Genomic DNA, 108,286 nt, shown 5'->3' on the forward strand with positions numbered 1-108,286 from the left:
TACCTCTGATCAATCCCTGTCCCACAAAGTGGCAGGAGAGCCAACTCTTGAATTGTCCTCTGAGCACCACAGTAAATAAGTAACTTTTTAAAAGGCTGGGAATGTGGTTCAATGGGAGATTGCTTATTTGACATGGACTAGGCCCTGGGTTCAATCCCAGCACCACTGTCCACATCCAAAAAAGAAAAAGCCAGTGGTGGTGGCACATGCTTTTAATCCTAGCACTCAGGAGGCAGAGGAAGGCAGATCTCTGTCAGCTTGAGGCCATCTGGTCTACAGAGTGAGTTCCAGACAACTAGAGCTGTGTGTATCTGTATGCGTGCACACACAGATGTAGAGGTACACATGTGTGCAAACACAGGATGTGGAGGTACGCATGTGTGCAAACACAGATGTGGAGGTGTGCATGTGTGAGCACACAGATGTGGAGGTGTGCGTGTATGAGCACACAGATGTGGAAGTGAGATGAATGTGCACACAGATGTGGAGGTGTGCATGTGTGAGCACACAGATGTGGAGTTGCGCATGTATGCACACACAGATGTGGAGGTGCACATGTATGCATACACAGATGTGGAGCTGCTTAGGTTACCTGTGGTTGTGAACTGCCCGACACAGGTGCTCATGCATGTGTATGTAAGTCAGAAGTCAGCTTACAGAGTCCGCTCTCTCCTACCATGTGAATCCTAGGGACTGAACTGTTACTCAAGCTGTCCTTTCTTTTGCCCTGACAGGTGGATGCCTTTTCCACTGTGAGAGAGTCTGGGTACCCTTGCTTTTCAGTTTCCCACTCTCTGTGTTCTCTGCGAGCGGATCCATTTCCCTTTGTCAATAACTTGTTCCATCTAGAAACTGGACAGTGATTTTTCTGTGACCTCAGAATCCAGGCATTTCCTGTCTACATGTTTCTGCTTTCTTTTGTCTCCTGTGTCCCTCCGGTCCCTCCAGTCTGCAAGCTTGGGTCTTTCTCTGCATCAGCAAGGTATTTTTCTACCCTGTAATTATTGTCTTTCTCCATCTGCTCCTTTTCTTCTTCTGGAGCATGAACAATTCAGCGTCAGAGCTATCAGGTCTAGAATCGAAGCCTGGTGTTTTTCTGATTATTTCCATCTTCTCTTATGTGCTCTGTGCTTTGAAATACTTTTTCCACTTGCCTATCCAAGCCACTGATTTGAGTCTTGCCAGAAACCATTCTGTCTTTCAGTACACATACTGGGTTTTGTTTTGTTTTTGTTCAAAATAACCATTTTATTTCCAGAAAGTGATGAAGTTCGGGGTCTTGGACTTGGTTTTGTTTTTGTACAAAACTTGGATATATTTAAGTGCTCCCAACTGCTTCTTAAGCAGTTGGATACTTCTTCTGGGTGGTCCTTATGCTTTCTAGTGGGCAAGGAACCAGCCATAGTAACTGTATCTCTCCAGGGCCACAGCTCTGAGTCACTCTCTTCCAATATGTCCATGGCCCTGACCTCTGATTAGAGGTTCCAAAGGTCAATGATTGCATGTAGCCGTCCACAGCGGGCCTTCTCTCCACTAACCCTGAGATCAAGCCCTCACCTGTACTCACTCCCCACTGGTACCAGCAGGGATGTGCCTAAGGACAGGTGTTTGGAGACCCAAGTGGGAAAAGATGGAAATTCCATTTGAACAAGAGTCTTCAAGCCTGAAGAACCACTTCTGGGACTCATTAATATCGATTGTGTTGGACTCTCTCTCATCCCAACCTCAACCCAAGAGTTTCTGATTCATTGGCTCACTAAGCCTGGAGTGAGGTCAGAGAATTTATAAATCCAACTAGTGTGCAGGGCTGGCCAAAACTGCTGATCTAGGGGCCACGCTTTAAGAACTATTTGAGGCTGGAGGGATGGATTGCTCAGTAGTTAAGAGTGCTTGCTGTACAACCATGAGAACCTAATTCAGATCCCAGCACCACACATCTGGCCAGGTGTAGTTGTACATGTCTCCATCTCCATGGAGACAGAAAGACCAGAGGATCACCAGGGCGGGCTGACTGCCAGCATAGCCAAGAAACAAAAAAGGTCTGGTTCAGGGAGAGACCCTGCCTCAAAGTGACAGGCACACAGTGGTGGAGGAGTATGCCCAATGCCCTCATCTGACCTCAGCCCAGATACTTTTCAGAGTAAATGGTGGTGGATGTGGGGGGAGCTGGTTCACACCTCCACATGTGTATACATGTGCAACTCCACATCTGTGTGCTCACATATGCACACCTCCACATCTGTGTGCACATTCATCTGCACTTCCACATCTGTGTGCTCACACACGCACACCTCCAGAGGTTAAGAGCACCGACTGCTCTTGCAGAGGTCCTGAGTTCAATTCCCAGCAACCACATGGTGGCTCACAGCCATCGGTAATGAGATCTGGTGCCCTCTCTAGCCTGCAGACATACATGCAGGCAGAACACTGTACACATAATAAATAAAATCTTTTTTAAAAAAAATTTTAAATGGTGGTGGATGAGCATTAGAGAACGTGAAACTGGTTCTTTCTGTCATGTGTAGCTCAAGGATTAAACTCAGGTTGTCAGGCTTGGCTATGAGTGTCCTTCTGCTGTGAAATAATCCTTGCATTCACTGTGAAGATTTGTCACTGTGATTGGTTTAGTAGAGAAGCTGACTGGCCAGTAGCTGAGCAGAATAAAGTTAGATGGGAAAGCAAAATTGAGAATGCTGGTAAGGAGAAGTGTAGTGGGTAGCCATCCCAGCATTGACCTGGAAGTTCCAACCCCCACTGAGGCTTCGGTAATGGTCACGCCCACAAGGCAGAGCGGAGGAGAAAGCGGAAGACCCAGGATAGAGAGGAGGTCTCTCTTTTGGTTCTGGGACTCTGGACACAGGAGGTAGACCGAGCAGAGTTCTCCAGAGAACACCGCCAGACTGCGCCATACCTTTGCCAGACCCTACAACCTATCCCTTCATTTGTAAGTTACCCCACAAAATAAACCTCCCTTTTAACTACATGGAGTGGTCTCAATAATTTCACCAATAGAGAAGGGCAGAGTCAGGAGTCACCAGCCAGGTACAAAGGGAGCAGCAGATGAACGTGCCATGCTAATAAAGGTACCACCATGTGGCAGAGCATTAATAAGAAATATGGGTGAACTGAAAATGTAAGAGCTAGTTAGTAATAAGCCTGAGCTATTGGCTGAGCATTTTTAGTTAGTATTAAGCTTTTGAGTGATTATTTGAGAGAAGCTGTGAGACAGGAAAACTCTGCCTACACCTCTCCACTTAGTTCTGGATTGTTTCTTTTGCTGTTAGGCTAGATATAAATTCAATGTCAGGCAGGCATCACTTCCAGGTTCCATGCTGGGTCCTTGGGTTTGTTTCTGGTACCAAGGTTTGTAAACTGTAAAGCTGGGCTTTGTGGAGCCACGTGTCCTCCTGACTAGCCTTTGTGATGGCAGACAAGCCCCGTGACAGAGCCCCAGCAAGGGTCAACTGTTGAGGGGTATTTGATCACACTGTGAAACCCAGAGACTAGGTTAACAAAAGCAACCTTGGATCAGGGGGCAGAGGCAGCAACTAGTTGACAGGAATTAGCCATAGAGAGTACTGAAGACCCGGTAAGATGGATAGAGATTCCCAGTCCTTTTTGGTTTGGGATGGTGTGGAGAGATGGTCTCTTGCTGGGTCTCTGGCCAAAAAGGAAGGTCTGCTGGTTGCTTCTCAGCTTCTCTGTTCTAGCAGGTTTTCACCTCAGTATCTGACTTCTGAGTCTGTGTTGGTAAATAGAAAAACTTAGATTAAAAACAACAGTAAACCTCACATAGGGCATAACCCAAGCAGGCCTGGACAAAGATGGGTTGTGGTGGGTGGGGCCGCTGTTTTCTCCTCCCACCGTCTGACCTCGTCTACCGGTTTGCCTACTTCTGACTGGAGGAAGCTGGAAAGCCAGCTCTCCCTAGATTCAAATAACCACTCTCCCCCTTTTCCTGGCAAATTGCTCCCAACAGCACAGAGACAGTCCCTGCCCCAAATTCCTGTCCCTACCTCCTCCCCTCCTGACCCTCTTTCGCATCATGACTAAACTAATATAAAGAATTATCTGTGATCCCTTTGGCTGTCTGCTCATTACTTATTCACTATTGTGTGGCTTCGAGTCTACAAAGGGCCTCTCCTATTTTATCATGGGATATTGACTATAGTCAATCTATTATTGTCCTTCCCACTATAGAGACCTACTCTAATACATGACTATCGTGGATAGTTTTATGTCAACTTGACACAAGCCAGAATCATCAGAAAGGAAGGAACTTCAAATGAGAAAATCCCCCCATACAATCAGTCTGCAGGCAAGCCCGTAGGGTATTTTCTTAATTAATAATTGATGTGGGAAGGCCCAGAACACTGTAGGTGGTGCCACCCCTGGGCTGGTGGTTCTGGGTTCTATAAGAAAGCAGACTGAGCAAGTCATGAAGAGCAAGCCAGTGAGCAGCATTCCTCCACGGCCTCTGCTTCAGTTCCTGCCTCCAGGTTCCTGCCCTGCTTGAGCTCCTGCCCTGACTTCTCTGTAATGGACTGTTACCCAGAAGTGTAAGTGAAATAAACATTTTCTTCCCCAAGATGCTTTTGGTAATGGTGTTTTACCACAGCATTAGTAACTCTAGGACAGAAATTGTAGGAATGAGAACAGTCCTCACAGGCTCATGTTTGAATACTTGGCCCCCAGTTGGGAAGGAATAGGTGGTGTGGCCTTGTTGGAGGAGGTGTGTCACTTGGGGTGGGCTTTGAGGTTTCAAAAGCCTATGCCTTTCCAGTTGGCCTTCTCTCTGCCTCCTGATTGTGGATCAGATGTAAGCTCTCAGCTACTGCTCCAGTGCCAAATCAAACGCTTTCTTTTGTAATTTCCTTGCTCATGGTGTTTTGTCACAGCGACACAAAAGTAACTAAGAAGATGACAAATCTTGAAAAATTGAAAGTCTTGAGTGAAAACCTTTGTGCTTTCCTATACCTTTTTAATCTATACACAGAAGGTAATCTATACTGAAAGATGGCTTAGCAGATAAAATCACTTGCCACACCAGCTTGATGATCTGAGTTTAATCCCCAGAACCCATGAAAAGGTAGAAGAAGAGAATCAACTCCAGAAAGCTGTCCTCTGGTCTTGTATGCACTGTGGCATGCAAACCACCCCCAGTAATTAATAGTTTATTTATTTTTGTTTTTGTTTATTCTATAACTTTTATCACAGTTCACTTGTCTGTATTTTTTAAAAGTATATTAACAGTGCTACTGGTATATTTATCTCATGTGTACCAATATTGGTGCAGAATTTGTCATGTGTACCACATTTTACGTATGTCTTTATCTGCAGTGGACAGTTAGTATGGACCTGAGAGGACAGGGATTCTCTGTTGGATTTCAAGACAGGGTTTCTCTGTGTAGCCTTGGCTGTCCTGGGACTCACTCTGTAAACCAGGCTGGCCTCGAACTCATAGAGATCCACCTGTCTCTGCCTCCCGAGTGCTGGGATTAAAGGTGAGCAATACCACTGCCCGGCTCCCAAGAGCTGGTTCTCAAAAGTATATTTAACTTAACAAAAAACTGCTGGATGGCCCTTAGGGTGGTCAGCCTGTGGTCTGTCTCTACTAAACTGCCTCTGCAGCTGTGTTAGAAATCAGTGGGTCGTGGAGCTGGGGAGAAAGGTCCATTGGTAAATGCCTGCCACAGAAGCATAAGGAACTGAGTTTGGACCCATATAAAAGCAGGGAGTGGCAGCACACTTCTGCAACCTCTATGCTGGAGAAGTGGAGAGAGGTGGTCCCCTGGAGTTCACTGGCCAGCCAGTCTAGCTGAATCAAACTCCAGGTTCAGTGAAGATAACTTTCTCACAAAAATAAGGTGGAGTGCAATCATGGGGAATACACACACACACACACACACACACACACACACACACACACACACACTGGCATAACCATGTACAAACACTACACACAAAAGAAATTTTAAAATGACTCATATATTATACTGGTTAGTGTTTGCCATCTTAACACAGGCTAGGATCATCTAGGAAAAGAGAAAATTCGTCCAAGCCAGGCACGGTGGCACATGCCTTTAATCCCATCACTTGGAAGGCAAAAGCAGGCAGACTTCTGTGAATCTGAGGTCAGCTAGGGCTACCTAGTGAAACTCTGTCTCAAAATAAAAAGCAAATGAACAAAAAAGAAAATGCCTCAGTCAGATTGGAAAATGCCTGCAAGGCATTTTCTTTTTTTAATATTTATTTTTTGTTTATGTGTTTTTCTTACATGTATGTATGTGCACCATGTGCATGCCTGAAACCTGCAGAGTTCAGAAGGGGTAGTCGGATTCCCTGGAACTGGAGTTACAGGTGGTTATGAGCCACCATGTGGGTGCTGGGACCCAGACCTAGGTCCTTTGCAGGAGCAGCCAATGAACTGAACCAATTAGCCCATCTCTCCTGTCTCAGTTACTGCAGAACTATATAAATCTCACAATGAGATAGTATAAATTCTGCAATTTTTTTTTTTTTTTTTTTTTTGAGACAGTCTCAAAAAAGCTCAGGCTGGCCTTGAACTTGCTTGGTAGCTGAGGATAACCGTGAACTCCTGACCCTCCTGTCTCCACCTCCTAAATCCTGGGATTACAGACATACACTACAATGCCCAGTTTATGTTTTGGGGGCTCCATCCTGGGCTTTTACGCATACTAGGCAAATGCTCTACTAATGCGACCACATCCCTAGGCCCACTTCTCCTTCTCCTTTTCTTTTTTCCAAGGTTATTCTAGATCATTTCTAATTCCATATAAATCTGAAAGTTAAATTGTTTGATTTCTTCAAAAACCTTGCTGGATGGGCCAGCAAGAGGGTACAGGAGCTTGCCGCCAAGCTCTATGACTTGAGTTTGATCCTTGGAGCTATCATGATGGAAGGGAAGAATTGGCTCCAAGTTGTCCTCTGACCTCCACATGTGCACTGTGGCACAAGCATGCCCCACAGACATGTATAAAAGCTAATTAGTTGGGCTTTTATTGTTGTTTTTGTTTTGTTTTTCAAGACAGGATTTCTCTGTGTAGCGTTGGCCGTCCTGGAACTCGCTCTGTAAACCAGGCTCACCTCGAACTCAGAGATCCGCCTGCCTCTGCCTCCTGAGTGCTGGGATTAAAGGTGTGTACCACCACTGCCCCACTGCTAATTAGTTTAAATATATCCTCCCATCCTCCATACCAATTCATGTCTTTTTTTTTAAATAAATATTACCCCACCAAATCCACATTTTGCTGCCCACATATACATAGTATGTATGGGACCATCGCCTGGAGGATGGTCAATTTACCAGAGATCACACAGAAAACTGGCTCTCCCTGCTAAGCAGCCACTAATTATCAAAAGTTCTTCAATTTAAGCCGGGCTGTGGTGGCGCACACCTTTAATCTCAGCACTTGGGAGGCAGAGCCAGGCGGATCTCTGTGAGTTCGAGGCCAGCCTGGTCTACAGAGCAAGAGCCAGGACAGGCACCAAAGCTACACAGAGAAACCCTGTCTCGAAAAACTAAAATTAAAACAAATCTTTGGGGCTGGAGAGATGGCTCAGAGGTTAAGAGCACTGACTGTTCTTTCAGAGGTCCTGAGTTCAATTCCCAGCACCCACATGGTGGCTCACAACCATCTATAATGGGATCTGATACCCTCTTCTGATGTATAGGCATATATGGAGGCAGAACACTGTATCTATAATAATAAATAAATCTTCAAAAAAAAAGTTCTTCAGCTTCAACCCATGAGCCCCTCTGCGCTGGAATGCCGACTTTCTCGATCTCGTATAGGCCACCTCTGTGGTGAGTTCAAGAGCACTTCAGTCCTGTCTTATCTAGGTCCAACCCTGCCTTCCCTGCCCTGGGCTCTTGCAAATCTTTCTGCTTCCTCTTCTGCAATGTTCCCTGAGCCTTGGGTGAGAGCGTGTGATTCAGACAGACCATCTGCAGGTGCAAACTCCACACTCTGCCCTTTGACCAGGTATTTCTGTGTTAATCAGCCTACACTGCACAAAGGTTCTCTGATGGGGCTGGGAGGAGCATTCAGCTATGGGTAAAGATGTCCTCTTCAGAGGGCAGTTTGAGACTATGTCCATCTAGCAAAATAATAGTAGTAGGTGATGAATCTACCCAAAAAAGAAACAATGGCTTCTGGTATTTTCAAGACATTCAAATGCTACCTCTTTCCAGGGCCCCGGGCACTGCCCCCAGGGGAGTCCCTCTCATTAAGCCACACCTTTCGTCCCTGTGAAGATTTTTTTTTTTTTTCGAGACAGGGTTTCTCTGTGTAGCTTTGCATCTTTCCTGGAACTCACTCTGTAGCCCAGCATGGCCTCGAACTCACAGAGATCCACCTGGCTCTGCCTCCCGAGTGCGTGGGTTAAAGGCGTGAGCCACCACCGGCCGGGGCCTGTGAAGATTTCTGATTGGCCATAGGTCACTTAGCTACCTCCCATTAAACAAGCACCATCTACCTCAGTTCCTCTCTCTGCCTATCTCTCCTGCTTAGCTATTGGCCATTCAGCTCTTCATTAAACCAATCAGGTTTCTTAGGCAGGTGAGGCAAAACACAGACATGTTTTTTTAATGATTTATTTATTTTTATTTTATGTGCATTGGTGTTTTTGCCTTCATGTATGTCCGTGTGTGGAGCTGGATTAGAGACAGCTGTGAACTGCCATGTGGGTGATGGGAATTAAATTGAATCCAGTTCCTCTGGAAGAGCAGTCAGTGCTCTTAACCCCTGAGCCATCTCTCCAGCCCAACACAGACACATCTTCACACAGTGTAAACAAATATCCCCCAACTCTGCATTGGTTGTAGTTTGCAGAGAACATACTTTTCACTCTTGTTAAATTTATTTCTAAGTATGTTATTCTTTCTCGAAGTTCCTATAAATGAAATTGTTATAATTTCATTTTAGATCATTCATTGTGAATGGATAGAAATATTATTCATCTCTTTATCTTCACAGGGGAGCTTTTTTTTTTTTTAATTTATTTATTATGTATACAGCATATATGACCAGAAGAGGGCACCAGACCTTATTACAGGTGGTTGTGAGCCACCATGTGGTTGCTGAGAATTGAACTCAGGACCTCTGGAAGGGCAGTCAGTGCTCTTAACCTCTGAGCCATCTCTCCAGTCCCCAGACTGGGGAGCTTTTTGAGACAGGGTTTCTCACACAGCTGAGGCTGGACTCAAGCTCTTTATACAGCTTAGGGATGACTTTAAATTTTCCATCCCCTTGCCGGGCGGTGGTGGCACACACCTTTAATCCCAGTACTCGGGAGGCAGAGCCAGGCGGATCTCTGTGAGTTCGAGGCCAGCCTGGTCTCCAAAGCAAGTTCCAGGAAAGGTGGAAAGTTACAGAGAAACTCTGTCTCAAAAAAAAAAAAAAAAAAAAAAAAAAATCTCATCCCCTGCCTCTATCTCTCAATACCAGAACTACAAGCATGTCCTGCCACACCCACTTTACATGTGCTCAACTACGCCTTAGGAGCTGAACTTTTCAGTAGTTTTAAATGGGCATTCAGTCACTGTGCTATATCTCCCTGTGTGTGTGTGTGTGGGGGGGGGTGTGGGTGTGTGGGTGTGGGTGTGTGTGTGTGGGTGTGGTGTGGGTGTGGTATTGAGTTAAACCAAGGACTTCACACCCTCTAGTTCCTCTAAGTTATTTTGGTGGATTTGCTACAAATAATGCTATATATATAAAAACAGAGGTAGTTTTGATTTGACTTTTATTTCATTTTCTTACCTAATTGCCTTGAGCTTTGTGATGAGTCCTGGCAGGGAAAGGAAGTAGGCATTATTATCTTGTTCCAATCTCAAGACAACACAGACTTTCAAATTACATGTGATGTTAGAAGTCAATAAACATGGGGCTGGAGAGTAGTTAAGAGCAATGGCTGAGCGAGGCAGTGGTGGCGCACGCCTTTAATCCCAGCACTCAGGAGGCAGAGCCAGGTGGATCTCTGTGAGTTCGAGGCCAGCCTGGTCTACAAAGTGAGTTCCAGGAAAGGCGCAAAGCTACACAGAGAAACCCTGATTTGAAAAACCATTAAGGGCTGGAGAGATGGCTCAGAGGTTAAGAGCACCGACTGCTCTTCCAGAGGTCCTGAGTTCAATTCCCAGCAACGACATGGTGGCTCACAACCATCTGTAATGAGATCTAACACCCTCTTCTGTATAAATAATAAATAAATAAATCTTAAAAAAAAAAAAAAAAGAAAAAGAAAAGGAACATGAAGGGATTCATTAAAAAAAAAAAAAAGCACTGGCTACTCTTTCAGAGTTCCTGAGTTCAAATCCCAGCAACCACATGGTGGCTCACAACCATCTATGGTGGGATCTGATGCCCTCCTCTGGCATAAAGGCATAAAGGTGCACATGATAGAGCACTCATATATATAAAATGAATAAATAAATCTTTTTTTAAAAAGTCAGTAAACATAAAACAATAAAGAGACAGTGAAAACAAGGCTGTTTTTTGGAGAACAACTGCAATTAATCAGAGTCCATGAACGACAGAACCAGTACGACACTGTACAGCTATATGAGGAAACTTAACGGGGACTGGCTCACAAGTCTGAAGGCCAAGAATGTCTGTAACACATTACCTACGACCAGGGCCAGCTGTGTAATTCAATCTAGGTTCAAGGGCATGAGGACAGGTGGTATGACCCCTGGCCTGAGGTCAGAGGCCTTGAACTCCAGGAGCTCCAGGACTGGAGTCAGGAGACAGGAGATGATGATCAGGACGTATCCTCAAGGACCAGATAATGCACACCCACAGTGGAGAGTCAATTTCTTTACTCAGTCTCTTGATTCAAATGCCACCTCTTCAGAAACATCCTCAGAAATAGTATTTTTAACAGCTATCTAAACATCCCTCAGCCCAAGCCAAGTTGTCACATAAAATTTACCTTTGCAACAATAAACCTCTGACTGTGATGAACAGGAAAAAAGAGAAAACATCACTATCAGAAATGAAGTTGGCAATACCACAGACCCTGAAAGGACGGTAAAGAAACAAGTCTGTGTTGGTAAGTCCCACAGCCTGGTTGAAGTAGACAAGTTTCTTTTTACCTTTTTATAATATTATTTATTTGACATATGTGTGGTAGTGTGCATATGTGCACATGGCAGGACACCCTGTAGCAATGGGGGTTCTATCCTTCCACCTTGTGGGTCTTGGGGATTGAACTCAGGTCTTCAAGCTTGAGAGCTTGGGAGCAAGTGCCTTTAGCAGCTGAGCAATCTGACTGGCTTGACAAATTTATTTTTTTGAGTCAGGGTCTCACTATTTGGTCTTGGCTGGCTTAGAGCTAGCTAGCCATGTAGACCAGGCTGGCCAAGAACTCATAGAGATCCACCTCCTTCTGCCTCCTGAGTGCTGGAATTTAAAGGTGTATGCAATTATGCCCAGCTTCAATAAATTTCTCAAAAAACCAAAAACTACCAGTTAATAAAGATGAAATAATCATAATAGTCTTTCAATTAACTAAGTGGAATTTTTTTTTTCTTTTGACACAGGATCTCACTATGTAGCCCTGGCTAGACTGGAACTCTCTATGTAGACCACAGAGATCCCCCTTCCTGAGTGCTATGTAAAGGCATGGGCTATCATGTCTGGTTTTCAAAAAAAAAATATTATGTGTATTCATGGACACATGCACACACACATTTTTAAAATTACATTTAGTGTGTGTGTGTGTGTGTGTGTGTGTGTGTGTATGTGTGTGTGTGTATGAACTTCCATGCCATAAGATCCATGTAAAGCCAGTGAAAAACTTCCAGGATTCAGTTCTCTCCCAGGAACCACCTTTATCTGGTGAGACATCTCATCAGCCCCAGGAGCTAACTATTCCCTGCGTAAGAAAAAGCTGAAAACAGGCTACAAATTACTGTGTGGCCAAAAATAGTTGTGCAGTATTTAATCCCAGAATTCAGGAGGCAGAGAGGCAGAAGGATCACTGTGAGTTTGAGGCCAGCCTAGTCTACAGAGAGAGTTACAGGACAGCCAGAGCTACACATAGTGAGACCCTGACTAAAAAAAATTTTTTAATTAAGTAAGTAAATAAAATAACTTAATGTGTGGTTTAATTTTGTTGGTAGTAAAGGATATGCTAAAAACATAGGAATATCGTCAAATTTGGGCCATCAATCCCTGTACCATGCAAAAAAATTCAGTCTAAAGAGATCTGTCACCATGTTATAACTCAGCCCAGAGGCCCAGCAGGCTCTACCTCAACCTCTGTAGGCCTGAGACGTGAGGGGGGCTCAGATAGGATCATTTGAGGACAGAGCTGTGAACTTCACCCGGTAGGGGTGACGGGACCCTCTCTCTACATGGATGTGACACCCAGAGCCGTAACAGCCTGGTACTCTTGGACACTGCAAGACCAAACTTGAGTTGGTCCTCGGGTGGGAGCATGGACTTGGGCCACAAAGCACAGCAGAATCCTCAATTGGGGGCCTCCAGAACAGTGGCAAGCTCTCTACCGCTGAACTACACCACAGCCTTTAAGTGCTTTCCACAAAACAGTGGCAATCCCAAACAATACAAAGGGCTAAATTATGGGTCTTCATGTGTAAAGTCTGGCCTTGAAACTGACATACACCTGATCGGTCTGCTTCCATTTCCACAGTTCTGGGATTACAGGTGTGTGCTACCACACCTGGATTCTAATGTAGTCCTGGAGCTCAAAACTGAGCTGGCATGATTGCTAGGCAAACGCTCCACCAAGCAAGCTACATCCTTAGCCCTATTTGGTTTTTTTGTTGTTGTTGAGGATTATTTTTAAGAATCTTAAGTAGCAGGGCTAGGGAGATGGCTCAGTGGTTAAGAGCACTGGCTGCCCTTCCAGAGGTCCTGAGTTCAATTCCCAGCACCCACATAGTAGCTCACATCTGTCTGTAACTCCAATTTCAGGGGATCTGACACTCTCACACAGACATGCATGCAAGGAAAACACCAATGAATATAAAATAAAGATAAAAATAATTAAACGTACCAAAATATAATTGAAACTTCAGCTTTATTGTCCTATTTGAAACGTATGTAATATTTGTTGCATAATAAAATGGGGAGGCACAAGAGGTCCAAGAGGTTAGATTTAGAAACTGCCCATTGTCCCATTCCAAGGAAACACACTAACCCTCACCAGTTATTCATCAGCCTTTTCCTATGTATTTTTTTTTAATCATAACTCAGATACCACAATTATATAAACCCATATCGAACTTTTTCAATGTATCATACAATTTCTCTCATATTAATAAAAATTCTCTGTAAACATAAATTCAATGAGAGAATATTTCCTTTTTTTTTTTTTTTTTTTTTGAGACAAGGCTTTCTCTGTGCCGCCCTGGCTGTCTTGGAACTCACTCTGTAGACCAGGCTGGACTTGAACTCAGAGATCTTCCTGCCTCTGCCTCTCAAGTGCTGGGATTAAAAGCATTCACCACCACATCCAGCTTAATGAAAGCATATTTCATAAAAACAAACTGTAGTGTATTTAAGCACCCTCCTAATAGTAAATACTTAGCTAAGAGAGCTAGTGTGAGGAAGCACACACAGTCAGGTCTACAGTGTCCTAGAAAGGTTGCTTTTGAGAACCCAGGAGGCCATGCAGAGCTTAGGTGAGGCGGACTCAGGGAGCAGTTCACAGGTCCTGGCCCAGACGCTCCAGCTCGCACAGAAGGAAGTCCATATCGGCCTGGACCAGTGTGGGGTTGGCCACCACCATTCGAAAGAAGTTGGCCCGGGTCCCATGGGGCTGGTAGCCAATCATCATGGAGCCCTTCTTCACCATGCGCTCCTTGAGCACGGGCGCCACCTGTGAGTGAGGAGGGGCGCTGAAGCAGCTGGTCCGGCTGCCTGGACCACCTGGCTCCGAAGGCTGTCTCCCGCATCCTGCCGCCTTCCGCAGCAGACTCACCGCTCACACCCTTCTCCACCACATGCAGCCTGAGTTTCTGCTTTCTTCCACGCTCTCCTCTCTCCAAGGAAAGAGCCGGGAACATCACCCAAGCAGACTCACCTCTGATCCCCAGCACTGCTCCTCCTGGATCTCAAGCCTTCACCCTCAATTCCTTCTCTGCTCTCTTAGTGCCTGACATAGTTTGACCTGTACCATGTGACCTGGCGGTAACTTTCAAAAACACCTTGAACACAGGTATAAATAAAAAGCTCCTCCTCGTCTGCAGCCGGGAGGGCTGGGCGCTAGTGCCGCTCCAGGTTCCTAAGGCGTCCAGAACTAATCCATTCTTTTTTTGTTTTGTTTTTCGAGACAGGGTTTCTCAGTGCAGTTTTGGTGCCTGTCCTGGATCTCTCTCTCTGTAGACCAGGCTGGCCTTGAACTCACAGAAATCCACCTGGCTCTGTGCTGGGATTAAAGGTGTGTGCACCACCTGGCTGCAGAACTAATCCATTCTTAAGGATAAGGACATATCTTCCTGCCTCTAAAAGCTCGTCTGGGATGATCTTTCTAGGTTCTATGCCCAGCACAGAGGCAAAGCTACAGATGCCTATGTGCCGCACACAGGTGAGTTCCTCCGGTAACACCCGTACTTTCCGGAAACATATCCTCCCCAGGGGGGGGGGGGGGGGGGGGAGACAAGGGGGTGCTCTCCTGAGCTTGCCATCTCAAGAGCGAGGCTGGGACATGTTATGCCAGGCACAGCCAGCAGAGGGCAGAAATACACCAGTGGCTTAGTCCCCAGAATTAGGTCACCCAGAGGGCAAACCTACCTGAGACAGCCTCTCGCTGTAATCTGGACTCTCCTTCCTCCCACGCAGGCTGGGAGGCACAAACCAGAAGCACACATTGACAAACTCAGGCTGAGGGGAGGAATGAGGAAGGCATGAGCCGAGGAAGGGAGTGTCTCCCTGTGTCCACTCCTGGTCCTTTAGGAGGCTTCAGGTATGGAATGGGGGACAGGCATTCAAAGGACCCAGGAGTCCTACCTCCATGACCAACTCAAATCCTTCACGATTTTTTATCTCCTCCACCAGGTACCTGGGAACAAAGGGTGAGAAAGCACAGACTGAGGACAGGCAGAGGCAGCGGAATGGCAGAGACCCTCAGAGGCACAAGGACGCCAATGGAGACTGGAAGGGACGAGATCTGGGGTCCTTCCACACTTACTGGGTGAGAGCAAAGGCCTGGTTGATGCGCTGTTCCAGCCCTTGCCCACCCTGTGCCTTCCACATAAGCCACAGCTTCAGACAGTCCACACGGCGGCCACACTGGACCACTTTGTCTCCAGTGTCCAGAGCCACATCATAGAACTTGTCCTGCTGGAAGAGGTAGCTGGCCTGGGACCCATGGCAGCGCTTGAGCAGGTTCTGTGGGGAAGGAGCCGTCAGAGTACAACTTCCTATAGGGCGACACGGGAGGGTCTCAACAGAGCCTCCCTTTCCCTCTCCCTGCAGCTGGGCAGCACTGGGGACAGCTGCCAGCCAACCCTGACCGCTCTCTGGGTTGCTCCCAACACCAGAGCTCTTCCCAAATTCTGCCCAGGATCCTTCTGACTGCAACTACGAGCTAGAAGCCCTTTCTGTCACATGAGAACAAGCCACTGGGTGCATGGGAGCATGACACTTGGTTTCAGTTGGGAGGGTAAAGGGAACACATTCAGGCTGGATTCCTCTATGGTGAAACAGGGCTAAGGAGGGGGGGGTCTGGGGTGAGACCCACCGAGGTGTCCCGGAGAAGAAGAGCAGAGCACTGTAGCCCTGCACCGAGAAGCTTGTGAGGGTTCCAGGCCACGGAGTCAGCCCTGGGTGAGACAGAGCAAAGCTGGGTGAGTGGTGCTTCCTCCAACTACCTAGCAGAACCTTCCTCCCCTTCCAGCTACCCAGTCCCATGCCTGCCCTCCCTCTAACCATCAATCAGTCATCTTTTCAGCTTTCATCCCACCCCTCCCCAGTCTCCCTAGTTTGTGACTATTGTGAGGACCAAAGATTTGAAGGGAGGGATTCGGGAAGGAGGCTGTATGCACCTCTGGATCCCATCCAGGAGATGCCTGTGTGTCCGGGACAGCAGGACGCTCCCACCCCAGGCAGCCTGTGGAGCAGGAGGAACAGCGTGGGTCTTGGCCTCAGTGGAGCCCACCCTACCCCCTCGACCCGAGTCTCACTCACATCCACATGTAACCATAATCCGTGACGCTGGCAAACATCAGCAATCGCATCCAGAGGGTCAAAGGCCCCTAGCACGGTGGTACCAGAGGTGGCACTGACCAGAAATGGCACAGAGCCCTGTTGCCAAAACGTAGAGGAGAGAGAAGTGGCAGAGTCATCGTTAAAGCTGTTCAGACGCTGGTGATGTGCCCTGAGCTCTCTGCACGCCTGTCCCCAGCCCTGCACCAACCTCCTCTGCAATCTGCGGGCAGAGATACTGGGATATACAGATACAGCAGAACCTAGGTCCACCCGTTTCCATGTGATCTTCCACTTTTAGTGTGGGGCTGGGCAGACAGCTCAGTCAGTAAAGTTAACTACCTTTAACCTAAGTTTGATTCCCAGAATCTATGTAAACACACACACACACACACACACACACACACACACACACACACCCTCTAGCCTGTAAACCCAGCTCTGGGGAGACAAGAGATAGGTAGGAGCTGGGACTTGCTGGCCAGCCAGCCTAGCTTAGCTGGTGAGCTCCAGGCAGTAAAGATCATCTCAAAAAGCAAGGTGGAAGGATCCTGGAGAGCAACACCAGAGGGTGATGTTAGAGTTCCACGTGCACACCAGGACACACGCACACACAAACATAAGCATGGAATGTCTTACTGAAAAGGCATACTGAAAAGCCCCACATTACAAAGTTCATACCAACATCAGATTAGTAATTAAAAAACCTTAGCCTACCCCAAAGAGAAGGACAAGCACAGACAGCTTCACTAACGAATTCTATCAAACATTTAAAAATGGAACACTATTGGGTTGGAAAGATAGCTCAGCAGTTAAGAACACAGAACCAGCTGCTCTTCCAGAGGACCCACACATACATAAAATAAAAATAAATCTTAAAGCAATAAAAGCATTGGCTGCTCTTCCAGAGAATCCAGGTTCAAGCTCCCACATGACAGCTCACAACTATCTGTAACTCCATTCTCAGGAGATTCAGCACCCTCTTCTGGCCTCCCTGGGCACCAGACACACACATGGCATATAGATATACATACAGGCAAACCACACATACAAATAAAAATAAAATTAAAATTAAAAAATAGTACCAGTTTACAAATACTTCCTCCCCACAAACAGAATGCATAAAACCAACTAGAGCTGGAGATTGAGATAGCTCAGTGCATGAGCACTTACCTAGCTCACCTGAGGTCTTAAGCAGAATCTCCAAAACCAACCACACAAAAAGCAAACAGCAAAAACAAAACACATCAGGCAACTGTGAATGCACACAAAGGAACATGAACACAAAATGAAACCAAGAAGCAGGCACTGACGGTGCACACCTGCAATCCCAGCACTTGGGAAGCAGAGGCAGGAGGATCTCTGTGATTTTGAGGCCAGCCTGGTCTACATGGAGAGCTCAGGACAGCCAGAGATACATAGTGAGATCCTGTCTCAAAAGAGACAAAAGAAACTAAGAAAATAATCTCCTGTAGCCAGGCCTGGTGGTACTAGCCTATCATCAAAGCTATTCAAGCAGCTGAGGAGGATTGTCAGTTCAAAGCCAGCCAGGGCTACAAGGAGAAACCCTCTCTCTCAAAAAAAAAAAAAAAAACATCAATCAGTTAATTAAAGTCCCCAAAGAGAGCTCTGGGGATAGTTCGGTGATGGAGCATTCACTTGGAACGTTCAATGCCCTAGGTTCCATCGCCAGTACGAAACACATACACACAAAACCAAAGTTACAAAAAGTCAAAGACTGAGGTGTGGCTCCACACTCTGTAATCCTGGCACTTGGATTCAGAGGCAGGAGGATCAGGAGTTCAAGGCCGCCCTGGGTTACACAGGACTCTGTCTAAAAAAAGAGACCTAACTGTAAGAATTTAAATTATGCCCTGTGTGTGTGTGTGTGTGTGTGTGTGTGTGTGTGGTGGTGGTGCATGCCTTTAATCTCAGCACTTGAGAGGGCAGAGTCAGGTGGGCATCTTTGGGTTCAAGGCCATCGAGGGCTACATACTTAGACACTGTAATCAAAAAATAAAATCAAAATTAATGTAAATTATAAGGACCTGGGCAGATGGCTCAGCAGTTATGAACATTTGCTGCTCCCAGCAGACCTGAGTTTAACCTCAGCATCCCACAATGAATGACTTATAACTACCTGTAACTCAAGCTCCAGACAATCCAACACCCTCTCTGGTCTCCACGGGCACTGCACTCACATGCACACCCACACACAGACATATATACACATAATTAAAATGAACCTTTAAATTTTTTAAATAATTAAAAGTATAAAACACTTAAAATATTAAAAGAAACTTTGTGCTTTTTGTTTAAATAAGATACAATATCCATCCAGGCGGTGGTGGTGCACACCTTTAATCCCAGCACTCGGGAAGCAGAGCCAGGCAGATCTCTGTAAGTTCAAGGCCAGCCTGGGCTACCAAGTGAGTGCCAGGAAAGGTGCAAAGCTACACAGAGAAACCCCTGTCTCGAAAAGCCAAAAAAAAAAAAAAAAAGATAACAATATCCAAAGCACAAGGAACCGAGGCAGGGGCGGGGTGGGCAGCAGGAAGACCAGAAGTAACAGTGTTTTTACTTAAGACGCTGAGACAGGAGGATCACTCCAAGTCTGAAGCCAAGTTGGGCTACACAATAGGACCTTGACTCAAAAAATAAATTAATTAATTAATTAAATAAAAATGGAATTATCAGTAGGTTCCACTTCTGGTATGAATTCTCCAACGCAATCGGAGAGTGCTATGGTCTCGGTATGGTTTTAGTGTGTCACTGTGAACTATTAAGAGAGTAGAAATTTGATCCAACTGTGATGCCTGGGGTGGGAGTGGGGTGACTGGGCTTACTTAAGGTCACCAGGTGGCTCTTATGGTCACCTCTATAGTTGAGTAAGAGGGGGAGACCAGAGGAGACACCCACACCTGGTCCCTGTGATGTCCTGTACTGACTCGGTGCTCTGCCAGCAAGAAGGCCATCACCAGATTTAAGCCTTGAACCTTGGACCAGAACTGGGAGCCAAAATAAACCTCTTTTCTTTATTAAGTTACCCGCCTCAGGTACTTCACTGTACTAACTAAAAGCAGACTAATCGCAGGGTCTTAAAGAGGTAGTTGTCCAAAACAGCATTATTTGCAATAGCTAAAGTGTAGAAGCAACTCAAAACTGATTGCTGCTGGGGTTTGGGGATTTAGCTCAGTGGTAGAGCACTTTCCTAGCAAGCGCAAGGCCCTGGGTTCGATCCTCAGCTCTGGAAAAAAAGAAAAAGAAAAAAAGAAAAAAAACTGATTGCTGGATGAACAGATAATCAAACAACAAATATATACAGTAGAAATTAAGGGTTTTGTTGTTGTTTTGTTTTGTTATTGTTGTTGTTTGTTGCTGTTTTAGTTTTTTCGGACAGGGTTTCTCTGTGTAGCCTTGGTGTCTTGGAACTCGCTATGTAGATCAGGCTGGCCTTGAACTCAGATCTGCCTGCCTCGGCCTCCAAGTGCTGGGATTAAAGGTGTGTGCTTCTGCCACCCAACAGAAATCAAGTTTTTTTGTTTTTTTGTTTTTTGTTTTTTGTTTTTTTTGGTCGGAGCTGAGGACCGAACCCAGGGCCTTGCGCTTGCTAGGCCATGGCTCTACCACTGAGCTAAATCCCCAACCCCAGAAATCAAGTTTTAACACACAAACTTTCAGACATACTCAAATCACATATCCAAGTCGCAGTACTCTGGACTGCCTCTACAAAGGTAGTGACGGCTCCAGCCACTGTCACAAAACAAAGGAAAAGCAGATCTGCACACTTCCAAATGTCCTCTCGATGACAGAGTGGAGTCAAAGGCAGCACCTGCCCCAAGAAAGTCCACCTAGATGGGGAGGGCTGCATGGGGAGTGGAAGGAAAGTAGGCTCTCAGCTCTCCAGGGTCAGCGCCAGCTCAAGCTCGGAATGTTCTTGTCTGGCCACCACCAGATGCATGCCTCTTCTCCCTTCAGTCTCAAGCTCCGTGCCTGAGGGTGTCCTACCCCACTGCTCTCTCACCTCCTGAATTGATTTTACCGATACTCCTGTTGACCTCTGGAACAGCAAACACAAAGTCGTTTTATAAGGATCTATGAGAGTCGGTCCTCATTACGCTAATAAAAACAATCTATCAAAATAAAATGAGTGAGGTGGAGAGATGGTTCAATAGTTAAGGGAACTCACTGCTCTTGCAGAGGACCCAGGTTCGGTTCCCAGCACCCACATGATGGCTTACCACCTGTAACTCCAGCTCCAGGAGACCTGACATCCTTTTCTGATCTCCATTGGCTCCTGAACACACACACACACACACACACACACACACACACACACACACACACACAGTAAATATGATAGGTAATATCTGTTATGATGATAGATACATATCTGATAAGCACATGACAAGATTCTCAATATCATTAATTAAATAAGGAAATGAAAATGAAACTACGCCGGGCGGCGGTAGAGCACACCTTTAATCCCAGCACTTGGGAGGCAGAGGCAGGAGGATTTCTGTGAGTTTGAGGTCAATCTGGTTTACAAAGTGAATTCCAAGACAAGCAGGGCTACACAGAGGAAGTCTCAAAAGCAAAAAACAAAAACAAGTAAGAAAGGATGGTAGAAAGGAAAGAAAGAGAGAAGGAGGGAGGGAGGGAAGGAGAGAGAGAGAACGAAGAAAAGAAGGAAAGGAAGGGAGGGAGGGAGGGAGGAAGGAAGGAAGAAAACAGGTTAGGAATCCCTAGTCCTAGCTGGGAAGTACCAACAGTTGACAGCTTCTGAGAGGAGGGTCTATTTTCTTTAAGGGTGTGGAACTTGGAACCAAACTCCAAAGGGAGCATAAAGTGGGACCAGTCACTACTATATAACAACAACAACAGTGACGAGATGAAGAGGACATCGGCTGGTGACTGAGTTCAGTTCCAGCACCCATGTCAGGTAGCTCACAGCCGCCTGTGGCTTCTTCACTCCAGGGGTGTCTTGATGCCTTTGGACTCTACAAGTGGCTACACTCGTTTGCACACACCCACACACAAACATATCATTGAACTATAAAAACACTGGGGCTGGAGAGATGGCTAAGAGCACTGGCTGCTCTTCCAGAGGACCCAGGTTCAATTCCCAGCACCCACATGGCAGCTCATGACTGTCTGTAACTACAGTTCCAGGGGATCTGGACTCTGTATGCACTGCATGTACACACTACACAGATATACATGCAGGCAAAACACCCATCCACATAAAATATAAATAAATAAACTTTAAAAATAGCTCTTAGAGTTGCGGATTTAGCTCAGTGGTAGAGGGCTTGCCTAGCAAGCGCAAGGCCCTGGGTTTGGTCCTCAGCTCTGGCAAAAAAAAAAAGCTCTTTTCAGGGGCTGGAGAGATGGCTCAGAGGTTAAGAGTGCCCACAGCTCTTCCAAAGGTCCTGAGTTCAATTCCCAGCACCCACATGGTGACCACATGGTGGCTCACAACCATCTGTAATGAGGTCTGGCACTCTCTTCTGTGAACATTTTATATACATACATACATACATACATACATACATACATACATACATACATATATATATATACATATATATATATATATATATATTTTTTTTTTAAATAGCTCTTTTCAAAAAGAGAGGTGGACTGGAGAGAGGCCGGCAGTTAAGAGCACCCGTGGCTCTTGCGGTAGGTTGGTACCCAGCACCCGCATGGCTGCTCTGAACCATCTGTAACTCCAGCTCTAGAGAATCTCATGCTCTCTTTTGGCCTGTGCAGGCACCAGGCATGCACATGACTATATATATATGCAGGCAAAACAACCGTATATAAAGACGAAGATTAATTTAAAGCATAACGAAAGACATGCAGTTGGGAGGAAATGGGGAAAGGCTCAGCGCACGGAAGGAGTCATGGGGCAGACTGGGGGTTAATATGATCAAAATACTGTATGCACGTATGAAAGTCTCAAAAAATAAAGAAATTTTTTGTTAATTAGTTAATTTTTATTTTGTGTGTATTTTGTCTGCATGTATGTCTGTGTAGTCATGTGCATGCAGTGTCTGTAGAGTACAGATCCCCTGGAACTGGAGTTTCAGGTAGTTGTGAGCTGCTATATGGGTGCTGGGAATTGAACCTGCGTCCTCTGGAAGAGCAACCAGTGCTCTTAACCACTGAGCCATGAAACTTTTTTTTCTTTAAAAAGAGGAGAAAACTGTTTCTTCTCCAGAAGGAAAAGAGAAAACAGGTTAGCACTCCCTCAATGAATAAATAGGCAATTCCACTCCTAGATATACAACCAAAAAAGAAAGAGAAAAAAAGAAAGAAAAGTAAAGAAAAAAGAAAGAAAAAGAAAGGCAAGCTCCAGGTGGTGGTGGCTCAGGCCTTTAATCCCAGTGTTTGGGAGGCAGTGGCAAGCATGCGCACATCAAAGCCTGGGCACAGATGTTCACAGCAGCATTACTGGCAGTTGCTAAAAGTGGAAATCACTCAAAGGTCCATCAGCTGGGAAATGGATATATAAAATGTAGCAAAACCATATCATGAAAATTATTCAACCATAAAAAGGAATGAACACAGGTGAACTTGAGGACATTATACTAAGAAAAAGAAATTCTTTGCAAAAGGCCAGAATTAAAGTCAGGCGATGGTGGAGCATGCCTTTGATCCCAGAGCGTTGGAGGCAGGAGCAAAGGTAAGCAGATCTCAGTGAGTTCAAGGTCAGCCTTTCTACAAAGCAAGTTCCAGGACAGCCAGGACTGGCACACAGAATTATTCCTAATTCCAGGATAAAGAAGCTCAGAGGCACTGTGCTGGTCACTGGCTGCCCAGACCAGGGGTGGAGAGAATTGTGGTACATGGCGATGATGATGAAGATGGCAACAGTTGTGTGGTGGCCCCCCACACCTTGTAATGACAGCACCAAGTGAGCTAAGGCAGCGAGATCAAGCTTGAGGCCAACATGAGCCACATACTGAGTTCAAAGACAGCAGCTAATGTCCGTCTGGTGTATCCATGTCCAAGAGCAAGTCTAAGCACTCTGCACACTAATTAATTTAATCCTTACAACAGCCTTACGTAGTGACTTCGGTAGTACATCCATTGCACAGAGGAAGAAACTGACCAAACAGACCTGTTGTAATTTATCTTATCTACCTGTAGTGCATTCCTGCTGAGCTCCTGGCCTGGTTCCAGAGTGTAGCGTCTAGCCCTAATCCTTCTTTGGTTTAACCACACCTTTTGTTTGTTTCTCTTATTGCCCTATGTGAATCTTGTCTGAGAGTCAAGGATCAGAGTCCCCCAAGGATCAAAGGACTATGCAAAACCCAGGTACCTAAGAACTCAAGGAATTTGCACTTGGCATTTGGTCTCTGGGAGATCCTTCCAGGTTGCTTTGAAGGTACAGACATTAACTGGCTAAACTGTAAAGAGAGTAAATAAAAATGCCCTGGGCGAAGGGAAAGTGCTTCAGTCCTTCGAGGCTGGACCGCCCTGCAGTCATGAAAGGCTAGATTCATCCTTAAGATACCTCTGAGTCTTCATTCCACAGACCCATGTGAACCCACACACCCGTGATGGGACACACAACGACATCTACCAATGGGCATTAAATTGTTTTCATTTTATACTTTGTTCCAGTAAATGTCCTCATGCACAGAAGTCTATGAGCTTGTGATAATTAATAACAATTCTCTGTACAGAGGATCTCTGAATTTGCAGACAGATATATTTTAAAACTATGCATGGTACCAAACACACCCCACTTGGAAGCAAGAAATAACGGCCCACCTTCTCCCCCATGGCATCAACGCTCATCAAAGCCTGCACATCCTTCTCAGTGTCTCCCTGTACTGACTCTCAGTCCACAGAAACCTTCCACATTATGTATGCCTCGGGCACCTACCATGCCCCCACAGGGCTGCTTGGGATTCCCTTGGAAATTCAGAACCTAACCCACCTGCAAGTCTCTGCAGAGTCCCCTAACAGGTGTAGAAATAAAGGAGTGGATGAGCAGTATCTTGAGCAGGAAGAACCCAAACCACCTTTCATGAGGGGAGAAGGGCCTGCCCCACAACCCAGTGACCTCACTCACCTCAGCCTCGGCCAGACTAATCTGCCTCTCCAGATCCTCAGGGATCATTTTCCCTCTGTAAAAGAAAACCGCGTGAGTGGACAAAGTGCAGGGTACTCCAGACCAGGAGAGGTCACCAACACCGCCGGGTAAGCCAAAGAAGCAATACAGGGGCCATGGTACACACTGACACCTCAGAGCACAGGCTGGGGATGCAAGTGGGCACCGGGAAGCAGGAGCAGCATAATTCTGAAAGAAGAGTAGGCAGGAGAGGTGCACCAGGGATAAGGGCCTGAGGCCAGAGCATTTTCATCAGTAGGTGACACACTGTGCCAAGCTGGGTCAGGGCCATGTCGGCAGAAGGACCTTCACCTCTCATCAGCCTTGACCACTCGGACACTGTCAGTGCCAAGTCCCAGAAAAGCAGCTCCCTTACTGATGGAGTAGTGGCACTGTGGAAGAATGCAGAGGGCAAGTTAGCATGACCTGAGCTGACTGGAGCTGCGGCCCAGGTGATAAGGATGGGGAGGGCAGAGACTGGTCAAAGCTGTGTGGGCTGCAACTGATGGGACCTTATGGCCAGGGCTTTCAAGGTTCATGTGAAGGGATTGTGTTGGATCTGAGTTAAATGAAGACTCAGAGCTGGTGGGGCCTGAGACGGCATTTCAGTAACCTCCCAGGTGATGTCCATGCTGCTGGATGGTGAACTTGTATCTACTGCACTTGTCTTACCCTACTTCCAAGAAGGCAAAAATGAGTATGCACACATATTTGGCCTCCTTGGAAGGAAGCACACCCACTGGAGGGCAGGAAGACTTGTAGGGTCTCTGACTGAGCTGGCTGAAGATTAGACTCAGGAGTCAGGGTTAGGCCGTGACTCTTCCCTACCTCCTTTGATGTGAAGAGGGCCAAGGGTGGCAGCGCCCGGAGGCCTCTCTGCTTGCAGTCTGGGTAGCGCTGATAACGGGCCAGGTTCATGGCATACATGTTGGAGATGGAGCCACCTGTCACAGAGAGCGGGTGGTAGGAAGGTGGTGAGTCAAGGCTTGAGTTTCCTTCCCCTGACCCTTCTACCCAGAACTGATCAAAGAAGCAGGCATCACATTAGCTCCCGAGCCATGAATTCCCAGGATTCACAAACAGCACAGGAACCAGAAGAGGCCCAGGATCAGAAGACGCCCCCTACACACCCTGAGCTGCCCACTAGGGTCACTTTTCCCATGATGGCCTCCAGAGCATTTCTGGCCAAGGCCAGGATAAAGGGGCCTGGGAAGCCTCTCCAAGGTCCAGCCCAGTGGAACCAGAGAGGAAACAGCCATAGCCTCCATACTAGTTGCACAGAACAGGAGAAAGCAGAGGAGGAAGACCTTTACAAAGACCCAAGAATCGCCCCTTCTCACATACCAGGACAGAAGACCCCATCCCCAGAGTTCCAGCCCACCAGGGCACGGAGTTTCTTCAGCACCTCCTCTTCCATGAGTACAAACACAGGGGCAATCTCGTATGTGTACCTGCCAGAGGACATCAGTGAGAAGGCTGAGGTGCAGGTACTGCCCAGCCAAGTCTTTAAACTAGGGGACTCAGAGGGGGTGAGGGAACCCAAGAGAGAAATTGGCGGGTGTCAAAGAACCAGAGAGCTCCCATGAGAAAACATGGGGTCACGAGGCAAGAGGAGGTTGGACGACAGAAGCCCAAAGGACAGACAGGAGGGAGAACATTCTGTCAAGAGGCATTTGTAGAAAACAGTGGCAAGGGGCAGAGACCAATATCCTCTTCTACCCAGATGACACGTCCCCAGCAAACCCAAGTCCTCTGCAGAAAGAGGACACTCAATGGCTCACTGGCTGGTATTGAGGGTTTCTGTGATGATGCGGCCAGCCAGAGCGTGGGGATCTAACCCTGAGAAGAGCTGGTTGAAGAACCGAGGGTGACCTGGAGAAGGGGGAGCAGGCAGGGGTCTCAGGGTGGAGCTGGGTACTGGGGCCAGAAACCCCTCCCGCCAGGTCCCCAGGCACACCAGTCTTGACACTGTAGTGAATCACCGCCCGGCAGCGCTCCAGGATCCGCTCCCGAGACTCGCCCTGGCTCTGCAGCTCCAAATCCAGCAGCTGCTTCAGCTCCTCAGGCTCCTTCCATTCACAGACCTAGGAGGAGCAGCCGAGACGCAGGGATTTTAGACCATGGCTGAGATCCAACCATAATGTAACAGATGCAAGGCATCACCAACTCCCAATAAATATAGGTCAAGAATGCTTTCTTTCCCAAGTGTACCCAAGCAAGGGGAAATGAAGGATGTAAGCAAGATCCAGAGCGCAGATATTGAGGCACACGAGGGACATGGGTGAACTCACTGGAGTCAAGTTTACAAGATGATGGGAGGAGGAGGAAGGAAAAAGTCCCACCTTCTCGGAGGCACTGGTCCCTTTCCGAATGGCCTCATCTACGACAATCCCAAACACATCCCGGAGCAAGGCCTCCACAGCCACAGGATCCCCATCCAGGGCAGTGAGTGGTTTTGAGGCAGCCATGAGGATGAAACCTGCAAGCAGGGTGGAACAGTTCCTCATTCAGCCTGTGTGTCCCACTGGACCCAACATGCAAGACTTTCTACTTGGTAAAGGGTCCAAGGTCCTGGCTGAGTACAGATGAGGGCAGGTGGCAGCATCCAAGGAGAAAGCCAGTGGCAGCAGGAAGGGAGGGAAAGGCAACCAAAACTAAGTAGGTGGGACCGGCGGCCACCGTCTACCTAGGGCAGAGACATAGCACTTACCTTTCTGCCCAGGTCTATGTTCAGATAAGCTGGTGACGAGGTACACCGTGAACTTTTCAGAATAATAGGACCAAGACAGTGGAGAGAGTAAAGCCAGAAGTCATGTGGCTGTGGCATACCTCTCATGACCCTTGCCCGGAAGAGAACTTTTACAGATTTGGGACAGGGACAGCTGGCCAAGTGCCCTGAATAATCATTAGCTGACGGAAGGTGAGGGCATGAAGAGCAAGACAAAAGCAGGTGGTACATCTACCTCAGGGAGGGATCATCAGTGGAGAAGGGATTCCCACTGTGACTCTGAGTGTCCAGGGAATGGGGGAAGGCTGGAGGAAGGCAAGGCAAACAGCCCAGGAAGGGCCTGAGATGTGAGAGTCAAAGCATTCAACTTCTGAGACTGCAAAACTATTCTAGTTTCTCCTCTTATTTTCTCTCCTCCCTCCCTCTCTCTCTCTCTCTCTCTCTCTCTCTCTCTCTCTCTCTCTCTCAGAGAAGGTTTCTCTGTGTAGCCCTGGCTGTCCTGAAACTTGCTCTGTAGCTGGCCTCAAACTCACAGAGATCCACCTGCCTCTGCCTCCTGAGTCCTGGAATTAAAGGTGTGCGCCACGACCGCCTGGCTAATTTTCTTTTTCATCTTCTTTTTAAGGTTGCATGTACCCCAGGCTGATCTCCAACTTGATATGTGGCCAACAATGATTCTGAACTCATCTTCCTGCATCTACCTCTCCAGAGCTAGGATCGCAGGAATGAGCCACACCACACCCAGTTTGTATCATCCTGGGACTCAGACTCAGGGCTTTGTACATGCTAGGCAAGTACCAACTGAGCTACACCCATACCCTAGCATCCCCATCCCCCTTCTCTTTCGATGGAGACTTAGACATAGCCCAGGCTTTCCTTAAATCCTGCTTCAGCCTCCAAGGACTGTGGTGAACAGGCCTGTGCTGTGGAGCCTGCTCTGTCCTGGCTTCTGAAGTCCTCGAAGGAGACCATGCTGAGGAAGCACTGTGTCACACAAGCATGCTCTCTTGCCATCTATGCTAGGAATGAGACAGCCCCGCCCTGATGGAGGACACAGACATGCGTGCAACAATAGTGTAGGGCCTGATGGATCCTGACCCTAAATATCCTCAGAGTTCAGAAAAGAAGTCCCAGGAGGCTGAAGTCCGGGGAGATCTGGGATGGAAGTGAGGCTGAGACTTGAGTCTGGGCAGGAGAAACAGAGCAGGTAAACAGGAGGTGAGAAGTACTGGAACAGAAGGAAGATCGTGAGCTAACATGGGGATGAGCAAGGCTGGTTGACTCAGGCAGGGACTGGCCAGCTGGGACGCAGGAGCAATGGTGAGTGGGTTACGGCGAGCCTTAAGCATCAACCAGACCCAGGAATCTAATCTCACCCTGCAGAAGATGAAGCCACGACAGGACTCTGCAGCAAGTCTTATAATGAAACTGATGCTGACAGCTAGCTGTGCTGGTTCAAGTCTGCACCCACAACTGGAAGCAGAGGCAGGAGGATCACAGCAAGTTCCAGTCAGCACCACACACAAAGACAAAAACAAAACGTTAGAATGGGAAAGACAAGCTCGGTGGTGGTGGTGCACACCTTTAATCCCAGCACTCTGGAGGCAGGGGCAGATGGATCTCTGTGAGTTCAAGGCCAGCCTGGTCTACAGAGCTAGTTCTAGGATATATGAAAATTGATGCTTTCAGCTGATGTGTGTAGGCCCACTACTACAATCCTAGTGCTTAGGAAGTTGAGGCAGGAAGATCACTATGAGTTTGAGGCTAGCCAAAACTACATAGAAAGCCCTGTCTTAAAAAAAAGGAAGAAAGGAAGGAAGCAAACAAAAAGAGAGGGGTTGGGGATTTAGCTCAGTGGTAGAGTGCTTGCCTAGCAAGTGCAAGGCCCTGGGTTCGATCCTCAGCACCCAAAAAAAAAAGAAAGAAAGAAAAGAGAGAGAGGAGAGCAAGTATGCACGCTGGGTGGTGGGCGATGGTGGCCTACACCTTGGAGGCAGAGGTGCCAGCATGGTCTACAAATGGAGTACCAGGACAGCCAGAGCTGTTACACAAACTTTTCTCAAAAAAAAAAAAAAGAGAGAGAGAGAGAGAGAGAAAGAGAGAAGAGAGAATGAATGAATGAATGAATGAATGAATGAATATAAAACTGATGCTCAAGAGGCCAGTTTTTGGCAGCAGGATGCAAGGCCAGGGGCAGGCTACACCAGGTTTGGTCATTCTCTGGGTTACACTGCTTCTGACAAAGTCTCTGCTGAAGGAAATGGACGAACCAGTGATGACCGTGGAATTCTGTACTTGGGTGACTGTAAAGTTATAACCCAGGACAAATGTGAAGGCAAGAGGGAGAAACCAGAACGAAAATGAAGAAGAGGCTTCCTGCAAGTGTCCAGCCAAGCGGAGCCTTCCTGGGCCAGAGATCTGCCCTCGGGGAAGGCCCAGCTAGAGCCCAGCTAGAGCTCCAGGGAGACGCCAGGCAGCTGAATCTTTGTAGTGCTCAGAGGATGGTTGAGGGGGAGCGCCAACACAGAGGTCTGAGGGACCCCAGGAGAGCGCGAGTGGGTGTGAACACAGCCACTTGCCTGAGTACGACTGCTCAGCCATAATCCACTGTCGGCATTCACTGGGCCTCACGCTGAGGGCACTGGGTCTGGGGAAGTAGGGACACTAGCCAGGACATAAGATGAGGGGTCAATTCTTCAATACCACTCTGCCAGCTCCCCCACTCCAACAGTGGCTAACACGAAGTACCAAGGTCACAAGACTAATTAAACAGGCAAACGGGGTTAGGGTTGAGATCAGAGCTTGTCTACCACATGTAAGACCCTGGGCTCCATCCCCAGCACTACAAAAACAAACAAGATATGGGTGATCTCATATTAGTATACACAGAACTTCCTCACTGTTCTTTAATATAACAGCTTTATGGAGATACATTTTACATACCACAGAGCACATCCCTTTATCCAGGGGTTTTAGTATAGCCACAGACTTGAGCAAGCATCACCACTACCTAACTCTAGAACCTTTTCCTCATCCCAGGGATAAACTCATTGGCAGTCACTGGTTCCTCCCACCCAAACCTCTGGCAACCACAAATCCACCTGCCGGCTCTACAGATTTGCCATGCTGAGCACACAATCACCCCCTTTCCCCCCCCAAGACAGGGTTTCTCTGTGCAGTTTTGGTGCCTGTCCTGGATCTTGCTCTGTAGACCAGGCTGGCCTCCAACTCACAGAGATCCACCTGGTTCTGCCTTCCGAAGGGGCGTATGCCACCATCACCTGGCCTGTGCATGTCTCTTAAAAAGCAGCATACAATATATAGCTTTTCTGTAACTGGCTTCTTTTACTTGGCACACTGATTTAAAGACTGTGGCATGAGGCAGTATTTCACTCCTTCTCGTGACTGGCTCATATGCTCTGAAGGTGTACTGTGTACTTCACGTGGCCATTTGTAAGTCCCTAAAGATTGCGGTCAGTTTTGCCATTTGTCATGGTGAATAATGCTGCTATGAATGTTTGTGTACAAGTTTTTGAGTGGGCATGTGTTTTCAATTCCCCTGAGGACATACCTGGTCTATGTCCTCAGACTCACATGCTGAGTCACATGCTAACTCTATGTTTAACCTTTTGAGGAATTGCCAAATTGTTTTCCAAAATAGCTGCCTTTTACAGTTCCCACCAATAACCTATGAGGACATCAGTCTGTCCACCTTTGCAGAGACTTGTCACCGTGTCTTTTTTTTTTTTTAACCTTAACCAGCTGCATGTTTGATAAGGCCAACATTCATAAAACTTGTACCGATGTACAAAAATGTGGCCCAGCAAGATGGCTCAATAAGTTAAAGGTGCTTGCCAACAAGCCTGACCACCTGAATTTGATCAATGGACCCCACATGATAGGTGTAGAGAACTTACTCTTGTAGAGAAGTTGTTCTTCGACCTCTACACACATGCATGTACATGCATACATGCATACACACACACACACACACACACACACACACACACACACACACTAAATAAGTAAACACAATTTTTTAAAATGCTATTGGGACCAGTGAGATGGCTAAAGGTGCTTGTCACCAAGCCTGATGATCTGCATTTGATCCCAGGAATCCAAACAGCGGAAGGAAAGATCGATTTGCAGAAGTTGTTCTCTGACCTCCACCTGTGTGCCACAAAAAGTATGTATGCATGCACACAGGCATACTCACTGAGCAAATAAACGTAATTAGGAATTACATTTTTAAAAATGTCTTAATAAATGTCCAGGCCCTTAGCTTCAGCAAGACAGAATGATATACAACTTCTGAAATTGAGGAATAAAACCTTTTGAAATCCAGGTGTGTAGCTCAGTACTGCAGTGGTTTACTACTGTGACGCTGATTTGACTCCCAGCACAACACACACACACACACACACACACACACACACACACACACACACTCTAAATAAATAAATAAATAAATAAATAAATAAATAAGTAAATAAATAAAATGAACAGACAGCTCAGTACAGTTTCATATAAGTAGATCAGGTTTTTAAGTTGTTGGTTTGTTTTTTTTTTTAATTTATTTTATGTGCATTGGTGTGAAGGTGTCAGATCTCCTGGAATTGGAGTTGCAGACAGGTATGAGCTGTCATGTGGGTGCTAGGAATTGAACCCAGGTCCTCTGGAAGAGCAGCCAGTGCTCTTAACCGCTGAGCCATCTCTCCAGCCCCACATCAGTCAGCTTTCATGAAGCATTGACACATGTGAGAGCCCACTGCCCCATGCTTGCACAACTACAGATGGCCTTCTGTTTGTCTGTCTGTTTTAGAAAACAGGGTTCTTGGGGTTGGGGATTTAGCTCAGTGGTAGAGCGCTTGCCTAGCAAGCGCAAGGCCCTGGGTTCGGTCCTCAGCTCTGGGGGAAAAAAAAAGACAAAATAACGAAAACAGGGTTCTGCTGCGTGGCCCTGTCTGGCCCAGCACACGTGAGTTGAAGCAATCCTCCTGTCTCAGCCTTATGAGCACTGGGACTTTAGGGGCATATTCCTGTGTTCAGCTTTGTTTTGCTTCATTTTTGCAGTGCTGGGGATAGAACACAGGGACTAGAGTTCAATTCCTAGCACCCACGTTGACAGCAATTACAGTTGCAGGAGATCCAGTACCCTCTCTGGCCTCCTCAGGCACTGCATGCATGTGTTGCACATATACACATGCAGGTGAAACAAACACACATAAAATTAAGTTGTTGTTTTTAAAGAGAGCAGACAGAAATGAAAGCACCCTTCAACCTGCCCACTCAGTACTCAGAGTCCTCATCTATCCCTTACAAAGTCCAGGGTCCCCAAACCATGGAATGGTACTACCCACCATTCCTGTTATCAATTGACAATCAAGGTAATACCTCACAGACAGGTCCACAGACCAATATTATTTACACAATTCCTCAGAGGAGATTCAGGTATTCTAGGTTATGTCAGGTTGACAAAGGGAACCACCACAACAGTGCCCCTGAATTAAATATATATATATATTTATAATTATAATAATCTCACCTTACTTATACCATTAAAATAAAAGTTACTTTAAAACTAGAAAAGATTGGGCCAGGTGTGGTGGCGTACACCTTTAATCCCAGCACTGAGGAGGCAGAGCCAGGCAGATCTCTGTGAGTTCAAGGCCAGCCTGGTCTGCCAAGCATGTTCCAGGATAGGCTCCAAAGCTACACAGAGAAACCCTGATTCAAAAAACCATTAAAAAATTAAAACAAAACAAAACAAAAAAACCTAGAAAAGATTGAGAAGGGGATAAGTGGGGTAGTACACACCTTTACAGATCTCTGTGAGTTCAAGGCCAGAGTGGGCTGCATAGTGAGACAATGTCACCAAAAAATAAATAAATAAAAATAATGATGACGATAATAATAAAAGTGGTTAAGGAGGGGCTGAGGAAGTAGTTTTGTGATAGGCAAGGCCCTCAGTTCAATCCCCAGCCCCACAAAACAAAACCAAAAAATTCCAAATTATATTCACTGCCAGGCTCAAGGAATGTCCCTTGTACATCATTTTATTTCCCAACTTCTTTACTCCCTACCATCAAAGGTCTAAAGGATGGCAAAGGGAGACAGGCAGCTTGTTTCTATTATGCAACCTATGCTGCCTCTCTAGAGAATGGGTTCAGCTTGTTCAGCAAACATTGACTGTCTGTCTGCTTCTGCCGCTTGGCTGGCACTGCCCCAGGGACTATGTTTATCCTGTGGGTTCCAGCTAGCAGCCAGCAAAGGAACCCATCATGCAGACTGAAAGCAAAATCATGTAATGGAGTGGGCACTCACTCCAGAAAGGCGGGACTGAACAGTCTGGACAAGTGGCCAGTCCAGGTGAAAGCACAGACGCCGTCCTTCTGGAAATGGCGGCAAGGACACGCTCATCAGGAACCATCACAGCACTGTTTGCTTAAGTGATGGAGTGAAGCTGTTACCCAGAGAAATCCTGTCTCAGAACAACAAAACAAAAGTGATGGGGTGGGCCTGCAAGTCTGATGTCTGAGGCACACTATCCCAGAGGAGTCTTGCCTAAGAGCAAAGGGATCTGGACAGTTAGCTACCGGGGCCTTCGAGATGGTACAGCAGGTAAGGGTCTTTGCTCTCAAGCCTGGTGAACTGAGTTTTTCCATCCCTGGACCCAAATGGTAGAAGCGGAGAACTGACTCTCAAAGGCTGACCTCTGGATGGGCGGTGGTGGCACACGCCTTTAATCCTAGACAGAACTTGGGAGGCAAGGGCAGGTGGATCTCTACGAGTTCAAGGCCAGCCTGGTCTACAGAGCAAGTTTCAGGGCAGCCAGGGCCACACAAAGAAACCCTGTCTCGAAAAACAAAACAAAAAAGTTGTCCGCTAGCAAGGCATCATGGACTTTGTCTTTTGTTTTTTTTTTTGTTTTTTTTTTGGAGCTGAGGATCGAACCCAGGGCCTTGTGCTTGCTAGGCAAGCGCTCTACCACTGAGCTAAATCCCCAACTCTGTCTTTTGTTTTTTTGTTTTTCGAGACAGGGTTTCTCTGTATAGCTTTGCGCCTTTCCTGGAACTCACTTGGTAGTCCAGGCTAGCCTCAAACTCACAGAGATCCACCTGCCTCTGCCTCCGGAGTGCTGGGATTAAAGGCATGCGCCACCACCGCCTGGCTTTTGTCTTTTTTTGTTGTTGTTTGTTTCTTCCTCAAGACAGGATACCATATAGCCCAAGGATGACCTTGAGGTTCTGATTCTCCTGCTGAAGGGACTCCAGCCAGCTCAAGCATGGCAAACATGGCTCTGGCAGGCCTTGCCCTTCTCCCTCATTCCCTCTGCCTTGCTAAAAACTGTTAGATTACATTCCTAAAGCTAGCCACCATTGTGGTGGTATTCTGTTCCCCGAAATATTGTGCACTCTAATAAACTTATCTGGGATCAGAGACAGAACAGCCACAATATTAAACATAAAGGTTAGACAATGGTAGCACATGCCTTTAATCCTAGCATTCCAGAGGCAGAAATCCATCTGTTCAAGGATACAGCCAAGCATGATGACTCATGACTTTAATCCCAGGGAGTGATGGTAGAAAGCAGAAAGGTATATAAGGCATGAGGACCAGGAACTAGAGCTGGTTAAGTATTTGGTTGGTTAAGCTTTTAGGCTTTTGAGCAGCATAGTTCAGCTGAGACCCATTTGGATGAAGACACAGAAACCTGAGGAACTGGCGAGGTGAGGTAGCTGTGGCTTGTTCTGCTTCTCTGATCTTCCGGCATTCACCCCAATAAGTGGCCTCAGGTTTGATTTTATTAATAAGAACTTTTAAGATTCCTGCTACACACCATGGTCTACTCCCTTATTTGTCCACTGAGGCTACTACCAAGGTCCAGCTATCAAAGTATTGAAGTCCAACAATCAAGACTCACCCAATTAACATGCTAAATTAAAATTAAACACCTCATCCCAACCCAGGGTTTTCCCTTTTCCCTTTATAAACCGCCATTTGCCTATGGGTCTGTCTCCTCTCTATCCAGAGGCAATCCTTTGTCCTACTCCAGGACAGATGCCCCTCCCCCCTCTCCCCTGTTCCCTTCCCCTTCTCTCCCACACTCTACCTCCTGTCTTTGTCTCTTATTCCCTGCCCTTGGTCCCTCTGAGGCAAGCAAATCTCTTTTGTGCTGAGAACTTGGTCATGGTGGTCCTGAGTCGATACTGGGCCTTTCACCTGCTTCCACCTACCTCCCAAGTACGTGGACCTTGGCCCCTTACTAGGAACCCCTGCTGTCTGTGGTGGTTTGCCTTGGGTGATTTTGTTTAGTTTCATTTTGTTTGTGTTTTTTGTCTTGAGATAGTCTCACTGTGCCACTGTTCAGGCTTCTGAACTTCTGGGTTCAAGGGGTGCTCTTGCTTCAATCTCAGGCAGCTGGGATAACTGCTGTGTGTCATCTCACACAGCTTTCGTTGTGAAACTTTTTTTTTTCTTTTTGCCGGAGCTGAGGACCGAACCCAGGGCCTTGCACCTGCTAAGCAAGCACTCTACTACTGAGCTAAACCCCCAGCCCCGAAACAATTCTTAAAATATGAACTTGCACTCAAATATCAAACATGCACTGTCTGCTGGGTTTGTAACCCAACACTCAAGGCTGTGGCAGGAAGAACTTTGAAGCCAGTTTGAGCTACAGCCTAAGGTCCTATCCCAAAAAGAGAGAGTAAAATATACTTTCCGGCACATTATAGGTGATGAAAAAAACAAACCAACCACGTACTGGGTGAAAAATATTTGTGTGAATTCAGAAGAAGTGTCAAGGTACAGAGGTCACCAAACTGGTAAGACTTGGGGAGTGGTGAAGAGTGGTAGAGAACTCAGTAGCTAACTGTCTAAATGTGCCAGGCCATGGATTCCATCTATCCCCAGCACCAAGAATATAATAGTAGGGGCTGGAGAGATGGCTCAGCAGTTTAGAGGACTGGCTGCTCTTCCAGAGGACCCAGTTCAAGTCACAACATCCACATACATGGTGGATCACAACTGTCTGTAACTCCAGGTGGTTCACAGGTGTCTCTGATGACAGTTTCTAGGTATTCTACTCCCTCTTCTGGCCTCTAAGGACACCAGGCACTCAAGTGGTGCACAGACATACATGCAGGCAAAACACTCATACACACACAAAAATAAAAATTTTAAATATATAATAATAAAACTGATAAGAATGACTATCCTCAAGAGCATGACTAGAAGAAAAATTAACCTTTTTTTTTTTTTTTAATAATTTTGTATCCTGTAGACTGGCAATGGATAAGCCTTTTTTTTGTTTGTTTGTTTTTGTTTTGTTTTTCGACATAGGGTTTATCTGTGTAGTTTTGGTGCCTGTCCTGGATCTTGCGCTGTAGACCAGGCTGGCCTTGAACTCACAGAGATCTGCCTGCTCTGCCTTCCAGATGCTGGACTTAAAAGGTGTTTGTCACACTTCCTTGCTTAAACTAATTTTAAAAAACTTGGTGTGTGTGTGTGTGTGTGTGTGTGTGTGTGTGTATGTGTGTATGCATGTGCGTGTGCTCAAGTGCCTGTGCACACTTGGAGGTCAGAAGAAGATATTGTGTGTCCGGCCTAGTCCTTCAGAGGCAGGGTCTCTCCAGTGCCCTGGGGCTCCAATTCCCTATTAGGCTGGAAACCAGCAAGCCCCAGAGTCCTCCAGTCTCCACCCTCCTCAGAACTGGTTTACAGGCTTATTCCCATGACCAGTTTGTTACCTGGCTGACAGGATTCAAGATTTCCAGCAAGCACTCTTTTTTGTTGTTGATGTTTCTATTTTGGTTTTTTGAGACAGGGTTTCTCTGTGTAACAGTTCTGGCTGTCCTGGAACTGGTTTTGTAGACTAGGCTGGCCTCAAACTCAAAGATCCACCTGCCTCTGCCTCCCAAGTGCTGGGATTAAAGCCACCAGGGCCTGGCTTCCCAGAAAGCACTTTTTTTTTTTAGGCTGAGGATCGAACCCAGGGCATTGCGCTTGCTAGGCCAGTGCTCTACCACTGAGCTAAATCCCCAACCCCCCAGAAAGCACTTTTAACATCTGGTCCATCTCCCCTGGACCCCAATTTGTTTTTAAAACGTTCCTGGTGACATTTCTCTCCGTTGTATGTCAATTTTAGGGTGATCCTAAGAGGACATGGAAATTACTTTAATGATCTAAAATGTGCAGGGCTATGATTAGGAAACCTTATCTTTTTTCATTATAGACTTTTTTTTTTCTTCTATAGTCTTGCAGTCTCCTAAACTCACAAGACAACAGCTAGAATAGAAACTAGAACTTAAGTGGAATTCACGTTTCCTTCTGCTACGTGTGCACTTCGAGTATTCCATCTTTTAGTTCCCCCTTTTCAAATGCAGCCTGGCCCAGGGAGCAACATGCATGTCCAAGTCTCCAAGAAGACTAGTCCACCGAAAGGAAAAAGGCCTTTTCCTGCAAGGAAGCCTAGGTTAGATCACCTAGAATAGGGAGGAGAGAAACTAACGAGTCTGGCTCGGGGCACAAAGTTGCGGGACCACCGCAAGGCTGCGCAATGATTTAACTCTCCTCCCCAGTCTGCAGGTCTGCGCCGGAGAGCAAGCTCCGGACACACAAACCTGACCAAGTGAAACGAAAAGATAAAGGGTACGAACTGTTCTAGCTTCTATTTGGGGATCGGACTTAGGAGCACCAGGAGAGAGATGGAGGTGTTCACACCCAGGAGCCAAGCAGCGCTACCCAGCGAACCTTCTCAAAGAACACTCAGCGCCTTACAGACTCAGGAGCGAGCCGGGCGTCTGCCCTCAGTCAAGATGGCGGCCAAGGCGCCACCGCGCCACGGCGCAGGCGCACCCGTGCGCACCACCCTCCTCCGGTCCTCCCGACCGCCACCCCTCCCACTCGCCAGCTGCAGCACTCTGCGCGTCCCCAACCTCACCCCTTTTTGGCGGCCCCCTCCTGTCCAGGCTCCCGAGCCCGGAAGTGGATGTGGCCGCTTGGCAAAGAAGACGAGGGGGAGGGAGAAGTGCTTCCGGGGAAACGGGCCCCGGGTTGGTGTTTGTAAACTTGCCTCGGTCCCGGCGCGGGCAGCGGCGGCCGCGGGCTTGGCACCGGGTGCTCGGGGCCTGGAGGAGGCGCCGCGCGGCGGAGGAGACGGCGGGAGGCCGCGCCGGGCAGGTAGGCGCGCGCCGCGGGGAGGCAGCGTCGAGCGGGCGGACAGCGGCGCCCGGGCAGCTCGCAGGCCGTGGGGCGCCGCGCGCGAAGGGGGAGGGGAGCGGGGCGGAGGAGGGGCGCGCGGCGGAGGGAGGGGGCCGCGAGGGGAGGGCCGCCCCCGCCCCGCCCCCGCGCCGCGCCGCCCCGCGCCGGGGTGAGGGGGCTCGCCGGGAGGGGGCGCGGGCGCGGGCGCGGGCGCGAGCACGCCGGGCGCGCGCGCCCCGGCCGCCCCGGGCTCTGCTCCGGGTCCGCGCGCTGCGGCTGCTTGCGGAGGAGCGTGCCCGCCCTCCACCTCCGCGGCGAATTTACGTACCCTTCGGGCGGACTCGGAGTAACGCTCACGTGCGGGCACTGCCAGTCGGTGTCTGCCAGACACCCCGGCGCTCGGCGGTGGCCCCCGAGCTTCCCTCCACCACGGTTCTGCCAGCGTCTGTGGAGTGCCAGCTTTGCAGGCCTGCCCACTCGGCACAAAAGCCCCAGAGGGCCTCCGCCCCCTTCTTCCGTTCCTAAGATGGCAAATCTGAGCGCTTACTGTGTTGGCAGGTTCTCTCTAGGAGACCCAACTTACTTTTACTCCTGTTGGCTGCGCTTCCTGGCCCAGGAAGCCAATTTCTTCTACTGACCTAGAAAGAAAGCTCTTGACTCATGTCCTCCTTTTGAGCTTCAGAGCGCCCAGCAGAATAAGTTGAGAGAGCGTCACTTATTGTATGGCCTGAGGATGTTGCACTTAAGGGCCTCGTCTCCCTTTCTGGTTTCAGGTTTCTGGAGCAGACCTAGAGCTTCACCGAGAGAATTCAACTGGGAAACCAAGACTGATAGACTCTCATTTCTTCAGGCAATAGGCAGAAGTCAGAGACCTCGGATTTCTGCAACACCTGTTTCCCCTTTGGAGGACACTAAATTCTTTGAGAAGACAAAGGCTGTTCAGTATGGCAGCTGAACAGAAAGGACAGGAAGGAGCCATTACTGTGATTTGGTGACAGTTCTTCAAACAACAGTGTCTTAAGGAAAGCTGGATAAAGAACTTCTGAACTTTTGGGTTCATTAAGTGAAAAATCAGCATGGCTCAGGTAAAAAGCTCTAGCGTCCTCCTTCAAGATCATTCACTGGGAAGCCTGTTTGCAATGTCACTCTTGAATTCTGCCTTAGCCAACAGTATTGACCATCCCCAGTGAGCCGAGCTCTGTATTAAGCACCAGGGGGAGATCTAGAGGAAGGAAAGGAGACAGGCCTCCCTGCCTTCAGGGAGCTTCCAGTCAAATGAAGGAGGTAGGCTATATATCACATCACAGGCACTGCTGGGCCATTGGCAAAGCACCTTGTACTCAGTGTACCTCTGGTACGTGGAGTGCTTGGGCATAAGGGAGTGAATAGTCTGGTGAATGCTTCATTTGTTTTTTTTTTTTCAACAGGAATTTTATTGAGCTCCTGTTACATGCAAGGCATTGTGCTTGGAATACAAAGATGAATAAGATTGTCCTTGTCCCCAGTAAGCTTCCAGGCTAGTTGGGGGGGAGGGGAGGGGTGGAAAGACAGTCTGTTATTTATTTTTATATTCACAATGCCTTGCATCATGGCTGGCTGGTAGTAGAGCCTCTGCGTCTCTTGATTAAAGGAGTTTGCAGTGATAGAAGAGGATGTTACTGCGAAGTGGTACTCCTGCCTGCATGGAGAAAGGAAAGTGAAGCCTGAAGGCCGCATAGGGTTTTGCTAGATACATAAACAGAAGGGCATTCAGACAGAGGGACTGTGTGGGCACAGGCTGAGAGGCGTGGGAAAGTGTGGTGAGGTCCAGAGTACTACCTGTAGTTTGGTAGTTAGGTAGTTAGGGAGCAAAGGATTAAATGGGGCATCATTAGGGAGACAGGGTAAATAAGGAGGAATGGGGGGGTTGTTTTCTGGAGAAGTCAGCAGAGTGTGGCCCAAGGGCTTTTTGTGCCTTCCTAAGGAATTAGATGTTACTCTCTAGGGAGTGGGAACTCCCTCAGGAATGTTCAACAGCAGAGTAAATGTCTTTGAGAAGATAGTTGTCATTGTGAAGGTGGCAGATGGATTGGAAGGACTAGAGGGCCTGCTGTAGTCTTCTGACTGGAAAGCTGCGTGCTTCTCTGAGCTTTCTTTGAGGACACCGCCTGTACCAGTTCACCAGGACGGCAGCCTGATTGTAGTGGGATTGGCTTTCTTCCAAGTGCTGCAGCACACACGCTTCCTCCTCCCTGGCAGGGCAGAGCCTCTGGATTTCGGCTTTCTTTGTCTGTGTGCAGTTTAGTCCCCAGCATGGTGTTTACTGTTCTGCTGAGCATTTTACATCAGTAGTCTCATCCTCCTTCATCCTGTGAGGGTGGGCATTCTGACAGGCATTTCACATTTGAAGAAAGCAAGGCTTCAAAGAGAGAGAGACTTGCCCAAAATTATACAACCCAAACAGCAGAGCTAAGATTTTTAACTTTGGACTAACTTTTTTGAATAGCAAAAGTATGTATTCTGGAGTACTAGTTCAATAAAGTCAGATCAGAGGCTGTAGTAGTAAAAGGGATTATTTCTTAAAGCACCCTTGTTTAATTAACTTTCTTAAACTTTATGTAGTGCACACATATAAATATCCTAAATAAAGGGGGAGCAGGTGTGGTGGTGCAGACCTTTAATCCCAGCACTTGGAGGCAGAGGTAGGCAGGTCTCTGAGTTCAAGGACAGCCTGGTCTACAGAGTGAGTTTCAGGATGGCCAGGGCTACACAGAGAAACCCCTGTCTAGAAAAACCAAAATAAACATATAAATAAATAAATAAATGGCCTTAGTGGTCAAAAGAAACTGTATATTCAGCTCCGGAATCGAGGTGATTTAGGTTTTCTGTTTGCTGTAGCTGACAGCACTTAGGAAATTTAAAAGCTAAAGTGAGAAATAACCTGATAGAAAATGTAGTTGGTGCTGGACAGTGGTGGCGCGTGCCTTTAATCCCAGCACTCAGAAGGGAGATGCAGGTGGATCTCCGTGAGTTCAAGGCCAGCCTGGTCTACAGAGTGAGTTCCAGGACAGGCTCCAAAGCTACACAGAAAAACCCTGTCTCGAGAAAAAAAAAAAAAAAAAAAAAAGGAAAGAAAGAAAATGTTGGCACCAGCGAGGTCTGCGCTTCTGAAATTGGCTTTGAATCTGAGCACTACTGGGGACCACACTGCTTAGCGGTTAAGAGCACTTTTCCACAGGACCCAAATTCAGGTCCCAGCCCCCACATCAGCCAGCTCACAACTAACTTCAGCTGCAGGGGATCTGACACCCCTTTCTGGTCTCCTTGGGCATATGATCCATGTGTGCATACACACACATAAGTAAAAAATAGTAGTAAAAATAAAATCTTAACTAGAAGAGGAGTCAACAAGATGGTTCAGCAGATGAAAGAGCCCGCTGTCAACCTGACAACCTGAATTAAATCCCCAGAAGCCACATGGTGCAGGGAGAGAACTTCCGGTCCTCTGATCTCCACTATGATGCTGGCATGAGCACACACACAAAATAAATAGGTAAAGGTGATAAAAATAAAAGAATTCGGAAGGAAGCCATTGCTAGGAATCTCCAATTTCAGTGGGTCAGACAGAAAGACCTCACATCTGCAGTTAAAGCTCAGAAATGCCTTAGGTAATATGTGGCCACACACACTGTTTGGTACAGTGACCACAGTGTTGATGCTGTTTGATTGTGAGCTTGGTTTGTGTTTCATTGCTGTGGGATGCGGAGGGGGCAGCAGTTCTTGGTGAGACCGTTAGCAAGGACTTGAAGGAAGCAAGACTTGATGGTGAGGAGTTGTTCCTGGAGAAAAGCAGTTTGTTGCTGGATGTAGACAGTCGCTGTGTTGAGGATAGCAGCCTGTTTTTGTCCTGTCCTGCCAGGTGACCTCACACCTCATCTCCTTTCAACTTAGGCAAGTCTTCTGGCTTGTGAAGGCCTAGCGGGTGTGAGTTTGGTTCCCACTGCAGCCAGCAAGAAGATGATGCTGAGCCAGATTGCCAGCAAGCAGGCCGAAAATGGCGAGCGGGCAGGTAGCCCTGATGTGCTGAGGTGCTCGAGTCAGGTACAGCACTTGAGTCCTTTGTGGTGATTGGGGTCGGGGGCCCAAGCTCTGCCAGGAGGCGCCAAGCTGCGGCCCCTCCCTGCTTTGTCTTGTGGCTTCTGTTTAGGAAGTGGGAACTGGGGTCCAGCTGGGAAAGAATGAGTGTGGGTGTTTGGAGAGTCAAGGAAGGTGCTTGTACCTACAAACTCCTAGACCAGGAAAGGCGAAGAGGAAGTGGATTGTGGAGAGGAAGCAGGTGGTTTACTCTCCTTATAAACTGTTTGTCAAGAAATGGCATTTGGTTTCTCATCTTGTGTTCTGAGATGGACTGTGAGTTTAGATTTGATTTGTCTTCAAAGGGCCACCGAAAAGACAGTGATAAATCCCGGAACCGCAAAGACGATGACAGCTTGACTGAGGCCTCTCATTCAAAAAAGACTGTTAAAAAGGCAGGTAATGGGGTCAGCCCCCGAACTCATACAGTTTGTTAATGGGTCATCTCTTTCTTATCCCTGGCTCACATTTTTCCGTAGTGAGTTTGTGCCCTGATTTCATCCAAGGCCACTCTGGCAGCTGCTGCCCACCTTTGCTGCCCATTCTTGGTGTAGGTGGGGAGTATGACGCGTGCTCTTGTAGCAGGGCAGGCCAAGCCCACCTCATTCATACTGAGTGTTAGCTGTGCAAGACAGCTGGTTCACCCGTCCATCTCCTTCTCTTCGGGGCTCCGGGCCTAAGGGATGTGGCCAGAGACAGCACCTTTCACAGCTTCAGACAGGTTCTTTGTCCTGCGGCTGGAGCTGGACCCAGAGTGGAGGAGTCTCTAGGAAGGGGCAGAGACGCCTCTGTGACATGCCTGATTGTCCCCCCAGGTGGTGGTAGTGGAACAAAATGGCTCTTTCCAAGTCAAGATCCCCAAAAATTTCATCTGTGAACACTGCTTTGGAGCTTTTAGGAGCAGCTACCACCTCAAGAGGCACATCCTTATTCACACTGGTAAGTCTCTTGCCTGTATTCAGCTTACATTCAAGTGGGGGAGAGTAGCCTGTAGCTTGTATTCCAGCTGGGTTTGTTCCCAGGAGAGCATTAGAACTGGAGGCAGAGGATAAGTTGAGTGACACAGGGATTGCATGGCTCTGTGTCTGGTGTCCCTCAGACCAGCAGTTTGACATGTTTATGATCACTCAGCTGTCTGGAGGACAGCTGGAATGTAGTCCCTACCATAAACGTCTCTTGGTACTCACTTCTTTTTGCCTCTGGCCAGGTGAGAAACCATTTGAGTGTGATGTATGTGATATGCGTTTCATCCAGAAGTACCATCTTGAACGCCACAAGCGTGTACACAGTGGTGAAAAGCCTTACCAGTGTGAACGATGTCACCAGGTAAGGCTTGCCTGTCATCCACCCTGGAACAGCAGCACACATCAGTTTTTCCTTCTCCAAGAAGTAGAGCCAGTCCCTTCCTGGCTGACAGAGGGGCCTCCATAATACAGTTAACACCTCAAAAAGAGGCACATCTCTGGCCTTGTGGGGCTAATCATGCAGAGTACTGTTTGGTTTGGTTCAGGGTGCTTTGTTTCCCTTGAGTCAGGGTCTCACTATGTCATTCTGGCTGTCCTGGAACTCACTATGTAGACCAGGCTAGCCTCAGACTCGCAGAGATCTGCCTGATAATTTCATTTCTTGAGTTCCTATTCTGTGCCAGGTACTGTGAGAACAAACTTGACAGAACTTGAGGAGTGCTGGGCGTGTTTTGATCTCACTATCTCCGTAGGTGGCTGTGTTGTCTTCCTTTCACATAACGGGGAAATAAGTTCAGGGAAGTTAACTCTCCCCAGCAGCAGGTAAGAGTGGAGCTGGTATTTAGTCCAACTCCAAAGCACCTGCACTGTAGAGGAAGCGACATAATCTCTGTCCTGGGGTCCAGCGTCTGATCTGATGAGAATGTAAGTGTCTGGGCCAAGCCAGACACCAACAGGAGATGAGAAAGTATAGAGACTGACATTTCCTGGATGCTCTGCTCAGTCTTACACTGAAGTCCACACTTAAGAGTCTGCAGAACGCTAGGATGATATCTGCTGCTGGTGGTGATGGCATGTGGCTCTAACCCAGCATCTGACAGGCATCCTCTGCTGCCCGGAGAAAGTCTGAGTTCAGCCTGCACGGTGTGAGCTCTTGTCACAAAGCCAGAACACTAGACTGCGACACCATGAGGGAGCCTAGTACACACTGTAATACCAGCACTCAGGAGAAGCAGAGCCGGAAGACCACAAGTTCTAAGCCAGCCTCAGTTAAGCACCAAGGCCTGTCTCAAAGAAATATGTTTCCACCCTGTCCTTGGGCCCAAAAAGTGTTCACACTTTAAGATAACTATGTGATGAGAAGCTAGTGGTGTGCGTCTTAATGGTGAGTCTTGCCAAGTGTGTCCTCCCCTGGGGTTGATCTTCACTCTGGCAAATAAACAATCAGTATTTGAGGAGTGAAGTCACGCTGTGTTGGGTGCTCCTTACCTGTTCCTTCAGGTAAACAGACAGGTTCAGGGCTGTCAGGGAGCTTGCCCATTGTCACATGACTAAATGATAGAACCAGCATCCGAGTCCAGGCCCTCTGCTCCAGCACTGGCTTCTTGTTAACGTTTATTGTGTATACATAGTACAGCACAGGTGTGGAGGTTAGAGGCCTTCTATTATGTTGTTTCTAGAGATCAGACTCAGGTCTCAAGCTTGGCAACAGGGGCCTTTACCTGCTGAGCTATCTCGTCATCCCCACCTCCCCCTTTTTGAGATGGGGTCTTAGGTAGTCCACACTGGATTCCAACTTTGTTTCTTTTTGTTTTTTCGAGACAGGGTTCCTCTGTGTAGCCCTGTCTGTCCTGGAACTCACTCTGTAGTCCAGGCTCACAGGGATCCACCTGCCTCTGCCTCCCAAGTGCTGGAATTAAAACCTTGCACCACCATCGCCCAGCATTTTCTAACTTTCTGTGTAACCAAGGATGAGTTTGAATGTCTGATCTTCCTGCCTTTGGCTCCCAGGTGCTGGGATCAAAGGTGTGCACCACCATGCTCAGTTTATAGGGTACTAGGATCAAACCTAGGGCCTCATGTGTACTAGGCAAGCACTCTACCAACTGAGCTGCATCCCAAGCCCCTAGAACCAGCATTTGGTCCTTTCTGTTATTTTGAGACAGGTTCTGTCTATGTAGCTCTGGCTGTCCTATAACTCACTATGTAGACCACGCTAACCTCAAACTCATAGAGATCCACTTGCCTCTCTGCCTCCTGAGTTCTGAGATTAAAGGCATGTGCCACCATCCCAGTCAACATGGGTGCTCCTAACCACTGTATGCTCCTGCTGTGGGGATGGTAAGGGAGTAAGAACATAACATATGCCTTCTCTGTGAGGAAGGAACCTACCAACAGGCGACTGAATTTCTCTTGGAACTTAATCCTTTCTCTCTCCACAGTGTTTTTCTCGGACAGACCGACTACTCAGACACAAACGGATGTGCCAAGGATGCCAGTCCAAGACATCTGATGGGCAGTTTTCTCTATAGACACGGGCCTAGGTGGTGGGAGTGACGGGAAGAGTCCACCGAAGAGCACAACCTCTGCTCCGATGGCCCCACCACCGCTCCCTCTGAACCTGTCCCCTTCCTAGAGGAGAGCATCGGAGGACAGCAGCTCCAGAACCTCAGCTCTGTAAATAGTCGGAGACCGTGCGGATCTCGGGAAAGTTCCTGCAGCATTCCTGGGCAGGGGAAGGACCCTTAGCTGAGGTCATAGGTGGGGACTCAAAGGTACAGGACCAAGACTGAAACGTTCCCGCAACCTTGGACTGGAAGTGGCAGCTGAGGGAAAAGTACTGAGGAGGGAGTTTGCTCTGCTTGTTTTGTTTATCAAGAGCAATTTCAGCAGGTGAACGGGGACACAGGTGATCTGGAGACGCAAAGTCCTTAAGCAAAGAAAGGACTACGACTGGTCCAGCCGTTTTTGTTACCAGAGGCCTTGGGTGTTCCACAGCCCTACACAGTACTTCCTGTTTGAACGAAAGAGGACCAGGGCTGGCAGCTGAGCTTACCTAGACTTCTTACATATACACTGTGAGGGCAAAGGGGAAACTGGGAGGGACAGCTGTGGGTCAGACAAGAAGAGTGGGCATACCTTTTTATCTCCTTACCAAGAGCAGTGTTGTGCCCATGGGTGTTCTCGTGGCTTATGCAACACCAGTGCCTGATGGGACCAGCTCAAGTGCCTTTGGAGGAGACTTGGGTGGGGTGGCCCGCCCAGCCCTTTTTTCAGGGCACTTGGTCTTGGTTATGGTTGTGGCTACCTCACTGTCCTTGACCGAAAACCAGGCAGCAGTTGAGCAGGAGTTATGGGTATCCAAGTGGGCTGTCCCCTTGTGCCGTCTTAGAACAAGGATAGTGCAAAGTTGGCCAACAGCTGTTAGAGGTGCAAACGTGATGGCCCCGATGTGACTTGTGTGATAGAGCCCCTTCCTGCCCAAGTCCTGCAACTGTATTCAAGTAGTGGAGTGGAAGTCTGGTCTTCAGTCCCAAAGAACATGATCTTGGCCTCCTCCTTGGTAGACATCCCTACCAACAAGGTAGAGGAGGGAGGGATACTGCAGAGGAAGGACCCTAAAGTCTGTCTTAGTGTTGACCTTACTCTGTTCCAAACCCCCATCTTGTCTGCCCCTGGAAAAGTAATGAGGTGTGTGTGTCTCTGTCTGATTTGTGGGTGCTTGTGTGTGTATGCTTGGAAGGGATGAAAATTATTGAGCCAAATTTATCCGGCCACCAACTTAGAGGACAGAAAACATAGAGCAGGTTCCATGCCCAGACCTGAAGGGCGCCTGCCTCCCAGAGGTTGCTGAGAACAAGGGAGCCAAGGGGGTTCATTCAGGAGGATTTTTGTGTTTTTTTTTTTGTTTGTTTGTTTGTTTGTTTTGTTTGTTTTCATATTGATTCAACAGTGTACTGCTTAGAGTGTTTCTAAGCCAGGGCTTATAAACCTGTATTTTCTAAAGAGAAATAACTCCCTTCCTGCTAAAGAAAGGATCCTTAAGGGAGGTTTTGGATTTCATTGAGCACTACTCCACCCTGGGGGGGCCGACTTCAGGTATAATCATGGAGACTGACCTGAGCACACACGCAGCTGTAGCTGTGGGTAGGAATCTGAGATGGCAGCCTCCAAGAAGTTCTTGCCTAGCACATGAGGGCCAGGCAGCAACAGACTGTTGGCTATGGCCTCTTCCAGTGTGTTGAGGGACAGTACATCATACCTCTTGGGTTGAAGTACTTCAGGGAAAAAGAAGGGAAGATGTTGCGACCTTCAGCTCGACTCTGGCAGCACCTGAGAGCCTTGGGTGAGGTGTCTGAGGTGCTCACTGCCATGTGTTGTAGCTTCATGCTGTCCCTACATCCGACGTGCCCTGGAGCCTGCACCTCAGTGCTGGAGCCACCGTGTGGTCCCGGCATCTGTGCACAGAAAGCAGACCTTGGTGTGAGAGGGCTCTGCTGGGCTGGGCTTTGCCTGTCATTCACCTCTGGGAAAGGACACATTGAGAAAGATACCCTCCCAAAAATGCTCTGGAAGCGGAATCCCTCCTTGCTACTTGAAGATGATCTATTTGTGGGGAGAAGTAGAAGAGTGACCCATGCTTCTTCATGTGTGAATGTATGTACTGGGTTAGAGCAGGCCCTGCAGACCTCGGCTTCCTAACTGAGTGGAGAGAACTTTGGGATGTATGTACAGATGGCCCTACCAGAACCACACTGCCAAGGCCTGGGTGTGAGAAGCTCAGGCTGGCAGTGGTTGAGGACAGACAGGCTCCGGGGTGAAGAGTAATAGGACACCCAAGGGCCCAGGAACCACACTCCACCCCAGGGAAACCACAGACAGCTGCAAAGGCTCCTGAGCCTGACGCTGCACCTCCACTGGGGTGGCCTGTTAGCACTGGACAGATGTCTCAGGTGTGTGTAGACGGGGAAAGGAAGAGAGGGCAGGTGCTCAGAGATCAAAATGTGAATGTGGGGCTGGGTAGGAGAGTGGTACCAGTCCCTGGGTAGGCCCCTGTGCCAGCCCACATCCCGCCCTTCCCATTCATCCCCAACAGCCACCTGTCATCACTTAGCTACTGATTGTGCTCCATGGCTTGACCCAGAGGGTTAGAGGAACGGAGCTGCACCACAGTCAACCCTCCCCAGGTTCCTTCTGCCCCGCTGCGGCCCTGGGCTTTTATCTTCAATTCCCCTCCTGCCGTGCTCCTTTTTTTTTTTTTTTTTAAATATACTTATTTTGCTATGGGGGAGGGGACTATCAAATGAACAAGATCACTTTTAAATGGTAGTTTTTATAAGATGTTATAAACTTGTATCTTTTTACCATTAAAGTGCAGTGTATGTTCCTTCGTGATATATTTAGGATATTTAAATAAAAAGAATGGCGCTTTTCTACATTCCAGCTCCTCTTTGAGAAGACTTGATTTGTTGGGGACACTTTATCACCAAAGGGCAGAGTGGTTTTAATAGGCTCCCTTTCTTCCCTCGATACAACTTGGAACAGAACAAACTGCTCTGCTGAAACATCTCTTCTCCGTACAAGACAAGCAGAGGCAAAAACTTACTATTTTTGCTGAGAAAAAGGCTCTCGACAGCCTGACAAGATATGTTCTGACTCATATCTAGGTAAGGTCCCTTAGAAGGTGGAACTCCATCAGCATCAGCTGAGACTGCTGGCCCAGGTATTCCCAGGTCACAGAGCAGACACATGCCTGCCCTCCGGTGACCTGAGACCTGGGCTAGGCAGTCTGCTTTTTTTGTTTTGGGATATAGCAAAGTGGAGGCTGTAGTCTGAGGCAAGAGTTTATTGTGGGAGAACCCTTTGTGAGGTGGGGAATGGTCCAGGCAGCAGGAAGCAGCCCTCTGAAGGTCACTCTGAAGAGACTGTTGACCACTCGGCAGTGGTGCTGACAGACCCTGCCCCGCTGCTCCTCACTGTCCTCCAAGATGAGTCCTAAGTGAGCTGCGTGGGTCAGAGAGAGGGACCCGGAGCGTTTGTCCCTTGGAAGCGGGGGTTGATAGTGGTTGTGATGGCACTTTTGTAGAGAGGATTGCTGTCCTGTGGGAAAACATTGCAAACTGTAGGAAAATGTCAGGCTCTCCCCATTACCTAGTTCTGCAAGGCCAACCTAGAACTCAAGCCAGATCTTAGAAGGCCTGGCTATGCTGAGAGAGGGACTTGGGTGGGGGAGCTTCGGAGCTAGTTATGGGTTAGGGAAGCAGAAGGGGGAAGAGAACCCACCAGAGAAGTCAAGGCAGGAAAGCCTAGCAGGTGGCGGTAGGATCTGGCCTCACCTGCTTCCAGCTCAGCTGCTGCTTCTCCTTCTCAAAGCGGCTGTACTCCCGGCGATCATAGATTTCCACGGAGAGCCGGTAAGCCAGGACTAGCCCTAGTCCCACTGCCACGATGCCACCTATGCAGCCCAGTATGATGGCACGGGTGTGGTCTGCTCCCTCTGGTGGGGCCAAGGTAGCAGAGCTGATCCGCAGTGTCCCAGAGTGTCCAGCCTCCCCAGCAGAAGCCCAGGTTGCCCTCCTTCCTAGCGCCTCAGTCTCGTCTCCTCCACCTTTGCCCTGGGTTCACAGCTCTGCTTCAGACCCATTGCCCTTGCGTTCATGCACACCCCCAGTTCTGAGGCTCCGCCCACTTACTCTCGTGGGGTCTCACTCTCAGGGTGACTCCTCCAGCCACATTCTCCACCAGGAAGAAGAACAGCTGGCTGTCCAGTGTCCTCTCTTTGCACCAGCCATCATCCAAATTAGGGACCAAGGCCAAGGTCACATTCACATCGGCACAGGCCACGCTGCAGTTGGCTGCCAGGGGACCAGTGCCAAAGGCGGCACATTCCGCACAATCCCTGCCCGGTGAATGCCAGTGAGTTCCCATCTGGGCAGCTGTTACCTACTAGCCCTCCCCCACACACCCTCAAGGAGAACAGGCAGGCAGGAGGAGTTCTTAGCAAGCCTCACCTGTATTGCTCACATGGTGACTTGCAGCCTAGACACTGGTCACACAGGGCTCCGTAGTAGCCATCCTGGCACTGGCAACGGTTGCATCTGCAGTGTCCATGCCCACTGCAGAACCCTCCTTCAGGACTGACACAACCGTCCACATTCTCACTGCACTCACACGCTCTGCCGGTGCGGTTGGTGTGACAGTGGCACACTCCACATTGGCAGTGTCCAAAGCCTGGGGAAGAGCCATGCACAGGGTGACCATTCTCACACAGTCGGCACAGCATGCCACTCCAGGCCATCTGCACTGTGCCAGGCCAGCTGAAGTGCCCCAGGAGCCCCTCCCGCCCCTCCCACCTCCCACCCAGTACCTCCGCAGAGGATGCCCTCGTGCCGTTCACAGCTGGCATCATCACACTCGCACAGACGCCCAGAGCTCTGTCCGTTGCAGCTGCACCGTCCACACTGGCATCGCCCCTTCCCGCTGCAGAGAGGCCCTGTCCCATTGGGGGCCCGGCAGCCAGATTCCAGATCTGGGGAGGACAGTTCCGCCTCAGAGCACTCACACAGCTGACCAAGGCGGCCAGGGGCACAGCTGGGAGGGAAAGCAGAGAGAGATGGGTCAGACCATCTCTGGCCTGTCTCCCAAGAGCCTCTAGGCCAGTGGTTCTCAACCCGTGGGTCACGACCTTTGAGAGTCAAACGACCCTTTCACAAGAGTTGCTTTAGGTCATGGGGAAGCCCAGATATTTACATTATGATTCATAACAGCCACAAAATTACAGTTGTGAAATAGCAACAAAAGTAATTTTATGGTTCGGGGGGATTACCGCAATATGAGGAAACTATTAAAAGCTAACACAGCATCAGGAAGGTTGAGAGCCACTGCTCTAGACCCATGTTCTCCAGGGAGATGGAGACAGAGTAACTGGAACAATACGAGGCTACAGTAGGGGGCCAAGGGTGGAGGGAGGAAAAAGTGGAGGGATTCGGGTCAAGGTGAAGGCCTTGGCATATATGGGAAGCTTCTTTGGAGCATGACATTCAGATGGAGTCCTAAGGTGTCTAGGACACTCCAGGGGGCAGGAAGCAAAGGAGGAGGGATGCAAGGAGAGGGTCATGGGGGCCAAAGGAGCATGGAGAGCCCTCCCTCACCTGCATATCCCGCACTGAAGGTCCCCCTGGCCATCGCTGCAGTGGGGAGCGTGGGGCTGGGTGTCACTACAGTTACAGTCGCACAGTGTGTGTAACTCCACAGTTAACTCTTCTGAGAAGCCAAGGGCCCAGAGCCGTAGGAGATGAGGCTCTGGGAGGCACTGAGTGACTTGAAGAGTAACCCAGAAGTCTACCTGAAGATAGGAGGACCAGACAAAGTTATACACACCCTCGTGTGCATGCGCACGCGCGCGCGCGTGCGCACACACACACACCCAAGCTATACACATCCTCATGTGTGCACACACACACCTCTAAGCCCACTGACCATGCAGTAAATTAAGAATGAGTGGAAGCCTACCCCTCCTCTCCATGGCTGCCCCCATATATTTTCCTGCTTCTGTTTCCCACCTTTATGCCTCTATCCCTGCTGGCTGGCCGGCTCTTACCGTCTGGTTGACTCGGATGTTACTGCACTGTCCCCGGTCCCCAGCCTCACCCTCCCTCTTCTCAGAACCCCTACAGTGAGATTCAAAAGAGATGTTGGCTCCAGGAGGGAGTGAGGAGTGTTCAAGAGTCACAGTGGATGACAGGCTCTGTGGAAAGGGAGGGAGGAGGGAGCCATGTGACAGCAGCACCCCGCCCACAAGGCACCCCACTTTCTACCCTCCTGTTCACTCCTAGGTCTGCTTATATCTCTCTCCTGCACCCAGGGGCTCCTCCCATGCTCCCAGTTAGAAGTCATTTCTGAAGAAGGACCATCCTGGACTACCCAGGAGCCAGAGGCCTCAGCTGTAGCACAGCAGCCTATGAAATGACCGTCAACCCAAATCAGGACACGCGCGCGGCCTGTGTGTGTAAGATCTAACGTCAGACTTTTTTCAGTATGTTTACTCTGGAAAGGCCAACACTGTCTCAAGATTTTGCACCATGGTTAAGAGATTTGTCTTCGGGGGCTGAAAAGTCGGCTCAGCGGTTAAGAGCACTGACTGCTCTTCCAGGGGACCTGGGTTTAATTCCCAGCACCCACATGGCAGCTCACAGCTGTCTGTAACTCCAGTTCCAAGGGATCCCACATACAGACATACATGCAGGCAAAACACCAATGTATATAAAACAAAATAAATAAACAAATAAAAAGATTTGTCTTTGGTAGGGAGTGATTTGAATTGAATCCAGTAGGCTAGGCAAGCAGCCACTGAGTTATACAGCTCCAATCATCTCACCAAGATTGAGGACACATCTTTGTTATGTATTGAGAAAGGGTCTCCTGTGGCCTAAACTGACCTCAAGAATTCCTGATCCTTCTGCCTCTGCTTCCCCAGTGTGAAATTATAGGAATATGACACCACATCCAGATAATAATAATCTCTTACTATCGAGAACCCTACAGTCGGGCATGGTGTTATACACCTTTAATCTCAGCACTGGGGAAGCCACGGCGGGTGGATCTGTGAGTTCAAGGCCAGCCTGGCTTCCACAGGAGTTCCAGAGAGATGCTGTATTAAAAAAAATAAAATAGAATAGAAAAAGGTCTACAGTCAAGAGCAGAAATGAGACTTAAGCCCAAGAAACAGTGAAAATTCATGAAATTCTGTTTCTGAATTATTACAAATTTAGTACAAGCATGGGGCTCCCCATTCTTTAGGTTTAGTCCTTCCTGGATCTATTTCCTCAATAATAATAATGATAATAATAATAATAATAATAATAATAATAGTAATAATGCGGGTGGGGTGTGGGTCCTGCTTGCACAGGATGGTGACCTAAAGGCAAAGCAAGGGTATGGACTTTTCAAGGTTGCACAGTATCTCCAAATCAAAAGTAAAGGGTTAGCCAGGCTGTGGTAGTGCACACCTTTAAACCAAGCACTTTGGAGGCAGAGGCGGGGAAGATCTCAGAGTTTGAGGCCAGCCTGATCTACAGAGGGAGTTCCAGGACAGCCAGGGCTACACAGAGAAACCCTGGCTCGTAAACAAAATAAAACAAAACAAAAAAGTAAAGGGTTGAGGATGTAGCTCAGTATTAGAATTCATATTCAGTGTACAAGAGACCCTGGATGTAACCTGGATTTAACCCCCAACACTGTATACACTGGGCATGGTAAGACACAACTGTTATCCCAGAGTTCAGAAGCCAGAGGCAGGTGGATTGCTGAAAGTTCAAGGCCAGCCTGATCTACATAGTGAATTCTGGCCAGCCAGAGCTAGATAGCAAGACTCTGTCTCTAAACACTGGGTGGTGGTGGCACCACACCTTTAATCCCAGCACTCGGGAGGCAGAGCCAAGTAGATCTCTGTGAGTTCGAGGCTAGCCTGGTCTAAAAAGCAAGATCCAGGACAGACACCAAAACAACACAGAGAAACCCTATCTCAGAGAAAAAAAAAAATTATCAAAGGGCTGGAGAGATGACTCAGTGGTCTGTTTGTTGAGACAGGGTCTTGGTGTTGGGTTCCCAGGACCCACATCGTCACCCATAACTCTAGTTCCAGGGGATCTAATGCCTCTTCTCACCAGGCATGCACATATATACACGTTAGCAAAACACTCATAAACATAAAATAAAAAGTTAATAATAAATAAATCTTATGGGACCCATGAGACAGCTCAGCAAGTAAAGGCATTTCACTTTCTTTACTTGCTAGATGAGTTAGAGCCCTGGAACTGTCAATGTAAAGGTCGAAAGGGAGAACCAACCCACACACTGACCTCTTGCCTTGATACATGCACCGTGGCATTCATGTGTGCCTACCTTATGTGCACACATGCACATAGACGCATGCGCAAAATAATATATTTAAAAAATTTTCCTCAAACCCATATACATACATGCAGTATTAAATGGAATCAGTGGGTATTTAAAAAAACACCATGAAATTGAGGGGGAAAGTTGTGGGGGTTTAAGAGGGAATTAGAGGGGAGAGAATGAGGAGGTAGATCTGATCTGAACACATTATTTATGCACGAATATTAAATAATTTTAGAATTGTTCTTATTTTATGTGTATGGGTGTTTTGCCTGCATGTATATCTGTGCACCATGTGCACGCAGTCCCCATGAAGGCCAGAAGAGAGCATCAGATGCTCTGAAACCATATTTATAGTTGGTTGTGAGCCAACAGGTGGGCTCTGGGAACAAAAACCAGGTCCTCTGGAAGAGCAGCCATTGCTCTTAAATATTGAGCCATCTCTCTGGGTCCCCATAAATATTCTTTAAATTAGTGAAAAGAGATAAAGTTATGTCAAGTACGGGATATAGCTCAGTGGCAGGGTGTTTGCCTAGGCCCAGGCAAGGCCTTAGGCTCAATCCTCAATATGGCAACAATTTAAATATATTTGTGAATGTGAATCTATGAACTGCTGATGGCGGCCATGTGCAAACTGTAGCCTGCTTAGTTATGCCCTGACACCCGAGGACCCCTCCTCCCTTGCCCCGCCCTGCCATTGCCCACCCACCACTGTCCCCTCACATCATAAGCATCCATGATGAGCTGCACCACATTGCCAGAGTCTTCACTCAGCTCGCCAACAGCAGACTTGGGAATCAGCTGGCTCAGCTCCTGCGTTGTAAGGAAGGGAGGGAGGGATAAATAAAGCTTGAAAAGAATGGGCCCTTGGGGGTCTGGAAAGAGTGACTTGGGAAGAACAGGGTGCGGGATTAAGAAAGATTGGGCTGGGATGGGAGGTCTTTACTCAGAGCTCTCACCTGATAAACTGGCAGTGTTGGGCTGGTCACAGCAAATATAGGCTGGATGTTCGCTGCAGTGAGGGCCTGGGCTATTTGACCCACAGAGGGGTAGTCCTGAGGTAGGGAAGGGAACAAATGACTGTAGCTCGTCTCCCTTTAGTGTGCCATATACTCTCAGAAAATAAAAATAAAAATAATAATAATAAATAAATAAAGCAAGGAGGACTCAGTTCTACCAGTAGGAGGAGCCCTGGAGGCTGGGCAGACCAAGGAGGTAGGAGTGAATGGTGGGTAGTGAGGGTGCGGGGTGGAGTGGGGGTAGGGTGGGGAGTGAGGGTGCGGGGTGGGGTAGGGGTGGGGTGGGGAGTGAGGGTGCGGGGTGGGGTGGGGGTGGGGTGAGGTGGGTGGGGGTGGGGTGGTGGTGGGGTGGTGTGTGTGTGTGTGTGTTCTTGTCAGGGCAGCTAGGGACTCAGAGGAGGGGCAGTGTTACAGGATGCAGGATGCTTTTCCAGTGAGTATAAGACAAGAAGGAGATACTGCTCAGATGAGAAGAAGGCTGGGGCGAGGGTCGACTCACAAACTCTGCACTGTGGACATAGACGCCATTGCTGTCCAAATGGCAGCGCCCATCACTAGGCATGAAAATGCCACCCAATTTCCCATCCCCAGCTGTGTGGAATGTGTCGTCTGAAGTGAACACCAGAAGTCGGGACACATTTCTCCAGCCAATCTGCTCCTGAGGGGAAAGGAGGCAGGCAATGTGTATAACGGGGCATGGCACTTGAGCTATCCCAGTCAAAGAAATCGGTGAGAAATAGGTCGGTTTGTCCCTTTCTCTGTCTCTAAGTCCCTGTTCCAAGCTCTCTGAACCCTCTCCCCAAACAAGTCTGCTGTTCATGGAGGTCCTCTTGTAAATTAGGGAAAGTGCCTCTTTCTCAAGGTAGATAAACCATCCAGCCTACCAGACAACCTGCTGAGATAAACGTGCAGACCACAGTGAGATGGTTGTACGCATCACACATCCACCACAGACAGTCCCTTCCCCAGACAGCTCCTGGGACTCAGATCCTGACCCCATTTCCTCACCTGGCAGAGGGCAGCCTGCAAAATGGCATCAAAGCCGCCTTCAGGCGAGTCCAGGTTGCCAGAGACATTCTGGCGCCCCACCTCTCTCTCAAAGGCTTGAGCGTCCCCAGTGAGGGACAGCACATGGTGGAAGCTGAAGGGAGGTTGACAGCGCTCCAGGCGGCTGGGACACGGATGGTGAAGCTTGGAGGGCACTGTGCTTACAAAGGGCAGCACTGTTTTGTCCACGAAGGAGCCAAAACCTGAGAGCAAGGAGCAAGGAGGCTGTGCCTGAGGTCACAAGGCACCAGCAGAAGAGTCACTGCTAAATACTCAGATAGGAGGGTGCATCTAGAAGGCAGGGACCCGGCACCCGGCAAGGGCAAAACTGTGGCACCACCAGCTCATGAAGGTGCAGATGAGGAGATGAAGAGGAGGAGCCAAAAGGGGCAAGCCAGGCTTCCTGGAGGCTAAGGAAGCCAGAGTCAAGGGTGTAGAAGCAGCGGGTGGCAACAGAGGAGGAGCTTTTGAGCAAAGCGGGGAAAATCACTACAGAACGTGGAGCGGGAACATTGCACTAGGCTGTCCAAAAGACACTGGGTTGAGACGGTAGCATAAGGGCAATGTCCACGTTGGCAGCTGTCTGTCTGAACCATCTCTTAAGATTCTGAGCCTCAGCTAGCCCTCTCTGTCTAGCAAGGAGTTCGTTCTCCTATGGTCAGTCCAAAATCCCCTCGAGCTTACATCTAAATGAGTGTCTCTTGGGAGAGATGCAATGGCATGATCAGGCCTGTTAAACGCTGGGAGAGTCTAAGGCGATGGTAGATGCTAAAAGCAGAGACCAGGGCTGGCAGGGTCTGGGTAGTGAATGCACGCTCACCTATGCGCACAGAATGGGTGACCTCCTGCAACCGGACCAGCAGGGCGTGCCCGAGCTGGCGCACGCGTTCCAGGTCATCCTTCATTGAGTAGCTCAGGTCCATAAGGTAATAGAGGTCCACCGGGTATCCCGCAGCTCGGAGAAAGCGGACCCGGAATTTCTGTGGTTCCCCTGATAGACAAAGAGGGGCTTGACTCAGCAGCCCCGTGCATTCGAGGCCCAGCCCACACATCCACCCCGAACCACCCGAGACCCACCTGGTCGCAGCGTGACCCGGATCCGCTGCGGGGCCAGCTGGGTGGCCCCCTCGCCACGGTCTCCCTGGCTGAGCGGCTTGTCCTGCAGCACCTCCTGGTGGCCGCGCGGCTCCTCCAGTTCCTGCTCGGGGCACCCGCGGGCCAGTAGCTCCTCTCGCCGCGCGCAGCGCCGTGCCTCTGCCTCCCCGGAGGCGGTGAAGTTCTGTGGCCCAGGAGGAGGCGCATTGGAACCCCAGCCCCCACAGCCCTTCAGCCCGACTACCAACACCACCCTGCAAACGCCGCCGCTTGCAATCACCTGTCCACGGCACTCTGATCTCAGCCAGCTTCCCTGAGCCCTGATTTATTCTCACGTCCACTTACCTCCACAGCTACTGTGAACACAGTTCTTTCTTCACCAGCGCCCCACATCCTGTAGCAGTTCTCCCCACACACCCCACCCTGTCTCGTAATATCAGCTCCCCTTCCCACAGCCACCCACTAGCCCCTCTCATTAGAGCCACAGACTTCCTGTTGAGATCTCAGAGCCCTCAAGGCTACAGGAAAAAGGACTTGGTTGTCCAACTTCCCCTGCATAATCAGATCAAAATGGGAAGGGGGTCAGTCACACCCAGTTTCTGGGAAGAAGGAGGATAGACAGAAAAAGGCATGCACGTGAACACACACACACATGATGATGTCTGGTACCCTACACTGACTGGAAAGCCACAGGGGAAGGAAATGGTTAGGGCGGCTTCTCAGCTGGCATGGGTGCCAGCCCTTGGTCTAGGGATTGGAGGAGGTAGACACAGACCAGCGGCTGTCCTAAGAGCCTCTCTCTCCAGCCACTGCCTAGGACCTCTGCCTCCCATAAGAGTCCATGTCTTCCAGTTCCACTGTCACTAGCTTCTTGGGCCCTCTGAGCAGCTATCTATACACATGGCTACCTATGAGTGTGCCCTATCTCCTACCAAAGCCTGCACTGATCTATCTCTCCATCTTCTTTCCTGTGAGGGACACTGTTGCTCCTGAGCCTCTCTACAGCTCCTCTGTGAGCACCTCCTTTTTTTAAAGATTTATTTGGGGTTGGGGATTTAGCTTAGTGGTAGAGCACTTGCCTAGCAAGCGCAAGGCCCTCTGGAAAAAATTTAAAAAAAAAAAAATTATTTGTTATATATGCAATATCCTGCCTGCATATATGCCTGCAGGCCAGAAGAGGGCGCCAGATCTCATTACAGATGGTTGTGAGCCACCATGTGGTTGCTGGGAATTGAACTCAGGACCTTCAGAAGAACAGCCAGTGCTCCACTGAGCCATCTCTCCAGCCCCCCTCCTCCCTCCCAGCACCTCCTTTTTAAGGCATTAACAAAGAACAGCTTTGCTTGACCAGCAAGGAATACACACTTCCCACCATCCTTTGCTCCTCAGGTACCCCAAGCCCTCCCACTGGCCTCCTCCCACCGCTCTCCTCTTAAGCCCACAGGTTTTTGGAAGTCATCACTTACTTCGATCTCCACGCCAAGTTGCAGACTGGGACATAATAATCTGTACATACATGCCCGAGACAGACTCAGAAGCCCTGTCATGCACTTTCTACTACAAAGTGATTATCTCTCCAAATAGACAAGGTCTCACTCACTGTGTAGCCCTGGCTGTCCTGGAACTCACTATGTAGACCAGGTTGGTTTTGAACTCACAGAGATCCGGCTGTTCTGCTTCTGCCAGTGCTGGGATTAAAAGCGTGCACCACTATCCCTGACCTTTGGAGATAATTGCTTTCAGGTGAAGTCATGAGTGTGGGACCCTTGTGATGAGGTGTGCCCTTTTAAGATGTGACAGCTGGGGCTGGAGAGGTGGCTGAATGGTGAGGAGCACTTACTGTTCTTTCAGAGAGCCTAAGTTCAGTTGCTAGCTCCCACATGGTGGTTCACAACCAGTAACTCCGGTTCCAAAGGATCCAACACTCTCTTCTGACCTCCATAGGTGCCTGCACACACATGGTGCACATCCACATACTCATGCACACACACATACACATAAAATAAATAAATATTTGTAAAAGAATTGGCAGCTGAGGACCCCCCTCCCTAAACCCCAATTCCCATGTAATAACATAGCAAGAAAGTAGCCCATCTCTAAGCTAGGAAAAATCACTCCAAACGAGTCAGCATTTTGTTCTTGTTTTCCCCAGTCTCTCGAATCATAAGAAATATGTTTCTGTTATTTAAGACATTCCGTCAATGACATTTTGTCACAGGACGCTTAACTGGCCAATACATACATAAGCACGAATTCCCACAGGGACATCCTCCTCTGAGCTCGTAGGTTACAGGCTCTTTCATATATGCCCAGAAACTTGCACACACATGAGTCACACATACCCAGAAAGATCACAAATATGCCCACACCACACACACGTATGTCCAGGCTGTGCACTCGTACACACGTGGTTCAAGGGCCACAGACACATCTTTACCAGTTGTTTGCACCAGGCACAGCTGGGATGTGACAGGATGCACTTCTGGCAGGAAGGAGCTGGCTGGCAGGATCCTGTCCGAGGCAAGTCAGTATCCCCCCATTCTGTGGCCTTCTCTGAAGATGTGATCTTGGTATCCAACTCACTCTCACCTCCACACAGAACCAGCAGGAAAACGAGAACAGTTGATTTATCCACCATGGCCTGTAATGGGATATAAAGACAGACATGTACATGAATCCTCAGGGAGGGCCCCAAGCTCTCGTCCTCTAAACTTAGCTTGTGGTTAGTTACCCTGCTGAACTTTACTCCAACTCCATGTCTCTCCTGAGAGTTTCACATCCTCCTATGGATCCAGCAGCTTTTTCAAAATGTAGGGAAGTGGCAGGTACCAGAGCAGAGGGGGGGGGGTCTCAGAGACCCGTGTTCCTCTGTACACACTTCAGGTACCCAGTGTGGACAGAGCTGCAGAGACGGCTCAGTGGTTAAGGGCACTGGGTGCTCTTCCAGGGGATGCCCTCCCATCCTGGGCTCCATTCCTAGCACCCACATGGCATGCCAGCTCACAACTTTTGTAACTCCAAGAGCACCAGGCACACATGTGACACACAGACATACATGCAGTAAAAACACCCATAGTCAAAAAATGAAAATAAATGCCATCGTATTTAAAAACAGAAGAGGGGTACACACTGTTTTTCTGGAGTCCTTTTCCCATCCTATTTCAGGCAGATTACAGCCTACCTGTAACACCATCTCCAGGGTATTTGACACCTCTGGCCTCCATGGGCACCTGCACACATGTGCACCTACTCACATCAGGTACACACACATACACATTTAAAAAAAAAAAAAAAGAGCCAGGGGTAGTAGCACATGTGGGAGGCAGAGGCAAGGGGATCTCTGTGAGTTTGAGGCCAGCCTGGTCTTCAAAGCAAGTTACAGGCAAGGCAGGTCTCCTTGGGAGACCTCTCTCAAAAACAAATAAGAAGGGAGGGAGGAAGGGAAGGAGGGAGGGAAGGAGGGAGGGAGGGAGGGAGGGAGGAGGGTGAGGGGTTCTGCAGCTGTAAAGACTAGACCCAGATCCCTTCACCAATGTTCCAAGCTGCAGTGAAGGTAGAACCAAATGGGACTCACCAGACTCTTTCCCACTCAGATCCCTCACTGGCTCTGTAGCATGTCAATCACTTCCCCGCCCCACCCCCTGGGCCTCAGTCTCCACATTTGTAAGTGGAGCAGTTGAATAAATAATCTGACAGCCTTGAAGTCTGAATAATAAGCAAATGGAGAATATTTCCATTTCTTTTATTTCCAAGAGGAAAGGGGGTGCAGATGAGGGAGTGTGGTCAGGGAAGGGTGGTCCCACACAGTAGACACAGTAGCCCAGAGGAGGGCGGCTACTAAGAAGAAATTCTTGTTGATGTTGGAATTTATATTTTATTTTGTTATTATGTCTGTGCACCATGTGTGTCCCTGGCGTCTTTGGAGGGTAGAGGAGAGCATGGATCCCCTTGAAGTGAAGTTGTAGATAGTGGTGAGCGGCCATGGGAACCAAACCCAAGTCCTTGAGAAGAGCCAGTGCTCTTAACTGATGAGCCATCTCTTCAGCCTGATATTTTTAGTTTTGTTTTGTGTTTTATGCTTGTTTGTTTAACGGGTAGTAGGGAGCATGCACATGTCATAGCATGTGGGTGGAGGCCAGACGACATCAGGCTCAGCTGCAGGCATCTTTGCTTACTAAGCTAGCTCTCCAGTTGTTTTCTATTGTTGCTTTTATTTTGCTGTTTTGGAGACAGGGACCTGGCTGGCCTGATCTCACTGCACAGCCCAGGCTGGGTTTGAACTCAAGGCAATCCTGCTTTTCCCTCTCAGGTGCTAGGATGATGGGTCTGAGTTCTGTGGCTGGGAGTGTAGTTCAATGGTAGAAAGTGTGACTATGTGTGAGGGCCTAGATTATACTGCAAAATTAATTAATTAGTTAATTTTAAAAATTGAACAGGCCTGCTGGGTGGTGTTAGCAATCCCAGCACTCAGGAGGCAGAGGCAGGTAGATCTCTGCGAATTCGAGGCCAGCCTGGTCTACAGAGTGAGTTCCAGGAAAGGCACAAAGCCACACAGAGAAACCCTGCCTCAAAAAGTAAATAAATAAATAAATTTTAATTTAGTTAATAAAAGTAAAAATTGGTACCAGGTGGTAGTGGCGCATGCTTTTAATCCCAGCCTTTGGGAGGAGGAGGCAGGTGGACCTCCGTGAGTTTGAGGCCAGCTAGTCTATGGAGCAAATTCCAGGACAGGCTCTAAAAAAAAAAAAGAAAAATTGAACAGGCAATCTATTACTGTGATTCAAAATAAAAACATTAGATATGGCAGTGCATGCCTGTCATCCCATTGAATGTGGAGGCCAGACTAGACTACATGAGACCCTGTTTAAAAAATTGGTTTAGCCGCGTGGTGGTGGCGGCGCATGCCTGTAATCCCAGCACTCGGGAGGCAGAGCCAAGCAGATCTCTGTGAGTTCGATGCCAGCCTGGTCTACCAAGTGAGTTCCAGGACAGGCACAAAGCTACACAGGGAAACCCTGTTTCGAAAAACAAAAAAAAAAACAAATTTTTTTTTTGGTTTAATCAGGGGGCTGGAGAGATGGCCCAAAGGGTTGAGAGCACCGACTGCTCTTCAGAGGACCCGGGTTCAATTCCCAGCACCCACATGGCCGCTCACACCTGTCCAGTTCCAGGGCAGATCTCTGGGAGTTCAAGACTGGTGTACAGAGTGAGTTCCAGGACACCCAGGGCTGTTATACAAAGAAATCCTGTCTTGAAAAAGCAAAACAAAAAACAAAAATTAATCAATTAACTAACCAAAAATAAAGCCTTTGAGGCCAGTCTGGTCTACAGATTGAGCTTCAGGACAGACAGACAGGGCTACACAGAGAAACCCTGTCTTGAAAAATAAATAAACAAACTAATAAATAAATAAAGCCACATTAATCACAACAGTGTGGTGCTGACATAAAACTAGGCATCTGAATCAATGGACTAGATTTGAGGCTGCAGGCCAGGTGTGATGGCATTCAGGAGGCAGCACTTGGGAGGCAGAGGCAGGTGGATCTCCATGAGTTCAAGGCCATCCTGGTCTACATAAGGACTTCCAGGCCAGTCGGGGCTACAGAGAGAGATCTTGTCTTTAAGAAAAAAGAAAAAAAAAAAGGCAGAGAGGAGGAGAAAGAGACGGAAGGTGAGAAAAGAAGGGAAGGGAGGAGGGAAGAAGGAAGGCCATCCACCTATGGCAAATGGATTTTTGAAAAAGGTGCCCAACCATTCGATAGGGGAAAATGGCCTTCAACCAACAGTGCCAGGATGATGAGGTACCCACATATGAAGGAATGAGGACCTCTATCCCATACAAATGTAAATGGAAAACAGATTTTTAAACTTTTATTTTTGCACGTGGGTGTTTTGCCTGCATGTATACCTGTGTTCTGTGTGTGCTCCTGGTGCTCTCAGAGGCTAGAAAAGAATGTCAGGTCCCCTGGAACTAGAGTTATAGATGGTTGTGAACTGCCGTGTGGGTGCTGGAAAATCAAACCCAGATCCCCTGAAAGAACAGCCAATGCCTTTAGCCACTGAACCATTTCTCTGGCCCCAAAATAAGATTTTCTGGTTTGTTTTTGGTTTTTGCCTTTTTTTTTTTTTTTTTTTTTTTTTTGAGACAGGGTTTCTGTTTGGCCTAGAACTCACTCTGTAGACCAGGCTGGCCTCAAACTCAGAGATCTGCCTGCCTCTGCCTCCCAAGTGCTGGGATTAAAGACATGTGCCACCACTGCCCGGCCTGTCTCAAAATTCCTAATTTAATTTGAAATAAGGAATTTCCATATAAATTCCCATTGTATGGATAAACTAAGTAGTGGTTGACCAGTTCTGTAATGATGGGCGTTACATTCAATTACCTGAGGTCTAATGAATGTCGCTCAATAGTACAGCCTTGCCTAGCTAGCATATTCAAATCTCAACTCCACATAAAAACTTAATAGTTTCTTTTTTAATCTTTATTTTAAAATTTTTAGTGGACTTATTCTTTTTATTTTACGTATATTTTTCTGCATGTGTATCTATGTACTACATGTGTGCTTATGTCCTTTGAGGTCAGAAGAGGGCATCAGCTCCCTTGAGACCAGAGTTGTGGATGATTGTTAACTAATATGTGGATGCTGGGATCAAACCCAGGTCCTCTGGAGGAGCAACAAGTGCTCTTAACCACTGAGCCATCTCTCCAACCTCAAAAACTGAATAGTTTTTAATTGCCTAGTATGACAAATAATGACACAGGAAAACACATGCTCTCACCATGTCACGTGTGTGCAGATGACTCTCTAGGAACCCTCTGGAAGATATGTGGTATCAGCAGGCAGCCATCACTTATTTGCAACATTGGATAAGTATTGACAACATAAGCTCCCTCGGGATTGTCCCTTGGCCACCAGTATCGTACAAGAGCCTGCCAGAAAGCATCCACATTCTCCTCAGCCTGGGTCCAGACTCAGGTACCGACGCTCTCCAGGGGGTCTCTCCAGGGGGTCTAGGGAAGGGTGGGGTATTGAGCCGTTGAACACCCCATCCTGCTCACAACCCTATGTGACCTCAGGTGGGTGTAGTACATCACAGAACTTCTGCTCTCAGGGAGAGGCTGACCCCAGGCACAGCCTCAGTGAAACCTCAGACCTGCGTGCTTTCTGTTGTGCTGTGGTCGGGGAGGCTGGAGACTCTGCAGCAAAAAGTTCAGCTTTGACTCATCTCATAGATGGGGCTCCGCTGCCCCCCTCCCCGTTTCCCAAGCTAGAGACCTCAAGTCCACTCATCTCTCCTAAAAGGGGCTCTGAGCTCATAGATGCCCCCCCTTCTCAATCCTGTCCCCTTCTCCCCACCTCGGTGATCCATGCATCTTACCGCCGCCAGCGTCTGTCTCCCCTTTCCTATTATTATTATTATTATTTTTTATACCACTCTGCTGTTTTCTATGCTTCCCACTTCTTTTTCTCTCTAGTCCTAATCAGAGACGGGAAGAACTTTCTACCTCAGGCCCCTCCTTGCAAAGAGAAACTGCAGTCCCCAGCAATGAGTCAAGGACACCCAGGGCACAGGATGGGCCCATGGATTAAGGTTTCTCAAACCTCCTGGCTGAAAAAAATAAATCTTTTTTTATTTTTTTGAGACAAAGATTTTCTATGTAGTCCTTGATGTCCTGGAACTCCCTCTGTAGACTGGGCTGGCTTTGAACTCACAGAGATCTGCCTGCCTCCACTTCCCAAGTGCTGGGATGAGTCACCATGCTCAGCCCAGACCAAATAATCCTTATTCCAATTCTGGAGTCAGTTGTTATTCCACTATATCTCAGAATGAGTCTCAATCAGAGTTATGGTTTGCTTGTTATTCCTTATGAATCTAAGTATAAAAAAAAAAAAAAAAGTTTTTAGGTGCAGAGGATTGAGTTCACTCAAGCATCCCCAGCGAACTAGGAAGCCAGGGCCTCACTCAAGCTATGCCAGTGAACTATGGCCCCAGCCCATAAATAATTAAGTTATGATTGTGACTATGCTTTGACAGTGCTAACTGTCGGTAACGCAAGCTTCGGTAGCTCTGGAATGTGGAGTCTGTGGCCGAGGGGCCAAGTGGGAAAAACATCAAGCTGCAAGGAGAGCATCCAGGGACAGGAGACCATGCTGCTGTAAGCCTTGGCCCACGGGGATCACTCACTCGTAGCATCTCGGTCTATCTCCTTCCCTCCCTCTGGCTCCACAGGGGAAACTAAAGGATGAGTGATAGGAGGCTGTGATACCAGAGAAGGAGATACTGGAATGCAGACAGGGCTTAGAGCCTTTCTCAAGACAGGACAAGGTGCTGGAGAGTCCAGGTCACAGCCTTCTTCCCAAGAGGTAGGGACGAAGTGGGCCTGGGTGAGGAAGGGAGGTGGGTGGGCTGGTGCCCTGGTGGTACTCACAGGTGCTTTCAGAGAAGCTCTTCCTCTGGCGGCCGCGGCACCAGCCTTTGTGTACAGATCTAGAGGCTGCAGAGGAGGAAGTGGTACACGCCCTGGGGGGCGGGGGTGGGGTGGGGGGAACTCTCGGAGGGCAGCTGGTCTAGCAGAAGGTGGAGCAGATAGGAGTGGGCTGGTGGACCCAGGAGTCCCATCACCGAGCATCCTTCATGGGCTAAGCTATGAGTTAGTTATGGGTCACAGGAACCACGCCAGACAGCGGCAGCACCTCCACCCTGCCCCAGTTTCACAGACAGAGATTGAGGCTGGGAGACCAACCAAGGAGAGACCAACTTTGCAAAATGTCACCCAGATAGCAAGGGGCTGGGCTGTAATTTAAATCCATGTCAGCCTCCCTCCAAAACTGATGATCTCTCCAGGCCTCATGGAGGAAAGAGCCAGACAGGAAGAAACAAGAAGCAGACTGTACTGAAAAGGAGGGAACAGAGATGTGCTCCTTTGGAAACCCAGGGACCACTGTGGTGTTGTGATGGCTAAAAATAAATAAATAAATAAACCTTCACCTTATGAATTTTAGGCATCTACCTTGGTACCCACTCACCAGCTGCCCTTGACTCCAGTCCCCGGAAGATAAGTTCACAGCAACCCTGACTCAGGGACCCCCCACCCCAGAAATGTACAGGTGTGAACATCATCTGCTATGTTATGACGTGGCTGGACTTCCATCGCCTGCTGACCACCTGCTCATGCATACACTCAAGGACCATTTTGAGATCTCCTTGACCACCTAATTGTGGCAGAGCGGAACAGCTCTTGGCTTGCTTGTGCAGAAACTCAAGATGTGGTTGCCACCTTTAAAAACCCTTCCCTCCTCCACTTCGGTGGCAGTCTCTAGTTTGGCTCAGAGATTGCTGTCCTGCTGGCAGTATCAATAAATTTAACTAATTGTAATCTGGATTGAGTCAGGGGTCTGGTCCCAGGAATCTCAAACTCCTAACAGTGTCATAGCTGAACCTGGGACTTCTGGAGCCAACCTGCCTGACTTAAGGTCCTGGCTTTCTCTCCCTTAACAGGAAGCAGTAAAACTCCTTAGCTGTTGTCTCTAACCCAGTGGGTCATGACCCCATTGGGGGTGGAAGGACCCATTCACAGGGGTCACCCCAGACCATCGAAGAACATGGGTATTTACATTATGATTCCTAACAGTAGCAAAGTTAGTTACAAAGTAGCAATGAAAATAATTTTTCGGTTGGGGGTGGCCACCACAGGAGGAGCTGTACTAAATAAAGGGTCGCAGCGTTGGGAAAGTTGAGGACCCCTGCGTTAGTCCTTCCTATGGCTACCGTTTCACTGGCCCTCTGGTAAGAATGAGATGGCTTCAATCAATTGTTTACGAGAGACTATCTGGCACAATAAGAGGATGGGGTAGATGGGGGTAGGGTGGGGGTAGATGGGGGTAGGGTGGGGGTAGAAGGGGGTAGGGTGGGGGTAGAAGGGGGTAGGGTGGGGGTAGATGGGGGTAGGGTGGGGGTAGAAGGGGGTAGGGTGGGGGTAGATGGGGGTAGGGTGGGGGTAGAAGGGGGTAGGGTGGGGGTAGAAGGGGGGAGGGTGGGGGTAGAGGGGGGTAGGGTGGGGGTAGAAGGGGTAGGGTGGGGGTAGATGGGGATAGGGTGGGTGTAGAAGGGGTAGGGTGGGGGTAGAAGGGGGTAGGGTGGGTGTAGAAGGGGGTAGGGTGGGGGTAGAAGGGGGTAGGGTGGGTGTAGAAGGGGGTAGGGTGGGTGTAGAAGGGGGTAGGGTGGGGGTAGGGTGGGGGTAGAAGGGGGTAGGGTGGGGGTAGAAGGGGGTAGGGTGGGGGTAGATGGGGGGTAGGATGGGGGATGCAGGTTCAGTCTCCACTGAGAAAAGAGGGAGAGACAGAGTCATCAGGAATGAGGAGTCTTAGCGGGTAAGAAATGGAAGCATAGCCGGGTGGTGATGGCGCACGCCTTTACTCCCAGCACTCAGGAGGCAGAGCCAGGTGGATCTCTGTGAGTTCAAGGCCAGCCTGGACTACCAAAGAGAGATCCAGGAAAGGCGGAAAGCTACACAGAGAAACCCTGTCTCGAAAAACCAAAAAAAAAAAAAAGAAGCAGCATTTTAAGACACAAGGTCTAGACAGTTGCCATGTTAGGGAGGCTTGGATGTGCGACCGGGGGTCCAGGGCCTGGGAAAGAGTGGTGGAGGAAACGGGAAGCGAGAGTACAAGAGCCGCAGCTTGGGCTGAGGCGGGATAAAGCCTGTAGGGAGACCGGTTGTGTGAGTACAAATGGGATTCTTTTCCAGGCTCACTGTTGGCCACGGAGAGAGCTGAAAGGAACCTGGAGGTTTCCTACAGGAAGCAGCATTCCTAGTGAGCAAGGACTAGGCCCTTGTCCGCTTCCCGGCTGCAGTCACAGGGCAAAAGTGTTCCTATCCCAATAGATGCTCCTGAAAGTGAAGCCACTGGGAGAGACAGCTGGGCCGGGCCGGAGGGGCTCCTCCGGGTGGGCCTTAGCTGGCTCCAGGCTGTGGGACAGCCAGACCTTCTGCCCTTCCCCCTCAACCAGTGGTTACCATGACAATGCCCTCTTTTCCCCTGGCCCTGTGGTTTCCTCTGAATCTTCTTTCACTTTCTTCTTCTGCTTTTCCCCTCCTCTCTGGCCTCCCCTGCCCCACACCCACCTCCTTCCCGTATGCTCAGGTCACTGATGAAGAGACCCAAGAGCGAGGTAAGCCAGCACTGTCCCAAAGCAGAGTGGGGGGCTGTCGGGGGAACCACAGAGGGCAAGGGGCCTCGGCAGAGGGCGATGGTCTTCCAAAGGCGTGGGGCAGAGTTAAGGTCTGCAGAAGGTAGACAACATTAGGAGACAAAGTGACCTGAGGGCTGTGGAAGGTGCGGGGCTGGGGGGGGGGGGTTGCAGGGGGAAGAGAAGCCTCGAATGAGTGGGTCATAAGGTGATGGTGTGGGTACCCTCAGAGCTAGTTCAATAGATACTGAGCCAGGAGTGGTGGCTCAGGCCTGTAATCCCAACATTCAGGAAGCTGAGGATTATTAGTTGAAAGCCAGTTTGAGATATACTGAGACCCTGTCTCAAACAAACCAACAAACCCTAAAAACACTGCAGCTTAGATGTGGGGCTGTGGTTCTCTTCCAGGCCCAGGGACAACTGTTCCAACCAAATGAAACTTCAGGAGATCCCTGCCCAGAGAGAGCAGAGCAAATACACACTTAGCCATCATGAGCCCATTAGGATCCCACCAAAGGTAAGAACTCACTGGTGGCTGGGGGAGGCCAGACATTCAGAACGGGCCCCTGCAGCTTCCAGCCCTTCCTAGCTACTGTTACCTAACACATTTTGTTATTTTCTTTGCTCCCCTAAGAAAACTATAAAGTCCATTAGCAGCTCAACCACCCCACCCAGCTCCTTCTCCAGGTCAGCAGGTCACTTCCCTGACCTGCTGACTTGGCCTAGAGGGAGCCACATCCCATGAGTTTCCATCACTTTATTTTGCAAAAATAGAAAACTCAGCAATATGCGATACAGCGGGGTGGGAGGGGAGATGTAAACAGAGGGGAGGGGACAGCACCCTGACCCCCCAGAGAAAAGGGGGAGCCTGCAGAAATCTTATTTGGCAGCTAAATACAAAGGGAGGCTTGGAGGAAGAAGGGAGGGGTCACGGAGGCCCTGGGCTCCCCCTCCCAAGACCCCCGGAGTTAGGGGTCATTCCAGGGTGTAAACAAAAGCTAATAAATAAATAGAGGCTTCCTCTGGGTCAGGGTGGGATCAGCTAAGCAGCATCTCCCCTCCCCGGGCCAAGCTGCTCTGGGGGGTCAAGGGTAGAAGGCACTAGGAGAGGGATCCCTGGCCCCTCTGTAGTGTAGGAGGGTCCCTGCCTGATGGCTGAGATGGGGGCAGGAGGCCAAGGCACAAGACGGGGCTAAGGGAGGGGCTTGTAAAATGGAGGGCCCAGGACAAGTGCTGTGCCTCAGCAGAGAGGTACAGAAAGGGCTTACACTTCTCCCTTCACCCTCAGGCCCCACCCCAGAAATGCAGGGTCCAGCCTGCCCCTACACCTGGCAGGAACATGGGGCACAAGGGCAGGGTGCATGGCAGGTGCATCACACAGCATTAGGCACCCAGGGTAGGGCACAAAGGTGGGCTCAGCCCTCCTTGAGGGCTCCCCTTTTGGTCTCTAGTGTTCCTGTTTGCTCCCAGAGGCCCAAGCACCTGGCAGAGGAAGGGGCTGTGGGAAGGCAGGGCTTCCTCCTGCCTGGGGAGCCTGTAGCCTGAATCTGAAAGGCAGTGCTGAGATTTTAGAGTCCAGACCCAGGCTCACCCCTTCTCCGGTTCTTCTGGGAGGTGCACGGCAGTCCTCCAGGACTGTAGAGGGAGCCAGTTAGAACAGGACAGGGATGAACACAGGCACCCCTAGAAACTTTGGCAAAACAATGAGCTCATCGGAAAGGTGGGGAGTGGGCAGGGCAGGTCCTCCCCCAGGACACTGGTGGTGTCTGGGGAATGGTCAGTCTGCTGCCTGGAGCCCAGCCCCACAGTGGGGTAGGTCAGGGGCCCTGGTCAGGTTGGGGACTTTGACCCCCTTTGCCCTGGCCGCCTGGAGCTTCATCCTCACTGGAAGCCTTGGGTTGGGGGCCAGGCTTCGAGGAGTCGTCCTCAAACATTTCAGGGTTCTCCAGCATCTCTCGGATCAGAGGGGGCATCGGGCCTGGGATCTCCATCTTCAGGGTAATGGCCCTTTCTGCTCCTACAAAGAGAAGTGAAGAGCAGAAGTCAAGGGTAGAGGCCCTGCCCCAAACTTCCTTGAACTGACTGTCCTGTGACTCACAAGTGTTCCCGGCTCAAGCGTATCACTTCTCGGTACCTAGCTTTCCCTCTCTTTCCATGTGGTTTCTAGGTGCCCTTACCCTGCCTAGAGCTTCTACCTGAACATTACCCAGGCTGCTGCCTATCTTGCTCATCATTTCAGGCGTTATCTTTATCTTTGCTCCTTCTTTAGAGGCAGGATCTTACTATGTAGCCCTAGCTATCTTGAAACTCTGTCAGCTAACCTCAAACCTACAGCTATCCTTGGGGTTAGAGGTCAATGCCAAAGCAAGCAGCTTCAGCTTGTTATATTGCTCTAGCCGGCCCTGAACTTAAAGCAATCCTCCTGCCTCTGCCTCCTGTGTGTTGGAATTACAGGCATGTACCACCAGTTTTCGGGGTGTCTTTTCTTTTCTCTTTCTTCCTTTCTTATTTTTTTTCTTTTTGGTTTCCTGAGACAAGGTTTCTCTGTGTAGCCCTAGCTGTCCTGGAACACTCTGTAGCCCAGGCTGGCCTTGAACTCAGAGAGATCCGCCTGCCTCTGCCTCCCGAGTGCTGGGATTAAAGGCGTGTGCCACTACTGCCCAGCATCTTTTCAAAACTGCACTGTGAGTTTGTGCGATGGCAGATGGCTCCATGGATAATATGCTCACCCAAGCACAAGCCCAACCACCTAAGTTTGGTCCAAGAACCTACAGAGAGGTAAGAGGAGAGAACCAACTCTACGGAGTTGTCTTTTAACCTCCACACACAGACTGTGGCACACACGTCTGCACACACAATAACGAACAATAAGTAAACCTTTTTTTAGGACCAGTAATAGTTCGGTGAGTAAAAGCATTTGTTACCAAGCCTGGCAACCCAAGGACCACTATGTGAAAGGAGAACTGACTCCTGTGAGTTACCCTCTGACCTCCACATCATACAACAAGAAGAACACCCCACCATAAACAATAAATAAATTAAAATTTTTTTTTGAAGACCACAGCGCATGCAACTTCAATCCCCATGACGGAGTCAGGTTCTAATATCCAGAGCTTTCCGTCTGTTCCAAGGCCGGTTCTTAATAACTTTTATAACAAATAATGTTTATCAAATACTCGTAATGTTACAGGCACCCTTCTGAGCCAGCACTGCCCAAGGGAACTCTCTGTGATGATGGAAATGTCCAGGCTAGCCTTGAACTCATTAGCTCAAAGTAATCCTCCTGCCTCAGCCTCTCTAATGCTGAAATGACATGAATGAACTACCACCCATCATGCATGGCTCCATGCCAGGTTCTTAATTCCAGTCTCTAAGTACATTATGTAGTGAGTTAATTTGGTTTTTACAATAAGCTTTTGAGGTAGGATTAAGTTTAGCCCACCCAGTTTCCAAACAGAAAGATAAGGAGGGCTGGCTGGGGTGTCACTATGCATAGAGTAATTGCCTAGGGTTCTACCCCTGACAATACACACACAGACACACAGACACACAGACACACAGAGACACATACACACACACAAAGACACACACACACAGAGACACACACACACAGAGACACACACACAGACACACAGAGACACATACACAGAGACACACACACACACAGACACACAGAGACATACACAAAGACACAGACACACACAGACACAGACACACACACACACAGACACACACACACACACACCAGTAACCAAACCAAAACAGAAAAGAATTTGTCTCAAATCTCCCCAGAAGGATACAGTCGAGCTAGGACTCCACAGAGTTCACTGGGTTCTCAGTCCCTGCCTCTTCCTGCCTGTGCCTGCCCACCTGTGTGACTCAGGAGACCTGCAGATCTGGGAAGGGGGCTGACTCATAACTAACCCTTGGTGCTGATGCCCCGGAGGTCGGTGATTTTCATAAGCATCCTTGGAAACATGTAGGGTTGGCTGGGTCTCCGTCGCCGGGCATAAAGCCTCAGGGCTTCCAGCAAGGGCTCCTGCAGCTTATCCACCTTCTCAGGTTCCTCCAAGTCCATGCGGTCTATACAAGGACAACAGAATGAGACAGGGAAGGACACTGATGGGGGAGGGGCTGCCCCCCAACAGACCTTCTTCTGAGGGTCTCAGAGTCAGACTGTCTCGTCAGCCCCTTCACCCACCGAAGTTCCCCAGCCCTCCAGGTTATCTCCCCTGACATAAGGCCTGTGCCTTTAACCAGTCAGCAAGGACCTTGCTCTGGGTTATCACTTCTACTAGATCCCCATCTCGGCATTGTGGCCAGGGTTTCTGAGTTCCCTGAACTCTGCCTCCTTTTGTCCTTAGCTTGGTTAGCCAGCAAGGATATACACGATCTGAGAAGTCTGTGGGATGGTGACAATCCCAACGGAAGAAACCCTCATGCTTTCCCACCTGGTCAGAGAACCAATGTGGATGGAGTGTGGTGAGAAAGGAAGCCCATACAGACACCAGGGGGCGCCCCCGCACCTCCACAGATAAGGCAGATGGCACTGAGCAGCCCTGTCTCCGTGTCATCCATCTCCAGGGGTAGAAGCTGCCCAGCAAAGGCAAAGACGAGGTCTGTAAGGGGCCCAAAGCCAGCATTGTGCATCTGGGTGCGGTTCAGGGTCAGCCCATCCGAGAATGTCATGGTGTCTTGCTCTGGGGTATACCTTGTACAGATTCGCAGCATCTGGAGGTTGGGGGGCGGTAAAAACAATGGTTAGTGCTGCCCCTGAGGAAGAGTTTCTAAGTGAGTTTGGTTCCCAGTAAGTAAAGCCTGAATCCAGGGAGTAAGGCAGAGGGTGGAACTCCGCCATTGGAAGGGGGGCTAGATGAACCAGGAGGCAAAGGCTAAGACAAAAAGATCTTTGGCAGAGAAGAAGCGTGGTGGTGGCAGAGACCAGTCCAGAACTCGTGGGCCTAACTCACTAGGATGTCCAGGCAGGCAGCCTTGAGCAGAGTAATCTGGTCAGCAATGCTGAGTCCTGTAAAACCGGGCAACCGCTTAGCAAACTCCACGATCTTGATGATGCATTTGGTGGCCAGCTCGCTGAACTTGTCCCACAGCCCCAGGTCCAGCTGTACCCGGTGATCTGCACTGGAGTTCTGCAGGGAGTAAAGGTGAGTTAGAACAGGAAGGCTCCCCCTGGGTGCCTTGCCCATTCTGAGGCACACAGCGCCCTCACCCAGGCTCTGCCCACTCCTCACCGTGGTGTACTTGCCCAGCTGGCAGAGCGAGGGGAAAGTCTCCTGGTGGGCTTTGCTGACCTTGGTGATGAGTTCTTCTAACTGTGGACTCAGTTCGTAGCTGTCAGGTGAGCCCTCTTCCTTCACCTCTTTCTTCTTCTTGTTTCGGTCATTCCTTACAGCTTGGAGTTGGAGGCAAAGGAAGGGGAGGGTCAGGACCCTCAGTCGCCTTTTGGATATCCTCTCTCACCCTAGCTTAATGTGCTCAGTTCTTAGTAAGAATATATATTTCTTCCCTGGAACCCTAATTAGTGCCTTAATTTCCCTATCTCCTACATAAACTCCTATTTCCAGGCTGGTTTGCCCCAGCCCCACCCAGGGCCTGCAGCCATGCTCCCTCCCCAGGCCAATTCGGCTCCATCCTGCCCTTCCGGTTGCCCTGCAGGAGCTGGAGGTTGAGGGGGGGCAGGATATGCAGGCAGGATATCCACTTATAGCCTTGGCAGCACAATGGGGGGGGGGGATGGAAAGGAGGGGCCAGCCGGGAGCCATCTCAGGATCTGTCCTGTGAAAGAACAGAGGAGGGGAGGGGCCAGACCAACCCTCCTGCCCCACCAGACAGGAGAAAGAGAAACCCTAGAGCCCAGGTTTCAGAAGAATGGTCAAGAGAGGGGAGAATGGTAAAGGGTTGTGGCCTACAGGGTGAATCCAATCTTGGAGAAGAAAGCGGCTATGGGGCAGGCCAGGTCTCAGAGTCAGGGAGTAATGGGGAGACCACAGGATGGGACAGGATGCCAGAGAACCTACCTTCCTTGGACATGCCCACTTCGAAACACTTTTGTAGCCGGCAGTACTGGCAGCGATTCCTGGTTACCTTGTTGATGATACAATTTTTGTCACGGTGACATGTATACACCATGTTTTTCTGGATGCTGCGTCTGAAGAAGCCCTAAATTTGGGAGCAGGAGGAATGTCACTGAAATAGTATGCTGGGAATACCAACCAATGTTTCTCAAACAATACAGGTGGCCCTAGGCCTGACCCAGTCTTTGTTTGTTTGTGGCTGGAGGGATGCTGGAGAATGATTGAAGCCTGGGCCTTCTGCATGCTAGCAAGCATTCTCCCACTGAGCTACAACCTCAGCACATCACCCAATCTGCTAATCACCCATGCACAAAACTCATGTGAACACAGCACGTGGGTCCCCCATCTTTTTTCTTTTTTGGTTTTTCGAGACAGGGTTTCTCTGTGTAGCTTTGCGCCTTTCCTGGAACTCGCTTTGGAGACCAGGCTGGCCTTGAACTCAGAGATCTGCCTGTCTCTGCCTCCCAAGTGCTGGGATTAAAGGCGTGTACCGCCGCCACCACCCGGCCCCCATCTTTAAAATATTTTTCATTGTACTGTTCTATTTTGTGTGTGTGTTAGGGTGTGGAGGGTGCACGTGTAACCACAGGGTGCAAGCAGAAATTTTTTCTTCTACTACATACGGCCCCTGGGAATAAAATTCAGGTGTCAGGCTTGGCACCCAACACCTTCTCCTACGAACCCATCTAAAGGTAAGGGTGCCCCTCCGTAATACTGTTTATGATGAGAGGGTCTCTTTTATGTGCTGCTGAGGTCTCATGTATGCCAAGCAAGCAGTCTACCTGCTGGGCTATATTCCCCGCCTGTGTCCCCATCTCTGACCTGACCCCAGTGACTCTGAGTCCTCAACCCATCCTCCTCACCATATACACACCTTGCAGCCTTCACATGAGCTGACCCCATAATGGTAGCCGGAGGACTTGTCATTGCATACAAAGCATGGCTTATAGACCCGAGGTGGTGGCGGGGGTGAGGGAGAGCTGGGCACCATTTCCTCTGAGCTAGTGCTCTGTGTCTCCACCGCTGGGGGAAAACCAGTACGAGAAGGTCAGCAGAAGCACCCTCACCTAGTGACCTCTCTTCCTTTGAACCTGCTGGTCACAGCTGTTATCACCACGGTGCATAAGCCCTTAGCAGGTACTCCCCCCAAGCCAGGCAGCCCCTGCCATTGCAGCCCCTGCCATTGCAGCTTGTTAGGATTTCAGGCCCTACCAGCCCCACTCTCGCCCCCCCCCCCCCCCCTCAACCCCCACCTGGCTAACTCTTCTATGTTAATTGTCGTTTCTCCAGATCCCAGACCAAGGGCAACCTACAAGTTAACTGGAGAGATGACTCAGTGGTTAAGAGCACTCACTGGCAGCTCTTCTGGAGACCGGGTGTTCGATTCCCAGCATCTACACAGTGGTGTGCAACCATCTGTAACTCCAGTTCCAGGGGATCTAACTCCCTCTTCTGGTCTGTAGACACCAGGCACATACACAATACACAAAAACACACACAGGCAAAACACCCATACACTTTTTTTTTTTTTAAAAAAAGGTAGAGAGTGGAAGGGGTTAGGGCTCACTCCCTGTCACTCTGGTAACTGAGTTCCACCATGCTCAGCCTTTGGAACAATTTGGGGGGTGGGCAGATGTGGAGGCCCATGGGGCAGTTGCAGGCCACCTACAGCTGGCACCTGGCTGAGTGACTTCATTCATTTCATTCACTCCTGAAAGACCTCTGGGTCGGAGGGAGCGTTGCCAGCCCGCAGCTCGGTTTCACGATGCCAGTGGAGACGGGCTCTCAGGTCCTCTGACCAGAGAGCTAAGTGGCCTTTAGTGAAAGAAGCCGGAGGGAGACAGGTATTTGCTCAGATCCTTAGGTCTAAGAGCAGTTTGGGGTAAGCAGAGAGTCAGGTGACCTAGGGTAAACAGAGCTGAGGGGGAAGGGAGCTAGCTAGCTATCCCAGACTCTCTGAGCCAGGCTTCACTCCTGAACTGCCTCAGAAAGCAGCAACTGTAGTTTGTAAGGAGTCAGCCTAGGCCCAGAGTAGGGGGAGCCCACACTTTATAGGGGAGGCTGATAGGTACATGCCACATGCTATGTGAGTGTGGGGGCTCCCTCCTCAGGGGCTCAGGACATTTGAAAATTACTCAGCCTGCATGACCTGTGGCTCACATTTGGAGGGCCCAAGCGACTGGAAGCAGTGACTGAAGTCACCTTCAGTGTCCCCTGAACCAGTGCATGTCCTTCCTCCCACCCTCTGTAGCCCACCTGGTCACAAGTCCATCCGACCCAAGGCACTGAGGGGGAGACCCAAAAGCTAGGGTTCCAGACCAGCTCCACCTACCTTACAAAGAGGGAAGCCCTCCCCCACCCCCACCCCCACCTACTCAATTAGCATAAGAATCCTGATGGCCTTAGATCCCCGGAAAGGAGTGGGGGCCGAAGGGTGCTGGGAGTTTATTCAAGACTGGGGGCGGGGCTGCCAGTGCTGTAGGTGCCGAGAGGCGTGGGAAGGACTGGAATGCCTTTCGGGTCCTTGCTCTTTCAGGCCCATCCCAGGGGTCCCCAGGACATGTGCCTCGTCCATAGGCCTGTGCGTGGGGTGGTGCTCTCTCCTAGGCTGACGCCCTCCCTGCCCACAGAGCACTACCCCATTTCCTCATTTCCTCTCTTGCGCAAGGCCTGGGTGCGGTCAGACTGGCATAGGGTAGCACCAGCCAATTATGAGCCAGCAGGCCCCAGAGAGCCTGCCCTTGGACAGTTTCTCCCATCTGAGTGGTACTGTCACCCACTCTCAACACCCCTCTGGCACATGCATCCCTATCCCCTGTATCCTAAAATGCAATCCGATGGCTCTGAGGTCACTGTGGGAGAGCTAAAATGCTAACAGGGTCTTCTGGGAAGCAGGGTGATCCCCCTCTTCAACCCCAAGCTGAGACCTCTACATTAGGATGCTGTTCCTGGGCTGGGAAGGGGCCCCAGCCGAGGAGGAGGGGGTGGGCTCTGGGGTTTTCTCCTTTTAAAGCCCAAATTGCTGAAATTGAGGAAATTCCTGGCCAGGCTGAGCGGAGCTTCAAACAAACTCTTTATAACCGGCTGTAAACGCTCCCAGCTGCGAGACCCAGAGCTGAGCCGCCTGGACTCACAATCTAGCACACATCTCCTTGAAGACACACTTCTGTAGGCCTACATCACACACACACAAAAGCAGGCAGACTGACTGTGGGGCTCCTTAGCTAGGGCCAGACCTCTAAACAGAGGAATTCACAGCCATCAAGCCACACTTACTCCATGTAGGTGGAGCACACCCAACAGTGGGCTAACAGCTCTACCACCATAGAAACACCACAGTCAGCCAGCACAACACCAGGACACCAAGCCCCCATCCAAATGTCACAAACATACCATCCAGCTCTACTCCACACCACTTTACCTCTCTGAGAGTGTGGCAGGAGGCCTGCGGTTGGTTTTATGTGCCTACCAGGACCCTATAGGCCAAACTTACTGGCTCAAACTAAAATGCAAAAACATAGAGCTACCAAGCCCAAAGGGTCCTAGAGGTCGAAATGGTCCCTGCCCAGACTCCTTCGGCCAACCCCCACCCCAAGATATCTCTACCTCAAATCAATGTGCCCAATCCCCCATTATATTGGGCATGACAAGGTTAAGAATTCACAGAAATTTGGTGCAAGGTATTAGTACCATGTTTTCTCACCCTTTAAATAGCACACTTCAATGCTTATCCCACCCAATCCCAATTCTGTCTCCAGTCTGCTACCTCCCTTTTCCACTCTCCCAGCTGTTAAATCTGAGCAGCTCTGCCCTGGAACAAAAAAAAAAAAAAAAAAAAAAAAAAAAAAATCTGAACTTGTAAACAGCGCTGCCGAGTGCCAAGGAGCGAGGCGCGTTGGCGGGGGCTCAGTGACCCGGCGTGCGCACTCCCCCAGCGCCAGCCACCCCGCCCGCTGCCCGCCCCTTCCCAGAGTGCCCCCAGCCTAGGTCTGCAGTCATCCGCACCCGGGCTGCGAGAGCAGTGCCAACTCCCAGTAAATCTGGGGGGGTGTTCCAGGCTTCTATCCCAGCCCCTTCTCACAGCCCACCCCCGCCAGGCCCTGTGGCCCAGGCTTCAAAGCCGCTTCTCATCTGGACTTTATTTTTACTGCCTCTCGGTCCCCAGCTTTTTATTACCGCTCTGGAAAGGGGTTCCAGGGCCCCATGCCTGGCATCTCCCATTACAGAGAAGGGAAAGATGTATATTTGGGGGCCTTACGAGTGTTCTCCCCTAGCCGGCTGTCACTTCCAGACCACTCCCCACTCCATACACTTGGCTTTAAACTTTTCACTTCCTACTGAAGTTGTGTGTTGGAACCATAGGGGAAAAAAAAGTCATCTGTCAAGACAACCGAATACACGCTTCCAGTTTTTTGTGTGTTTGTTTTAATGAGGATAAACATAGAATCCAGCTTTCTCGCTGTTCTGTGCACTCCTTGCACCCCACAAGCAGAGCACACAGGATGCTCTCTAGAACACAGCACTTTCCAAAACCGCCCCCGCAGCCACGCAAGGCACACGCCCTCCAGACCTCACGCCACAAACATCCCCACACTGGGCCACGCACATCTGCCAACCCCGGCGCGGGGGGTGACAGTGGATAGAGGGACCCCCTGCTCCACACCCACATTTCCTAGGCAAAGGTCTGAACAGGCCAGAGAGTCACAGGCTCTGCGGGATTTTTTTTTTTTTTTTTAAATGCTCCCAACTTCCCGCAAGGACTTTACAAACGCCTCCCCCGGCCCAGGGGTACCATATCCCTCCGAGACTAAAGACTCGAGGACACACTAGCAATATACATCAGTCTCTCCTATCTTCAGGAACTCGGGAGTGGCAGCAACCAAAGCACTAGCTAAATATCCACCATAAAAATCACACACAACTCCAAACACGACAGCACTCACGCAAAGGAGACGGACTCGGAGGCCCTCATGTTTAAAGGGCCAGTACCTCACATAGAAAGGACCAGAATACCCGCCGGCACCCCAGCGCCAAACTTTACATACGGAAACTGTAAGCACCAGCTTCTCGTGCACCCAATACCCGACCCCCAAACTCGAATACCTACATTGTAGACTGGCAGGTTGCGCCCAGGCAAAGGACTCAAGTCCGGCGAAACAGGAGCTGCCAGTGGCTCTGCGTAGCAAGCCCGCCCCGGGCCCGGCGGCCCCATACAGCCGTCGCGGACCCGGGGCAAACGATTCCATGCAGTCGTACATCGCGACCCGGCTTGGAGAGAAACTGGGTGCTAGAATACCAAGGACCCGCAGCCCATTCCCCCTCCTCCCCCCGCAGCGCCCTGCTCCTGGAGGGGGGAGGGGGAGGGCTAGCATAGGGCGCTGAGATGCATGGGGGGTCAGGGGTGGGCGGGGAAGAGGGGGATCCCCAGCAAGGGAAAGGGACTGGGCGGGGCACGAAGGCGAAGCAGCAGCTTCTGCCTCCGTCTGGCTCACTTCGGGTGCCCGGGCAGCAAGCAAAGTGGAGACCTTTTGTAAAAGCAGAGCCTGGAGGGATGGGGGTGGGGCTTCGAGAGCGAAGGGGGCCGGGCACCAAGATGAGCCGAGCGGGGAGTGGAGCACATACACATTCACATACGTCTACTCGCTGAGTGGCGCACGCGCTTGCTTAGACATACATCTGTGCATGCGTTTATTTTGGCAGGCAACACAAATTTGCAAATGTGCAATAGTGCACAAGCATATCTGCACCCACATACATTCACAGGTGCCCAAATTTGTGCAAATACACCTGGCTCCGGGAAATGCTTGCAATCCTGTTCTCTCCACAGTCCGGAGCTTTTGCACGCATTTGCACTTAGGCGCGTGCCCAGGTTGGGATTGGGGGAAGGAGTGGAGGAACCAAATGCAACGCATTTCCTTTCACAGCGTCTTCCCCTCCCTTCAACCCTTCCTTCGGCATCCCAGTCAACACAAGCAAAGAGTGTTCAGGATGACTGCGCAGAGGGAAACCTTGAAATGCCCGCGCGCCGTTGCTCTCCAGAGCCGGAGGACCGGCCTTACCTCCACCCCCCTCATTCCCAGGCCCGGCTCCTCCTTCTCCCTTCTGTGCGCGCGCGCGGCTCGGAGCAGCACGCTACATTCCTGCGGCTCAGCGCGCGCTGCCGCCTCCTTCCTTCCCGTTCTTCCCACCCCCGGTCCAAGGGCCGGAGCGCGCGCCCGCGGTGAACTCTCCGGGAACCCCCCTCGGGGCGGGTGGCCGGGCGCGCTCACCTCCTCCTGACCCGGCCCCGCCCCACCCCGCCCAGGCCGTCGCCAGCTCCGCAGCGGAGTCCCCCCCGCCCGCCCCCTCCAGCGCAGCGGAGAGTCTACCCCTCCTAGCTCCGGCTATCCTTCCTCCGACGAGGGCTGGGCCGCCTCCCTCGAAGTCCCCGAAGCTCTATCCCGCGACTGACACTCCCCAAGTGCCTCGACTACCTCCTCCGATGCCCTCTCCCGGAACCTGACTTCACTTTTGGAACAGCAAACCGCCCCTAAACTGTCCCTACAGTGCCAAACTGCGACTCAGACGCAACTGCTCCCCACACACACACCCGCGCCCAGGACAACTGCCCCTACCCCGGGTTTCCACTGTACTGAAGGCCCTCCTTCGCGGTAACTGCCCCGCTGGTCACTCACTGCTCAGGGTCACTTTCACCCCCACCCTAGGGAAGGGCTGCCCCTCCTCCATCAGTGCCACCTGGAGTGCCCCCCCCCACCCCGTGCCCTCGCCGGGAGGGGAGGATGAGGGCTGGCCACGTCAGAAGCTGGCCCTAGCCAGGCCGCCTCGAATCGGGGACCCTGGCCCTGGGACCAGGCCAGCGGCGGCGACTCCCGGAAACCGCCCCCTCCCCCGCGCCCCGCCCGCCCGCCGGCCGCCCGCCCGCCCGGCCCAGCCGGCTCTGTCAGCACCGCTCACACGGGGAGCGCCCGGGAGCGGGAGCAGCGCCCGGCCCGACCCCTTCCCCCGCCCGGCGGCTGCGGCTGAGCCAGGGCGGGGCGCACTTTTCTAAGAATCTGCTGTACCGAGTCGGGGTCGCACTGGGGTGCTGAGAGAGTAGGGCGTCTGCTGCAAGAATAAAAAGCAGGAAGGGGTGCCAGAGCAGGCAGAGGGGGGGCGGGTGCTGCCAGGGACTCGGGGGGGCAGGGCTGGGGAGGAGGGCCTAAAATGCGACGGTGGGCTGCGGTGGACCGGCAAACTGGGAGCTTGCAGGGATGAAACGGAAGACAAGATCTTTCCAACCTAGAGTGAACTTTCCCTTCGTGACCCAGCCTAACACTCCATTTCTGAACCCAACCGCACACCCCATCCCACAACAAAACGGGGTTTAAGTGCCCGGATTGGAATAGGGCCAGTAGGAAAAAACGCAGAAAAGGAAGAGTACCCCAAAAAAAAAACAAGGAGAAAAAGGCCTTGACGAGTCAACTCCGGGCTTGTAAGTTCCCCTTCCCCCTCCGAAATCTGAAAGGTCCCAATTAAGTCAGGCCTGCCTGGTTGGTAATTAGAACCAGAAGTGGCCAGGCCACAGGGAGGGGGTTGGGAGGAGGGCACAAGAGTAGGGGGAGGGCTCCAGGAAGCCATGAGTTCTCAAAAGCCCCCCCTTTCTCTTCACCAGATGCACCCCACTCCATCTCTGTGTGCTTCCAAAGCATTGCTGGGAAAGGGGCCTTAGGACCAGGCATTAGGGTATCAGGCCAACACAGCCCATCCACCCCAGCTCCTTATTCAAGACACAGTACAGCCTCGGATTGAAAGTAAAATGGGGGGGTTGTGCCCCTCTTTTCCCCAAAGCGCCCCCCCACGCCCCTTATTGCAGCAATTAGACCCATTAGCCTTCTAGCATTTCATGGGAACCAGATGTTCCCCGCCAGCCTTGGTGGGGGTATGGAGGGGGGCTGGCTGGTGCCTGACTCACCCCCTTCCCTATGATCCCCACCACTAGGGTGCACCCCCTCCCAGCTAGAGCCTCGAAAAGCTTTGGTCCCAGGGGCAAAGAATGTGCCCCTCCCCCACGGAGAAAGCCAATAGCACCCAGCTTCCAGCCTGGTCACCCCTCAGAGCGCCACCAGTCCCTGGCAAAGGCTGAGTTTGGCCAGGACTAGGTTTAGGGAGCGAGACAGCTAAATCGTCTCTCTCCCTATCTTGCCACCTCTAGATGAGGTTTGAGGATCACTGGCTTGGCATTCTTCTCGCTTAGTAACTCCTTGTCTTCCAAAGCCTTACTCCAAAAACTGAAGGGCGATTTCAAACTGAAGTAGGCCCCGCCCAAGAGGGCTGGTCCTAAAGGACAGGTCCCACCTGAAGGAGCTAGGAGGGTCTTCCGGAGAGAAGGAGGGGGTAGCAGAGGGAGGCGTGAAAGAAAGGGAGAGGTCCAAAGCAAGGACATGAGGAACTCTCGGCTGGATGGGGGCTGGGACAGGGTAGGGGGCCCGGAGACGGGGGGTGCCGCCTGGGCCCCAGCGGCGGCGGCAAGCTCGGCTCCCCCCGCCGGAGAGGTTTCCTGTTGCAATCAAAGCCCCGTTTGTGTCGGCCTGGAGCTGGAGTTGGAGCCCGAGGAGGAGAGACTGGGAGGGGAGGGGAAAGAGGCGGCCACTGGGGTTGCTTTCCTGGTGGAGACCTCGCTGCCGCCTGCTTGCCACTTTCAACTGTCACAGCTCGCTCCCCTTGCTTTTTCCTCCCAGTGCCTGGGCCCTCTCTGGGTCTGCACCTGTACAGCTGCCCCTCCGGTTCAGGAGTGGGCATCTCCAGTTTAAATAGGACTCCTTTTCTCCTTATGCCAGCCTGCCTTCAGCATCTCCAAATAACTCAGTATGGTGGAGTTTGGGCTCCCTGCCCCACAGACATGGAAGTTATGACCACCACAACATTTGGGGACAAACTGGGCCAGGTCTTCAAGACCACAGTATCCCTTCTCCGCCTGCACATTCTATCCCCGTAGTCTTGAAAAGCAAATATATCAGAGATACAGACAGTACGCCTTTCATCCACACGCAAGCATGCATACACACAGGTGCGCATGCCCATACACTCCCGTTTTCCACACACACAGGCCTATGCTTGCCTAGCTCAGCCAGCAGCACATGCTCCCCTCTCCTCTCCCCTCCTCCACCACAGGGTTCTAAGATGCCTGCCTCACCCAGGAGAGCTCTAAGAGGTGGAGCGAGACCTCTCAACAGGGATCTATATCCCCAAGGTGCCAAGCAAGAGCTGACTCTTCAATAAGATCCCAAAACCAGCCCCCAAGGAGAAGCCCCTTCTTAAATCATCCTTCCCTGCGTGAGAGAGGGCTGTATGAGAGAATGTAATGAGGGACAGAGATTCAAGGTGAGTGTAGGTGTGGCAGCAAATTGATGAATCTAACCCACCCCTCTCACGAATGATAGATCACAGCCAAAAGAGGACAGCAAATCAAAGAAAAGGAGAGGTGGCGCTCTCTCATCCTCTGGCCAGCTGCTCTCCCACCAAGGGAGGTTCCCTAAACTCCAGGATTCCTTCCCCTCTTGTGCACTACCACTGGGAGCTGGAGGCCCCACCCCAAGCTCACTGTCTGGACCCAGACCTTCCCTCCTCCCCACCCCACCTGCTGCCTCCCTGCCTGGGCCTGTCCCTCTATGCTAGCTCGACACACCCTCTACAACTGCCTTCCCGGTGCAAACTCTTCTCTGGGATTTCTCCTCGCAGTCCCCATCCTTCAGAGCAGCCTTTCAGGACTGCCTCAGCCTGGCACTTTCTCCTTCCTTGACCTCACTTTGAACCCTGACCTCCATCTCCACGTACCCAGAATACGCGGGCACAGGAGAATTTCCCTGGGTCCTGGCCACATCTCTGAGCATTCTTCCTACAGCCACTGACTTTCATTTTCATTACAGCTCCTTAGTTTCCTCCCACAACACCTGGGAAGGTCAAGTCCCAAGAGATGAAAGTGTATGATCCTCTGCAAGAAATATATTCACCATAGATGAGGCTTATTCCCATTGCCTGGTGCAGGAGATTTCATGGAATGACATGGACGGAGAGAAGAGTCTAGCTGACGTCTCAAAAAAAAAGAGTTCTGTACTCCTACTCATCCTGCATGTCACATAGTGACCTCTGTTGAACCACAGCCGTGCCACAAGGCTGTCCTACCAAACACCAGAGCCCTCCTGAATACCTCCTGATTCTTCGCACTGTTGCTGCGTACACTGGAATTCTGTGTACGAGCAGTCTCGGAGATGCTGCACACACACAAAGTGCACATGGGAGACACACACACACACACTTCCGGATAAGCACACTCTTCCCAGTGGAGTGGCCAGCCCAGCATAGTCCCCCTATATACAAGTCCTCCAGGTGTACCCCTGACTCAGACAAAGGCCCCCTCCTCTTTTACTGAGCTTCAGAGCTATGTCCTTTTTTTGTTGTTTTTTTGAGACAGGGTTTCTCTAGGTAGCCCCAGCTGTCCTGGAACTCATTCTGTAGAGCAGGCTGGCCTCACACTCAGAGATCCCTACCCCTACCTTTCGAGTGCTGGAATTAAAGGCGTGAGCAACCACATCAAGCTAAAGAATGTATCTTTATCTTTTTGTCTTTTTCTGTCTCTATTTCTGCCCTCCAGGTAAAGCTTTCTCTTCACCTCTTTACACTATACACAGACCCCTATCCCAGAAACTAGAGGCCAAGGCACCCCATCCCACCCCACCTCCCATCTGTCGGGGCCTGGTCAGGAGGGGCAGTCATCAAGTGGGCAAAGAGGGGTCTCGGAGAGAAAGGAGACTCAGGCCTTACATGCTGTCAACATTCAAAGGCTTAATGCAAGGACGGCAGGCCTGGGGGACAAGTAGGGATCTGCACAGTGTGTGGGCACTATTCCAGACCTAGAGGGAGGGGAGAAGTCCAGAACCATGTAGCTGAGGAGGAGGGCGCTTCTGGAGCACCCCTTGAACTATTCTAGATTTTTCTGTGGACCAAGACCCACCTCTTTGTCACCAGGCTATCTCTGTCCTCCTCAGAACCTTTAAGAACATTTCCAGCCAGGCAGCGGCGGTGGTGCACGCCCTTAATCCCAGCACTCGGGAGGCAGAACCAGGTGGATCTCTGTGAGTTTGAGGCCAACCTGGGCTACAGAGCGAGATCCAGGACAGGCACCAAAACTACACAGAGAAACCCTGATTCAAAAAACCAAAAAAAAAAAAAAAAAAAGGTTTCCATCCCCACACATCTTTAGGCACCCGGCACTAAGTTCCTTTCCTATTTGCAGCCTCAGAACCTCTGTCTCTCCTCTTCATCACAGAGCCAGCTGACCGACTTCTCAAGTTCTCTAGTCCCCAGTCTGTCCCCCTCCACCTCCCAACTGCATGCAGCCTTGAAGGACACCAGCCTCACCCTGGGTATCTACACAAACATGTTCCCTTCTGCTAGTCGAGTGACCCAGGAGGCAGTTTTAGATCCACTACTTTGAGATTGTATTTGAACAGAACTGTCCTTCACAGACTCTCAAAACACATCCAAGTCCACCCCCACCACTCCTCTCCCATACGCACCACCTGTCTATCAATCAGACTTTGCATCCCTGTCCACCTTTCCAACAAGGGCGTCCATTTTCTATACCACCCCCTACCCATTTGCCCTCATTCCCCGAGACCCCTGAGACTCACACAGAGAGGCCATCTCCTTGGGGAGGTCAGGCTGGCCCAGGCCCCGGAAGCTAGGACTCAGCATTTCAAATGGTGGCGACCCTCTGAGTACCCCTGGGAAGGCGAAGGGGAAGCCTGCTCCTGGGTAACCAGATCCAGGCCCCAGGGCACCAGCCGCAAAGAGTCGTTCCTTATTGGTGGCCATGGCAGCGGCGGTGTGGGAATCCCTTGGAATCTGCAGTGGGCGGGGGTGGTCTTCAGCTGCAGCCCCCGCCCATGCCCACTGCCCTGGCCTGGGAGGCTCCGTGCCCACCCTGGCTGGCCTGCCCACTGGGTCTCCAAGGGTCCTAAAAGAAATAAAGAAAAAGGAAAGGTAAGACAAGACTCACTCTGAGGCCCAAGGACATGACCTTCCCTCAGCTGGTCCTGTATTACCCTGGCTTGGGCACTTGCAGTATCGTTGGGAGGGCAGAAAGTTGTAGAGATGCTAAGGAAGTCTTCAGTTTAGCTTCAGGGAAGGGTAAACTGAATGTCTGAGGTGAACAACGATCTGAGAACATCTGGTGGGGAGATTCCTAGACTTACACGTTGCAACTATACATCTGTACCATGAAGGAGAACTTACTACTCCCATATTACAGCTGAGGACACTAAGATGTAGTGACTGACTTAAGGTCACATGGCTTTAAAAGGTAGAGTCAAGGTCGGGTGGCTGTGGCGCACTGCTTTAAATCCCAGCACTCAGGAGGCAGAGCCAGGCAGATCTGAGTTCCAGACCAGCCTGGTCTACAGAGTGAGCTCCAGGAAAGGCACCAAAACTACACAGAGAAATCTTATCTCAAAATACCAAAAAAAAAAAAAAAAAAAAAGTAGAGTCAAGATTCAAACACTCAGACTGGGGATTTATAGCTCAGTGGTGGATCACTTGCTTAGTGTGTAGCAAGTGCAAGATCCATCTAGGGTTTGATACCCAGCACCAGGAGGGGGAAAAAAAATCAAGCTGAGTATGGTGATGCTCACCTTTAACCCTAATTAATACATTTGATCCCAGTACTCATGAGGCAGAGGCATGCAGATCTCTCTGAGTTTGAGGTAAGATCTTGCCTCAAAATAAAAAAATAGCCGGGCAGTGGTGGCGGCGGCCGCGCACGCCTGTAATCCCAGCACTTGGGAGGCAGAGCCAGGCGGATCTCTGAGATCTGCCAGCCTGGGCTACCAAGTGAGTTCCAGGAAAGACTCAAAGCTACACAGGGAAACCCTGTCTTGAAAAAACAAAAACAAAACAAAAATAGCGGAGCGGTGGTAGTGGTGGTGCACACCTTTAATCCCAGCACTCGAGAGGCAGAGGCAGGAGGATTTCTGTGAGTTGGAGGCCTGCCTGAGCTACAGAGTGAGTTCCAGGACAGCCAGACTGTTACACAGAGAAACCTTTCTCTAAAAACCAAAATTAAATAAACAAATAAGCAAACAAAGAAAACAAATAAAAGATACATCGATTCAAACTCCACCACCTCGGCAGCAGCAATGGTCACATGCAAACTCCCTAAATTGATGTCTCCACTTACTGGCTGTGGAACTTGGGAGGACTCATTTCATCTCTCTGTGCCTCAGTTTCTCCATCTACCATCTGAAAATAATAGGGCCCACCTGGTGGTAAGGTTGTTGCGAGGGTTCAATAACTCATCACTCGAGGAGTGTTTAGGATAAAGTAGGGCATGTGTTAAATGCTACGTCAATATTTCATACTTCCTGCATGCCTCTTTTTAATTATCACTTCCTTTCTCTGTCTTCCTCAATACTCCTGTTTCCCCTCCCGACTCTTTCTCTGTCACTAACCATACCACAGTCAGCTTACACTCCCTATGCCCTCACCTGCTACATTCTCTTTTTAATCAGGGGTGCTGGTGGAACTCTGAGTTAACTACGATCCCAGAAACTCCCCTCCTCGTCCTCAGTTGGTGCTGCGGCTCCTTCTTCTCTTTCTCTAGGCCCCCAGAAGACTCTGCTACATTCTTTCCTACCTCCAACGTAGCTTCTCCCCACCCCAGAAATGTTTAACCTGAACCCAGGAGAAAGGAAGCCTGAGAGAGGGGACAGGGAAATCCCAGCCTGGCCTGTGGTTCCCCCCGTAATGCTGTGGCTAAGGGAGAGGAGCTCTTCAGAATCTCTAGAACCATCTACCATGTAAGTTCATGGGCCGAGAGAGGAGCTCCACAAACCAGAACCAGAACCCAAGGGATGAAGAAGGGCAGAGGACCACAGCATGGGCATCCCACAGGTAGGCCACAGGCATCTCTGCATCTCTTTCCATTAGTAATTGTTTCTAGGATCAGCATCTCTGGCTGTTCTTTGTAGCTCTGCTTTTTCCTCCTCTCTCCTCTCTCTCAACCTCCAAACTCCTACCAATAAACTATCACAAGAACTCAAACCCCAACACCACTGCCCTTCACACAGCTCCCATGTGTGAAGGGGCCCCTATTCCTCATTCAGTACCACCCACAGAGCCAGAACCCTCCAACCCTTTACCCCAGTGCTCCCCAGAGTCCTCAAGTTTTAACTCTGAGCCTCCAGGACCCTTCTCCTTTTCCTTCCCTAGTCCATGAGGTCCTCATCCCAAGTTAAACCCTGGTGAAGCCAGGAGTCCAGGGCCCCTAAGGCCCCTGAGCCATAGCTCAACAGGCTGGGCTACATTCCAGGTGGATTAACCCCTCCAATGCTGATGCTCAGAGTGATGGACTAGTAGATCACCCCCAACCCAGTTTTTCTGCAAAGACTGGGAATAGGTTCTCTACGCCAGCAATCCTTGTCAGGGTATCTTACCTACAGATGGGAAACAGACCTCCAGGGTAAGGCAGGGCTTCAACAGGAGGTACCAGGGAGGGATGCTCAGCCTCCCCCCGCCCCACCGCCCCAGCCTCCCACCCCTCTGAGTTAGGCAAAGGACAAGCCAACTCTCCCTGGCCCTGGCCTTCATCCTCAACCTCCTGGGAGACTTGGAAGTAGAGGAAGGAAGGTAGCAAAGCTTCCTCTCTCCCAAGTCTGATCTCTCTGGGAAGTGGGGGGGGGGGGGAGTGGGGTTGTGCGCTCCAGTCCCTGGTAGAAGAAGATGTCAAGAAACTGAAGGTAGCCCAGAGTGAAAGGAAATGCTATAAAGGAGGGCCTTGACTGTCTGGGTCCTTCAGGGACCTGCAGAAGACAGAGAACACAGCCCTCCTCCAGGATGCCACCTCAGATGGTGCGGCCTGGAAGGCGGGGCAACTGACTTGGGGAAAGGGTTCTTACAAAGCTGCTTCTCTTAGAGATGAGGTGGAGTTGAGGGGAGGGCATGGATGAAGGGGGCTGCCGGATGGAGGGGGGCGTCTCCCTGCTGCCATGCCCGCTCCAGAGCCTGGAACAAAGCTGCTCTTGTCAACTGCTCTCCACCCGCTGCCCCCCTCCCCTCTGTATAAACACGACCACCTTTTTCCATGACCCCATCTCCAGAATGGGCGGAGAACCCAGGCATCCTCTGCTCTAGCCTGAGCCCCCAGCCTGCTCTCCAGGAGACAGCAGTGGGCCTGGCTTCCCTGGCTCCCTGCCATTGTTGGGGGAGTCTAGACCCTCCATTCCCCCCCACCTCTCATCCTCAGGTGCCCTCCCTCTAACACACTGGCCCCAGGGAGAGGCAGTACCCAGGAGGCAGGCGGGCAATGCCAGTGGAATGTGTGTGGGCATCAGAGGGCACGGGCAGGGTGGGGCAGAGGGGGGAACTGGAGGTGCCAGTTAGGTGGCTTTCTGAGCCAGAGGTGGGGGTGTGCCGGGGCTGCAGGGGGCGTGTCCTGTGCTGCCTACCAGCTCTAAGTCACTGTGTGTGTGTGTGTGTGTGTGTGTGTGTGTGTGTGTGTGTGTGTGGTGTTGGGATACCCAAGCTTCTTCGAGCACCCTGGACACACACACTCACTCCCCTCCAGTCTTCTCCTTACTGACAATGGCTGTGGTCCTCAACCCCAGCTCAGTATCTGAAGAATGACCATAAGGGCAGGAGCTTCCTCAGTCTTTGAGGAGTAGGATTCCAACTGCCCCCAGGCTGGAGCCCTAAAAGAGGGTGTTATCTGAGCATTTTGTCCTGAGCCCCCTCCTCAGACATCCCTGCTGCCCCCTCCTATGACCACCAAGTAGGCATATTCTTACCCACTGGCCTCTGCAGAGATTCCCTCCTACATACTGGGCCAGGCTGAGGTGAGAGGACCTGGTGGAAACAAGAGAAGCTCTGTCAACGCTACTCCAGGACTAGGACTCCCGGACCTGTCCCAGTGTCCTAACTCTCTTTGTCCCATTGGGGCTTCCCCTCTAGAAAAGCCAACTCTCTCTCTCTCTCTCTCTCTCTCTCTCTCTCTCTCTCACACACACACACACACACACACACACACACACACACACACACACTTCATTGGCTTACTTGTGTAGCTGGGGATAGGTCAGAGGGAACCCTGACCCTGCAGTTCAAACTCCACAGACCACTTTTCCTCCCGGCTCCTGACCCAGATAGCCAGGACGACCTGCTCGACCCTTTCTTAGTCCATCTGCAGAGACGTGCCCTTCCATTGGCGGAAGGGGGCTTGGACCATCAGAGCCACCCTCAGCACCCCCCGGGGAGTGGAAGAATGCCATCCTTTCTCACCGGAGGGAACCTCGTCTTCTCTGACATTCCGAGTACAAGACAGGTTCGCTTGCCCAAGACTTTCCCAAATGCTCTCCCTCAGTACTCACCAAAAATCAAGGGCAGATAACCCGGCTCATCCTCACTCAGTCTGTCTAAAATCTTCCCTTTCCCTTCCCAGGTCACGACTGACTCCCAAGTTGGGGCAGAAAGCTCCCTAGCAAACCCGGCTAGCAGCCGGGCCACCCCCGGAGGAAAAGGACCCCCGAGGCTCCCGACGCCCCCGCCCCCGGCTCACTTCGGCGGAGGACCCCGGCGTCCACGGCCGGAGGGCGGGCGGGCGGGCGGGCGGGCCGGCTTCCCCGCCTGACTCACCTGGAGGGGAGGGCGGGGGAAGGCAGGCCGCGGAGCCCCGAGGTCCCGGCGTCGGGCGGTCTCGGGGATGGAGCGCCGAGGTGTTAGGGGCTCGGGGTAATGGGGGGCTCCAGGGGGGCACGGCTCTAGGCTGGGACAATCCCGGGGCCTCTCGGAGCCCGCCCGCCCACGTGACCGCCCCAAAATATCCGACACATTTTCTCCCAAACCGCACACTGACTCCGCAGGCGGGGACACGGAAAATATTTTCTTTCTTTTTCTCCCTCCCTACCCCCCCACCTCCCTCCCTGCCCGGCTCCCTCCTCCCCCTCCCGCCCTCGCTCCTCCCTCCCCTGCCGCCTGCCCCTGCCCGGCTCCCTCCGCGGTGCCCTGGGGCTGGGGGGGGAGTGGATGGAGGGGACTGGGCGGGGCGGCCCGGGACGCCTGGGTCTCTGCCCCTCCCATTTGCTGGGCTTCCGTGGCTCCATCCCCGGAGGCCGGGCAGAACTGGCAGAGGTCAGTGTCCTGGGCTCCGTGATGCCAACCCTCTCTCTCTGGCGCTTTCTCCTTTGCTGCCATTTGGGGAGACAGAGTTGTCTCCGGCCTCGCTGTATCCTGCCAGGCCGGTCTCTGGTATCTCTCCCAGGGTAGGCAGCGGGGGACGTGGACACTCCCAGGACGTGGGGTGATGGAGCAGGAGTACGCCAGGGGAGAAGGCACTGTCCCCTTTTCCTAGTTAGCCTCCACCTGTGGGTCAAAGCAGTCCTCCCCGCCCCCCGCCCCCCGCCCCCAGGCCTTCTCAGTCCCATGGCCTAGGAGCAAACTGGTTTAACTCCGGGGGGTTCCGAGGGTGCTGCGAATTGGGTTCACAGACCTCCTCCCTCTCACACTGCCTGCAGTAGGCTCCAGGAGTTAAGGCGCGTGGGTCTCTCGCTGCCAATATTGTCCCCACCTTTAGGCTTGGATTTGGAGGGGGAGAGGCTGGGAGGAGGGCTGAAAGAACATGGGGGGGGGGGGGCGGGGAGGAGTCTTGCGCTGGGTGTGAGGGAGAAAGCCCAGGCGAGGGTGTGTGTCTGGCTCAGCCAGCGAGGCCTGCCTGGCTGCCTGGTAGATGCGCCACGAATGTTGTTGACGCTGGGTCTCTGGAAGCCCAAACTCAGTGTCTGTGTCTGATAGGGACGTTCTCTGACTTCAAAGGAGCCAAGACTGACGGGCTCTCAAACCTAGAGAGGGAAGCCAATAGTTTGACTCCATCCTACAGAGCACAGAGCCAGAGAAAAGTGGACTCCAAGGTCTATGCATAGAACTGAAGCACTCCCCCAGGGGTAAGAGGAGAAAGATCCTTGGACAGGCTGGGCCAGGCACTAGTCCAAAGGACCATCCCCAGCAGCACTTCCAGGGTGGCCAGCACCTGGGGATTGGGCTCTTCAGTCACATCACATTTTCCACCCTGGCATTACTCTGCTCTGGTCTTGCTGCTACCCTAGGGGTCAGGTATCCTCCCGGGAAAGACTTCTTTGGGTAGCCATTATCATGTGAAGTGGGGGGGAAGAAGAGGCAAGCCGCGACTACCCCAGGAGACCAAAGACGTCATGGGGGTGCAGACAAGCGCTCCTTTTCACTCCAGGGCTGGGAAGAGCTGGGAATAGGTACTCCAGGGTTCTGTCCCCAGGTGGCCTGGCTGCTGTTGACTTTGCTGGTTACCCTGGGAGCAGCTCTTAACAGTGTGGGAGGGGTGTGTGTCAGGGAGTTGGACCCTGGCATTCAGGCTGGGGTGGGATGGTGAGCTGCCTGTGTGGCAGGGATCTTGCCAGGAGGCTGCGACGTTAACCCCTCCTGCCCTGCCCTGGTGGTGGCTGGCGGAAGGAGGGGCGGGCCCAGCTGCGGTTTGGGAATGTGGCCCTAATCCCCCTCCCCACCCCACCCCAGCACATCTGTACTTGGTTTACAGTGAATGAGTCTCCTGTCCTCATGAACCAGGCTTGGGCACCATTCCCTTCCTGCCCAGGCACTGGGACACAGACCCAGGCACCACCCTGCTCAGCTCTCTCCACCGGCTCTCCCTTCCCTCATCTCTTCCCTTCACCTTTAGAGGATTTCAGGACCTTGACCTAGCATTGGCGTGCTCTGAGACTGCAGCTTCAGGTAGCAGATGGGAATGGAGAAGTTAATGGGGGGGGGGGGGGTAATGGGAAAGCATCCAAAGGGACAGTGAGTCTAAATTCCATTGTTTCTGCCTTCCTGCTTTGTCTTAATTGGTCATATGTCTCTCTTTGTCTGTGGCCAGTGTTTGTTCATTTATCCATGCTGGTTACTATAACTAATTACGTACCTGAAATTTCCTTGTTTTAGCCAAAGACTGGAGCAGGAGATGGAGAGATGATGTCCAGGAATATTTGGCCAGTACCAGCCTCTCTCATCAATCATTGTCTCTGCCCCAACCACGACCTAACCGCTGGGGTTTGTAACAGAAGCAGATAGCCTCCGCCACCACAGGCAGGGCCTGGTGACAGAGGCCTGTAATCCCAGCTAGGCAAGAGGCTGAGGCAGGAGACTCACATATTTAAGCCTTGGGGCTGGAGAGATGACTCAGCAGTTAAGATCACTTACTTGCTACTCTTGCAGAGGACCAGGGTTCAGTTTCCAGCACCCACACGGAGGCTCACAACCATCTACAACTCTACCCTCTTATGATCTCCCTGGGGACCAGGCACTCAAAGTACACATACATACAGGCAAGCAAGACACTTATGCCTATAAAGTAAAATTTTAAAAGATTTAAAAGGGGGGGGGGGAGAGGCCAGCTTGGGGAAATTAGTGAGATATTGTCTCAAAAAAAAAAAAAAAAAAAAAGGAAAAGCAGGGCTGGTTAGTTCGTTTTTTTGGTACAGCCCTTGATTAGCAATATAAAATCCTAGGCTCAAGTCCCCCAAATACAGAGATAGACACAGCAGAATGAGGAGTTCAAAAGCTCCCTCCCTCCACTCTCCATCTTGCAACTGAGTCGCATTCTGCCCAGGACTTGCCTCTTCGTCCTGGTGGAGGGGACTCAGCTCCCTTTTCTTTCCCTGAGTTAAGCCTATTTCCAGGCTTTGCTGTATTGGTAGGTGCTCCATTTGCTCACTGTGGCTGGTCAGGGAAGTGATATCCTGAAGGTCCTAGGATCATGCTTTTTCCTTTGCTACCCCCTTTTAAAAAATGTTTATTATTTTATGAGCGTGTGTGTGAGTGTGTGTGAGTGTACGTAAGTGCACTGTATGTGTTCAGCAACAGTGAAGGTCAGAAGAGGGCATGGGCACTTGGTGGCGGCTGTGGTGGCGGTGGTGGCAGCGGTGCAGACCTTTAGTCCCAGCGCTTGGGAGGCAGAGAAAGGCAGATTTCTGAGTCTGAAACCAGCCTGGTCTACAGAGTGAGTTCCAGGACAGACAGGGCAACATGAAGAGACCTGTCTTGAAAAAAACTGAAAAAGAAGAGGGCATTGGATCCTCTAGAAGTGGAATTACAGCCTGTTGTACTCTGTGGGCGCTGGGAACTGAACCCAGGCCCTCTGAAAGAGCAGCAAGTTATTCCCAACTGCTGAGCCACCCTTTACAACCTGCATAACAGAGCAAAGAGCAAGAGTAGCTACAGGGTGAAGATTCAGGAATGTCTTCCTGGCCCTGTCTTTACTCTGTTACCCCACCCCTACCTTTCACCCTTGTCCCTTCCCAGCCAACATCAAGACACTGAGTGGGTCATTTTCTCATGCTCAGTCTGGTCCTGCAGGCATGTCCCAAGCCACACTCAGAGATTGCTGGCAGATGTCTGTGGGGGCTGGGAGAAGCTGGGTTACAATCCCCAAGGACATCATTAAGGCACAGAAGTACTAGAGGGGCTTGGAGACCAGGGCACCAAGGGAGAACATGATGAAAACATGTTTTGTACAACACGTGTCCTTTCCTTGTCCCTCCCCCCTCCTTTGCCCACCTCCTCCCTCCAGGTGCCCTGTGTGAAGGCTGGTGCTAGCCCTGCCTCAGTGACTGTTCAGTTTTACCCTTGCACCGGGTCTGTCTGTGCTCGCCAGCTGGTTGGCTCCGCTGATGTGTAAGTTTGTATGTGGAAGGTCCTCACCAGCCCCAGGGCTGTCCAGATCTCTGTGTTGAATAACACCTTGGTTTTGAAGCATAACATTTTAGGACTGCTCTAAGAATTTCTTTCCTGGCAGACACCATTCATAAATTCAGCAAGTTCGCATTGAACAACAGCCTATGCGCTAATCAGTATGCGAAGCCCTGGGAATACTCATATATGGTCCCTGCCCTTGTTGGCTGGAAGGGCTGCTGGAGGTGTCAGGTGTTAACTAACTAGGGCAATCAGGATGAGAAGTGCTTCAGGAAGAAGGGTGTGTTTACACCCAGCCCAGCCTGGGGCATCACCAGAGCTTTCTGGGAAGAAGAAGAAAGGGAAAGAGGAGAGTAATGTAAGAATACCTTTAAAGATCCTGGGGCTGAGGCCTTAGATCTCAATCACATCACTCAGATAAAAATAAGAGGGGGTCCCTATTCCCATGCCACCACCACCCCCGTGTCCAATACGCCACATGGAAGGGGTAGTAAAAGCCTCCTCATGGCCAAAGCTGATCCTAGGACACAAGGTAATGCTGTGCTGGAATGATTTTGTGTATTCCTTCTCCTTGTTCTAAAGGGTGAAACTGACACAGAAAGGGAAGAATTACAGGCTTAGGCTTGAGATTACCATACAGAAATCAAGGCTCCAAGTTGGCAAATTCTCCAGCATGAAGAATCTTGCGTTTGCCTGGCTGGAGCCTCCTGGGGAGAAAGCTTTCTCCCCCCCCTGTACACTCCGCCTCCTGCAGATCCAGCCCTGACCTGCCCTACTCCCTGGAGCTACCACGTCTGCCTCCACAGTCCATGCAGTGTGTATGAGGTGAGTGTTCCAGGTGTCTTACCAGCAGCATGTAGGCGGGTGCAGCTGCCTGTTTTGCACAGAACCTGCCTAGGGGAGGGAGGATCTTCTCTCTCCTCCTCCATCCATTGCCCAGGTACCCAAGTTCTAAGGGTCTTCTTTCAAGTGCTTCTTTTTTAATTCAGTGCTTGGGATCAGACCCAGGGCCTTGTAAGTGTTTAGTAAGGGCTTCAGCACAGAGCTACTTACCAGTTGCTCAGGTTCTTCCTTCTGAAGAAAAGAAAGGAATGGAGGGCCCTTTGGAGGAGGGAACGGTCCTCTCTGTGGCCATGCCACCTCTGGAGGTGGCAGAGGTCATGGGACCAATGGGGTTAAGCTCCATCCCTGCTCTGACCTACTTTTCTACCTGTGCCCACATCCCCTGAGGCCAGGCTGTTGGGTGGGGCCAGCCTGGCACCCCTGCACCCACACCTGGGACTTCCCCTGATTGGAAACTCCCAGGACCCAGGCCTCCTGCCTGCTCTGCCAACTCCCACCAACAGCCTGGGTTCAGTTCATCCATCCCTTGTCAGATCTCTGCCAGTCTCCTGCCAAACTACATCTAGTTACCCAAACCAAGGGACCCCAACCCTGTGGGTCCACGCATTACAATCCTCTTTGATATCTGGCTGCCTGCCATCCGAAGATTTTTTTTTTAAGAAAAGATGTGGGAAGAAAGGAAGCTGGGCGGTGGTGGCACACACCTTTAATCCCAGCACTTGGGAGGCAGAGCCAGGTGGATCTCCATGAGTTAGAAACCAGCCTGATCTACAGAGCGAGATCCAGGACAGGCACCAAAACTACACAGAGAAACCCTGTCCCAAAAACCAAAATAAATAAATAAAAGATGTGGGAAGGGAGAGGGGGCTTGCAGAAGCTGCCCTTTCTTGAGCACTTATTATGGGCTGACATAATCTTATGTACCTAATCTCATTTAATCCACACCAATAGGATCCAGAGAGCTCACAGTTATCGTCATCCTCAGTCTATAGACGAGGGAGCTGAGCAGCTGCATGACTTGCCCAATGTCACACTCGAGGACACAGCCGAACCAAGATGAGAACCCGGGTATTGGCAGTCCTGAGCTCTCCCGGTCATAACCAACGTTTTGTACCTGTTATAACCTCCCACTCCTCTCTCCATGGGACAGCCTAATGCAGCAAGCATTTATCAATCATCTTATAGACACCAGGCACTGACAGGTGCCAGAAATAAAGATGTCACTGTCCCCAGGGTCTGTGGAAGAGATGTGTATTCGGACTAGGACATATCTAACTCCAGGGTCCCACACTAGCCTTGGACTTGCTATGTAGCCTCAGATGACCTTGAACTTCTGGTCCTGAATGCAGAGTTACAGGCATGCAGCACCCGTTTATGTGGGGTTAGAGACCAGAAGGAACCCAGGGCTTTATACATGCCAAGTGAGCAGTCTACCAGCTATCATATTCTCCAGCACAGGAAGAGTATTTTTCTTTTTGTCTTGTGTGTGTGTGTGTGTGTGTGTAAGTGTGTGGTGTATATGTGTATATATATATGTGTGTGTATGTGTGGCATATATGTGTATGTATGTGTGTATTTATGTGTGTATGTGTATATGTGTGTGTGGTATGTGTACATATGTGTGTATATGTGTGTGTAGTGTGTATGTATGTGTGTATAAATGTGTGTGTGTGTGTGTGTGTGTGTGTTTCAAGACAGGGTTTCTCTGTGTAGTTCTGGCTGTCCTGGAACTCACAGAGATCCGCCTGCCTCTGCCTTCTGAGTGCTGAAATCAAAGGTGTGCGCCACCATCACCTGGCTCCCATGCTATGTTTTTGAAACAGAGTCTCTCAAAGACCTGGAGCTCACCAAGTAGGTTAAGTTGGCTGGACAGTGGGTTCCAGGGATACAGCTGTCTCTGCCTTCCCAGTACTGAAATTACAAGCATGCACTGCCACATCCTGGGGAGCAGACTCAGGTTTGTGCTTGCATAGCAAACCTTTAACTAAACAAGCTGGATCCCCAACCTCCTTTTTCATTTGTCCTGCCTTAGCACCTAGTGTCTCTAAACAACTCAATTTTTTTTTCTTGCTGTATACCCCAGGCTAGCCTCAAACTCATAATTTCCCTGCCTCAGTTTCTCAAGGGCAAGCATCACACGGGATTACATTTGCAGTCATCCCTGGCTCCATTCCCTGTTTTCAGGCTTTGTTAACAGAACAACAGTGTAACTCTTTTTGGTCTTGTTTTGCTCAACTTTTCTGTGAGACTTTTTTTTTTTTCCGTCTTTTAAATTTTTATGTGTATAGGCTGTTTGTCTGCATGTGTGTGCACCATGTGTGTGCCTGGTGCCCACAGAGGCCAGAAGAGGGTATTGGATCCCCTGGGATGGGAGTTACAGACAGTTGTGAGCCACCATGTGGATGCTGGGAACTGAACCCAGGTCCTCTGGGAGAGCATCAAGTGCTCTTAACCTCTGACCTCTGAGCCGTCTCTCTCCAGCCTCTATGCACATTCTTGAGCACAACAGTTTCTGGAGAATAGTGGCCGAGTCCAACTGTATGTTCAATTTTCTTTTCTTTTTTTTTTTTGGTTGGTGTTGGTTTTAGTTTTGCTTTGTTTGAAGTGGGGTTTGGGGTATGTAGCACAAACTGGCTTCGAACATGCAGTGTATGCTCCTGCCTCAGCTCCCAAATGCTGAGATTACAAGCATGTGCCATCACATCCCTCAGGTTCAGTTGTATCAGACAATGCCAAGCTGTTTATGAGATGGTCATATTAGTCTTTGGCTAGTATCTATAATCCTGTAACTGGGGAGGTCAAAACAGGGGGTTCAGAAGTTCAAGGTCATTAGCTACATAATGATTTTGAAGCTGCCTAAACTACAGAAGACCCTGTCTCAAAAAACAAAAACAAGTTAAAAAAAATAGGTAACAATAAGTTCTAACAGGGTCAAGAGTAGCAACAAGAAGCCCCCCAGACTTTGTTATCTCAAACCATCTGTGGTTATCCCTTTTACTTGAGTATAATCCAAGTCCCTGCAAGCGGTGGGTGCACACGCCCTAAATCCCAGCACTCAGGAGGCAGAAACGGGGATCTCTGTGAGTTCGTGGCCAGCCTGGTCTACAGAGCGAGTTTCAGGACAGTCAGAAACGTTACACAGAGAAACCCTGTCTCTGAAACACAAAACAAAACAAAAGATCCAAGTCCCTACCTTGACTGACAAGCCCTCCTTGGTGGGGCCTCTCTACCTCAATCTCTGACCTGTCATTGGGATTCTTGCACTCTGTGGAATGCTCTTCCACTGGAAATTTCCAAGGCTTGTTTTTTCACTTCCTTCCAGTCTTACCCCGAAGATATCTTTCATTAGGATTGCAATCTCCAATAAGAATAAGGAGCCCCAAGATTTGATCTCCAGCACCACATTAAAGAGGAGCAGGCAGAAGACAGGCTTATAACCCTTCCCTCCTCTCCCTCCCCTTCCTCCCCTCCCCTCCCCTTCCCCCTCTCCCCTCCCTTCCCCCTCTCCCCTCCCCTCCCTTCCCCCCTCTCCCTCCCCTCCCCTCCCCTCCCCTTCTCCCCTCCTCTCCCTTCCCCTCCCTTCCCCTCTCCCCTCCCCTCCCCTCCCCTCCCTTTTTTCCCTCCCCTCCCCCTCCCCTCCCCTTCCCTACCCCCTCCCCTTCCCTCCCTCCCCTTTCCCCCTCTTTTCCCTGTATTTTACATATTATTGCTGGGGTGCTCACTCATGCCATGGCATACATATGGCATAAACAACCAATGGGAGTTCACTCTCTTCTTGGTGATGAATGTCAGGTCTCCAGGCTTGCAGGCCAGAACTTTACTGGACAGCCATTTCTCCAGCCCTTCTCCCTTCTATTTAATTTGTGGATTTATTTATTTTTATGTGTATGAGGGTTCTGCTTGCATGTATATGTGTGTACCACATGCATATCTAATGTTCACATGGTTCAGAAGAAGACATGAGATCTCCGGGTACTGGAGTGACAGATTGTTATGAGTCATGTGAGTGCTGGGAATTGGACCCAGGTCCCCAAGAGAGCAGCCAGTGCTCTAAATTGATAACCCATGTCCTCTGCCTGCTCCTCTTCTTTAATGTGGTGCTGGGATCATATGGGGGCTCCCTTATTCTTTTTTTTATTTTTGTTTTTGTTTTTTTGTTTGTTTGGGTTTGTTTGTCTGTTTTTTGAGACAGGGTTTCTCTGTATAGTTTTGGTGCCTGTCCTGGATCTTGCTCTAGAGACCAGGCTGGCCTCGAACTCACAGAGATCTGCCTGGCTCTTCCCGAGTACTGGGATTAAAGGTGTACGCCGCCACCCCCCCCCCCCCCACCCCCCGACTAGGCACCCTTATTCTTACCTGGTTATTTTAGGTTCCTTCAGTCTCAGACAGCTCCTCTCCTCTGCCAGGGCTTGACAACTTGCCCAGAATCCTTAAGGACCATCCAGCCAAACTGTTGGGGTGCTATCTAGGTTCCCCTCTGTGAACCACTTTTATTTATTTATTTATTTATTTATTTATTTATTCATTCATTCATTCATTCATTTATTTATGTGTTTGTTTGTTTGTTTGTTTGTTTTTGCCGGAACTGAGGACCGAACCCAGGGCCTTGCGCTTGCTAGGCAAGCACTCTACCACTGAGCTAAATCCCCAACCCCATGTGAACCACTTTTATCTGATATTCCTATGACAATGAGAATAATGCTCTGAAATGCTGACTTATCATCCTGTTGGGCTCTTGTCCCCACCCTGCACTACTCCTCTACTTTTATGGGCCCTTCTTAACAGAGGAAATTCAGCTGTCTAGTCCACTCCAGCATCCAGCCTTGATCCATAACAGACCAGGAAATAATAGTTGTCCAAGCCAGTTGTTGGTTTCTCATAGACAGCCAGGCACCCCCACACCCACACTCCGGACTCTCTCACTCTAGAAACTCCCAGAACCCAGGCATCCTTAACACACCTATCATCTCCAGCAGGATCTCTGACTCCATCCCCTGGAGTGCTTCTACTGCTGGGCTGCCTCCCTGAGACCCCTGGGAGCTTACGGAGAACCTAAACCCTAGTTCTGGCCCACAGGACTAGAGAGACTCCAGCAGGTATCCAGGCCTAAAATTGCTAGAAATTCCTGTAATTGAATACAGGGAAAGAAGGGAAGACCGGTTCATTCTAGCCGAAGGAACGGTGTGAGTAAATGACCCCTGGCTGGCATGAAAGTGCACATCCTAGCCCGGCAGTGATGGCACACACCTTTAATCCCCGCACTCAGGAGGCAGAGCCAGGCGGATCTCTGTGAGTTCGAAGTCAGCCTGGTCTGCAGAGTGAGATCCAGGAAAGGTGCAAAGCTACACAGAGAAACCCTGTCTTGAAAAAAAGAAAGAAAGAAAGAAAGAGAGGCCAGGTGGGGAGGTCTGAGCTCCCTGCAGGATCAGCAAGGCTCAGAGTTTCTTAGACTTAATCCTGCTCCCCACAGATCCACCCAGCCCTCCCTTCTACCCAGCCCCCAGCCTGCCTGATCCTGCAGCCAAATGGACTTCTCTCTGGGCCTACGCTTGGGGCCTCGGAATAAGAAGGCTGCCTACCAGGAGCCCCCTCCACCCTCTGGGCACGGGCCTCCATCCGCCTCTCCCTGCTTGTCCTGTCCCCTTTCTTCTGCTTGTGCCTGCCCCTGCCCCAGCTGCCCCTGCCCCAGCTGCCCCGCCCCCAGCTGCCCCTGCACGGCTTGTCCCTCATGTACTGGTCCCTGCCCTTCCTGTCCAGGTCTCCCTGGCCCACCCTGCACCTGCTCTTGCCCTCCTTGCTCTGCCTGCCCTCCCTCAGCGTGTCCCCATACTTACTGTGTGCCCTGCTCAAGTCCACCTGTGGCCTCCTGCCGCCCCTCACCTTGCCCCGCTTACCCTTGTTCCACAGGCCAGCCTGCCTGTCAGAGGAGGAGCTCCCACCTGGGCTGCAGCTGTGGCCCCGCTACTGCTTGGAGGCCTCGGGGCTCCACAGGCGGCTGCAGTTTCTGCTTCAGGAGACAGAGGGCTTCTCAAGGGCTCTGTCTGATCATCTAGGCCAGGAGGATGTGTCCCATGGAAGATGGTTCAGCTGGTACTGGAGTTACTTCCTCAGACGGAAGCTCTGCATAGAGTGAAGATGGAGTCAGATAGACACCTCCGCCCCCAAGTCCTGAAGGGGAATGAGGATCACTCCTTGGATATTAGTTTCTGGGTGAGCTCCTGCTGGTTCCAGAACCTCTTCCTCTGCACCTTCTGGAAAGGGTCCTCAGAGCCTTCCTTGCAGCCCTTAAGGTAAGCATGCCCATGGCTCCTTTCTCCCGACTCAGCCTCTAGACCTTAGCATGTCTTCTTTGCAGTTCACATGGATGTGACAGGCTCCTCTTCTAGAGGAGGGGGGGGGGGATGCTTTATCCAGAGGCCATTCCTGACTCTGGACCTCCATCCATACACCTGATTGTCTCAGTCTCTGGCCTCCTAACCTCTCCATCTTCAGCCAGACAAGGGAGGCTGGCAGCCCTTGGACCAGAAGAGACACTGAGCAGAGGGCTCTTGGTTTCTCCCTCCCTTGGGATAGCTTTGACATCCTTCCTGGTCTTTTGTGTCCATCCACGGACCTTCTGCCCGGATGTTTTGTGCTGGAAATTTCTAAGCGCTCACTTAGCCTCATGACCTCAATCTTGCCGCAATAATCCTGTCTCTGTCTGAGACAGCCATGCTCATCTATCCTGGGGAAGAGGGGAGCTGGAGACCCTTCTCTCAGGCTCCCAGTGGTCCTACTCACACATAGAATTGTATGTTCCCTGTTGGGGTAGAGATGAGAGATTCAAATGCCAGCAAGTGAGGTGCTTTCTAGGTTTGGGTGGGTTGGTTTTTTTTGTTGTTTTGGTTCTGGTTTTGGTTTTCTGGAGCTAAGGACCTAAGCCAGGGCTTTGTGCTTGCTAGGCAAACACTCTACTACTAAGCTAAATCCCCAACCCTGAGACAGAGTTTTATATAGCCTTATGAACTCACTGTATATAGCCAAGGTTAGCCTTAAGTGTCTTCTCCGAGCCTCTACTTCTCAAGGGCTGGGATGACACACATATACCACCACACCTAACTCTCCCTTGGTCTTTCAATTTACCTCAGCTCTCAATCCTCCTCGTCCTTCTCTTTTTTCTTATATGTTTATCTAATATGTATGGACACTGTCATGCTACCAGTGGAGGCCAGAGGACAACTTCTGGAAGTCAGTTCTCCCCTTCCACCCTGTGGGACACAGGGATTAAATTCAGGGTCTCAGGTTGGGCAGCAAGTGCCTTTACATGCTGAGCCATTTTGCCGGCCCAATCTCTGCTCTCTGTTTTTGTCTCCTCTAGGTTTCTTTTTTTCTTTGTTTCGTTCATTCATCTTTCTTTCTTTCCTTTTTCTTATTTTTGACAGGCCCTTTCTCTAGCCCAAGCTAAGACTCCCCAGTGCTGGTCTTATAGATGTGTACCACTGTGCCTAGCTGATTCACAGAGGACTTCGAAATTTGGGAATCGTGATACCATCACCTGAGTCCACAGATGAACCTTAGCATCACTAGACGTGACAGAGCCAGACACGTTTGTCTGCTGTCATGATGCGATCTGAAGCATTCAGTGCCGCCTAGAAAAGATTCTGGCCAAAAGAAACACACAACCTGCTCAAGGTGAAATAAATCAGACCCCCATTGCTCATCACATGTGTGCATGTTCATGAATGTGCACATCATGTGTGTGCAGGTGCTCATGCTCGTGGAAACCAGAGATTTGTTCCTTACGGCAAGGTCCACCTTAAAAAAAAAAAAATTTTTTTTTTTTTTTTGAGACAAGGTTTCTCCACGTAGCTCTGGCTGTCCTGGAACTCGTTCCGTAGACCAGGCTGGCCTCAAACTCACAGAGATCCGCCTGTCTTTGACTCCCAAGTGCTGGGATTAAAGGCGTGCGCCACCACCAACCCCCCCCCCCCCCCCCCCCCCGCTGATATATATATATATATATATTTTTTTTTTTTTAAATAAACCACAGTCTTTCTCTAGGTCCTGTCTCTGCAGCCTCAGCTCTGAAATTACACTCTTGCCACCATGTCCACAGTTTTCACATGGGTTCAGAGGACTGAATCCATATCAAGTTTAAATGCCAAGCAAGTGCTTTACCTGCTGAACTAACTCCTCAGCCCCCTCTTTAATGAGAAATGCAGGAGATGGAGAAACATATTAAACGACACAAGAAGAAAGCAACTAGACTCTGGTAAAATGTGGACGATTTTAAGAAAATCTGACCCAGGTACCTAGATAAGTCAAAAGTGGTGGGGAAAATGAGAAGGGACTTAAAACAGAGCTGTAGAGCTGAGGGCAAACTTCAGTGTCAGCGCCGGGGGATGCATGAGGGTGGGTGGACATAGACAACCCCACTGGGACATGGGGATCTCTTTTTGTTTAAGATTTAGGGGTGCCAACCATCAAAAGGTATTTTAGAGGTTGCGAACATTTAGATGTAGACTGGGTTGTAGTTTTTGTTTTTGAGACAGGGTCTAATGAATTATGCAGCCCTGGCTGGCTTGGAACTCTCTGTATAGATAAGCTGGTCTTGAACACACAATGATCTGCCTGCCTCTGTCTCTCCGGTGCTGGATGAAATGTGTGTGTCACCATCCCCAGTTTGTGTTCTACTGCTTTTTCTAAAATTTACTTAACATATACTGTGTGTGTGTGTGTGTGTGTGTGTGTGTGTGTGTGTGTGTGTGTACACGTGTACGTGTACATGTACACACAATGAATGTGGAGGTCAGAGGATATTTTTCAAGTCTGTTCTGTTCTTTCTTTCCACCAAGTGGGTCTTGGGGATCAAACTGAGGATGTCAGGCAGGGTGGCAAGCAGTCAACCCTTTGAGTCATCCCACTGGCCCTGGACTGAGTTTTTTGTTTGTTTCATTTTACTTTTGACAGGGTTTCTCTGTGTACCAACCCTGGCTGTCCTGGCACTTACTCTGTAGGCTAGGCTGGCCTTGAACTCAGAGATCCACCTGCCTCTGCCTCCCAAGTGCTGGGTTAAGGGTGTGCACCACTACTACCTAGCTGGACTGAGTTTTTGTTCATTTGTTTGTGGGTTTTTTCTTTCTTTTTTTTTTCTTTTTCTTTTTCTTTTTTTTTTCAAGACAGGGTTTCTCTGTGTAGTTTTGGTGCCTGTCCTGGTACTCACTATGTAGACCAGGCTGGCCTTGAACTCACAGAGATCCACCTGGCTTTGCCTCCCAAGTGCTGGATTAAAGGCATGCGCCACCACCACCTGGCTTGAACTGAGTTTTTATGTTGCCAAGGAATCAGTGCTAATTTGTTAGATGTAAGCGTGGCCCTGAGGCTATCTCCTAACATTGATACAGAAGTGTGGAATAAAACAACCTCTTTAATTTGAAATGTCTCAAAGGAGAAAACAGAAGAAGTAAGAGTCACAGATACTATAATTGTTGAATTAAATATATATGGGCTCACAGAATTATGTGTTCCACATTTGCATATGTTTGAACACTTTAATAATAAAAATTTGAAATGAAACCACGCTGGTAAATTGGTTTCTAGCAACTCTCCAAGCATTTCTCCCCAAAAGCCAGGATTTCCTCGTGGCTTCTCATACTAGCCCTGCCTACTCTGTTAGAAGGCTGATAAACTGCACAGACAGGCCACTCTGTCTCCTCCAGTCACCTGCTAGCAAATTTCCAAATAAGATCTTTTGCAGTTGTACTCTCAGCCCAAGGGGTCATAGCAACCTTAAGAGTATACATATTTTGAACAGATCCTACAATAATCCAAAATAATATAGGGGCTAGAGAGATGAAACAGTGGTTAAGAGTGCATACTGCTCTTGTAGAGGATCCACATTTGGTTGCCAGCATCCACATGGCGGTTCACAACCTTCTGTAACCTAGATTCCACAGGTTCTGGTGCCCTCTTCTGGTACCTGAGGGAACTACATGCATATGGTAGGCATATAAATATGTATATAGGCACACATAAAATCAAAATAAATAAATAAATAATTATTTTGTTTTGTTTTGAGATAGAGTTTCCCTGTGTAGCCCTGGCTGTCCTGGAACTCACTATATTGTCTAGGCTGGCCTTGAACTCAGAGATCTTCCTGCCTCTGCCTCCCAAGCCACCATGCCAGGTTAGTAAATCTTTTTTTCTTTTCTCTTCTTTCTTTCTTTTTTCTTTTCTTTTCTTTTTTTTTCTTTTCTTTTTCTTTTTTTTTTTTTGAGACAGGGTTTCTCTGTGTAGCTTTGCACCTTTCCTGGATCTTGCTCTGTAGACCAGGCTGGCCTCAAACTCACAAAGATCCGCCTGCCTCTGCCTCCCAAGTGCTGGGATTAAAGGCCTTTGCCACCACTGCCCAGCTCTTTCTTTTTCAAGATATGGTTTCCCTATGTAGCCCTGGCTGTCCTGGAACTCAATTTGTAGACCAGGCTCACAGAGATCCTTACCTCCAGAGTGCTGGGACCAAAAGTGTGCACCACCATTGCCCAGCAAAATAAATCTTAAAACAAAACAAAACTAGGTTATAGTGTAGCTTTTAATCTCAGCACTCAGGAGGCAGAGGCAGGCAGATATTTGTGAGTCTACATCATGAATTCCAGGACAGTCAGGTATACAGTAAGACTCTGTCATACCAATTAACAGATTATTGGCTGGCAAGATAGCTCAAGAGGCAAAGCTTCTTGCCATCAAGCCTGGTGACATGAGTCCCATCCCTGGAACCCACATGGTTGAAAGACAAAATTGACTCATTGGAAATTGTCCTCCGACCTCTAAAAAGAAATAAAATTCACCAGGCTTGGTGGCACACACCTTTGATCCCAGAACTAGATAGGCAGAGCCAGGCAGAGCTGTGTGACTTTGAGGTCAATCTGATCTACATAGTAAGTTCCAGGCAGCCAGGGCCACATAGTAGTGAGACCTTGTCTCTACATAAATAAAATTAATTGTTAACAAATAATTTTCCTGATTAAACCTCAGCTCCTTCTCCCCTATGTTCTCCAAGGTTTTGAACAGACATAATCAACAGCTACAAATAACTTACACAGGTACTGCACCCATTTCATCTTCCTAGGAACTTTGCGAGGATGAAGCCACCGGCCTAATTCCTGCTTCACCTCTTACCGTGTAACAGATAAGCTACTTCTACTTGGGGGCTAATAGCACCTACCTTATGGATTATTTTGACAGTTAAATGAGATCTGTCATCCATAGTAGTTGGCCAAGGATTTTTTTTTTCAGTGTTAGGGATCAAAGGCTCTCATTCATGGTAGGCAAATGTTCTATCATTGATCTACATAATCTATGGGTGACATTATAAAAGACAGGTACGGTCCCTGTGGGTGTGAAATGTGCATCTGCAAACAGGGCTTCTCACAGCTGGGGGTGTTGTGCTTGCTAAGGGACATCTCTGCCACCAGGTGTAAACAGAGTGATGTACATAAACCTGTATTTGGTTTTTTTTTTTTTTTTCAACCCTGACCCACTTGCCACACCTCTTTCTATGAAATACGTAACTGAAAATGGAAATTTTAGATTTGATTTTAAGAAAGAAAGAAAGAGTGCGCCTTTCATTCCAGCACTCAGGGGGCAGAAGCAGAGTGATCTCTGAGTTCAATGCCAGCCTGGTCTACAGATCGAGTTCCAGGACAGCCAGGGCTGTTACACAGCGAAATGCTGTCTCAAAAAAAAAAAAAGAGAGAGAGAGAGAGAGAAGGAAGGAAGGAAGACCTGAAGACAAGACTCAGTACTTAGGAGGACCCAGGGTCAGTTCCCAGCACCCACATGGTGGATAACAATTATCTGTAACTCCAGTCCTGGAGGCCCTGACACCCTCTTAGGCCTGCACAGGCACTGAACACATAGTAAACAGAAAGAAAAGGCAGTCGGCTCCTGTAGTCTCAGCACTTGAGAGGTTGAGGCAGGATTGCCTGGGCTACAGAGTGATACCCTGCTTAAAATTAATGAACTAATTATTTTTCGTTTCATTTCAGTTTTGTT

The 108,286-nt window shown here is 50.0% G+C and overlaps 4 protein-coding genes and 1 long non-coding RNA gene across 18 annotated transcripts; 2 read left to right on the top strand and 3 right to left on the bottom strand.

The window, feature by feature from the left end:
* Window positions 1-13,046: 13,046 nt before the first annotated feature.
* Window positions 13,047-38,720, bottom strand: Csad (cysteine sulfinic acid decarboxylase). Of its 4 annotated transcripts, none has more exons than XM_036209075.1 (15): window positions 38,580-38,720; window positions 26,664-26,800; window positions 26,279-26,405; window positions 26,103-26,193; window positions 25,666-25,772; window positions 25,150-25,265; window positions 24,634-24,713; window positions 24,283-24,337; window positions 16,176-16,292; window positions 16,034-16,098; window positions 15,730-15,811; window positions 15,178-15,377; window positions 14,997-15,048; window positions 14,781-14,870; window positions 13,047-13,866 (listed from the first exon to the last, which is right to left on the bottom strand). In XM_036209075.1, exons 2-15 carry the CDS (start codon window positions 26,787-26,789, stop codon window positions 13,693-13,695), a joined length of 1,482 nt encoding a protein of 493 aa, XP_036064968.1. In that variant the 5' UTR covers window positions 26,790-26,800; window positions 38,580-38,720; the 3' UTR covers window positions 13,047-13,692. The 4 variants fall into 4 exon arrangements, with proteins under 4 accessions (XP_036064968.1, XP_036064967.1, XP_036064969.1 ...); XM_036209074.1 differs by lacking the exon at window positions 38,580-38,720 and adding an exon at window positions 38,124-38,176; XM_036209076.1 differs by lacking the exon at window positions 38,580-38,720 and adding an exon at window positions 28,426-28,489.
* Znf740 (zinc finger protein 740) lies at window positions 37,951-48,771 on the top strand. 6 transcript variants are annotated; one of them, XM_036209081.1, is made up of 8 exons: window positions 37,951-38,230; window positions 39,025-39,535; window positions 39,679-39,755; window positions 42,182-42,331; window positions 42,670-42,759; window positions 43,180-43,303; window positions 43,572-43,690; window positions 45,771-48,771. In XM_036209081.1, the coding sequence occupies exons 4-8, from the start codon at window positions 42,248-42,250 to the stop codon at window positions 45,858-45,860; spliced, it is 507 nt and encodes a 168-aa protein (XP_036064974.1). In that variant the 5' UTR covers window positions 37,951-38,230; window positions 39,025-39,535; window positions 39,679-39,755; window positions 42,182-42,247; the 3' UTR covers window positions 45,861-48,771. The 6 variants fall into 6 exon arrangements, with proteins under 6 accessions (XP_036064974.1, XP_036064976.1, XP_036064975.1 ...); XM_036209083.1 differs by having other exon boundaries at window positions 39,025-39,336; XM_036209082.1 differs by lacking the exon at window positions 39,679-39,755 and having other exon boundaries at window positions 42,150-42,331.
* Window positions 48,772-49,159: 388 nt separating this feature from the next.
* Itgb7 (integrin subunit beta 7) lies at window positions 49,160-65,893 on the bottom strand. Of its 2 annotated transcripts, XM_036209072.1 has the most exons (15): window positions 65,818-65,893; window positions 59,824-60,027; window positions 57,369-57,570; window positions 57,112-57,282; window positions 56,253-56,494; window positions 55,744-55,902; window positions 55,185-55,280; window positions 54,949-55,038; window positions 51,929-52,075; window positions 51,480-51,673; window positions 50,696-50,919; window positions 50,340-50,559; window positions 50,022-50,227; window positions 49,665-49,825; window positions 49,160-49,428 (listed from the first exon to the last, which is right to left on the bottom strand). In XM_036209072.1, exons 2-15 carry the CDS (start codon window positions 60,022-60,024, stop codon window positions 49,342-49,344), a joined length of 2,400 nt encoding a protein of 799 aa, XP_036064965.1. In that variant the 5' UTR covers window positions 60,025-60,027; window positions 65,818-65,893; the 3' UTR covers window positions 49,160-49,341. The 2 variants fall into 2 exon arrangements, with proteins under 2 accessions (XP_036064965.1, XP_036064966.1); XM_036209073.1 differs by lacking the exon at window positions 55,744-55,902 and having other exon boundaries at window positions 65,818-65,868.
* Window positions 65,894-68,499: 2,606 nt separating this feature from the next.
* LOC118597055 lies at window positions 68,500-76,084 on the top strand. The gene is made up of 4 exons (XR_004946774.1): window positions 68,500-68,561; window positions 68,988-69,096; window positions 75,233-75,363; window positions 75,962-76,084. It is a non-coding gene; the product is annotated as an uncharacterized LOC118597055 (long non-coding RNA).
* Window positions 69,322-91,593, bottom strand: Rarg (retinoic acid receptor gamma). Of its 5 annotated transcripts, XM_036208300.1 has the most exons (11): window positions 91,334-91,593; window positions 90,490-90,547; window positions 90,282-90,393; window positions 86,341-86,666; window positions 75,546-75,694; window positions 74,615-74,756; window positions 73,829-73,989; window positions 73,550-73,726; window positions 73,106-73,310; window positions 72,504-72,662; window positions 69,335-70,596 (listed from the first exon to the last, which is right to left on the bottom strand). In XM_036208300.1, exons 4-11 carry the CDS (start codon window positions 86,522-86,524, stop codon window positions 70,397-70,399), a joined length of 1,377 nt encoding a protein of 458 aa, XP_036064193.1. In that variant the 5' UTR covers window positions 86,525-86,666; window positions 90,282-90,393; window positions 90,490-90,547; window positions 91,334-91,593; the 3' UTR covers window positions 69,335-70,396. The 5 variants fall into 5 exon arrangements, with proteins under 5 accessions (XP_036064192.1, XP_036064194.1, XP_036064193.1 ...); XM_036208299.1 differs by lacking the exon at window positions 90,282-90,393 and having other exon boundaries at window positions 69,322-70,596; XM_036208302.1 differs by lacking the exons at window positions 86,341-86,666; window positions 90,282-90,393; window positions 90,490-90,547; window positions 91,334-91,593 and adding exons at window positions 79,779-79,939; window positions 80,731-80,939.
* Between the last annotated feature and the right edge of the window lie 16,693 nt (window positions 91,594-108,286).

Source organism: Onychomys torridus, chromosome 16 (genome assembly GCF_903995425.1).
Source record: "Onychomys torridus chromosome 16, mOncTor1.1, whole genome shotgun sequence".
NCBI lineage: Eukaryota > Metazoa > Chordata > Mammalia > Rodentia > Cricetidae > Onychomys > Onychomys torridus.

Bases quoted from the DNA above. Each gene is read 5' to 3' on its own strand.
- Csad (XM_036209075.1), bottom strand. From the start codon at position 26,789: ATGGCTGCCTCAAAACCACTCACTGCCCTGGATGGGGATCCTGTGGCT. The intron at 26,194-26,278 runs GTGTGCCTGGGG...CCCCTTCTCCAG, and splicing joins TCACTACAGTGTCAAGACTG to GTCACCCTCGGTTCTTCAAC. The intron at 16,099-16,175 runs GTGAGTGAGACT...CCTGCTCCACAG, and splicing joins GATTATGGTTACATGTGGAT to GCTGCCTGGGGTGGGAGCGT.
- Rarg (XM_036208301.1), bottom strand. From the start codon at position 80,043: ATGCTAGCCCTCCCCCTCCCCCCTCCAGGAGCAGGGCGCTGCGGGGGG. The intron at 73,727-73,828 runs GTGAGGAGTGGG...TACTCCCTGCAG, and splicing joins AGCTGGGCAAGTACACCACG to AACTCCAGTGCAGATCACCG. The intron at 72,663-73,105 runs GTGCGGGGGCGC...GTCCTTGTATAG, and splicing joins CATCTGCCTTATCTGTGGAG to ACCGCATGGACTTGGAGGAA.
- Znf740 (XM_036209079.1), top strand. The intron at 42,332-42,669 runs GTACAGCACTTG...TTGTCTTCAAAG, and splicing joins TGCTGAGGTGCTCGAGTCAG to GGCCACCGAAAAGACAGTGA. The intron at 42,760-43,179 runs GCAGGTAATGGG...TTGTCCCCCCAG, and splicing joins CAAAAAAGACTGTTAAAAAG to GTGGTGGTAGTGGAACAAAA.
- Itgb7 (XM_036209072.1), bottom strand. From the start codon at position 60,024: ATGGTGGATAAATCAACTGTTCTCGTTTTCCTGCTGGTTCTGTGTGGA. The intron at 50,228-50,339 runs GTGAGGCTTGCT...TTCACCGGGCAG, and splicing joins TCACCATGTGAGCAATACAG to GGATTGTGCGGAATGTGCCG. The intron at 49,429-49,664 runs GTGAGGCCAGAT...GTTTTCCCACAG, and splicing joins AGCAGCTGAGCTGGAAGCAG to GACAGCAATCCTCTCTACAA.